This window comes from Coturnix japonica, chromosome 9 (assembly GCF_001577835.2).
Source record: "Coturnix japonica isolate 7356 chromosome 9, Coturnix japonica 2.1, whole genome shotgun sequence".
Classification (NCBI taxonomy): domain Eukaryota; kingdom Metazoa; phylum Chordata; class Aves; order Galliformes; family Phasianidae; genus Coturnix; species Coturnix japonica.
Window position 1 is genome coordinate 10,510,902 of NC_029524.1, and position 144,179 is coordinate 10,655,080.

Consider the following 144,179-nt stretch of genomic DNA (forward strand, 5'->3'; position numbering starts at 1 on the left):
TTTATCCTAAAACAAAGATAAATTCATGTGCGAGAACAAAGAGATATGCATGTCATTTGGTGTTTTTTTACAAAAGAAAAAAAAAAAGTTTCTGGTTTTCCCATGTCAGCAATCAGAGCTTTAAATCCATGAAAGGAGATTTGCATTCATTACTTAACCACAAGGCAAGACAACATTTTTAGAAAGCATCCGAGATTGACTAAACTTCCCCTTGGGTCTCCTTTCAGACATATCTTCAACCCTTCGCACAACAAACATTCCACCAGAAAAACACATCTGCGAGGATTTAAGATCTCTGCAATGCTCCTTATTAGCATATTATTTTCCTAGCCCACCCCCAATCAATAATACTTACCTTTCTCTTACAGTACTTGATAGTTCTTAATCCATCCTGCAGTATCTCACTCAGCCTGCAGCTCTGGATGTGTCCTGATTTTAGAGCTTGTCAACCCTGAACGTATTTCAGATAATTGTATGATTCTCTCCCTAAATCCACCAGCAATTTCGGAAACTTGCATTACAAATAAAATTATGAATTTCCTTAGCTTCAAAACTGCTGTTATTAATTATTACCGTGGAAAATGTTATTTAGTGACTTAGGGCCTGATTCTGTTACCATCGAACTACTCAGTGGCAGGACTCACAGAAGTAGGATCGGGCTTTTTGCTTCCAAAGGATTAAGTAATCATTAGTAGAGTTTAATTGGACCTTATAATACAATTCTGCTTACCTCAGACATCCTGTAAGACATCAGCACATTCATATACTGAACTGTGGTGCTGAGAAACTGAGCACTGAGATAAAGCTGAAGGGTTTGTTGTTTTGTTTTTTTTTAATTCCTTCTGCATTCTGTGCTGTATGTCAGTGATGGCAGCTGCTGCGGCAAGTGCTGGAAAAGGAATTGCTGCAGGTAAGTCCTGGTGTACAGCCTGGTGCTGGGCACAATTTCTCACAAGCACAGCAAGACAAGTTGGGTAATCTAAAGAAACTGAGTAGTGGAGTAGATATTTTTGGCAGAAGATGGGTCAGGAGCAGGGCTTTAAACGCCTTCTTAAACTTCTTCTAGTTCTGCCAAAACTGCCACTACACTAAAAATGGCATTAATCACCCATAAGGCAAACAGGAAAAAGCTGCACATGTAGGCTTTCAGGGTATATTAAAATTGACCTTTGCAGCATGAAGATTTAAGTTTCATTCTGGGAAACTATAGCTTGTATGCCACATCAACTGCAGCATACCCCAGACTCCCAATGAAGTGGCTTCACATGTGAAGTTAGGTATTTATGTAAGATACAACTCCATGCAGGGTTATCTCTCTGACCGTAAACTCCCTGGACCACATTACAGCTCCATCATTATCCTTTACTAAATAGAATCCATGGTTGCAACTAATACCACAATAACTGCTTGCTGAGATCTGCATCTCAAAACAGGAGAAGAGCACTTGGATTCTGTTCCTATGTTACTATTGTGATTTATAAACTATAGCACTTCCTACACTACATATACAACTGCTTTATCTCATTTCTGGGTGGAACATGGGAGGCTATTTACCTTACAGATCTATTTCATATGGTTTTAATTACTTCTGGTGGCTGCACATTCAGAATCCACTTTGGCAATCACAGCCATGTGTTGACATGTAAGTCTACACAGATGTAAGCCAGAATTTACTTTGTCGACAAAATCTAACATCCGATCCCCTTTCTCAGAAGCATTAGTAAAAGTAAAACTCCATTATGAACTTAAATGGCAACTATGTAAACCTTACCTAAACATTATATCACTTCAAAATCACTACCAGTGTTCAAGAATGTCACAGAGTATGTCTACATTAGCATTTCATTTCAAATCAAGAATGTGTTTTGCTTCCTAGACATAGCCATTCTCCACATTTATCCTGAATTCTCAGACTGCACAAAATGGATTCCTATTGGATGCAACTGTGCTAGAAAATGAGCTCTCAGCACATCAACAGTGCATCAGCTACTACTAATAGGACCAGAAGAGAGTTAGATGTAGCAGTTTCCCCTACATCCACGTGATGTATGTTGGCTCCTCAGACCCAGCTGTAATACCTTACAGATTAGGTTCTGCTTTTAGAAGTTGTCAGAACACAGAGGCATTCATATTTTTTGCCAGTTATATTCCTCTATATCACTACCTTCATAAACATCTTGGTACTTCCTCTCAATAAGATGACTGATCAGATAGTCCTCTTCTAAACAAGCACAAGTTCATTGTTACACACGCATTAATTATTACATGCTTCTAATTCCAAACCGTGTTTCAAAGATGTAACGAATTGATGATGGAAAGCACACTAGGGTTTTATATTAGCCACTGCTAAGTTAAATATACCTTCACTCTAAACACATTCTCTAGGTTTTGGTTTTCTGCGTGGTTGTTTAAGAAGATATTTAGCACTGACTTTCAATGTACGTATTATTGCAGCCTCTCAACTAGCACTGCAACTCTTCAGTTGTTGATTTTCATTAAATCTCCTATAAAACCAGTTCTTACATTGAGATACTAATGATATCCAAATGTCTTTTTTACTCACTATTTCCAAACTCTATGGCAATTTGCAAAGCCCCTTTCATTCCTTTGTTTAGTTTCACTAATCCAAGATGAAGATCCTAAAGTTTCCCACGTGGTCGTTAATTAATAGCTGACACAGATACACAAACACACTCAAACTAATGCTGGATGTCAACCAATAGGCCTAAAGCCCCTCAGGATTTTTTTTGACAGTCCTTTAAAATTATCACTTACAGAACTTTTGCTTATTTACCCTCAAAACTTTTTAGTCCAAAGCGACCAGAATGCCACTTTCTCCTTTAAAAGGTGTTATAATATAATGAAGGAAAATGATTATGTTTTATGATTTTTTTTTCTGTTCTGCTCACTAAAGAAATATGTCAGATGCATCCAGGACACATTCTCCGATATACTCAAATCTCAGTCTACAGTTCTGTGAAGAACTTTCATAGGAAAACTCTACTTTATACTAAATTGTTCCCTTTTCCAAGGGTAAGTTATTACATGTATGGGAAAAACAGGCCAATGTCCCATATTAAACTGGAAAAATAATTTACATACTTCCCACTGGATAATAGATATTAATTCAGTTGTGTACAGCTGCTCTGCTGCACCATTACATGTGCACATGATGACTTCCTTGACATCTACATTAGCTGCATTAACGAAGATGTCAGAATATGTGTTTCTTTAAAGACAGCACGAGAATGCTTTCACTCTTCCTAATACTACTTCCTCCTTGCCATGATTTAGGAAGGCTGTTTCTGTTTATAGCAAAACACAAGGGATCTCCAATCATTCTTTATGGAGGCTCACATCAGTATGTGCTGTAACAAATATTCCAATAAGCTATTGGAAGTTTGCTGAGGACGGTGTTTGGAGCACGTTACTTTTTTTAGGAGTGACGCTCATAACCACAAAGGGAGCATCACTGCAAAGAACAACCTTCTCTCTCCTGTAATCTCACCCTAGAACTAAAAGGGACCAAGCCACATAGCAGTCATATCAGTGTTATCACAACTTAGACAACATTAAATAGAAAGGTGCCTACCTGAAGAAATCCATCTGAAGAAATCTTTATTAGCTATTCAGCATCTCTTGGATAAGTGAAGGGATAATCAGTTAAGTAAGAAAGTCTGAAGTAGCTTGGAATCTTCTGTGAAGAATAATTTAAAAACTGTTATAAAAAGTGATACATCAGCAAAGCTGAGTAAGATGAGATTAAAAAGGTTTTGAGATCCTGGATATCTCAGATACATCCTGTGTCTCCCATTCAGTGGGATACATAGCATAGCAATTTTCCAAAGGTTTTACTGTACCACATAGGACTGAGCTTATTCAGCGTGGCAGTGGGAAGTAAATTTCACAGAATAGCTCTGATAATGTAACAGGGAAAAGATTATTTTCAAGTTTGTCTGAAAGAAAAGAAAAAGCGTGGGTGTTCTTTTAAAACAACAACAAAAAAAAAAGTGAAAAAGGTGTAATTACTTCATAGCAGTTAGTATAAGTAACAATACTGAACAAATTGCAGTGATTACAAAGTCCCCTATAAATACGGGTAGCACTATTCTTGACAATAATTAGTGTACAGCATCTCCTCAATAGTATCATGATTAATATTTATTCTGATGTTGTTTTTGTTCTGAGAGATAGGAGGGGACAAAAAAGAAGGGAGATAATCTTTTAGAGAGCTGAGTATGTTTGCAAAGCAGAACAAAAAATAACAAAAAAAAAATCCATTTTCTTTTTCTGCTTACTGTCATTTCCCCCTCCCCTCAAAAAGGCAATGCAAATGGTGCTTTACTGGTTTTAAAAGTAAAGCCAGAAATTATGTGGAGTTGGGACTGCTGAATTATTCATGAGTTCTGATTGAATGGGATCATTATCTCTGGCCTTACAAGCTAATAAATACTGTCTAATGTCTGGGTACTGTTTTGATCTAATAGTGTCAGAGGGGAAAAAAAAAAAAGATTTCTTTTTTGCAAGCTAGAGCCTAAATTAGGGAGGAGCTCCCTGATGAGTTCATTGCAGGAAAGTGATGGTCTTTTTTTTTCCCCACTCCCATTGACTACAAGGCTCACTTTGTGGTTCTCAGTTTAATTTCCTGCAAAGGCATTTTAACTTGGGTGTGAGGTTAAGATGTTGCTTAGTGGTGTCTATTTTCAGTACATACATCCCCACCTCCCTATCTTTCTAATCTCTTGCATCTCACAGTATCAGATTCCCCAAAACCAGAGTACTTCCACAGAGTCAGATGGAGCAAAGTAATTATTCTGCCTCATCTTCTGCCTGTCAGCAACCACAGAACCTTAAATTGCATTGTTCCCTGTTTTATTTCATATTGATTGCTGTGAGTCTACTGGATTTAATGTCACTATATACTAAATGCGTTGTATAGAACCTGATTAAAGGTTCTGATCAGACTTCTCAAGAAAGGAGATAAATTTGTTAGAGATGCAGTGCCAAACATTGTAAGGTTTGAAAGAACAAGAAAAGATTCTAAACCCATACAAATAAAAACCAGTCTATTTCATTGGACAGTGTGTCATATTTGTTCTTGAGCATTACCTTTAGAATGCAACTTGCTCCAATAAGAGGAAATAATTAGGATATTATTACAAGTTTTAAAACCTCTCATAATTAGATAGGGATTAGTAACTTCGTTTTCATATGATTAACACAATAAAACCCATTTTTCCCCAAAGTAATCGGAGGCCTATTAAACAACATGAGATCATATATCAAGGGGCCTTTTAGTAATTCAGTAGTTTGTAACATTTATGCAGACTGAAAGCCTACCACAAAACAGCTGGCTTCCTTCTATCACGAAAATAACTCAGTTTGGGGTGCATTTATTTTGTCGTCTAACACAATCCTCAAAATCATACCATTTAATTAAGGATATTTTAAACAAGAGAAGTGTGTGAACAGCTAGGGGAGAAGTGTGAACACATTCTCAAGTAGTGTGTCAGTAATGGAGCTCTCTGCTGTTGTCAGTTCAGCATGGGAGGATCCACCTGCTATATCAGGATTTTAGGGAGTATCTCCTAATAATCAGCACATTGCAAGCTTAGAAATGTTTATAGCTTTATGGTATTTCATTAGTAAAATCGTGTTAGATGCTTAGCTCTGTTATAATAACCAGGCTAAATATGAAGCAAATTATTGACACATTTGCACTTTGTACACACAGTTCATAAACAATAAGTAATAAAGAACAGATGCAATGTAAATTTAGCTTTCTGGGTCTATTCAGCAGAATGATTCCCCAAACATTACCTTTTTGGTCTCCCTTTTTAGTGCTTATAACTGCAGCAAAAATACGAAATGGTTCCTTCTGTTGCTATTTAGGTAGTGACATGATTCTGGCTTTTCTGCATATGATGCCAGCCATTGCCATCAATGAGACCTTCGCAAAGTAACCATTATCTGTCACACTCCTGGACCAAAATAACAAATAATATGCCTGGAGGTGCTGCGTTTTGTGACTGCTAGTTTCCCTGCATGGCATATGCCTTGATAGACTCAGATGAGAGGCGACTGCACAGAACTGTGATTGTGAGATGACTTAGCAGAACCCGTGATCATGTCCTAATGGCCTCCTGCAGAGGGAAACAGGGGTAATTGTTTGTCGGGAAGGAACACATCTGTAAGGAGGCATCCTCTGCAAACCAAGCAGCCATGTGGAAAAAAGAAAGGGAGAATCAGAGTGCTGCAAGGCTGCACTTGAACATAAAACAAAAAAACAAAAAAAAAAGAGTAACAGAACAAGGTGAAAAAATAAATGAAGTATTAAATGACCAGGCTAAAAAGCTGCCACAACTGTGTGCTATGTTAAAAATAAAGGAGGTCATTTTCAGACAGCTTTGTTCTTTTAAAAAGACCAGGTGAAATTCTGTGAGTCTCAGCAAGGAAAGTTATAGTAACAAATCTGTGAAATGTAAACACATTCCCCTGCAGCAGAAGTGGTCACAGAGCAAACAGCCTTCCTGTATGCGTTCATTTGTATCAAGGTGCCATCATAGCCTTCAACTCCTTTGCTGCAAAATTTTCTCCTTTCAGCTTTTTAATCTTCTGTTTACTTTCCATGTGATCAGTGCATAGAAAACTGACATGCTCCCAACATCCTTTCTAGAGCAAAGCTATTGGATTTGAGAAATGAGAAACCATCAATGTCAAGCCAGGCAATTAGGGCATCAGTCACATCAGTGGGAACTTGCTTTTAATGTCAACTGGGGCAGAAACAGGCCCTTAGAGTATATTAAGGACCTTACTTTATACCCTTTCAGCATATTCTATTTGATCAGAAATAAACTGGAGCAAACAAGCTAATTAATCACTTACAGAACTAATTCCCCAGACCTTTCAGTCTACATCTTAATTGTTTATTTTCTAATGACAGAATAGCAAACATACTAATCTCAACAGAAGTATTATTTCCTACGAATCAACCAACCTATTAGCACTTTGATGATCTATCAGCTATAGAAAACAGAATTCTTTGAGCTTCATAAAACACTCTTTACTCATGATCTGTTTTTGAGTTTTGACTTTCTTCAAAAATATACTAAGAGTAAATTAAAAACTCTGAAGGCTACAGAGGACACGCAGCTCTGCAAATTAACTGAGTCAGGGGCCATGTAATGTACCCCATGCTGTGGCATGGTATACAGGCATGTGTTTTCCCACAGAAAATCTCAGGCAAGAATATCGGAGCAATTGGTGAAGGTACCAAACTTTGACCACCAGCTGAGAAGAGGACACCACTCACACTGGAGCATTTCTTCTAGAAGGGAAGAAACAGACTTAAGTTTGTCTCAGGGACAATTATTCAAGACAAAAACATACAAGGCCATTAAAGTGGTGCTGGCCTCAGAGTGCCCATTACAAATTTACCTCCAAACTGTTTTGATGGGAAGTTGGGCTTTTGTCTAAATCTAATGATATTAAGTTTTTAATTATCAGAAAAAAAATCACACATTGAATTGAAAAAAAAAAAAAAAGTTGCTGTTTTTTTAAGTAGACTCATTTTTTTCTCCTGAAAAATGATTTGCTTTGTCCTTTTCCCTTAAACATTCACTAACTGGAATTTCCTACATGCCAACCTATCATGTTCTGCCCACTGCCCACTTACCTTACTAGAGCTGCTGAAGTGCACCTTCAGTCTCAGACAGACTACATAGCAATGGTAACACAACAGAGTGTAAAGATGCATCCTTAGGGTTCCCTGAGCATACAAAACCCAATCCTGATGGAACAGCTTCCTAAAACATAAGGAGAAAAACACATGAAGCTACAGATGGAGTGGTAAGGGGAAACACACCAGTTAGAGGTTGGTTAGTTCTATGCCCTCCTTTACTACACTTAAGAAACAAGTTTACCTAGCTTGGAGGCACCACAGCTGTGTGGTTTACAGATCCTACCCAGGGCACCTATCCTTCTACTAAATGCATGGAAACATGCAAAATTTCTATTCTCCATATTATATGCTGCAGATTTTTTATATATGTAATATATTCCAGTTTTAAACAACTCTGAGATTGCAGATATCTTTTCCAGTACTATCATAATTTGTGCACTATTAAAGCGTACATTTTTATGTGACTGGAAAATTATGTGAAAAGTTTTAAAAATACTTAAGTGACAGAGAAGTTAAAAATCACCATTTCTCTCCCAGAGCTTTTAACACAGATCTTCCAAATATAATTTAATACAGTTTTATTACACTACTTAAGGGTTTTTATGATTTTTAATTATTAAAACTCTACTTCTGAGTAAGTGTCCTTCTGTTGTAACACTGAAGAGAATTTGCATCTAATTGCCAAGATACCAGCGTGTGCTTTAAAACTGAAGAACATTTAAATATTTTAAATAGTGCTTTAATCCTATTAGTTTTGAAAATGATGAAGGTCAACGAAAAAAAGTAAACTAGCAGCAAAGCTCTTATTCAGCAGTGTTTGTCAGGCGGCACACATTCTCTTCCAGCTTTCACCATAGAGGACAACCTAATCACTCCTAAAGTGATCTCTGTTGTGGAGGAAGAAGCAGATGGATGCAGTTTGTGCCTTCACACAGAAACCTTTGATCGCCTTTTATGCACCCCCCCCCCCCCCCCCCCCCCCCCCCCCCCCCCCCCCACCCCCCAAAAAAAAACCAAACAACAACCACAAATAAGACACGAGGAACCATCTGCTTCACCTTCTTCATAAGAGCTTTTTCAATGGTCCAGAATGCACCCAACGACATCCTGCCCATGGATGTTCAGATCGACTAACAGAAAATATACCACAGAAATCAGAAATAAGGAAAGATTTCATTGTGCCACATTTGTCTATCTTACCATGGTGATACACTAAATGCCACCTATACATGGGAAACCTATCAAATAAAAAAGCAGAAAAATGTGACCTAAATAATCTGTGATTAAATTTAACATAAGAGAGAAGAAAAAAAAAAAGTCTGGAAACTCTGAAAAGGACAGAATATCTTAATATCTTTGCAACTGAACATTAAATAATTTATATTTAATAAAGAATGAAAAATGTTATTTAAAATAATTTATGAATATTGTGAATTCTTATGGATTACAAAAACAGGCTAAATAGATGCCATGATTTCTTTTCTGCATGAAGCAGTACAAGCAGTTATTAGTCCTGGAACATAAAATGGTACAATCAGCTTGCAGTATCTTGTAAAGGAAGAGTTGCTACAAAATACGATAGGAAAGCACACATTACAAAATACAATGAAGATATCAGCCTGTCTGCATGGTCACTCAGGAAGAAACCACATGCTACAGACAAGTAGGAAGACTTCATAGGAATCCGGGCCCTAACAAACTAATGTAAACCTTGTTCTCATATGAAAATGATGGTGAGATTTCACTGCTATCTCAATACTGACATTTTTAACATAGAAAGTCAAAGCAAGAATCATTTGAAAAAAAAACACTGTGCCAAATGAAGTTTAATCTCACCTCTTATATTTCGGTACTAACCATGCAAGTAATCATGAATTGTCTCCAAATTGGTTCCTTGACTGAACCCAATGCAGATTAAGATGTGGGCAGCTCAAAGCCAAGAACAACTATTTTTGTCATTTTCTTTAATTGTGGACACCTCATTCAGTTTAAACCCCTGGCAGCCTATTAAATCATTCTTCTACAGAAGAAAAACAGCATAAACAGCCAAAATTCTACTTTACACTGAAGAGAAAACAAAAAAGGAATTATATTACCCTCCTACCACATATTGCCTTTCTGTCCCAGGTGCATTGTTAGTTGTTTTTGTGGGGTTTTTTTTGTTTGTTACTTTTTTGTTTGTTTGTTTTTGAATATTGTAGGTTCTATCAGAGAACTACGTCTGACATGCTAGAAAAACTTGTAATGAAGTTATCATGCTAACCGACAGTGAATCACAGCTGACAGAGATGGCCAACAGCTCTTTGTTTCCATTACTTGTCCACATTTGACAAAATAGATGTACGCTATTGCATATACACATATCATAATGCGTTTCTCTAATCTGTACACGTATATACATATGCATATATCTTATATAAGATTTCCTAATTTAGCACTGATCTCTAATAGCATTTTAGCACAGTAACCTACATTGTAGCTTGCTGCTATTTTTAACCGTTGCATGGCAATCAGTAAAAACATATAGGACGAATCAGAATGTGATTCTTAATATAACCGTTGTGATGCTTTTAGCCAAAGAAAAATTAGTTTATAAAATCACATTTTACAACTCTGGAGATTTTTCCTGGAAAACTGAGTAAAGACTTCAGCGACTTATTACACTAACACCTCTCTCTTCTGTGCTAACACTTACAAAGTTTCAGTTAGCTCCACTCTTTTGTTTTAGAACAAGCACCAAGAAACCAAATAATCCCTGACACCATCAAGATCAGAAAGTACTAGGGACTTCACAGGTAGTTCTCGAACAGGACACAATAATAGCATCCTGTGCAGATCCATTGCTCCTCAGAGAGCTGTTCAGTGCTGGGCATGTAGTTGACTTTAAAGAATTCTTCAAATTCATTTTACAACTTCATAAGGCCAACGCAACTCTTCAAAAGAGTTGTAGTATGTTCAAACACTATAAGAGGTAGATGCTGGCCACATTCCTGTCTCCCTGATCAAGCAGATAAGTCATAACTATATGAAATGCAAAACTCAAGAGTTACTGAGAACTCTGTACAACACCAAGACACTCACATGAAAGCTCCTAGTTCAAACAAAGTAGAATAGGAAAGGGAGGTTACCAGGAGAGTATCCTGAAGTACTTGTCTCATGATATGCATATGATATTCCCTTTCAAATAAGGAAGCATCAACAACATTCTGGTACAGTCTTGAAAAAAGCCTTCCCATAAATGGTGTTTTTTTGGAAAAACAAATGAAACATTTTCCAGTTCTTTCCACCACTCACCCAGTCTTTCTTACTCTTTGGCAGATATCGCCAAGAAATAGCATACAAAACAGAAAAATGTTGATTTTCCATGTTCTACCTCAGTCTGATTTAGCATAATGCTGCAGTATTTTTGTGACTTTTATATCTCCAATCACTTGATTACTGAATTGCATCATTGCTGAACCCCAGCCCATAAAAAAATGAGGGAACACAATGACAGTCAGCCAAAACATCACAAACAGCTGCTTGTCTAGACATATTAGTAGTGTCCTGAAACCTTGGCGGCCTAGTAATATAATCTAAAAAAATTTGCACCACTATTCTTGAAATGTTTTATTGTGATTATGTAAATCTACTCATTTATTTTCACTGGAAAGCATAAAAATGCGGACATAAGAAATCATGAATAATTTCTCCCTTGTTTCCTAGCTAGCACTATGATCCAAAAGGTCTTTGCAAGCTTTTTCCTCCAATCAAAGGCTCCTAAGAATAGCATATTCTTGTCATAACACGAAGGGTCAAATTATTAACAGTGATACCATATAATTATTTTCTTTCTGTTGTAGGTCTTTATTTTGCTCTGGCAATTATTTGTTTATAAGACGTTAAGTTATTTGAAAGGCCTCTGATTTAATCAGAAAAGAGTCCCGTCGTGGTAAACAAAGAAAAAGTAACTTTTTGTTTAAATTCCCAGTTGAATTTATCATGTTGTTTGTTTGCTTATTCTCATTCCTAATTAGAAATAGATGGTTTTCTTCAATTAAAATGTGCACGCAAACTCTGCGAAGTATGTAACAGATTGCCACCAATGGCACAAGGTATTGACAGCCTCCTCTGCACTCAAAGTTATTGGTTCCCTCAGCTTGTGAAGAAAAATAAATTAGAAAAAGGAAAGCAGAAAGTGGTCTCTGATGTGCTTTAGCCATTGAAGACACCTGCAGTCTGAAAAAAAGAGAAGAAATTGTAGAACTGTGGGTCTGAACTTTGTTACTTTCTTCCCAAGGCCTTGTTTGTATGCTATTTAAGTCAGAATTACCTTGGCTTGTCAGTGATCCAAACTGCAACTTTTCCTGATTTTGATTTGATTGCACCTTTGAAAACCTGGGCATCTTTGAAAACAGATCTACACCAATGGTTTCCAAGTTTAAAGAGTATTTAATGGCTAGAGTTATTCTGACTATCTTGGCTGCTCGGACGTTTTCAAGATGAATGCAGGGGTAATAATTTGACCGCTTGTTTTTGTCACTTTAATATTTGGCATTTCTGTGGCCTAAAAAGGCTAGGGAAATCATTTAAAAACTAATGAAGAGCTATTTACCTCCTAAATCTTCTTCCCTTGAGTAATGAAATAATTACCCTCCCATAATCATGGAAATATTCAACTTGAATCTTAAATTGAGATGTTGTGAAAAGTGGTAGTGATGTTACATAGGTGATCACCATGGTAACATTTGGAAACTGCACTGTTGTCAAGCCAGGAACGTAGTTTTGCTTTTCCCATAAGAACAGTATAAGAGACTACAGCTGAACCCTTCCAAGATCCCAGAACATAAGTAAATATAAACATTTATCTGCCTTATCCAGGGGGACAAACGCTTTGAATCAACAGCAACAGAACAAAAAACCCACAACTCGACCCACCAGTCTCCCATCCATAGAGTGAATTGTTAGTAATGTGATACTGTTGTTTCTTAGCTTTTTTTTTTCCTTCTTTCTTTCTTTCCTTTGTTTTTGGGGAGGAGATGTGGGGTGGGAGGCAGAGATGTGTTAAATCTCTGTACAGTAGCTCAACAAACCCCAAAGGGACTATGCAGTAGGACAGTGGGGAGAAATAGAAGATTCATATACACAATTTACATAATTATACATCCTACTAAATGTTAGAGCCGTTACCTACCTTTCAAAAGGTGGCTACTTTACAAAAACAGTCCTTCCATTTTGCTTGAATTTCTGATTTCTCACGCAATGTAACTTTTTATACTAATAGTGGTCACTGTATCCAAAGCTAGTTCAGCTCAGGTAACTCTGTCCAAGTACCCCAAGCATGAGCCTCACAGACAGGGAAGGGACAGATGAGCAAAGCTTAGAAAGTTGTTTTCAACAAGTCTGAGAGGTATGATGAGAGATCATTCATTGAATATATGTCCCTTTCAGAGAAGGTGCTAGATTTTGCTTAAACATATTGCATAAAACATACAGGACAGTACAGAAAAAAAATGGAACTTTTAACAGTGTTTTCACAGAAACCAGATGAAAAACTGTGCTTTGAAATAATCCACAACAAATAAGTGAGGAGAGGTTCTGCATGAAAACTGAAGGACCCAGAAGTTTCCTATCCCATAGATACCATGAATTTTCCTTACAGTTGCCTGTCTGCCTACATGCTGTGTGGTGTGAAGCACATGACCCTTCCAAGGGGAGACTAATTATCTGAGATACTAATTTTACATTAAGCACAATAGAGAAAATGAACTGTCAATGATGAGTAACTAGTGCTGTGGAGATGGTAGACAAGATGTCCAAACTACATTGACTGTTCATGGCTGAGAGTCATAGGGCTGCAGAAAAGAGAAGGCACTATCAGTAAATGGGGGAAAAAAAAAAAAAAAAAAAAAATGCAGATCAGAAAGTAGGAGATCTTGAGAAACGATGTATAATTCTAGCAAATTACTGGGAAGTAGAAAATTAAATCCTCCTGAAAAGGACATTCTACTGCAGAATTAACATACCTGAAGAACATTCAGATTCACTCATTGGAGAGTACAAAGAAATCTCTTTGCTGCAATAAAGCAGCAAGCAGCAGGTGATGTGAGAACAGTAACAAAGGCAACATATATCCAGCCTCTGAAACAGTTCTGTTTCCCTTGAGCTAACAAGATGAGCTATGGACTGCTACTGCTTGTCTTCCATTGTGCACACTGAAGTTCAATCTCCTAAACATGGCCTTTTTTTTTTTTTTAAATCTGAATTACTTAAAAATGTTACAGCATGTGAACTCCAGCATGAACACAAGAGGACTGGCCACAGCTGATCACTAACAATATCAAGCCTGGGCTGGGACTGGTGCAATGCCATCACATGGCCATAAGCTCCCTGCTACCCAGCAGTTAGATTGAGTGGACCACTGAAGAAGGCAGCCAAATGGGAGCAGATCTCACACCACACAACCACATAGCGCAGAAAAGGAAGACTGAGATAACACAGAAGGAACTGGGGCTCAAGATCACACTGATAAATGTAGAGAGATGCTGAGGCAGAAACAGCATGTGGTATCAAGTGAAAAATACCTGCTTTAGTCAAGTACAGACAAGGACAACTTACAGACTTTTAGACTTTGAAAGAGATCAGTGCAGCGTTAGACTCTGAGCAGCATTTCTTTCTTCTGTGGACAGCGGGAACACATGGCTAGTGCATGATTACCTATGGTTCACTCTTATAGACTTTATAAGCTCTAAGATGCCTCTTTATTCCCAAAGAGCCTGGAATAACCATTTTAACAGATGACACATTCATAGTAGGCTATGGTCATGTGAAAGATACAGCAGACTTCTTCCCCAAAAGAAGTTCTGTGTCAAACATGCTTTTCATGACTCTGTTATCCAAGCCATTTTAAACGTGCATTTCAGTCTGTGGTCAGTTGATCTTCAAAAGAGCCCTTCCATTTTCATAACCATAATACTTACAAGAAGTAGACCTGTTTGTCTCCCTCCCTTGAACAGGATCGTAGGGGTTATCCATTCATAACCCATACCCAGAGCTGTTTCTCCTGGATGTTCCTGGTTCTGGTCAGGAGACCGAGGAAGGCTCAGCATTCCAAGTAGTTCATCCCCCTCATACTCTGTCAGTAAATCTGGGGAGACAAGAAACGTCTCTTTCAAAAGAAAAGTTTCAGCTTTTTGCCAAAGAATACACAGTTTAGGAAAATGGGTCCAAAGCACAGAAGAGTATTATCTAAATATTTCATTACCTCAGTGTAACCGCTTTATTCCAAATGAAGAGGGATCCAGCTCATTTGTGCCTCTCCTGGAAGACATAACTTTATTGCTTATAGTAATGTGCCTTTGCCTGTGTCTGATTCAACTTGCTGACAAAGCCTTATTCCCATTGATCTGAAGTTTAAGACTGAGAAAAATACGTCTAGGCCAGGTAAAGATTTTTTTTTTTTAGATCAGGTGAATGCAGTCCACACATGTATTCACTAATTAATATCTTCTGTATCACACCCTCCAGGAGCATCAGTACTGCCTATGGCAGAATATTCCATCTCTGCTTCTTTTTTCTCTACCCCCTTGTTTCTTTTAAAATCTCTTAGATCAACTCTGTTCTGTGTAATAGGTAATTAAGGTCATCGGATTTTATTTTAAAAAGTAAAAGGTAGTACGCTTCTTTTACACTAGTTAGAGCCATCTTAGAGTTCAGATTTTATTTAACGAATGCTTTATAAGCTAAATGATTTACAGGATACAGTTCCACACATATATCAGACTTCACACATCCATCACTCCAAGGCACACCCTTCTGGAGAAAAGGTTTCTGTCTGGATATTGGAGCATTAAACTTGCCATTCATTTTCTGTTTTTTTGGTTTGGGCCATTAGCTTATATAGGCAAGAAATCTGTATCTGGTTGGGGGCCATTTACACAATAAGAGGGTGGACCCTGTAGAAGGCGAAGCAGGTGAGAAAGAAATGTTAGTCATTTATTTATTTCATTTGCTTCCAAACTGTGGTTTGGAAAAATCAAGACCACCATCTCATTTCCTGCAAAACTCTTACCTTGTCAGTTCTCTCTCAATAGTTTGCAAATGTTCATAAACCCAGTGCCTCATTCTTAACTGGGAATGAGTTCCCCAACTCTCAGTTCTGTGGCAATTCAATGATTAAATTTTATATATTCCAGTGCCTTTTCAGCAACTGAAATAAATCTGAATCTTCTATAAATTCTTTACTTTTCCTACTTTTTGAACACAATCAGTACCATTACCTAGATGTGGGTAAGTTCATTTACTTCAGTAGTTCCTATAACTATCTGTTCATACAATGAGATTTTTTAATCAACCAGCCCATGATGTACCAAGGAGAAAGTTCACCCACCCAGTTGATTTGAAAACATCTGAATTTTGCATTTACTATACAACCTTACCTTTACCTGCTGGTGCTGATATTAGCCACTTTATGGCAATTGACCTTTTAATTGAAATCTGACACAAAAGACATAAAACACTCAAATCCTTCCAGTCTCACCCTCCAACAGCCTTTCCTCTCTCTCAAATAACTTCTCTGATTTATACGCCTGCAGCTGGCCTTAGCAAGCTAACCTAGTTTCCTATTTGTGTGATCTTCCTTTTCATGTTTGATGTGAAGAGCTCTTGATTTAGCTAACTCAGGCTCTTACTGTACTTCCTATCTTTTGTCTTCAATGCAAAAATTTCCAGTGCCCTTCATAGAATCATGTTAAGGAACTGCCATGTCTCTTATTATCTTTTCACTTGGATCAGCTTCCCAAAAATCTAACCTCCATTGTGTTCACAGCAGATGTCCTGACAAGGACATCAAGGATCACAAACAAAAACAACAACAACATAGCTGGCAGTATATAGAATAAATGATGGTATACATTACTACTTATGTAAGTAATGTATATGTATTATATGTATAAATGTGTATATATATACGGTAGTACTATAAAAGTCAGTTTCTAGTACTACACATATACATCAGTAACTGTCTGGAATTTAACTGGTGACAAACACTCTTTACTCAGGAATTGCCTAGGACTCTTTGGGTATATCCACATTCTTCCACATCTTCTAGACAACAGAGTTTCTTCAAACTATCTTAAACTGATTGATAAAGAACTCATTGGCAATCAAAGACCTCAAATAGCCACTAATCATGACCTCCAGTAAAAATAATATACAGATACCTACAGGTGATAACTACGCTACTTTATTTTCTTTAGATTCAAGTGATTCCAGTCTCCTCCCTTGAGTATTCCTGCATTCAACCCATTCATCTGTTTTCCTTGAAGTCATTCTGGTCAATATTGTGATCTTTGGTGTTCCCAAGATTTCTAAGAGCTGGTGGTATCTTTTAGCATTTCATCAAAAACAACAGTACAGAGAGCAATAAGTGTGGCACGCTACAAGACTAGAGCATGTCAGTCTCTTAGATCTGCATCCAGTGGGTTTTGCTGTTGTTGTTTTTTTCTCTCTCTCTTAAAAGTTTTATTCAACTGTTTTTGATGGAGGTACTTTGAAGTGATCCCTAGCTCATAACTTGCAGTAAAACTTCTTTTAGAGCAAACATGAAAGTGTGAGGATTTTCAATGCATAATACAATCCAAGAACAAAAGTCTGACCGATAATAGTTATTTTAAAAACAAGAAGGGCCAACACTTAATACTCAATCTATAAAGACTTCGGCATAGAAATTGGAATAGAATTAAACTACCTCAACATTTTAAAATAATCTAACTAATTTAAGATCACGTACACCACTTGTGCTCTTGTTGTTTAGTTACCTTTGAAAATCCCTCTGTACTATCAAGTTATTAGTGCTCCCTGTCTGTAACACTACCAATATAAAAGCATTGCTTGTTTGAAATAGGGTTGCTGTTTTCATGCAGATTAGTAAGCACTTTTCCCCCATAAAAATGATTAATTTACAATGTTTAGAAAGTTTACATTCTGGACCAGCCAAGATAAATCACTCACACAAAATCATAATGAAATTCAGTCAGCAAATCTTTAGTAAATATTCTTTGAAGTGCTAAAAATGAGAAAGCTGGCATTTTTTATTCTTTCCCCCCTCAAACTCATAAGAGAACAATACCTGGCATATACCAAGTTTTTCCTAAAACACCTTTTTCAAAGAGTTCACAGGGTAAACGTAATTTAAAAAGACTTTGATCACGAGTGATTGTTGACAATGAGCTAACAAAAATATTCAGTACTTCAACTACTTGGAGTTCAAGACCTAAAATGATTTCACCCAGCCGACATCTTAACATCAAGTTAAAGCTAGAAAAGAGAATAAGCTACAGATATAAATACAATAACATAAGCTATTGCCTGTTCCACAATTTGCAAATGATCAAATAACACAAATATCTGTATTGCTCCCAAACTCATGATTATAAACAACTTGCTCTTCTAATTATCTGTAATAATATACATGTACTCAAACCCCTCTTGGAATGCAGCTGATGTTCTCAACATGCAACATCATTTATATCAACAGTAAAAGTTGAGATGTGTTTGATGGGGCAGTTTATCCCAAACCTCACATTCTGGCCAGGAAAAGGAACAGGACATAACTGAGCATACCTAGACAGCACCCAAAAACTAACCTTGACTCAGAGTAACAGTTTATCTACCTTTTTCTCTTTCTTCTGAAAAGACAAAGGTGGGTAAAAAAGATACTTGACTATAACCAAAAAGGTCTATTGAGCTAAAGGAATGGACCCAGATTTACTTGTACAGTTTTATTTGATCCCCACTGGGAGGAAATAAAAATAAATAAATCAATAAATAAAACAATCCAGTATATATCCTCCTCATAATTAGAGAAGGGCAGGAAAAGAGAGGATTCTCGTTTGTCTCTGTTGCTAAGTGACGTATAACTGAATATTACACTGCAAAATGCATACCAAAATATGGTGCACAGTAACATGTAAAGCAGCAGTGTAAAAATTAAATCAAAGGCTATTAATTGACTCCAGGTATTACACATAATCCACACTTTTCCAAAACTATCTAAAATCTGCATGCGATGCTACAGGCAAATGTAAGGTCACTCTTCCTAGTTTTCCTGCCATAATGAGACTCATACTCTAGTTGCCACTGGTCCAATGAAACCACGGGAATCTGTGCTAAGGAAGAGAAACACAACAGCAAAGTTGCTATAATTAACTCTGTTAGTCCACCTTACAGATGCTGAATTAGAAAAAACTTGGCAATTACTGTACCCTAAACATGCCTGGCAAATGACTAGAATACAGCTATCCACTGCAAACAGAGGAGGAAAAGAGCTCTGGGGAGGGATACACAGGCGTCTGGGGTCACCAGGGAAAACAAAAACTCTGTAGCGCTGTTTCTTTGCCATAAGCAGTCTTGTGAGAAGTCTTTGTTTTATTTTTTTTACAGCCTGGGCCAATAATAGAAAATTTTAGATGGCTGTCTGAAGACTAAAGAAGGCCATTATTCATTTACACCAGTTGTCACTTTAATACAGGATTATTATTTTTGGCTAATTTTATTGACACAAGCAACTTGTAACAACTCCCGTGTAAAAGAGTGACATGTAGTATTTGAATTCATGATGCCACAAACCGTTAATTGAAACAGTAACAATCTACTAGCTTACAGCAATAACTGGCAGAAATATGACACTTACTAAATTCAGTGACCTAATAACGTTTGGAACGAACAGCACGGTCAAAAAGAATAAGGCTGAAGACAAGAGTGGTTCAAACTGCAGTGGGAGAGCTGAAAATTTCCTCGTTTCTTGTGCAGAAATTAGTTGGCAATGGGGAGCTCGCTTATGCTATGCACATTACACCAAGCTTCAATGCTTCAGCTGCACAAGCCAGAAAGAGCAAAGACTGGAAAGTAACCTCTGCCAATATCGTGTCTCTATCATCCCATTTATACCATTTATAGGAGATCTATATAAGCACCTGTTATAGATCTTCCAGACAATGGGGTCTTAAAAGACTGATGGTTCAGACTCACATGCCACCACTTCATGAGAAAATTCTTTAAGAGCTTCTTCCTTTAAGAGCTGGATTCTGAGAAGTCTGTTTACTGAGCAAGTGCAGATACACAATCTCCTTGATATTAACAGAAGAAATTCATATACTGAGCTACTTCTCAGGGTTAATAAAATCCAGCCCTCGATAATTAGCATTAATACTTCAAGTTACGCAGTTTCATATGGTTTAACTGTCTATTTTGCTGTAGTCAGACATCACTGTTTGCATGTAGATGTAATTAAATCCTTACTGAAAAGGAGAAATGCACTGTGAGGCTGCATGTGAGTTCTGAGAAAAATAAATTAATTACAAATCAGATTTTTGGGGGACTAATCAAAGCAATTCAAATTACAGAAGTATTCTAAGTGAAACAAAGCACAAGAAAATATCAGGAGGATTTCGTTGCACAATCTACATATGGGAAAATAATATTTGGGAATAAAATTGTCTATGCAGTGTTATGGATGATTTATCTTCAGTTCTGTAGAGTTTGAATATTTCTCTTTTTGAGTAGACATCATTTGAAGCCCCATGGACAAATGACTCTCACAGAACTGGACAAAGATGACAGATTCTTTACTAAGTATTTTCAGAATTTCTCAGATACTGTTTCTAGTCTTCATGTTTTTATTTACGGAAACAAGCTTTGATCGACTGCTTGACTGAGGACTTTCTTGGACAAGTTCCACTTGATATCCTTAATCTTTTTATTCTGGGGTCTCCAGGAAACAAACCGGTGCCTTATGCTATTCTTTTCCAAGCCTTACAACTCTGTATCTCTATATGACATGAAAGACTCCAGATCTAAAGAAAATCAAGACCACATGACTGAAGCGCTAGTCAAATGTGTGTAGATCTAGGATCCAACACTCTAAGGTTAATGCCTCCGTGTTGAAAGCGTGTAATCATCCTGAACTATCTTCTTTGTTTTATTTCATGTTTTTGTCTTGTTTTGTTTTTTTAAAGAATGACACACACAAAAAAATCCAACACAACTGAGTCTAATTTTATGTGCTTGGGAGTAGCTATCTAAGCTTCAGGCAATACAAACACTGCTATTACTGGGGAGTAAAAGCTCTGCATAATTAACAAACATCATCAGCCTTACAGTTCCTGTAGAATGTAGTAAGTTCCTTGCCTGAAGGCTGCTCTCAGCCTAGTAAGTCTGTTTACCCTGTCCAAGATTAGATTAGTTTAATTATTATGAAAAAGACTGCTAAGATCTTACAGCCTAATTATGCAAATGTTTCTAAATGTTCACAAAAGTAATTTATTTATTTGGAGATAAATGAATCTGTTTTGTCATAAACCAGATTGCAGTCCTGGCAATGTACAAGCAGGGTTATGTGCCCTTAGGCGTATCTTTCACCACAAATGTCAGTGGGACCCCTGGATTACAACATTTATAAATACATAAATGGTTTTTAGCAGGTTTTTATTGTTTTTGTAAATTATTGTAATCCCAGAAACAACTATCACAGGTTTAATACTCACCAACCTTGTTATGAAAACAGAGTTTCTCAGCAGCAGCATTTAAAAGATGCTAACAGCTAAAACTTTCCTGGTAGACCTATTAAGCTGCACCTGTTTTATTATGCTTTGGAATCAATATCTTCAGAAGAGTTCCCTCCTCCTAATACAGACTCTTGCTACAAAAATAACCTGAAACAGTAAAGTTATTATTCTAAATAAGTTGGCAGCATTCAAGGCAGACAGTGCTAAGCATATCTGGAAGCAACTCCTCTTTACATTAGAAATTCTGTAGGTTTTTCTTCTAAGATTTAATTCTTCATCTACATGTAATTACATGACAACACATGAAATAGATGCAGAAAAACAATTCTATATTTAGCTACTGTTCTAGTTTCATCACTATTATAATGGAGATAAACCCTAGGCAGCACATTGCTGCCCTCTGTGAACTCATGCACATTCAAAGCAGAATATCTTTTGGAACAGTAGAAACTTCAAATCTGGTCTTGACCACAGTGAAAGCTGTAGAGCTTAACACATTTTATAGCTATGTAATATGAAGCAGGACATAAGCCCAATAAAAGACTGTCCTTTAAAGAGTCGGACCTTTTCATAATGAGACAGTTTATCTGCAGGCTTGTGATACTTTACATACCACAGAGCATTCACTCTGCCTCTCAGTCGCATCATCTTCTGAGGGAATTAACATGCACCTTTAAAACTCAAAACAAGAAAAGTTTAGCTGCATGTTAATAGCAAAGCAGGTGGAACAGAATTCACAGCTCTATTTAACTGGGACACTTGAGGCCGTGTTTATTTAAACCGTAAAGTCAATTTGATGTGGTAATGCCTTCTGCTATCAAAGATTGTTTTCTATTTGAGACAATACCAGGGCATTTAACTGGAAACATATAGTATTAAAAGCAACACAGTGACTTCTTGTTTTGTTTATAAATTAACCATTCTTTAAGTAATCAGGGAAACAGCTCTATATGGGGACACCTACAGTTCTCCTCTGTATGGAGGATGCGAGCAATGATTTTATCTGGCTGCTATGACATCACGGTTATCATGGATATTCAAGATATTAGAAGCTGCTTGCTGTCAGTTAAATGATCACATCTCAAGTGCACCTGCTTTATAATTATTCATTTGGAGCAGGATCATTAACATATTCCTTTAGTCATTTACAGGCAATTTGACTCTACAGTAATGATTTTTCCCCTCTTTGTAACAAATTAATGATATATATATAAATACATGAGTACAAATGAAATTCATACAATTCATATTGTAATTAGCACATACCAAAAGTCCAAAGGCTGCCTAACTGCATTTTCCCTCTGGTAGACAGCTATTCTGCAATCATTTCACAGCTACAACACTATAGATGACTCTTTCAAAAGAAAGATGTCTGTCAATGTTCTCTTCTTTCAGTGATGACAACTTAGTAGTCAGGTTAGCAGCTGACACCTTGGAAACAAATTTTTCTCTCCAAGCTCAAGAGTTTATGTGATGAAAGTAAAAGAGCTAAGAAACTGGATACTCATTACCTCTATTTATTCTGCAGCATAATTAACAAAGGTGTTTGTCTGATATCTCCTGTAATGGCCTCGACCAGGTTTCAGGTAGATTTCTTCATGGCTACACAACTTCTCAATTATCTGATGATTCTCCAAGCATATACAAACACACAGGAGCAAGTCCAAGCTCTTATAGTACACCTTAAACAATAATAATTCATCTTTGGGTTTTCCACAGCTCATAAGCTGACAGAACTTCCCTAAAACCTCCATCATTAGCGCAAGATAGTCCTGGTTTCACCTTGGCTTATATGCAAGGCTCTTTATGGCAAACATTATTGCTGGGCTGTAGGATGCTGTAAGACTGTTAGAAAACTGCACTGCAAGGTCACTTTGGCCTAAAGAATCTCTTTTCTGTAACATCTGAGATTCAATAATGCCTACTCCAGGCAACATCTTTTCCTTAAAAGCTGTGGTAGACTATAAAAACAGCAGAGCTTTCACAGATCATTTCTGTGTATTACTTCCTCTTAGCATGTTGTTGGATTTCTATAGAGGCAGACAGTGAGGAACATGGGAATCAAGTTCCCATGTTAATTACACAAAAAGAAAGGCATCACTGCTCACTGAACTATTGGGCAAAAGTACACTTCTTGGGAATGCCTGCATCGTCTCCAGCAGCCCTGACTGTTACACTGACAAGAGGACAGCCAGCAGAACTTCAGCAGAAACAGGGAGAAGGGAAACAGATCCATGTGAACATTTCTTCTTTTAAATGGCCATCTAAAATTATTCAGAAAACACGCACCAGGTCGGGAAGATTCTTTCCATAACTATTCTTCAGGAGCAACCTGGGCACATGCAAAAAAGATATCTATAGATAAGGAAAAAAAGCAAAAAAAAAGATTTCTAGCTTCCTTCCTGGTGATGTTAGAGGGCTACTAAGGATGCTAGAAAAGCCCTGGGTGAGAACTACAGGAGTGCTCTGCCACTGCTGAGCAATCCCTCTCAAACAAGTCTGTCAGAGGGACCCAAAGTGCCCTTACTAAGAGCAGCTGCATGTGAGCACAGGGGACTTCGAGGCAGCAGTTTATAGCTCTAAGCATCAGAACACAGACCACGACATTCTGGATGATACACATGATGCAAAGAAACTCCTGGATGTGTTTGAAATTATTTCTGTGTCAGATTTCTAACTGGGAATCTTGTCCTCAAAACATCAGCATTTTTCTCCATTTAGTTCTGCTGGGTCAAGATACCAGTCAGTGAGATGGTGAACTGAGAGCATTCAAGAAACTTTGTCACATGATGCAAACATCCCTGAGCTTTCATGACCTGTTTCCCTAGGTATCCTGAGGAAATTACATTGCCCTGTATAGAACAAAAGCCTTACAAAACTAATAATTTGCTGTATGGTTATCACATTGTCTGGTTACAATGCGTCAATTTGACAGGTGCATAAAAAATTAAATCAACATATTTACTAATGTCATCAGAGGGCGAAGGCAGCAGCATTATTAAAAATGTTACAGAAAGCTGAAGAATACTAATTACCAAATGACATACCAGTCATAAAAATGAAGCAGAAAGACACTGTGATGGAAGCAAAAAGAGGGTGGACTCCATGTGGCTTTTTTTTTCAGGTGATATACTACTCATGCTCAATCTCACCATATAACAATACCCACTGTGCAGGATATGTATCATTCCCATGTATCACTTAGAAATGGAGATTCAAAAAGACTGCTGAAACCCTTGAATATTGCACTCACTCTATCAGGATAATTTACTGTTTTTAATATACAACTAAGATGCTACAGAAAACGAAACATTGGATTATAATTTATTTTACATCACTGGAAGACGCTTCCTCAAATGATGTATTCTGCATTATTGAAAACTGAGCACTTGCCCTCCCTATTTTCCTGGTACAGCTCATGTCACCATCACCAGACCAGACAACTCTGCTCTGCATCCTTTTCTCCAGACCCAACGTCTGTGGTGTGGCATGGCAAGATTTCACCTCTACCAAACTGAAATCTGACATCTCTCCAGCTCTTAGGATCTGCACTGCACATCCCTGCATACCAGACATGGTTAGTTAATCCCCAGCCAATAAAGGACTGACTCTTCAGGAGATTTATCCTGCTTTGCATCACAACAACAGGTTAAAGCAATTCACAAACAGAAGAAAGCATCTGATATTCTTCCACCTCGTGAAAACATCAGTACCAACATAAACAGCCAAAGGAGAGTACCATACATATATTCTCCTACCTCACACAGCCCTGCCCAGCTTTGGATGGAGAGCAAGTCTTCAGCTTATAATGCCTTGGTGCTGTAATTCTTCCTTCAGTCTGAGCTGCTCTCTTTCTCTTCCCCTCTTTATTACCCCTCTCTACATCCCTTTCTCTTTCCTCAGGACAGAACTGCCCCTGAACATGGAATAAGTTCTGGAAAGAGAGATCCACTTCATTCTGGATTGCTTTTGTGAAAATTTAAAGCTGTGTATCTGAAGTTATCTTCCCTGTGCCAGCACTTTCCCTTTCCTTCTTCTAACTTTAAAGACCATTTTAAAGCCTTGACATAAAGCTGCATTCACTTGGGTAGCAATATGCAAGTTTGAAGAAACCCACAATACACATCAGAATAATGCAGAGAGCTCATCACGACTCATTCTTACTTTCTTGGCATTCACTGAAAGCAGTTTTAGATTCGTGAACTGCATGATATTACTGAACAGTGCCTGAGTGCCTTTTCTGGGGGACAAGACTTATACAGCCAAATCTCAGACCTCTATTCAGAGCCAGAGCTGGATCCTCCCAGGTGCTTCCCAGCCTGCCCAGCACCAGCCTGAGCAGCAGGCATCCCATTAAGTCCTCTTTTAAGCCTTCCTGAGCCTCCATAGCCACAGAACCAGAGGTTGTTGCCCCTTTATAACCTGGCAAAACAAAGAGAGATGGACCTTATTTGCTCTAGATTACTGTACTGCTGAGTGTGGAAGTGAGGCAGAGACTACTTTTCCACTCATCTTTGCTATATTTCTGCTTGGACCAGCTACTGGTTCAACAACTGAAAACACACTACAGTTAAAGTTATCTTTAAGACATTAATGTTTGCCAGAAGTTCAGGTACCTTGACTCCTAATAAAGTAAGGAAATATTACAGCATCTGTATGTTATATAGGCTAATAAGTAGATTTAAATCAAACATTACACCATTTTTCAACTTTGACTGCTCGAGAAAAAGAATAAAAACAAAGCAAAAGCAGGCTACACAGTACTTTACACTTAGAATACATTTGTTTCATTTTACTGAGGCTTTCTATATCACTCATCACAGAGGTATCCAAAAACAACGTGGTTTGCTAATGAGAACAATAGCCTGTAAATTTCCAAACCTGAAATATTCATGAGAAGTAGGTAATGACATTTACAGCTTAACAAACACACACTTTGAGCTCCTAATGAAAGATCATAAAAAGCCAGAGTGCAATGTAGCATTATCCTTTGTTTTGGACTATTCTGAAAGACTCATTCTACATAAGAAAACAACTAGTGGAGTTGGGGAATTTCCAGTAATAGCAGTCGCTGCCTGGGAGGACATCTGTGGCCTACCCAAGGCTATAAGGGGTCCCTGACCATTGCTGAGTTACTCTTAGAGAGCAGCATCTCATCTAGTGGAAAGGAATGTTATTTCCTGGAACAGTGAGTGATTTAGCAGGTCTACGCGGAGATGAAGCCAGTGATTACCAAACGCTGCTAAATATCTGACCCTTCTTTCCACTTGCTCTGTTGATTCATAGACAACGTTTCATTCAACTGAATGGCTAATCTCTTTTAAGGGAAAAAAAAGAGCAATAGCCTGCCAACCTTATATCTAATTTCATTTTTAAATGAACATTATCACATTGTTACAGATTTGCCAGCTCTGTGCAACAATTATTCACTTGATTATTTCAGATCCCATGCTCCACTAACATACAGTTTTGCTAACTTCCTTTAAAGAGATACAATTCTTGAGATAGTTACACGTATTTCACAAAACCCCATCTAGTTTCCCAAATCTCAAATACATCATAGATAAACATCTAACACATAAAATCATCTGTAAATTGAGTATAGCGAATATTAAGTTACAACAAACACAGTGCTGATGGGAAAAACAAATCAAAACTCCACGAGCTATTTCTATAGTAAAAGAAAAAATATGTGTCATTCCAAATGCAAAAATTTCTCTACATTTATATTTACTACTGATCAAGAGATCACATTATATTGACTTTAATTTTTATTTCTCCCCATATCAAAACCATTTCATATCTTGTGAATCCTCCATAAGTAATGTGGAAAAAAAGACTTATGAACAGAACTCAGTGAAATCATAGGGAGTTTCCCATTGGTAATGAAATCAAACACACTGAAAGACCTCTAGAACTTTGATTAAAAGTAATTTGGTCACCTTCAGAGCATCCACTGACTGCAGAATTTAAGGTACTGCATAGTCTTGTGTTAATTGATGCATGGACACTTAGATGACGAAGAACATACTATAAGCCAACTTGAATACTGATTCCCCTTGCCTTTCCCAACATGGAACCACTCTTCCTTACCCCAGACAGAGGATGAGAATTACAGCTCATTCCTTAACTCAGGAGCAGAAGCCAAAACATTAAACACTACTTTCATTACCCTTTTTCAATAGCTCAGGCCTTTCCATACCCACATCACATGTTCTCACCGTGAGGATGCCCTCTCTTCTTTTTCTTCTACTTGAAGCAGGAGCCACTCATTGCTACAATAGCTTGTTGCTGTTTTCACATGGCTTGCGGCTTCATTACAAGCATTTTGCATATCTCTGGCTGGAACCTGTAGATGAGAACAGCTTTTTAATGTTTGCTGTAGTCTCAAAGAATTGTGCATTTATTCAACTGAAAGTAGTAATGATGAAGGGAAAAATATTATTTTCACTGCTACTTTCATTGCGCATTTCCACAATGAAGCACTGAAGCTTCATTTGCAGTCTGCTGCAAAGCATATCAAGACTTACACTTAATGCGAAAATTGTGCACTGTAGCAAAATGGAAAGAAGAGATGAAACTTCTGACTATGTATCTGCAGATTGGGTGACAAAGCATGCTATGCTGCTGCACATCAAGTACCCGCAGCCAAATGTTGGAGCAATATCATTCCCAGCTCACTTAATGCATCTTTGTGCAAAAGCCAACACATCTGTGTGAATGTTATAGGACGCTCACTTGTAACAGAGGTTTCTCTTTGCAAAAATAAAGGTGACAGGATTAAGTTTCTCAGTAGTCTGGCTACTAAGACTGGAAGATAATTAAAGCCGTCTTCCACAAGATGGCTCCCTCTCTCTGTTCGTATTACTGACTCACAGCAGTGAGAAGGGAACATAAATAATATTCAGGACAACTGTACAATTATGGTTTGGAGGAGTAAGCGTGCCTCCACATGGGAGCAGAAACGCTTCACTGAATTAGGGCAGCCTATGTGACAGTCAAGAACTGCATATCATTCATTTTCTACAGATTGGAAAGGGGCTGGAAGGTTCAGTGGGGTGATTTGGGACCTCATCTTAGAAATGGGACACGCTTGCTCCACTTGCATTTGAAGCTAGGGGCTTCAGCTTCTCAGCCACACACCTCAAGATTGGAATGCAGAAAAATGTCTAAAGTGTACCACCCAACATACAGTTTATTGCATTAACAAAAATAGAATTAGGTCTAATATCTAGAAGGAATGACAAATGATACTTCCTACACATTAGAAATGAATTATTTTTATGCAGTTAGAACTGGCCATTGAGTCCTTGATCCTTACCATATACACTGCATGCATCATTTGGCATTCAATGCCCTCTTGCAGCACCATGGTTGCCTTTGCAGAATGTTTCTATTAAAGGAAGGAGCTCTGCTCTCTCTGTGGAAACTCCCTCATTCTAAAGCAAGCACTTCTTGGTTTGTATTACAATGCTACCTTACCTGGAGAAAGCTGAGCTGTATGAAGGGGCCATTCTGCTGCAGCTGCTGCCAGGCACAAGCAGGACACACAGATGAAAAATGCCAAGAAGAAAGTGAGAAATGCCCACACTCCTGACTTTGCTCATGATTCCACTTACTCTACCATTATGCTGAAGCAACCCCACTCTTTTCAGCAGAGGTGAAACAATACACCATCAGGAGAACACAGTCCCACTTCCACTAGACAGTTTGTCCCCAGGGCTATTTCATAACCCAGGTAATGACCTTCTCCATTGAAACACTGACGTCTTCCTCAAATAACATTTGAGGAAACTTGTTGAACTGAAAACATATACAGGATTTCTCTGGAGCCTTTATGGACCTCTTTTCTTTTAGCTTTTAGCTTCTGTGGGTCTAATTTCCACCTCGAGATAAACTCAATGCGAAGAAAGTTCACCTTACTTGCACATCAAAGTTTGTGAGGGAACTGAGTAAAAATTGTCGTTGCTGCACTACAGAATGCTTCTTATATTTTTAGTTTTCTATTAAGTTTTAAAAGAATACCAGCACTTTTACTGCTAAAATAATTTATGAAATTACATTAAAATACAAAACAGACCAGTGAAATGTAAACAGAAATGGTTAATTTTCCTCTGCTGGGATGTTTTGATATTTAGGGAATATTTTATGTCTCCAGAGACCCAAAAAGCAAGTCATCCAAAAAGTGGTGTGCATGCAGAAAATCATCATAATGCCCTGTGGGACCAATCTGAGCCCATCAATATCAACTGAAGTCTCTCTACGGGCTTAAGAGAGCTTCAGTGCTGCTCCTCAATATGCATTTCCTAAACCTAAAAAATTATTAAGTCTTCCAACACCTCCCTGTTACTAACAGCACTTTAACAGAGTCAAACTCCCAGGACAACATACAACTTAAGACTGATGCAGTACTACAACCTATGGAACGTCCAATCCTACATAGGTCACTCCAAAAGTAATACATCCTATTTATTTCTATGGAAACCACAGCAACTACAAGAGCACAATAACATTGTTTGATGGGGTAAATTCTTAGCTATAAAATACCGTTTTTCAACATAGTCACCACTATTAGCTATGCATTTTCACTGGTGTTTAACAAGAGCCTGCATGCTGTTCTCATAAAAATCTGCAAGTCTAGGATCTGAGAGCAGCCCCTGCTCTAAAAGATTTTTCTTTTTACTATGGAATAACAGCAAAGTCAGGATTAAAGGACAATAAACAGAAGTATTTAGTAAAAATTAAACGGAGTTTAGCATCGTAGAATGTAGATCAACAGAGGAATTTTCACTGGATATCAAAGAGTTTCCAGAATAATAATGGTCTGTGCAACCAGACCTCAGGCTTGTAACCCAGCTCCTAAAATCACTGCTGAGATTAACAGAGGTCACCAATGCATAATTACCATCACTGAAATGAAAATAAAAACATTGCTGAAATAAATTTGTAAGCTTATATTTTGATTCGCTGGAATCTGAACCTCTCCATTTTCAGAAGAAATCCACAAAACCCACTTTCCTACCAAGCACTGCCCAGAAAGCATACACTGTTTATCATGGCAACTGTTCTCATGTCTAATGCATATTTACTCTGTATATAGAAAATCAGTTATATATATATATTCTTGCACATACATATATGTGTGTGTGTGTGTATGTATATATATATATATATATATATATATGTTCTTGCATAATTTGAATTAAGCTTCTTCATAAAGCAATTACTACACAAACCACATTTTCGAAACTGAAAACATTAAGTAGAAGTATCCAGTGGTACTGAAAGCAGACCTGCTCTTTTGGTTTTTTATTAGCTTCATTTTACAGTTGCATGTGTTTTTGATGCAAACAAGTGCTGGAGAAACTCTATATGCGTATATTAGAAAATATAAATTAACAACTGACTTCTACAAAAATTCAGCTTACAGTTTTGCTCATGAGGGTCTCTAAAGAGAGGATGCATTGTGAGCAGCTGTGCAGCTACTAATAAGTATTATAATCAGACAAGTATTCAGCAAGCTGTATCTAGAGTGGTCAACTACACCTTCAGCCTTGAACTGGCAAACTCATGCTGTGGGACAGCTGCTAACAAGGCAACTACACTGACTCAAGCAGCACAAACTGAGCTGCTGCCTTATCACAAAACCAATTTATGTAGTTTAACAATTGGACCTAGATGATCCAATCTCAGCCTTACCTATTTGGAGAGCTTTTATCTGCATACCAATAGCACACACTTCTGAAAAGCAGAATGACATTTCTCACTTGAATAAGTAAATCAGTTAGGATTTCAGTCAAACTATTTACATATTCTCAGTTAGCTCTCTGTGACTTCCCCGTTCTTTCATCTAATTCCTTCTATTTTGTGCTTGTTTAGGAGCTACACACTTACCCATTGCTATTTTCACCCATCCATCCACACCAGAATATGAGAAAAAACTGGGAATGCTTGTGAGCAGCATGTAAACCTTTTGTATAATAAGCAATTTTCAAAATGCTGGGAATTCCTGTAAATTATTTCTTACCAGAACATGGATGGAGGAAGATGGCTTTGACCCTTTATACAAAAATCTGACAATCTTCTTAACAAATATCTCCAAGCTATAGCAGCTAACACATATTTATGTGAAAGATGGCTCAGAATAATTGATTAGGTTTGCTGAGGTTCCGGTTAAGAAACTGCAGCTGCAATCTCTTTTTTTCCCTTCCCTTACTGTTTTCTTGCATAACAATTTCTTCCTTATCATTGCTCATTTTCATGCAGAGCATGTTTGCTTATTTGCTATGGTCAGTAGACACTTTATTTTAATTACTTCAAAGGTAAATGCATTTGAAGGCATTTGGCTCTTATTTCAGGTAAGAAAAACAAGTAACGCGATGGTTATAAAATGGCATAGGAAAAAATGTCCAAAACATGACATACCAACACTCAAAAATCAGACGCATAATAAATACACTGTTTGCTTTGCCTTTGCTTAGACCTTTTCCTAGGAAACACAGCAGAGGCAACAAGTTAACTTATCTGCTACCTAAATCTTTACAGAGGTTACTGTGTAGTTATTTATCAAATGCAAATCTACAACTTCATTACTATAATTATGTAGTAACCATCCAATTAACTCCTGAGGTAAACGCATGTTACTCTTGCATTTCCTACTCCAATACACATTTAGCTTTAAATTTCTGAACTTACTATGTGTGTACCCAGCAGTTATAAGGCCCTTTAGAGACATGAATCCTCCCCGTTATTGATACTGGGCAATCAGATAAGTTGCAAATGCATGAGTAGCTTTAAGAAGTTGTTGTGGTTAGATAAGAGAGATTTAGTGTGAAACACAGCCAGAGGGAGCAAGAGAAAGAGTCCATATGTGCTGTGAACTTCCCCAATCCATTCCAAGGACAGATTATTCAGGAGGAACAAAATGATAAACTAGCATCAATCATTGTAATTTTAAATAAATCCATGAGGTATCATCAACCCACAGGAAAACTTGTCACTCAGTACAATGTATATTAAAAGAAACAAACATCTGGATATGGAAAGAGAAACATGAGAGAGATATTAATACAAACTAACCATCCAGGTACAGATGCCACTCAATTTTACAGATGCAAAACTTTACTATTCTAGAATGACTGGTACAGAAATCTTACAAGAAATTGAATCAAAAGCTGAGTAAACTGAGGCACAAAGCTGCTGAGTTGCTTATGAGTGTCCCTGCCTCCCCAGAGACCCAGCTCCTAGCACAGAGGGTCGCTGGGCTGGTACGTGGAGCTACATCCAACTACATCTCAATGCCATCGGATCCTAAAGTTCCATAGCCAGTGCAAGAGCAGAAGGCAAAACTTTGACATTCAGACTTCCAGAATAAGATTAACGTGCTTGGCATGGAAGTGTGAATAAATGGGATAGAGATTCATCTCCAGGCACATGTCAACAATAAATTTTGAGAGATACGAGAAAGACATAAGCAAGTCCTTCCTGCAGCCAATAAAAGCGTACTGAATTCCAGCATGGGTGAGTTTTCCCCCCTTCAGAATGACTTCTGGGAATACACTTAATGCCCTCATCCTCTTTAAAATTCCCCAATCTCTTCAAGGGCATGCAAAATGAACTGCTTGGCAAATAGAATGTAATTGCATTAAACAGCAGATCTTTTCCCTATAGATACTCTACATTTGCCACCAAAAAACAACAACAACAAAACACCCTGAAAATACAGCCATGCACTGAGTGGCATCTCATTGTAAAAAGTTATTCCATGCTATTGGCTTCTATCCAAAAGGTATGGCTAACAGAGGTAATTTAAATATGTTTGAACACAGGAACAAATGCCTAAGCCTGGTTGCTCTCTTTGTGGACCTGTTCTTTTAGAAAATCATTTTCTTTACCCATTGGACAACAAAACACATTGTCAAGAAATTTTATAGCAATAATTATAAAAGATGTCCATTTGAACCCATTGAGGTCTTACTGATTTTATAACACCCAGCAGACCTCCCTGCAGGAGAACGCTATATTTATGTTAGCAATATATGCGAGAATTGAGATCATAAAATTAAATGACCACATAGAACTGTCATTTATATGATGAGCGCCTACGTATGTGAAGGCTGGTTTATCTTGCAAGATAGGGTAGTACTAAATGGTCCACTCTCAGTCAATGCTTTTAATCACGCATTTCTTCACTGCTTCTGCAATATTACACTTGAAGGACTGGTAAGCAGTTTGCTATGAAATGTTAAATGGCTACTGGCAATCCAAGCCCGATGGAAGTACTCACTGAAATAGAAGTACAGTACATATTGTATGCAATTGTTTTATGAGAGACATTATGGTTACTAGAATAACATTTCACCATTACCAACTGCTGAGAGAAAAGTCATTAAGATATTTGGCAAGCCAGTGTAATTTTTCAGCAGAACTACAGTATGAGACCTCCGAATAGCTTCTGTACAGAAAGGCGAGCTGTCTCAAGAAAACAACTTAAGTCTTCTGTGTCATTTTATTCAGAGGGGTTTATTTTCAGATGCCAATGAGAAAGTTATTGCTGCAGGAGAGCGAACAATTGAGCCTTAACCCTTATTATAACAGCACAATTTCAGAAGCACTATAATAAATCTTGCAGCAGTGTTTCCATTAAAAATCTCTTTTCTGAGGAGCTTTTATGCTCTGTAGTGTCATTCAGACACTTTTATGAGAGATTTCTTTAAACTATTGTTCTAAAAATAAAGAGAGATTAAACATGTGTTTAAGCACTATTAAATGTTGAGAAGGAAACCAAGTAAACTCAGGGCAGTATTTTAATCTCAGCCTCTTCTCATGGTTTGTTTTTTTGGTTTTCGTTGCTGTTGTTTCTTTGTTTTTGAAAATTCCACAGCAACAGAAATGAAAAAACTCGCCCTGCACAAGAGCAAGGAAATCTGTGCTGGACAGAGCCCCCTCACCATCATCGCTTGTGCCAGCAGCTGAACATTTGTCAAGTGGCCATCAACATATTAAATACCGCCTCACAAACACACAGATGTCATTCTATCTGGTCATTTCCAGTTAATATGCCTTTCCTCTCCCTAGAACTGCACTTTAATGATGTGAGGAGGCATTGCAGCTTCAAGGTGCAAGCATTTTCAACCCAAACAGCCACTATGCATCACCAAACAAAATCCTTTTCTCTATAACAAGAACAGTAATGACCTATTACAGTATTATCACAAGGTAACAAAACATAAGTAACGAGGCCCAGTGCAGCCAAATGCTTCTAGTTGTCAATGTTTCCAATGGAAACAATGACTTCTGGTTAATGTGAGCTGACAGCAGAGCTCATAAAAGCCCTGTAAATGATGCAGGCCAGAATTAAACAAGCTACTATTTTTGTTCCTCTTCCTGTCTGCAAGTGCAACCAGAACAAGCTCAAAATGATGAGTAGTTTTGATAGGATATTCTATTTATTGGATTGGAAGAAAGCAATTCAGATATTTGATTTATTGTTATTAATCTGATATTGCATACTTTCCACACACATACTTAGCAACAGAAAGTAAAATATACCAGCTAGATTCAAACTCAAGGAAACATTTACCTGGAGATCCAGTTGCTAACAGAAAAATAAAGGAGTAGAAACTTTGTCAAATATGGCAACAGTTTAAAAGGTTAAACAGAATGACAAAAAAAAATAAATAAATCTCAATTTATTTCATGTTTGTCAGCAGTAATACCACAAAGGAAATATGCATTTGAGAAAGTGATAGTGGAAATTAACACATTCTCAGGTGAAACCACAAGAATACCAACTACACTGAGACTTCCAGCCAAAGCCATCCTGCTCAGAAAGACAGTCCTCTCTCCCATTCACACTGGAACTTTCTATATTTGTACCATTATTGCTCTGATTTTGCAAGTATTTACATGTATGCTTGGTATTGCCACTATGAGCAATTCCTACTGGTCTTCCCCTAGCACAGAAATAAGTTCCAAATGTAAAAGTGATCACTCACTAGGATAGATGCTCAAGTCACTGTTAGTTTTCATGTTCATGACAACCTGCAGTACCTCCATACATTTAAATTTATGGCAGGCATTCACAACCCGAAGTATGGAGCAACACTTCTAGAGCCACAATAGAATATAAGAGAAATCTAATGAATAAAAAGATAAAGGTGTTGAACCACACAACTATTAACAAAACCTGTTATTCTTAAAAACAAAGCTTTAAAAAGTGCAAACTTATTTTTCTTAAAAATAAAGGCCAGGAACTCAAAGTAACTGCCTTGATGCTCATTAAATTACTCCTCATACATTAGCAGACTAATTTTCAGGAATTCATTCTGCAAATTAAGTCCAACTCTACACACTGAGGTATATATTATATTTGTATTTAAATCGTATTCTCATTTGGATTTCACAAAATTAATAACTGCACTTAAAGATGTTTTTTTTACTTCTGTCTCCTACTTTCATGAGCTTGTTTGTGTTAGAACCAGATCACCACATTGGATACAAGAAAACAGTACATCCATGCAACGATAAAAATGGTTTTCCTCTGGTCTCCACAATGAATAGATTCCACTTTTATTTTAAAATTCAGTTATCACCATTTTTCCTCATTCCCTTTCTTAAGGTTTTTAGCTTTTAAGAATAATCGTGCACATACACACACAGATAAACGTGAACAAATGTTTTATCTTTAAAGCTCATCTGTTGTGCCAGAAGGGTGTGTTCTTCATCTTTTTTAATTTAGCATGCTAATTTTACAGAATGTGAGAATTTGGAGTTCTTCACAGCTCCCGTTCCCATGAGAGCTCTTCTCTCTAAAAAGTTAATAACGGTAACAGTTTTTCTATTAATTTTGCCTGACTTTACATGGTAGTTTGGTTTTGTTTTTTAGGGCGCCACCACAAAAGGTTGCTAAAATTTGCCTCATCAAACTGAAAATATCAGAGCTTCTCAGTGCTTTACTGGATTTCTTCCAAATTCACCAACATTTCTGCATCACTCAGTAAAACCAAAACAAACGAAAAGAATCCCAATGCCTAAAACTTAATGAACTGAACTATAAATTGCTGCCTCACTTTACAAGAGCAGTTCTTAGCATCATTAAACTGCTGAGTTGCGATGCTTCCAAAAGAACTTAAACAAATACACACTTCAGCCCAAAAGTGGAGCGGGAGTAATGTGATGAGTAAACAGGATTACTTGTTTAAGCATCCAAAGTTTGCAAGGCTTGCAAACCCTAAGGAAAAGTTAATTGAAGTCAATAAAGAGGAAGGGGAAATGCAGAAAAATTAAGTAATAAACTGTGCAAAGCAAAATATGAACTGATCAGTTATCAGTGCCTGTGGGATACCTTTGCCTACAGCAGTCTGGAACAGATTCTGAGCTTTCTATGTTTACTATGTACAGATTCCACTTACATCAATGAAGACAAACTGCAAAGGCAGCATGACAACTGACAGAGAATTTGCCCATTCCAACTAAACAACGCCCTGCCCTACTGACAGCTTACAGGGAAAAAAATGAACACCACACACATCTCCTCTTACTGTTTTGACAGATTACTTTGGCTCTTTCTTTTACACAGAATTTGGATTACAAATTACAGCAATAAAGGCTACGACTCTTCAACAATTGAAGAAAAAATTACAAATTACCTGTAGGAGAAAGTGAAACTACTGGAGCAAGAGGCATCAGAGATGTCACCTTTCCCTCTAGCAGATAACCCAAAGGGATGCCAAGAGCTGCTCCAAAAGTACTGCCTGCTATTTTATTATGTTGGCCCATAACATCGAAGGTGGGTGTTGGTATGTCAGTAGAGGTTGAACCTTCCCACCAATATCCTATTACATTTTGTTGCCATGTGACAGATGGCAGCAGAGGAGCAGTCTAACAGAATACTGTCTGACACAGAAGTGCATACGGAGCAAAGGTATGTCACCGAATTCCTCCATACAGAAAAATGGTGCCCACTGACACGCATCAGTGTTGCTGAATGTTTATGGAGATGAACAGTGGAGATGGTGGTGTGTTTCAACAGTGAAGTTGGATACAGTGGGGCACCTCCACTGGTGCAGATATTTATAAGCATGGCATGCAGTCTCCTCTTCATCTCTGATGAAAACGCACAGCTAATGGTAGTGACTATGTTGAAAAATAACACTTCATAGCTGAGAATTTGCTCTATCAAATAGTGTTATTGTTATTGACAGAAATGAAGCAATACCTCTTTGTGAGCAGACACCATGCCAGCATCCAAGTCGCACACAAACTGTAGTAAAACTCTTCCCAATTATATTACTTTGAAAAGATTTTTGAGAAAATCCCATTGCTATTATAAACCTCCAGTGCAATTCAAAGGAATTTAAGTGTTACTCAAAGAAGCATTCTACCTCTCATAAAAACAAAAATGAATATATTGCTTCCAGGAGTTATTGATACCTTGGCAGAATTTGGGATTAGTTACTCTCGATAAGAAAGGGAGATTAGAAGACAAAAGGAAAGATTAAAACTGCAGATGTTATGATAACAGAAATCAATTGTATTATTTCAGATGGTAAATAAAGTTTTTAAAATAATATTTGAGGGAAAGGCACCAGAAAGAATATGCTAAATGAGTTACTTTGGAACCACTGTGTTAAACTGAACAAAGTCAGACTTAAATTATCTGCCTGCAGTGACCCCTGAAAAAGGCTTATTTTTGCAGCTTGAATTATAAAAAGCTCAGAAATGCTAATCATTCCATCTAGAAATCAAAATCATAAACTGTTAGATTAATGAATGCTACAAGTAGCTCTCACATGCAGAATAGCAAAGACATTGTTAGCAATTTGTTTTGACAAAAGTGATTAGAATATTTATTTTTGCTAACACTTCTCCTACATGCAAGGCCTGGAAAAATGAAACATGTTTGTATAATTCAGTAATACACAAATCTTTATTAAAACTCAGAATGCTGCTAAGTTAATTATATGACATTAACAAGAAAAGGGATAATCAAGAAACCCTTTACAAATTCATAATCTGAAAGGCAAACAATGCTTCATCGGTCTGATCTGTAGTGCCACTTACAGCTGTTTGAAATGGAATTGCTAGTTTTTTACTATAAATAAATTATTAAAACTGGGGGTAAAGCAGAACTGCCAATTACAGTTGCCTCTGATCACAAGGAATGCAACAGCACCCAGCCCATCACATTTGTTTTAGGTGACAATGACTGCAAACAGTACCTCATGAATGAGAGGGAGGAGATGCAAAGGGATGTTTTGTGAACTGCTTTGCTTCTGGTTGTTCTGTTATGAATAACCCTTGCTCAGGCATCTGGAACAAATTTATTTTCTCAAAGAAAAAAAGCCTATTTTGTTTTTCACTGCAATGAAATTAATTAAAAAATGATAATCGTATCTATACCTAAAATCCAGCCCGTGATTTCAAATCTCAAACTGAACAGTAGGATCTTCCTCTTCTTTTGCTTTTAAAGTAACCACTGGTGCAGAAAAAGGGCAAAAATTAACAGCAATTATTCATAGACTCACAGTTCAGTAGGAAACATGTTGTTCAGGGCTTCCAACATAGCACAGGCTAAAGATTGAACACAATGATTTCTAGCTCAAGCCCCTTACTTGTAGTTGAGGTATAGAAAGACATTCCACTCTGATTGCTAGCAATAGAGAATCTTAACCTCCTTCGGTTCCAGTGATTAATTACTCTCACTGTACAAACCAATTTTGTCTGCCTTCAGTTTTTAATAGCATAGTTTCATTATGCCTTTTTCTGCTAGATTAAAGAGCCCATCTAGTACCAGAACGCGCTCTCCTACAGCAGTAATGATAGGTTACATATATCACAGTTGAGATGAACAATTCCTTTTAAGTTGATCCCAAAAGCAAATTCCAACCCTGCTCTGGGATTCTCCCTTATGTCGCCTACTGCACACGAGAGCCTATACACACCAAGGGGCTGACGCTTCCTGCAATGAATGGGAGATTGACTTCAGTTTTGAGCAAGGCCAAGTCCAGAAGTCTGAATGCATCCTTCTGATGGATAACGTATACTCCACTGCTCCACTAGCTTCAGAGCAAAATCCACTTTTCACCAATCATTAATTTTAGATACATTTCTTCTACAAAAGTAAGTGGAGGTAGGGAGCAGAGGAGAAAAAAGCAGCAGCAACAGCTCTAGAGAAGTCAGAGGGATATGACTTCTTTTTGAACTGCTGTTGTCTTTCCAAAGATGAGTGGGGAGTATTGCTTCACACATCTATTCTGCTGTGCAGAGTGAGATCAGAAGTCCTTCTTCATGAGCTGTGTTCCCACATCCACAGATTCTCTAATGAACTGCAAGGCTACCACTAAATTAAGGTAAAGGGTGGACACTGAAAGACCATTCTCTGCAATTTTGACAAAACTGCAGTTGTGCCCAGTCACATCTGTGTCTTGGCTGTGGTTTCCTAGAGGAATCCACACATATGTAGTGGTAGTCTTTCAACCTAAACATTGCAGAAAAGAGAGCCATGGAGAAATACTGATGAGAAGAGAATCTGCTACAAAGCTCAGCATTAAGACAGTCAGCGTTTTCTCATTCATTTGGCACCATTTTGTTTTTGCTATCAACTTCTGTTCATTTCTACAAACAAATGTCCCCACCTTCTCCAGGCAAACAGCTGCCTCTGAAACATTCAGGCTTTCTCCTGGCACCAGCCTTTCTAGCAGTGCATCAGTGAAGCGTTTCCTCTCTAAAAAGCAGCAACTGCTAATTCTGGTGCAGTACATAACAGCATGCTGCCACATCAGGTTCAGTCCTGCAAGAAAATGAATTTCTCTGGCCTAGATCATTTGACAATTGCTAATGTATGAATAATTCAATCCACAAAATGGAGTAAATGTAAGGAGTGAATAAAACAGCAAGCTGTGCATCATGCTGTACGGCCAGAAGCAGCATCAGTTCAGCCAAAGGGCGTGACAGCTGCTTGCTGATGGCTGCGGCTGGCTGATGCACACTGACTACTGGTCAAAAGAGTGGGAGGATGCCCAGGAAGGCATTTCCATGTTTCTGACTGTGTGGCTTTTTATCCTCATTCCCTGACTTTCAGTTAGTAAAATTGCAATTTAAACCTATAAAAATGTGTTCATAATTCCTCCTCTGGAATAATTAAGCTGGTTTAAAAGCATACCTCCACGCAATTTTATCATATCCCAAAAAGCCTTTAGCTTTGTGTCACCTTCCTCTGGTTGCTGGGCTTAAAATTCTGTGAAAAGATGGCACCTTTGATAGTCACCTGCTTTGGCCCACAGGCAGCAGCTTGGAAGACCAGGCCCAGGGCTCCCACCTGGCTGAGCAACAAACAGCCTCCAAATCCTTTGCATCTCATTTTGCAGCTGGCATGCTTCCAGCGAGATGCATTGGTGAAGCAGCAGGAAATCAGGCTGAAATTTCACAGGTTCCCAGAAAGAAGTTTGTCAAATTGAACTATTTGCAGGGAGGGCTTGGATCAATTAGCAGTCCTAGCACTGCCAGTTTTCTGACTGAATTTGCTCTGTTTTGTGCTTAGTTAGCACGTTGGCCAGTAAGTGCTCCATGTTTATGTGGGCTATTCACCCAGGAACAAAAGGAAACATACAAAACCTGACTGTAAAACCACAGCTGGATATGTTCCAGGTTAGAAGCATTTATAATGCCTATGGCTTTTGACACCTAAGTTCACATCACCCCTTTTATGCTGTTATGCTTGGTTCATGCTGACAGCTCCCATCTCACTCTTCCTGTTCACCCACAGTTACTCCACTACATACTGCATTGCTGACCCTCATTTTCCCACTGGGAGCAGCATCTAATGGTCAGAAACACTATCATCTTTGGTCACCTAGATCTTCAAACATCTTTCTATCCACAACAAAAAAAAGTAGCAGGGTATCAGCTTAGACAACTGCATTGCTTACACAGGAACTCCACCTGCAGTCGTGGTTTTGTGTATTTAATTCACCCAGGTAAATGAACAGAGGACATTTATTGTGATTGACCTTGCCTTGATAGCTACTGACAGCTCTTGACATGCACACCTGGATACAGAGGTAAGACAGATAATTTCTCCCAGATCACAGTCAGTATGAGGTTCCTTGAATAATCAACATCTAGCTGTAGAGCTTGACTTTGACAAAGACATAGGTAGTAATCATGTGGTATTCAGGGCCATTAATTTGCTTCTCTGTGAGCTTGGATGCCTCAGAAACATTTAACAACATCCCCTGTCTTCTGGGGAATTACTTCATAACACAAATGGATGGCTGAAAATCTCACAGTCCAGCTGCTGATTTCTGCACTATAAATGCATAACAAGAAGCCTTTGGTACAGCATTGTATGAATTAAGTATTAACTATATGAGGAATGGAGTGACTGAGAAAGGATAATGGTGAGATTTGAGTTATCCAACAAAACATCTTTCCTTATTCCAGCTGCCCACAGAACTAACCAGAAGAAATAATTTCTCTCTCAATTCCAACTTGTTAGCTAGGGTTGGCTGACAATGGATGGAAAATGAAACCCTCTGCCACACAAAGAATAAAAGTGAAAGGTATTTACAAACCAGAGACCTGATCACCCAAATGAAAATAGAAACAGACCAGAAAAGATTAGCAAGGTAAGCAGAGTCAAGCTTTGATGGAAAACTTTCATCAAGAGATAACCTGCCAGCACAGCAAACAAAAGGGAAATATACTGAAAGAAAACCAGAACAACGCTTTGTTCTGTTCTCAAAAGGATGAATGTAGGAGAAAGTCTACAGAAACCAAAATCTGCTAATGCAGAAAGAAAAAACACTGATGAGTGCAGTGAGGGACTGGACATAAGCAGATGGGTCTTGCTGAGAAAACAACGTATAAATAATCTTGTAAGGATTTATTGCAGACAGGACTACTGACTCTCCCTTTTATAGATGTGCACCACACAAGGCACTTTGACAATTTCCTGCTAAAATTAGAGGTATATTTCTCCAAAATTTAAATCAGGAAGGACTTGAACCACACTCCTCAGTCTACTCTTAGCCACACCATCAAGCACATTTTCATAGTCACCAAGGTTAGGCAAGACCTCCAAGATCATTCAGTCCAACTGTCTTCAGCCTGCACAGGAGGTATAATAAACCTTCCGCCAGTCAGTCTCCACTGAGCATGCTGAATAGGACACTTTTCCCAGCTTTTATTTCCTATAGCCATAGTCTCTTATCCTTGCATTCTCTGATGTGCATGCCTCACCCTCCTCAGCCAGTTTGGCCTGAGCCAGCTGTGCACGCGCTCTCCTGGTCAATCCCAGCAGTACTCTCACCCTCCACACCTAACACACTCACTTTCCACACAGCTCTCACTCAAATGCTTATTAACAGCTTGTATCAGTGCTAAAAGTTCTTCAGGGCACAGGCATGTTCAAGGCAGACTTACACAGCCCTCTGAAATCACCATCCTTCCAGGTAAATAAGCCTCTGATAATCCATACCACACATATGGCATTATACCACATTTGCGATTCTGATGCCTGCTCCAAATCTAAGGCATACACTGTACTGGAGAACTTTCAACATAAAGGAGTATAAAAGTGGAGCTGATTCACACTCTTAGCTGCAATCAAACTACCAGAGGATGCTGAATGATTCCCTCTGCTGTGGTTTTGGATGTCATTATCTGACCTCATTTCTTGCTTCTGACAGTCAGCTCCATGCTCACATATCATTCAAGCTAGCAGCACTCAAAGTAGTACAAATGTGAGCATGTGTGTATGTTTCTGAAGGGGGATAAGAGGTGGGATAAATTAAAGGCTTTTAAGTATTGCTGATTGAGAAAGAGAAAACAACATTTAAAAGCCTTTTAAATTGCTATTCCTTCCTTTTGATCCTAAATTTCTCTTTGTTTTGTTCTATGCAGCTGGCTGAATGATGACAGAGTGGCTTGCAATTATCTGGATGACGTTAGGTGCCAGCTGAAATGGACACTGAAGGAAGGAACCAACATCCTGTATATATAATTCTGACTCTGTTTGGCATTGAACCAATTCAACAACTACACTTTCCTTCCCCCATTCTATTTCCCCCCCATCCAAGTAAATCCATGGCTATTGTATGCTGCTATGGAAACAGAAGGCTGGGAAGGGGGAAGAGTTTGAATATAAGTAGAGTTCCATAATGATATAGAAGAGTTTGGATTCAAAACTGCACATGCCTGCAAGGTAACTCCACAGAGCTCTGCATATTGAACATGTACGTGTATGCCACAGACCCGGGCTTCCAATGTCTGCAGAATTCTGAAGGGCTCTAATTAATTTGATAACTTGCATTTTCAGTCATTGCATGGCTCATTCAAATCACAGGTACTTCTCTGCCGGTTCTGTGAGGCTTACTAAAACAGACCTCAGAAACTGAGCACAGCTGTCAAAATAATGTTATTGTTTTCCAGAATCTGTTTCAGAGATAGTTATTCCAGAGAAACTTAAAAGTTATATTCCTATATTAGCACGCTAAGTAGCTCATAGCAGTTTAGTAAATCAAATATTCCATACTGCTACCTTAATAAGATGGGGAGTCATGCATGAAATGACTGCCAGGTTAATGACATAGGGAGACATGCATGGCATGTATTTGCATATAATAGCACAGAATGTTCCCCTAAATCCTCTAAATTACTCATCAGTCCTTAAATAGGCATTTAACTAATCCTCCATCTAGAATAAAAAAAAGAAAGTGAGCCACCTACAAATGGAAAGAACGATAGATAAGGACTAATCAAAACCTAAAATGCCCTAAAAAGGGAGCTGGAAAATCTGCACCATGAAGGAGTGGTTTTCTATCAGGTGTACTATGGAATGAGAACAAAGGGAAAACACTGAAAATCTGAAAACCAAGCAGAACTCACAAAGAAGGGACAATAAGGGGAACAGTATTTGTGCTCATTATTCATGATGAATTACAGAATCATCCTGAGTGACTGTCCCACATGAAGGTCTTGGTTTGGTTTACTTTTGCAGAGCCCATTCCAGACCTCTGCCAAATGCACATTCATGCTGCATCTGTTGTTTTGGGCTCTGCTTGTAGGGGTTGCTGAAGAAACAGGGCACTAAAACCTGGGCTACAGTGGAGTCCATAATAAAGAAGTGAAAACAGCGGAAAAGCTTCTGCCTCACTTCAGTAGTAGCACATCATGTAAATGCAAGCACTATACATGCTGTACAGAATAGAGGCATTGCCTTCTGGATGTCAAATGTCTGTAACCCCACAGTGAAGATTACTTGCTATGTGTTTGAATCAAAGATTTATTAAACCGAAGTTTCTAAATCTTGCCAAGAAATGTACTACTGAATAACAATCATATAAGACAATAATGTGCTTATTAATTATTTTGGATGTACACAAACAACAATTTGAAAAATAATTCAAATTAAGCAAGTCTGGAATAGTATGAAGGTTTGAGGCTCTCTATCACTAATATACGTCAGGCAATTAATATTCACCAGCTGTTTTTCATATGTCTCCCTTGAATAGCACCAGGAAATGAGATTTTTGTAAAGTATCAAAATATATCCATTGTCTCACAAGATGAGAGTTTTTCAATCAGTTGGTAGTTTCTCTGCCAAGGCAACAACAACTCGCTTCTCTCTCTCCATACTCATCCACACCAATGAAGTATCCCTTTCAAAGCCTAAACAAAACAAACTGCCAACATTATTAAATCCAAGCTCTCCTGCACTTCTTCATAAAATCAAAAATGCAGATGTTCTGTTATTGCCACTTCATGTATCAATATGCACGTTGCCATTTAATGCTTATAAAAATACAAAATAAATATAATGTTCCAGAAAAAAACCACCAGCTCTTCCTTTTTGTGAACCACAAAACAAAGATCTCTATCTTTGTACTAAAGACCAGGTATCATTTGCTATAAGACAAGAGGCTCATCTACAACTCATTTGCCAGATAAGTCAAAAATGTATTGCAGAAATTTACTTCAAAGACTAGCAGTCTTCTTGGCCCCAAATGAAACAGCTTAACATTGTAAGAAGCAAAGAAATTGAAACAGCACTTTCTCCCTGAAGTAGCTGAAACAAGTTAGTATGAAATACCATAACCTTTTTAGCAAACAAACTGCTTTAGAGAAACTTGTCCCTAGGTCACTTAATACGTTATTAACATGAGCTGAACATAAATTAGATACTGCTTACCACCAACAAACAATGCCTCTGTCTATCAGTAGCGTCAAACACACCGCATAAACAAGAAATAGAGAAAACACTTCTTCCACCTAGAACTGTTGCAGCCATAGCACCCCCTAAATGCTTTCTAAGAAGGATGACTCTTACATTAACAGAAGTTCCACTGTTTCTACAGATTTACCTCTTATTTTTGGTAACTGAACACCAGTAGTTCTCTTTAAATATTAAGGTGTAACACTTCCCAGTTCTAAGCAACCACAGGAAGATCCTATATTTTATTTACCAAGAAATATTTATTCTATTTCTTCAGAATATAGCTCATTTAAACTATATTCTTATTTCCCTTAGACTAAGGTTTAAGCTATTACAGGTACCGTAGGAAATGCTTTTATTTGTAAGTATGGTCTTTTGTGTTAGGAAAGATAAATGTCAGGCTCATTAATTATGTACCTATAATTAGACACTGCTGAAAATGAGCTGAAACTTGTTTTGACATCTTCTTTGAAGAATGTATTTGTACTTTGCATGTAACATTGTGCACAGGCATTTGCAAAACCTGAAGCAGCTGAATGGCAGCTATGTACAAAAGCCAGTAAGCTTTGACAGGGTAAACAAAATCAAAGAAAAGCATAGCTGAAGAGTTAATAAGCACTGACTTACAGGAGGGAAATTTGTGCTAGACAGCTTCCTCAGAAAAAGCTAAATGGCCATCAAGAGTAAAAGAAGGCTCTGACCAGGAACACATGATGAAAGCTGCACTCGGTTGATTGCAGAAAGTTTTCTTTTAAATACAGCCTTCTAAGTGTTTAACTAATTCCCAAGAGGCTTGATTGTGCTTCACTCAACTTCAGGATTTTTTTCTTTTTCTCCTTTGCTTCCCCCCCCCCCCCCCCTCTAATTTGGAGATAGATTGTACCTTAAAGCAGAGCCAGGAACATGGGGTGTATGCTTAAGCAGCAGGAACACAAGAGTAAGCGTGGGAGGCCCCTTGCTGCAGCAGCAAAACATCGCTCCCTGTCCCCTTGGAGGTAAAGGAAACAAATCAGCACTACTGCTAACTGCGAGCTGAAGTAGGGAAACCAGCAGTGCTCAGAACAGGCTGCAGGATGAAAGCAAACCTTTCTTCTACCTTCTGCACAATCTAGGAATTTAAAGAGGTAATGCCAGCAACCTTTCTGTGCGAGTGGTCACATGTATATGAGGAAGCCACATGTGAATTTAATAACAGTAATAATAATAGTAGGAGTATTTAATGAAGACTCAGGAAGAACTGTCTGTGCTATTACTGCAGGATAATGATAAATGGTTTGACAATGCTGTTTCTGGGACTGAATAAACAATTCAGCCTTATCACAGCTGTTGGACTTCAACACCCAGCATTTAAGTGCTGTTACGGTCAGAAGTGTGACTCTATAAAAAATAATACCTTCTTACTCACAAGAGCTGCTTCTTCTATGTGTTCTGAGTTATGGCTTATACCTTTACTGACAAAACAAGTTGCTCCTAATGATAGCATGGGAGAACCAACCCCAGCATATGAGGGAAGGCTGGATCCTTGTTCATATCCATCAGAGATGCAATCCAGAAGCGCAGCAGAAAAATAATTTCAAATAGCTGGGGGCCCCCTTTTTTTTTTGGAAGTCTAATTTCTTGTCCCTAATCCAAGCAATCCCTTTGCTGAAGAGGAACAAGAGGCATTCACTGTGATGGTACCTTCCCTGTCACACCTGAAATTCCATGGCACTGCAAAAGCAAAGCTTTACATTTGATCTCTTCCTTGTCTGTCTCTGCTGGGCTCAACATCTGCCAGCTACAGAGGACAGCCCGCCACCAGAGCAGGCACAGCCACTAACCTTGTCCTTATGCCACCATTACCAGATCATGCATTAAGACCAAAACAACCTCTAAAGGTAAGAGACTGCAAGCCACATCCTTCCATTTGCACCATTCAGAGACAAAGCAAACTTCTGCAGAGAGAAGTACTTAGAGTCACACAGATTGCTTTGGCTGGGTATCACTAGATTCACCAGCAGGTTCCCATTGAATTTTGCTGACTGGTTCCAAAATGGAGCAATATCCTCATCGCTTTCACAAAGCCCTCTCCAGCAGGTTCTGCTTGGCAGCTCTGCACAAACATGGGCTTGCAGTGCTTGCCAGCTTAGCCCTGTGCTCAACTACCCACATTGCACATGAATATAAAATGGTTGGTGGGACTTCTCTCATCACAAGCAAGCATTAAACTGAGATGTGTCCATAAAAACAAAAAAGCTAAAGATCTAATGCTAGGAGTTCATTTTAGAGTTCCCTTCAAAAATAAAAAGAAACAGGAAAATTACATCGTATAATATGAAAGTGCATGTTAATTTCACACCACATTACATTCACTCAAATTTCTTCTTTTCTTGAGCCTTAGAAACAATTCTATGGAGACCATTCAACACCCATCTGGATGCCAACCTGTGTGCCCTATTGCAGGTTATTAGCAGAGAGGCTGAACTCTTAAGGTCCTTTCCAACCCCTTCAATTCTGTGTTTCTGTAACTTCAGTAAACAACTGTAGCAGTTCTGTTTTACCCCAATAGCCTTCATTTTAAAGGAAAGTAAAATTTCCTCATGCAAGGCTTTCCCCAAATGCCAGCAACACAGCAGTGCTTTCAAATCCACTCACAAAGTTCAAAACAACATGAAACAATTGTGGGCACTGCTATCTTCTGCAAATCAGAGCAGGAAGGTAGCTTATTTCCTTGATTAGCAATTCCTCAGTGGTGGTGGTGGGAAGGGAGAACCTGCCTACAAAAATCTGAGCTCTTTGGAAATATCAGCCTGTCCATTAACAGATGGTTGCTCTTTGTGGGATATTGTCCTCTCTAGGAATGCTGCACTATGTCCTGAACCTCTTCCAATGCAACCCCAAGCAGGCTGTGCTCCTAGCAAAGGTGAGGAAAATCAGAAATGGAACTGAGCCAACCTGTGCATATGAAAGCTCTAAATTCATTACTCTCAATTAAAATGAATGAGGATTAGGATTGCTTCCAAGTACATCAATCAAAGAAAGTACTTGCTGCAGGAAAACAGAAGACATTGGTGTATACACGAAGGAATTTATTCACATATTAACAGAATGTGTGCAAGCTAGTATACACAACTGGTAGTTCATCATTCACCTGACAAGTTGTGCCTATCTAGGAATGATGGGTTGAAAAACTTCAGTTGTTTCATTTTTAAAAAGTTAGTTTCCAATCTGACATACTTGTACACCTGCACACCTGACTTCACAAAAATAAGGAGCTTCAAACCAGAGTGCTTCACGCAGCATAAACAGGCATAAGATGTACAGTTGGCAAGCGCAATTCACCTCTGCAGTCATTTGTTTCTTTAATCTTCTATTAATTTGGAGTTCCAAGGATACTCTCATCTCTGTCTAAAATCAACAGCAAGAGAAATAACCAAGCACTACAGAATTAGCTCTTGAGGGGAGAAAAGAATTCTCAAACAGAAACCAATGCTTATTTATCTAATGCTAATTGCTGAGGTGAAAAAAATTAATAGTTTTATGATTGTGCTATTTCTCATTCTGGTTTTACTTTTGCTTTCTTCAGAAGCATGGGTTACAACACTACGAAAAGCCAAATGTCCAGGTAATGGGCTAAAGCTGATGCATCTCCCACCACTGCATATTCATAGACTTCTCCAGGGATACTGGGCCTCCAGCTGATGACATCCATCCCTGCTGTACAGGCTCTAATACCCATCTGCTCTTATATAACTAAGCCTTTCTTGCAAGGTTAGATGGGATATGTTGGGCACTCCATTCTACTCACACTTTCAAGCATTCACAGATATGCAGTGTGGGTCTAAGTTTCCTGCATGGCATTCCAATGAATCCGTGCTCTGAAATTCACCAATGGAAGCCATGAAAATGCATGACCATGCAACTGAAACAAGCAGCAGTACTGCTACCAAGTGTCAGCACAAGAAGTGATGTTTCTTCAATCAAACTGACATAAGGCTTTCCTACCCACAGAAACCTCCAGGAAAACAAAAAGAGAGTTATGTTCTTCATAGAATTCAGTTGCATAATAGAATATAAGATGATAAAGAGACTTAGAGAAAGAGGTACTTGAGAACTCAGTGCAGTGCCCTTTCCCTATACAAGCTGCAGAAACCATCTCCCCTGTTGCCATTTTTAGCATACAATTAAATAACTGTATATAATTCTAGCAGTATCACAGGTCTCCTTAACAGCTGTTCAGGTAGGGCTGTGAATTGAGCCATACGGGCAGCATACCAGAGGGTAGCGTTTAAAGACAGACTTGAGGAACAGAATAATTTAAGTCATATTACACACAGAATTCCCAAATTCACGTTGTCAGTAAGCATACGATTCATTAAAACATTTTTGAGGCAGTATGAATACCGACATGGTAGTTAAACATTGGATCAGACACAATAATTTAAAGTACAGACTAAAGAACTTGGATAAGAGCTTGGATGCAGAAGATTTATTCAGATTCCTAATATAAATGCAAGCTTCCTTTGTCCTAGGAATAGTCACTGCATCACTTTCTATTCCATTTGTAGGGAATCACACTCATTTCCTTCACTTGCTGTATGGAAGAGACAGGTGACAGCTCGGACTGCTCTCCTACCTCATACCCTGGACTACAGATCTCAAGTCTTCACAGGACAGCTAAGTGCCACTGAGATATAAATAGCATCTCTTACAATAACTCTATAATTAAAAATGTATGTTTATGCACAAGCACGCTTCCTGAAACCAAGGACTAAAAAAAGTCCACTTCATTATCTCGTTTACAGTTCTTTCCCATACACCAAAAAAAAATTTACTAGTTACTCCCAGAGGACTTTTCAAAATTGATTTAACAGCCGAGTACTCTTGGGAACTCTTAGGAGAATTCACTAAATAATTCATGGCATATTTACTTTGATAAGAACAAGCGCTTCCTACTTACATTCTCCATCAGATGTTTGCAGATAAAATTCTCAAACACAGAATCTATTCATCTGTCTTCATTCATTTCTTATAGCAGGGTGGATATTGTCCTGGTTTGAGCTGGGATAGAGTTACTTCCCTTCCTAGCAGCTGGTAAGGTGCTGTGTTTTGGATTTGGGATGAGAACGATGTTGATAACACACTGATGTTTTAGTCACTGCTGAGCAGTGCTTGCATGAGGTCAAGGAATTTTGCATTCTCACACTGCCCTATCAGAGGGAAGGCTGCGGGTACACAAGGGGCTGTGAGGGATCATAACCAGGACAGCCAGAGCAAACAAGGAGATGTCCCACACCACATGGCATCATGTTTAACAATAAAACTGGGCAGGTTGGTTGGGGGGGCTGCCATTCACCAGGGTCTGGCTGGGCATCAGTCAGTAAGTGATGAGCAATCGCATCATACATCACTTTATTTTTTTTTCCCCACTTCTCCACTCCTTATTAAACCACATGGTCTTACATTTCTCTTTCCACTTCTTCCCTATGACATGGAAGGGTGATGTGCAAATGGTTGTGCAGGGCTGAGCTGTGGCTTAACCTGGCAGACAACAGGTACTCAGCCACTTCATCTTGAATTACAGCACACACAGATGGCTTAAAACTTTCAGTCTGAAATTTACTGTTTCGACGTGAGTCTCCTACTGGAGAAAGTTATCAACATTCAGTTTAAATTATGTTTTCCAGTCAAAGGTAAGCATCTCATCAACACAGCTTAAGCAAAAAAGAAGGGGGGGATGGAAGCCGCAAAGACCATCCTCATTCTCTTGAGTGATGCCATAAAGGTATAAGAACACTAGATGGCAATAACAACTGCACATGCATCACTCCATTCAAATGCACTAATCTTAGAATAGCCTATCTTAGAGTATCTAGGCTAATATTCTTTACGCAGCACCATGTGCCATTACTTAGAAAGAAAAAATTAAAAGCAAACAACAAAAACCAAAACAAATATAGGCTAGAGTAGTTTTGTTTTTGTTTTTTTTTTTCCTCCTTTAAACCAATCAGGCTTCCTAAAGAATTCATTTCCAGCTCAGTTTCTACAGAGGTTTCCAGCAAATCACCTCAGTGTGGATCAAGCTGGTGGCTTTATTGTAGGGTCCAGAAGTCGCTGTGCAAGAGAAATGAGAGAGGGCAGAAACAACTGCACATTAACGCAGTGATCTCAGCCCTACTTAAGTACTTGTTTTAGTTTCTGGCACATAAAACAAGCACTTAGAATGTGCAACTATCACAAAGCAACCACTTGCACTTGTTAGGATGTCAGCCCAGAAAAAGCACTAGCAAACTAAATCAGGGAATGCAGAAACCTTGAGCATCAGGAAGCAAAAATCATTTCAGAATCAGGGTTTATAAATAAAGAGATGGAGGGAATGACTTTAAAGATCCACTATCAGACCAAAAGTATCAAGAAAATCAGGAGACTGCCTAGATGGACTTGTTCCCTTTCTGGACAGCAACTTAAAGACACCAAAACTTCTACCAGTACAGCACTCAGTGAGAACTAATACCCGACCCCACTAATCGCTACTCGTACCCTCTCAGCATTCAGAAGCCTTCTCACAGCCCATGTTCCTGCAGGGAATTCCTAAATCGCCTCCACACCCAGCAAAGACCAGCACTCAAACCAAAATCCAAGGAACGCACGGACTGAAGCCCGGTCCCCGGCGCTGCAGACGGTTACCACGGAGCGGCCCCGCAGCGCCCCCTGCCGGTCTCATAGCGTATAGCACCGTGTCCCTGCAGCGCGTAATTCTATCAGGTAACTCCCGAGGGCTTAGGTATCTACCCATGTAATAAGTGAAAATAAGTGCAATCAGTACAGACTTTTGTTTACCCCATTTTTATTAAGTCTCAATAACTAGTTTTTCTTTGTTTTAAAAGGGTTTTTTAGCTGTTCCCTATCCCTTTTTAAAGCAAAGGATGGTCTATTCATTCAATACACGATTAGGGAAAACCATCTCCAATAATGAATAAATGCATATATAAAAATCCCACTGAAAAAACAAAACAAAACAAAACAGTCATTTGAGTATAAGGGTACGTACCTCCTTAGAGGGAGACATTGCCCACAGTTACCATGCACTGATTTCCTATTCTTTTCCTTCCTTCATACCACTCAAAAGAAAGGAATACAGGTTTGCAGTAGAAGAACATTTGGAGTCCCTAAAACAAAAAGTTGCACAACCCATCAGTAACAACACGTAGAAATCAGCACCACAATACTGAGGTGGCTGTTTTGACAGGATTTTGTGTTATGCCTGTCTGATGTAAATCTAGAAGATTAAGTGGAAACAAACAAACCCTACAGAAATAAAGATACCCTGAAGTAAATACACATACAAGAGTGCCACACAATGCTAAACCAGTTACATATGTCTGTTGTCTACACGCGTTAGATCCACAAGTCTCATCTGAGATGTCTGTCTGCAGTGCCACGCACCAAGCTCACAGCTGTCACACAGAGGATATCGGTCCCATCAGGCACAAGAGCTGCCATATCTATAAAGGGGCCCAAGGCAGTACCCAGCAGGCAGGGAATGGATGGCTCCAGCTGATGGAGAACTGGGGCAGTAGTGCTCAGTTCTCCTCCTTACTGTGACTCAGTGTATCCAGATCTAAGAAGTCATTTGACAAGGAAAAGGGTGCTTTCTGCTGACTTACTGTGGATCTAAAAGTCACCTGGGAACATAGGTAATAGTCCTTATATTGCAGCATCAGAAACCAGCTCTCCTTCCAGTACCTGTAGGCTCTGCAGTATGAAAGGAGTTATTGAGCAACATATTTAAGTACATGAAAAGAGGGAAAGTAAGTAGTTCTCAGCAGGCACATGTGGAACAGTTCCACCACTGAAGAAAGAGCTTTCTTGTATGTTACCACATAAGGGTTTTAGAAACAAGCACCACAGAAATAAGACAACCTATATCCATATTCCTTATGTGTGTTACCTGTTGAACAGATTAGGGGAAAAAAAAGTTACATGGTGTCCTTGATGAAGTAAAAAAATTGTCAGCAATAGTAACTTTGCCACAGTTCCTGCACTCTGTTCACATCTCTGACAGAAATTTTAATGAAGTATTTTTTTATATCTCCTATTTGTTTATAAAGCACCTTTACTTCACCATTCTTACTTCCTAAAGGTCTTTCACCTTAAGGTGAAGTTGCTGTGAAAAAGCATCTTGTGCTGACCAGAGGTGGGCATTCTTTCACTAAACCACCCCACTGTGGATTCTCTCTTCAGTGCCTCTCCTTGGAAGTCAGCAAATCAGTTGAGACGAGACAGCTTGTTCAGAGGTATGAGCCAGAAACACACAGTGCTTCTCCTATCATCAGAAAGATTATTTTCTGATTTTGGAATCTTGGGGGGGTTGGGGGAGGAAACAAAACACAAATGTTTCAGTGTGAAGGGCTGTCGTGATATATCAATTTATAGGCTATTGACAGGGGATATCTATAGGCTATCCGTAACTATGCTGCTGGGGAATGGGCGGGGATAATCCCAGAAAACAGCACACAGATGCTGACAATTCAGCCTTTACTGCATATTTCTGATTTCTCTGTTATCTGTAGCAGATCCACACCTGAAGCACTAGAATCACCTTACATGCTCTGGTCTGGGAAGCACATATATCAGTATTACCTTAGTGCAGAAAATGGCTCCAGGTTAAAGCCTCCCTCAATCACAAAGCACTTAGAATCCTCAGAGAGCAAAGCAGCACTGATCAGCAGGCACTGCTGGTGCACACAATGGCACTGAGACCAGAGCATACACCTCGCTATCTGTCAGCCACCCTTTCTAGCATCAGACTAAAGAGACCCACTGAAGTCAATGAAAAGGTTTCCATGGAAATCAATGAGGTCTCAGTAAGGCTGTAAAGATGCATCATTAATTTTTTCAGCCTCGCTTTCACACACATCCATTCCCTCTCTAATATCAGTTCTTATACTATTTATATAACTCAGGATCTAATCAAGACATGTACTCCTACTTGCTGGGAGCTGAAAAGATCATGCTGATTTGCTTCTTCTCTTTTAATATTTAGGAGGTACTTAGTTACACTGGGGCCGTGGGCTCCATGAAGGCCTGTACAGAGGTGTCCAGAAGCACTCTGACCATCTATACATAGGAGCCTTTATGTCTGAAGACCTATTATTCTGTTTCTGAAGCAAAAACTGCTTAAAATCTAGCTCAGTAGAATTTAAATACTACAGTCACCACATTATTAATGCCCAGAGTAGGAACTAATTCTTTGCTTGCTAATATAAATTTCACACACACACAAAAAAAAACCTCAGCCATCTAACCATCATATAATTAAAAGGCTATTTTTAATTTCCTCTCTTCTCTGTTTATATCATATTGTATTGTTAAAAAAAACAAAAACAAAACCAACAAACCCAACACCAACCAAAGAAACCAGTAAGTACCCACACAACATCCTTAAAGTTGTTTGTTGATTGCTTCTGCTATTTTTTTTAACTCAGCTGCTAACATACATGGAAACATATAGAAGCACAGATATTAATAACTGCAGAAGCCGTGAGGTGCTAATGGCATTGTATTTCATAAGACTAAAACGTAATATACTCTGTTGCCCACTATTGTGAAGTACAGCGTAAACTACAAGAAAAGATTTTAAATTATTTACCTTTCTACTCCAGCACAAACGTCCTATAGCCAATTATCATGAGATATTGCCTAGAAATTAACCAGTCATCTTGCGTTTCTATCTCCAGATTTACAATTAGTAATGCTATTAATGTGGATCCTGTACTTAGCATCACTAATTACATCGCTATGAACTAATGGCGTTAAAAATAGCAATAGCCATCAACTACCAATTAATGCTTAATGAGAGCATATAAACCCTGGCATTGTAATGAATTTCCAAATTATTGTTTCTCGCCTGTCTCTTGAAATCATACAAAAATGGATGTAGCCCATGAATGAAGACAGTCACTTAAAGCACATTTATCACAAAATTTTGAGCCCAAAATGAGAACAAGAAAAACAGGAAATGTTTCAGGATTAGTCTACACCTTCCAGGCATTAAACAGTTAAATATATTTTTAAAGAGAGTCTCTCAAATTTTGACAGGTGAGAAAGATAGTGGTCATTGAGTTGTTTAACTGTTGACTGTCTCGAACACAGCAGGACAAGAGCCTAATGTGTGGGAAGGACTGTGAACATTGTAACAGGATTTGTAAACTGTTTGTGTATTGAGCTGTTGCGATGCAGAGTAACACCCGCTTACTCCCCATCCAAACAAGGTTTTCTTCCTCTGAAAGGTGTGGTATACATGCCAGAAGTCACCTGCAGGATGAGAGATAGCTAAGCAACATTCAGGAGCACAGGCCAGGATAAGCAAACAATCCTTTGGTGGAAGGAAACAAAGGGGCATCACAGGTCTGATCTCTGAGATCTAACATAAGACAAGATGCCGTCACTGCTAACTTGTAAATACAGGGAGAAGAAAATAGCAGGCAGGAACAAAAAGAAAGTGTTAATGAAATCAAGTTGGGCATTCTAGTGCTATCAACTCAGTAGACTACTTTCAAAACAGAAGGGAAGGCTGAAGCTGGCATGTTGTGTGAGAAAGGTAAGGTGTATCTGAGTCCAGTCAACCTATTACTGCAGGCTTTACGACACAGTTTTGTGAGTCAGAAGGGATCCTTCTTCAACAGGACAAATTGAACTGTAGCAACTCTGAGATCACTCACTGTCCATGCTGTTTGACCAACTGCAGTCACAGTGAAGCAATAGCATTGCCAAACGACAGGTAAGAAAACACATTCTGCTAAAACAGTGAATATCATCTTTCCAGCAAACAGCCAGCTGGACAACACCCTGCAATGAAAGACAACCTTTGGGATCCAATTCCTGCTGCACTGTCATGCATGTCATCCTTCATGCAGCTTCTGAGAGCCAGGAGGATGAGATGTCTCCCAGAACAGAGAGCAGAGTGAGCACAGAATTAAACTGCTTTCCTGTCCCCAAAAATAAGAACAAACAAAGCACAAATGAGGGGAAGAACAGATGTGCTGTGGTCATAGCCAACCTGCCCTGCCCCAATCTGCTCCCTGAGAGCACAAGTCCACACATGGGTTGTACGTACAACAGGTGACATCACACTGTTCTCAGAGAGTGCAATGCTTCTCATCTTTGCTCACCACACTCTGTGCACAGCTTTGATCAGAAATAAATCCCAGAAAGTCCTGATATCTCCCTACCCATACATGTCATGAATGCATACTGGGACAATTGAAAAGACAGCCATTAACACTGGGGATAAGCTCCATGTTTCCTGTGCTGTTCTTTGCAAGAAACAGGAGGCGAGACAATTCCATGAGGAAGTTATTACTCATTGCTTACATTCTTGGCTTATCTATGACAAAGTTGAGTAATGGAAGATACCCTAACACAGAGTTACATGGGAAACGGATTTTTCCCACCTTAAGTTTCAACTTCATTCTCCCCACAGTTGTTTTCTCCCTGCATACTGATCTTCACGGTGCTTTTCCTGAAGAAAAGGATGCACCACCCCAGCAAAGCAGGTGGGGGGACAAGAAAAACTACAGGAAAACATTCCCCAGGGAGGCTGCCCTGCCTGCAGTGTTCCAATGGAATAGCACAGCCATATTACCATACTGTAATTCAAACTCAGACCATGCCAGACCCAAGGAAACCCTTGCAAAGGACACCTGATGCCTTTAGCTGTGCATAAAGCAACAAATGTCCAAACATCTCTAATTCGAAAAGCTTACCTTCTAAGCACCATTCCATATTTCTCAGACTGGAAAGAAAGCAGATTAGAGACTGTATAGGAAAGCATTAGAATTTATATTGCCTTCTTGGAAGAAAAAGCATTTTGATTTCAATGTATATATATTTATACATGTATATATATTTTTATTTATATATACTTAAATTATTAAGTCCATATAAACTTACATTTTTAAGTCCAAAGGACTTGCTCTTTGTTTCTTCGGTTTTTGTTTTTTTTTTTTTTTGTACAGTGGCCTCATACAAAACTCAAGGCTAATAGTTTGGATCAGCTGTTACATCCACCTCTTCTAGTTTCCTTTCCAACAAGACACTGTCTCAGCTAATGTATTCGCTTTATCCTAATACACATTTTATCATTACATCACTACAGTAGGAGTTTCTGTGCTCTTCTTCTGAGCCTTTACAGTGTATAGCTGTAAGCAGTTCACAGAAGATTCCCTTTTATCATTATTTCTGTGTTCTCTTGCTATCAGCATAGCATAACCTATTACTAGAGTAAAAAAGCAAAATGAGAACATTTTTGCAAGAGCTATCAATGAATTTAAATACTTTAGAATAACTACAGATCAGTGCTGAAATGTTTTCATACACCTGAACTCTTGAAAAGTTCAAGTTAAACAAACTCTACAGAACTAACAACTACCTACTTCAATTATTTCTCTGAAAACATGCACCTGTGACATCCCTTCATTGGAAATTTAAACACACTTGTCCCATGTATTTTACTGTACAGGATCCTTCAATTTCCTGCACTTCTAAGGACGCAGACATAATAACTTAAAGTTGGGCACCACAACCGATTATGTTCAGACAAACCCGCAGCATCTCTGTCTCCTTTTGCCAAAAGCATCAATCTATTGTGCCTCCATGGTGGGAAAACAGGCTTTATCTGATGTATTACAAAGGATTCAGAGCAGAACTGATAGTATACAGCTGGGATACTCTGGGAACGCATGTTGGGAACACATGCTGAGATTCTGGGAACAGCAGGGAACACACATGTAGACTGACAACCTCTGTAGTTAGTCTACATGGTTCAGAGGAAATACTCAAAGCAAGAGTTGCCTAACTAAATACAGATCCGGCCCCTACGTGCATGCAGTACTCACTGCTGGGCACCATGTTATATATCATGTCTCTGTCTTAAAGATCAAACCATTAATTCTGAAAATTAGCCACCCTTTTAAAGTATTTGAAGCTCTAATGTACTTTTAAGTACCAAGATCTCTAGCACAGTTCTCAGTAGCAGAGGATGCGTGTGTTTTTCATTCTCTCTCCACATATTTCATTCACGGGGGAATATTTTTAATTCAAATACATTAAATTCCTCTTTGCTTCCTTCAGACTTTTTGCATCAGAGACTTATTTTGTGTTCTTTTTCTGCTTCCCCAGTTACAATTCAATTTCAGTTTAGAGTCAGATGCATTTAAAGTTTGTTTGTTTTAAAGCATTATAGACAGGACTGTTTCAACTCTATCCTACCCAACCTTCTGAGAATTCCTACAATTAAATACTTCAAATTTCAGTTTTACTTTTCATAAACACAAACAATTAGTATAAACTAACCACCAGTGTCCAACCTGTGCGATAGGTTCTCCCAGAATATAATGCTTGACACATGAAGCAGAGAAGTATGAAGAAAAATATAATTAGAAATTAGTATCAAATGAACATTACAATTATGAAGAGCTACTCACCCTCACTACCACTGATGAATTAGAGATACATACTTAAATATATGATTCAGCAATGACATGGCAAATATTATCATAGTGGAAGATACTACTCAGTGCAGACACACACAGCAAGCAGCAGTCTCTCAGTACAACTGTCAGCCTCATTACTGCCTGCTAGATATATGCATCCATTAGACTCAAAATGGGTAAAGCAGGTATCCCAATTTTACTTAATGAGTAAGGTCTTCTGAAGAGTATCAGAGACCAAAAACTTGAACTTTCTGTAAGGATCTGAATTTACAGCCAATCCCAAATTTCAGGTAGTGCGTTTACAGATATATAATTCAGATGCTCAGCCCATATATCCAGCTCAAACTCTGCACTTGCATCTTTGTCTCTGTTGGTTTTCTACAGCACAAGCACAAGAACGCTATCTAAGAAAAGTAAATATTTATTCTTCAATTCAGCCGCATGAAAAAGTAATTACAGGGTGCTACGGGATGTAGGGACTAACACAAGGTGGTGCTCTCTTCTTACCAAAGAGAAAAGCTTCATAAGCCTGGTTCACCCTGGTAAGGTCAGGCTTCGCTGCAACTCTGACCACTTTTCAGAGTCAGCATTTTTAGAAGAACCAGAATTTCAGTATCAGTCATTTAAATAAGCAGTGAGGCCGCTGCCCTCCCCCCCCCCCTTCCTCAGTGCATCCAGCTTCTACCCACAAGAACCCAAAAAATGAGATTTAACTCCTAGTTTGCTCCCCTATTGGAGACCTAACCGGTTCATTTCATACTGACATTACTGGCAGTTGTGTGACAGAACTACACTTTTTGTCATTTCTTTACCTTAAGAAATCCTTGGTAGGCCTTCACTGCCAGAATTTCTACATCAGCCCTCAAAATAACCCTCATAGTACTGTCCTCGATAACCAGTGCATGTATAGTACTTTCAGATAAGAAGGGGAAAAATAGCTATCCAGCTTGCCTATTGAAAAAGTTCTGCTTTTAAAGAGAAATATCCAGAGCCATTTCAACCACATTTTTAATTTTTTAAGGTTTTCTATTTGCACAGCTAACACAGCAATACCAGCAACATCTCAGTGACAGTTATTAGCCACTGAGTACACTCTGGTAAATCTTGTGTTATGAGTGCAGCTTAGACATACAGAAACTTACACATCACCTTGGAGCAATCACAGTCCTTCAACTCATTACATGCAAAAATCACAGGTGAAAAAACCTGTCCCCAGTCTCTCACAGGCTGATGACACCTTCGTATGAATACTGGTCACTTGTAGATACCCTCTTAGCAGTGTATGCTACAGACTGAACAAGCACACCTTGTTGCCTGCAAGAGGGTCAGTGCATCTCATCTCTCATGCAGACACCAGTGGTGGAAATTTCCTATCGAAAACTGGATTCTTGCCCTTTTCAAAAGCATATGCTACCAAAAAGCTGACTGCTTTTTCAATCACCTCTGTAAATTCCATGACAAACCAGAAACAGTGGAAATCTCAAAGCACAAAATGAGCAAGATGAGTATTTCTCATTTCTCCTTTAAAATTAAATTGCATCAGAAAAAGAGTAAGCATATGATAAATTAGTTAAACTTTTACAGACCTGTGCTGCATAAACATCTCTTTAATCAGATTACTCTGGTGCCACAGGATTGTGCCATGTTTTATTTCCTCTAAGAACAGGCTGTTCAGTTACTATAGCATTTCTATATCTGGATTAATTAGAAACGGAAACGTAGATACAATTAAGTTTGAAATTAAACACACTTTGTAACAGTGAAGATAATCACTGCTTTAGAATGATCTGGCTGCTTCAACCTGTGAAGTATCAAGCTATTCTCTCAATTAATTGGAACAGTACTGTGTGTTCTTGGAGCCAGCTAACCACAGGACGTTGTACAGAATATCTATGGGCATATCAGTTTTCTGACCTGTACTATTTGATGATAAGAATTAATGTTCTTACACAATTACTGATGTCAAGCATAGCATTTATGCTTTTAAATGACTTTGGTTGATTGCATCTCTTATTCTAGCTGCTGTTGTTTCATACTTCCTGCCCTATTCTGTCAGTACTTCCTGAAGCAGAAGACTGAAGTGTCACTGGATCCAGGAAAGCATGAGGACCAGAACAGAAATGATCAGTTGTAACTTCCATAAAGGGGGGTCTACACAAGCAGGAAGTTCTCTCAAAACAGGGAAAAGATGTTACCCTCCTAAGAGAGAGAGAGAGAGAGAGAATGCACAAGATCATAGTGAGAAGGGTAGTATTAAGTTAGGTTTGTTCTTGCTAATAGCAATTCATTTCTCAACAGAAATACAGCAGAGTAAGCTTCACACCTCATTCTAGCAAGGAAATACAACAAGGTGACGGTCTTGGGGTTACAATTCTAAGAACCCTGTTAGCTACAGACCACTGGGAAATACAGAATGATAAGAACCAAGAACAGTTCTTCCTGCACACACCTGGAGATGATCTTGGTTTTGGTAGATTAAGAGCAGAAATCTCTAGAACTGCATTATTTTATTGGAAGAGCTGAACAGGGGAGGAAAACAAGGAGAATGAAAAATATTATGAATAAAATTTAAATAAACTCTCCATCTGGAGTTTTTAAATCTAGAATTTCAGGTAGCTCAGACTTTCAGATCTGATTTTCATACCTGGAAGCAACCACTGTACATGTGAATAAAATAAACAAATAATAAAGACAATGGAAAATTATCCAAACAGCATAATTAGAACGCTACACTCTTCTCATTGCCAAGCCCTTGGCTTTAACTGCTGAACCACATGGTTCACATCCTAATTAATGGACAAATGCAATGTTATAAAAATTTCCAAATCTTCTTTTCTTTTTTTTTTAAACCTGAGATGGAGATTTCCAGTATCAAGCAATTATAAGTGTCTTAATCCATCTCCTACAAAGCTTAGCATGCAGCAAGAACCTTTTGCAAGTCTTGCTTTTTGGCTTCACTGCTTTTTTCTTTTTTTTTTTTTTTCCCCCCCCTTAACTTCCATTAATAAGTTTTTCGTATTTTGCAATCTTAGTTACAAGCCAGCTTCACTGAGAACAAGAAAAGACTGTTCTCCTACAAAACTACTGCATAAACAAAGCAGAGGCTCTTTCACGAGCCTAAGACAGCCGCACATCAGTGCTTCTTCATGCACTGAGTACATCTTAGGAACCCACACAATGAGGAACCCTGTGCTGTATTCCAAGAGATGTTCAACTTTTATTTATAAAAATAATTTCAGGAATATTATTGATAGGCAAAGAGAATTAAAATAGCCTCTAAGGAGCTGGATTTGTTGATCCTCGGGGGTCCCTTCTAACTCAAGATATCCTGTGCTTCTGCCATGATAGAATTACTTGCACAAATACCACAATATAAGACCACCCTTTTTGCCATTAAATAGTAACCTACTTGCAAGTGCTTGTAGAACATGGAATATGAACAAATTAGAACAAGCACCTTAAAGTATGGAGGTAAGAAGATTCCATAAAAATCAGAACAGTTTCCTTTGCAATTCTGACAGTCTTTTGCAAGCTTCTGGCTTACTCTCAGATATTTCCTGTATGTTGGAGTACTCCCATATTTGACCATTAATCCACATTTTTGTAAAGTTTGAGTGGAAATTAAGCAATCTAGATTCCTTTAACCACTCAAGTCTTTTAAAAGAAAAAGAATTAAAATGGTTTTACTTTTGCCCACTCTAAACAACCATAGCTTTTCATGACAGCTAGAAGTTTTGCTTCGATAGAGCTCTCCTCAATAATTAAGAAAAATACCCAAAGGCATATTACTATTGCGTGATGAGTTCTAGGAGAAACTCACTGAATGTTACTGTGGGTCTCAGTCTGACACACACAAGCTCCTGAAGCATGTTCTGTGCATTGACAGGCTCAGCCTGCAGTAATCTGCACATGCTTCACCATCCTTCAAAGCCTGAAAAGTTTACAGTCCTATATAATTGAGAAGAATCGCATTTCCAAGCAGGAAAAACACAAAATATCCCAAATGGAAAATCAGGCAAGTCCAACAAGTTCAAAGTCATAACTCCTCAAGACACCTTTGACAGTGTCATGGCCTTTCACTTTCCTGTGGCTAAATCACAGCATAATAAACATCACTGAAATGCTGACTGACACCAGCTCTTTCATAAATCCCATACTTCCAAGGTGACCAATGGACTATAGTAGACGCTCTTTGAAATAGTTCCTACTTTGGACATGAAATCTCTATAGACAGCTATTCTCAGGACAACAGTTCAAAAACAAAACTCTCCAACCTTAAGATTCTTTTAACCTGTAGCTCCATTAGATGTTTAAAAAAAAAGAAAAAAAATCATCCTAATGAAAATGGAACAACCTGTTCTGCTAACATTCCACTATCTAACCTTACCATTATTGCCATGATAACTGAAGTATATCCCTAAGATGCTCTGAAGACATGGAATTTGGACTGACTCTACAGTTTGCTACTGTCAGCCTGGCTCAGAATAAAATCAGAAGCGTTATGAAACTCAACATATAATTCTCACGATCAGAGGACAGCAGACACAAATAGATCCCCTCACACAGGGCTGAGAAATGAAGGAACATTTCAGATCTAAAGCACAGCAGGCACTATTTTCCTGCTGACCTTTTCTTTGCAGCAAAGTGATGGCCCTGGTGAATAAATGACCAATCTTGGTCTTTTTTCGTTAAACTGATTTTTGCCACTCGGGGGCTCCAGACCTGTCCCTCTCTCCCTGGGAAGGCCCATCCCTGCTGCGAGCGGCTCTCTGGATCAACAGCAGGAGGTAGTGCTGATGGTGGTTGCCTGAAGAGAGAATACAGCAACCTATTACTGCTTCATACAGGAACAGCAGCCGCCACGGATTGTGTGAAGAAAGAGAAGGAACACTTGTTTTGCCCTTAGCAATCTCCCCTATTTCATCCCTACCTATAAGAGGTATTCACGCAGCCCCTACTGAGGCCTTGCAATCTCCACTGCCTTTACAAGACTATTGCATTACAGAAGAACATATCGTACCCTTGCGCCCATCAGAAATTGAAGTATAGAAAAATTGTGTTACTTGAGATAACAAAAAGTTTGTAACACAGAGAAGTAACTCCACATTTGCAGAAAGCATAAAGAAGCTTCCTGTTTATCCAAACTGCCCAGAAAATTGCCAGTAACAGCAAAGTCAGTAAGTCTGCAAAACACCATTTCTACAACTGTCTTTTAGTCCAGGTGCTACAGCTGTAGAACAACATTCACGCCTTTTGTCTTAAAGTAATTCTGAAGTTCTTCATCTGAAAATACTTCTACAGCTGAGCTTAAAAAAAAAAAAAAAAAAGAAAAAAAGAAAAAAAGAAAAATCAGCCAGCCATCTTACAGTAGAACAAGCAGAAAAGGGTCTGTTTGTCTTCCTCTACAGAATTTCTCTGGACAAACTGTTCTACAACCCCAGCTTGATCAGTACTGGTGAAATAGTGGTTAAAAGTTCCAATGACTTTCTTGCAGAAAACCTGTCTGAAACAGAACCCAGGGAGATTAAGCATATTACAAGAAGGGTGGAGTTTTCATGTGGAACACACAAACTTACCTGTTCTTTCTCTTCTCTGTGTTGTCTATTAATTCACCAGGATAATTTCACTTTTACAGCCTCTTAAAGGAACTGCCAGGCATGATCACCAGCATCTCTGAATAATCAGCGTGGATAAGTTATGTTATTTTGTTGTGACTGTGCAGTGAAAGTTGGATTTAAGAGGTTTTTCTTAGCTTTACCACTACTCCAAATTTATGGTAGTAAACACTGACATTATTGGATCTGTTTTAGTATCAGAGTACATGCCCTGTATGCATATAGTATATATATTTTGTATTTGCATATACAGCTTCATGAAAACTTCATGAAACCAAAAACATAAAGTTTCATGAAAATTATATTACTGGTGGAGATGGTGCAAGATTTTCTTTTATTCTGTATAACTACTTTACTTGAATATCACTTCTGGGTGGGGGTCTTTACCTCACAGTGGGTACCATCTCTTGCTTTGGCAGGGTACATGGTATAAGTTTAGATGTTTTATTTATCTTCATTCAGGACAAACATTTGTAGGCTTTGTTGTTGCTGCTTCCTGGTATAATCTTTGGAAAAAATAATTATGCAAAGTGTGGAATTTATTATATATTTCCAAGTTATATTTAGTACACAAAAAGCTAAATCACTTGTTCAACTACTATATGTACTGTAATTACAGTCTAATTTCATGCTTTTGGTCATGCAGTTAGCATAAGTAGTTGTAATTACATATTTAAGGCACGTAATCACGTAATAATTAAGACACACAATTCAATTATATAATTAAGGTATGCAAATATGTAGGACCATCCTGTGACATTGATTTTAAGTAGACTACTCCATTAATTCTGAGAAGAGTTTTGCTTAATAACGCATTACACAATAGAGCTTACAAACTAGAATTACACAGACAAGAAAAACACAGACCGTATTTCATAGCCTTATGGATATCTGCCTGGAACATGAAATAATATAGAACTATCAGATTCTATTATTTACAGTAATGATTCTTGTCTTGACCCAAGTGAAACATTCAACACAAACAAGAGAAGGTGCATTCTACTCCAAAAGCACCGAAATATTTACAGGCTTGTTTTCCAGGGTTTGGTACAGGAAAAACAATCTCCACAAATATCTTACTACTTCCTAATGACCTGTCATGTCCCTAGAGTAACATGTTAAATAAGCAAGCCAAACAGCTAATCGTCTCACTGCATGTTGTAACATTAAATATGTTTTCTTCCAGAATACTAGGAAGCAAAAGAAATTTTCCATAAGCAGAGGAAAACAAAGGAACACCAGAGTACATTCGTTTTATTGTGATTGCTTTTATGCTTAAAAACTGAAAACTTTTATCTAAAAATATTTTTAAAAACCAAGATTATTGACCTAAGTTTCACTGCATTACAATTATGTTAATGTTTTTAGTTGTTGTTTTGATTGTGAGAAGGGGGTGGAAAATAAACAACAAAACAAGATACCCTAAACCTGGGGGCCTTTGTGCAGAATACCATAAGAAATTTTCATAGCTCTTTCAAGGAAAGTATGAGGTAGCAGAAGCATAGCACTTTATTAGACATAACTTCGTGATTAGAGATAAGGATATGTTGAGAAAGTTATTCCTGATGAGAGACTGAAGCAGGTATGTCACAATGAGGCCTGACTTGAACTCAGCAGTCCACAAACAATGAATAATTGCTGGCAACTCACTACTATTCCTCACAGAGATATACAAGAAACATGCAGAGAAGCATAATAAATAATAAATAAATCTTAAGTTATTTTTATATAAGCTCCATTGCACTTTTGTACACTGAAAAAAAAAAAAAAAAGCAATACCTTGAATATCATCTGGTTTAAAGATCAAAGTCAACAGACCTCTACTGGTTCTGGTGATAGCAAAATCAGGTATTCAGTAACTCAAATGTCAGAATAGTTCAAAAGACCCTACTTGCATATCCATAGGAAGTGAGGTGGAGACTTCTTTTTCCACCCCCACAACTAACATCTGTTGTTCTTTATATTATTCACTTGAAAGATGGAGCGATACATTCATAGACTCAAAGTGGTTTGAGTATGAAAAATGCTTTACTGCCTACTTCAAAATTAAACAAATAACCACAGTGGTATGCAAGCCTTCAGCAAGAGAAATTGAATTCTGCCAGGAATAAACACCCAGGGCAGTGCTATTTACATTGCTAGGTACCGCAGGTCAGGAATAGATTTCTATTATGCCTAAAGTACATCCCTCAGGATCCAGGGGAAAAACAAACATCTCAAGCAGAAGGCTCAAGGACTACAGTCTATACCAGCACCAATTAGAGCATGACTGTGATCTTTGGTGGCATTTCTACAGCATGCTTTGCCATTCTGCAACTAATAAATACCATTTATAAACAGGCAAGTGAGGTCTCTGAGGACAATCTCAGCTAAAGGTATTCTTTTCTCTTCTTGCTAAAGAATAGCATAGCTAGTCTCAAAGAGGAATTCATGTCTCTCTTTGAAGGACTACCACTAGAATTTCTCTACTGACAGTATTTCAAAGGGAAACGACTGCTTCCCTCTAAGGCCCTGCAGCTCTTGAAAGAAGGCAACTCTGAAGTGCTGTAAATCAGAAGCACATAATCTTCTGTCTGAAAATGAAGTCAAAATGAGTTGTCTTGAGGGATTCCACAACAATAGTATGGCACACTCCTACTTCTCTGAATTTCCCACCTTATCTTCACATAGCACAACCAACATACGATTTCAGAGAATTTACCTTCTCACAAGGCATGGTCCCAGGGAAAATTTTATTGTTAACATTAATCAGCCTATATGCTCATTGACATTCACCTCCCAGATTTTAAGAGAGACTTAAAATTAATGCAATTAAATAATGAACTGCTTCTGATCACCTCTTTGTGAGAAACATTTCTATCTCCAGGGTATTTAAACTCTTCTCTCTGAAAGTGATTTTGGTAGAAACAAAAAACAGGCCTGCAGACTGACTTTTCAAATACATGAATTCTCACTACATTTACAGAGACCTGATGAACCTAAAACTACTCAAAACAAGACCATACACACAGTTCTTTCAAGTGAAGGAACACTCTGGAAAATATGGAAAATATTTGACACCCTGAAGAGATGCCTCTTCCTAGTCACTAACCTCTTTTTCATAGTAGAAAGCACTATCAAATACCAATCAATCTACTCAGGCAACATAGCCCCTTGCCACAGTCAGAGTCACACAAGAGGCAAGAAAGAGTAGGCTGATTCTATATGGTTGTTTTGATAAATTTATAAATTCATAACACAATAAATTAGTCACATTTTAGAAAGATAACATTCCTAATATTGAACCAATCTTGTCATTCAGAAATGTAAAACAGGCATATGGAATTAATCGGTTTTGAGTCATAAATATTACTCAGAAGACAGCACGTTTGAAGACTAATGAGCTGATCCTGGTGACTAGTATAACTTGAAGAGAAAGACACTAAGAGATGCATACAACAGATACCCTTGTTTCACAAAACAGTTCTTCTGCCAAGTCATATTCTTTTCTATCTAATCCAGTAAGGAAAACATAATGCAATCTACATTACTACTTTTCCTACACCAAGTATCCATTTGGAAGATGCTTGTAGACGTGTTCACAGCAAAGCTCAGGAGGAACAATTCAGTGCTATGTAATGCTACCAGGACAAATGGAAGCACAGAGTTTACTAAATCTGTGTTCTTATTCATCCAAGAGAGTCCTGTTTACAGAATAATACTATAAAAGCACAACACTTAATTGCATTAAATGGAACAATTTCACCCTAATGGAAACCACAGCAACAGCATGAGATAGAGAACATTTATCACAGCAGATGCAATTTTCTCCAAGCTTTGATTGTATCTAGTTTTTGAACACAAAGGTATTAAAAATTAATTACATTACCAGTCAGTTACTCAAAAGTGTTACTGTATGCAGTGAAGTCAGCTCTAGGCCTAAAGGAAGTCAATAGAATAAAAAAATATATATATATACACATGTATATGACCTAGTTATTTAACAAGAGTTACAAGAGTGCCACAAGATGTAAGACACTTCCAGCAAAAGCAGATTAGTTTGACATGGCAAACCAAGCCCCAAATTCATCATTACTTTATAAATTACTTTTTAGAAGACAATGGGTACATCATGCTACAGAGTGGGGAAAAAAAATTCTAATATGTTCAAGTCATGTAATCTCGCAGTGATCCTCAAGACCAGAACAGGACTTTCACACAAAGACAAAAGTCCCATAAATTTACCATCCACTGCCTGGTATCCTAGAGGCAAAGATGACCTCACAACCCAAAGCAAAAATAGCTAAAATACAACTGTGAGCAACATTCAGCTTCAGTAATAGTAAGAGGCTAAGAATAACAGAGAACATTGCATCACCCAACAGCAATAAAATCTGACCAGCATCCCAGTATCTGACATTAAAAACTCTGACAATGAGTAGAGCCCAGGGCTGCTTTTCTATCACCTTACAAATACTCTTTAAGAACAACTGTTAGACTAATATTCAGTATCAGGAAGATGAAAAGTATCAGAAATAGTTAACCGTCAATGTCATAAAGTTACAGAAATACATGTTTCTACCTGAAGCAAACATTCACTACAAAGTAAAAGCTTTATTTTATTCACAACCTTTCCTGCCCAGTATTCTCAAAACTCTGCAGATTGGGCCCAATCTGAAAATATTAGCAATATTTTCTTCTGTTAAATGATTGTGATGTAATGAATCCAGCTTAAGCCTTGTAAGCCAACACAAATTCTTTTACAGCTTCCCCAGTCACCCGGATCTTGCTTTTTTAGTGTGAACCACAGCTCAGCACACAGCAGCCAATCAGTGATGGGTCAAGCTCCAGCCAGGAGTGCCTGCATGAGGCTGTGGAGCACTGAGTGTCTGATATGCTCCATCCCTAAACCTTCACACCAGCAAATTAAATAAAGATGCTACTTCGCTTCTTTTCAAAACTGATTGGCATTTTAATTAGCCTACAGTTAGAAGTGTTAATCACACTATGAAGCAAGGCAATAATTCACAGCTAGTAAAACTTCCTGCAATTTTCTTTATTATTATTTTATATACATATACACACACACACATTTTTTTACAAGAACCACTATGCAGATAATCACATTGTTATACAAAAGAAAGAAAGAAAAACCACACAGACAAACATCCACAATAGCGCAAACCCTTTTTCAATGAAATATCAGCTTCCAGGAATCCATTCCTAAGAGAGGATTTTACTTCTCTTCCTTCAGATAATATAAGTACTTACTGAGTTCAAAGGACATAAATACACTCGATTTATTTACTGCTTTCATTTTGAGATGTGTAAAGATTCATGCATAGTTCAGGCTTCTCCATCCTGAAGCCTTCTTTCCTTCAGCCCACAGATCATACCAAAGTAACTAATTTTCCTTTTATTTGTCAAGTATTCTACTGGTAGTTTTCAACGTTGCACATTGTTGCAAATAGTAAGCTGTGCTTCCTATTAAAAAGCAGGAGCAAAAAACCTCTGATGATCACAGAATGACCTCGGTTGGAAGGGAACTCAAGGATCATGAAGCTCCAACCCTTCTGCCTGGCAGGGCCACCAAACATGATCTATGTAAGCATTTGAAATCAAGAAGTAGCATATATAGGCTACTAATGTTTTTAACGAATGGAAACCTTTCACAACAAATACTGTTAAATTAATCATTCGTTTGCTTATTTACATGTGGAACACATGTGTGCAAGATGATTTATCTTCTACAAAGCTCAGCCATCTGGCTGTTGTGAAAGCCTAAAAGAACATGATAAAAACAAATGGCTACAAGATTGCTTTGTTTTTCTAAGGAATATTATGGGTGTGGTGAAGCTGTTCTGGCAGCATCTCCTGCAACAAATGGCTACATCATAGCATCATCTACTGGATAGACAACACTTTTTGCTACAGTTGACACACTCAACACTCACCTCCATTATTTGCCATAAGCATAGAGTCAAAAAAAGAGTATATGAGAAGCTGAAGGTACTCTCGTATGAAGAAACATTTCAGGTTCTCAGAAGCACATTCGATTAAAAAAAAAAAAAAAAAAAAAAAAAGTACCTATCAGATGAAGACACTGAAATTAATGTCATTCATGTCATTCTTCCAAGACAGGAAATGTAGAAAAAGCTTCACAACCCCAAGCTATATTGGATTTATGAGACAGTATAAATGTTCAAGAAGCACTTCTTTGCAAAGAGTTCTGAATTTACAAATCTGAAACACGAACAAACAGCAGTTATTTCTCTTTTTTTCTTTACCATTTTAATGAAGAAAATTTCTAAGAGCCCTTTACTTTTAAGAGCCTTTTAATGGGCCCTACCTGTTAATCAGTTTAGCACAAGGCTAACATGGAATCATCTGCAACTGTGCAGAATTGTCCTGTCAAGCTGAATTCCTGATTGTGTGAATATCTTTAATGAACTAAGCCACAACAACAAAAATGCCGTGGCACATGCAATGATCTTACTTGCAATTCATATGTATCTTTCATCCTTCACTTGAAGTGCATATTGCAATTACAGCCTAACTAAACTAAAAATTGGCCATTGAATGTAATGAAACACATATAAATCACAAATAAGTCAGTGTTCAAACAACATATTGCTCAGACAGATTCTGAGTAATGCTGTTTCCCCATAACAACAGGGACAAAATCAGTTTCAAAAAAAAAAAAACAAAAAACACTTACACAAACATCATTAAATCTTTTTAATGAAGAAATGGGACAAGGGTTGCTACAGATGAGACCCACGTGACTTTTCACTTTCCATATGAAAAATGAATCTTGGCTCCATGAGCATTCTGTGGAGCCAAAACTGAGGGAGGAGGAAAAGGGGATTACTTGTAGGACAGAAGGAAGTGGGTGTGACCACACGTATGTGAATAAACAGATCTCCCTTGCATGTCCCCCCACCTACTTTTACTTATTTTCCAAGCATCTAGAGGTTACATTTTCCTTAGTTAAGAACCACAGAACTACCGCAGTAGCCTGTCTATCAGGGGGTAAATTCCATGCATAAACCACTGACTGCAGCTAGTACAAATACGTGGGATGGAATACATGTACTGTTCATAGCAGTTCATTTCTACTTTAAACCAGAATGACTAAGAACTACGTAAGAAAACTTTCCAGACTTATATAGCCCATTTTTCACTCTGTGAAGTTTATGAATTATCCCAAAAGAACAACTCACTGAGTAAAATCTAACCCACTATCTAGTGCTCAAAGCAAAAATGTTTCCCTTTATCAAGGCATCTTCACAGTGTTAAAGAAAGTAAGTTAATCACATAGCAGAATAAAATAGATACGGCAGGCATTTAATTGTGCTGAAGTCAGAAATGGACTCCATTTTCATTATTCTTAAGAAACTATGTAGTTCAACACCAGTTATCTATTCAGTCCCAAATTTTATAAAGCAGGATCAGAAGATGTAGAATTTAAGTCACCTCTACAACTATGACAGAAAGAAAAATAAAAGGGGAGCTATCACATTTACTTTATTTAATTGTCACACAGGAAAAAAATAAAAAATTACAACTGGACTGTGTTTTTCTCTAACAAACCCTAACTTATTTATTGAGAGAGTGAACACAAAAGAATAAGGAGGATTTTCTCCTGGTTGAAAACTTAGACAGTTTCATCCTGAAACTTACCCTAGTTGTACAGAAGGTCATGAGCCTTGGCTTGCTAGTGTTCTTCAAAATGTAGCCTTATGACTGCTGTGCTTCAAAATGTAATTCCCAATTCACTATTAAGGGTGAAGCTGCCAGCATTGCATACAGTACAGATGAGAAAGCACTTCTTTCCCCCACCCCTCATCCTTCAATATCATAAATAACATGGCTGCATTTTCCTCCACATGCTCTCAAACTCATAGTCAACACTAAAAGACTATCAGCACCTGAAAACACCAACAGGTGTTTGGCAGCCACTCCCCATAGGCACATTCCCTTCTTGCACAGTAGCCAGCTAGTCACATTGGAAGCTGTCCTTTTGCACTGTGCTGCAGAACCACTAAGAAGATGGTCTTCTGGGGAGGACTCCCCCCCACCCCCCATTTCTATAGCACTTCAAAGAAGTACAACATGCCAATACACACTTTCCTATTTCCAGACTCACTCCCCCAGCAGTGAAGCTGGGCTGTTCTGCAAGAGAATAGAGTACTGCCCAGCAGGGCCCACATTCAGAAAAGCCTCACTCAGGTTCACTCCTTTCACATCCCTCTTCTGATACTTTGTAGCTCGATTTAACACAAACCAGCTCCCTGAAACGCAAAACCAAGGCATCTCGCACTTCAGGTTAGAAAGAGCCAAGACACCTAGAAACATACAGGTCTAGAAAAAGCTAATTGAGATTTCCAGCAAGAATTTGAAATTCGTCGATTACATAGCAGAAAAATGGATTTAACTTAAGATGCCCCAGTTTTAATTGTTTCACTCTCCCCAACACCCCACACTTAACAAACTTTACTTGGGAATTGAAGATGAACTTCACTCCCAGCCTCAAAAACACTTAACATAATACACTTAATGTTTGTATTGAGTTACAAAGGAATGATTTAAGATTTGGTACTAAAGCATTAAAAGCTTGGCTGAAAGTTCTTCTAACCCAAAAACGCCATTCACTTTCATTTAATGATCTCCTACTTCCAAGAAGATACTATTTTGACAAAGAACTTTCAGTGCAGATTCTCTCAGAATTAACGATCAATAACACTGTAATACAGTATCCAGAAAAGACACAGATGAACATAAAAAGACACATTGACATCATAATGGAAAATACTCTCACATACACACATGAGCAGATATTTGTGTATATATACATATATATGTTTATATGTGTGTGTGTGTATATATATATATATATATATATATACAGACAACAGATTGCTGTTAAACAATATACGAAGGTATCTGTAGGATTGTGAGAAAATTTGATATCATGTCCTGTAAGATGAAATCTTACTGAAATAAGAATGTTCTTTGTAAATAAAAAGGGATGGTGTTAGAAGTACTAATAAGTACCTTTTTTTAAAAGGGGAAGTAGGGGTAGATTGAAATCTTAGATACATTCTTTCAGTTCCCAAGTGATTGGAGTGCAGATCAAGTACATATTTGTGAATGGACTTTATGTTTTTACATATTTTTTTCCAAAATTATCTCCATAAAAATCTAGACTAAGAAGCAGGAAAATAAAACAGCTCAATACCTCACAATCCTTTTTTTTTTTTTTTTTTTTTTTTTGGCATTTAAAATATGTAAAACATTCTCAAAAATAATGCTCCCTGCAATAGCACTTGCAAAAAAAAGTTGGCTTACTATTTCACCACCTTCCAAACACCATAATCTCTTAAGTATTAAGAGATGTCATGTTTTAGAGCTTTTACTACACCATAAAGCTTCCTTTGTATACCCAAATGTTACTAGACTTTACACAGTTGACTGAGATTTATGAGGCAAATGAGAAAGCTGTTTGCATGAGTCAGACCTTGTAACTAAGCAAGGAGAAGCTAACTCTAACTATGGAAAGAAAGTATATTATCTAAAAACAACAACTAAAAACCTCCAGGAAATAAGGCATGATGGTGGTAGTAATATTCTGAAAGGGAAATACTACAGAAAACAAACCACAGGAGAAAATATAAAAATAAATCAGGAAATAGAGCAAGACAGATATGGTTCTATTCAGTAGTAACAAAATTAGAAGTAGCACATACTGAGCAAAACAAGATAGAGGCTTGTTACCACTGAAGGAAACTGGAAGTAGTAACAGCAAGCATCCCCACAGATGATAAAAAAAATAAATTAGGATATGAAAAACTCATGGAACAGAGCAGCTTAAAAGCTGATCAACTGAAAAGTTCCATTTCACATTAATTGCTACTAGATTTCAGTTGAGAATATATGCAAAAAATATTATCATTTGAATCCCCGAAATACATACGTAGGGTTCCTATCCAACACCAAGTACTCCTGGAAAGCTTCTAAGTTTCCTATCTAATATTGCTAAATCAAACAGACTTCTGGGGAGAAAATCACAGGCAAAAAAATTTCTTTACAAACCAATGGTGACTACATAGAAAGCTTGTCACTATTAATTAATTACTTTTCACACCTTTATGCAAGCAGACAAGGACCAAGTTCAATGGCATACGGCATACAGAGCTCATGCTTCTGTTCTCAGTGCAGTACTGACACCGAATAGAGATACAGGTAACTCTCTTACAAAATTCCTCAAATTGAAAAGAAAAAACCTTTGTTTACTCTCCAAATGTCAAGTCTCTCTCTCTTTAGGAAAGCTAAAAAAACAAACCTTTTTCACTAAAAAAAAAGTTTACAGAAGTGTTTCTGAACTATTTTATGGGGGGAAAAAAAAACTCACCCTATTTTTCCTCTTTCTTTACTGTTTGAGCATAAATAAACAAACAGATTTTGTTTCATTTTTCCTTTCATTCTTTGAGTAGCTGTTCCTCCATTCAACACTTAATAGATACCCTTACCCTTCATTTCTCAGCTATGATTCTGAGCAGAACTGTGTTCAAGAGTGCAAAGAAGGCATCAGTGCTACTCCCTATAACATATGACGTCCCAAAACTCACATGGCTGCATACTGCATATGGTTAAAGTGCTGATGGCATCAAACTGAATTGGTGCCAAACACCACAGCATGATTGGAAAGTCTATACCTTCATGCAACAACCACTTTAAAGCCCTTTTCAATGTTCCTTCAAGTACTGCAAAGAAAGAAGAAAAATCTACTCAGAAAAAGTAGATACAAGAAAAATAACAGGAAGATCCAAATGTTCTTTAAAATTAGTCTCTGTGGAGGAATATTTGATTCGTGGTTAGTGCCATGAAATATAATTTTCCAGTAGGAGAAAAAAAAAAATAAAATAGGGCCATATGAAAAAAGAAAATAGACAGCACTGGTTCCACAGGTGGTCATCTGAGCTCTGCGCCCTTCCTGAGGGGATTACTGCCCCAGGTCTGCTCATTAAAGAGTTGGATGTTCAGTCCTCTGTCAGGTGCCATCTGGTGACAGGAGTATCTTCCCAGCACATTACAGCAACCAGCCAGCATGACAAACTTCCTGCAAAACTGGAATATCGCATCTCTGTGGTACACAATGGAGTTTTGCCAAATGCTTAACAGCCCTATTATTTCTCCCTGACAGGCTGTTTTACAGAAGTTATTATTTTCTGATTACACTAAATGAAAGTATGGGTCATTGGACAGAACAGAGGATATTTACATTGGACCTCTGGCATCATTATAACAAGATAAAGAGCAAACAGGCCAGAAATGCTCCATTTGGAGCAACATTGCAACATGTTACACCATATATTTACAAAAAAAGAAAAGATAAAAGCAATTTAATTCTTACTGCAATGCTGATTCTCTCCTAAAGGTGAAGTCACCAAAGGAGAAGATGAAGAAAGTTAGGAGCAGAGAAATTCTCAGTATCTGAGAGAAGTGAGAAGAAATGTACAATGTAGTTGTGACACCTTTGCCAGTTGGAGATATTGTCTTAGCAAATGAAAGTGATTAACCACCAACAGATTGTAATATACATAACACTAAACCATAAGAAAAATGTATGGCTTAAGTGTAAGTAGTACATTGATAAGATGACGTTCCTGGATTTCAAAGAAATTTCAAACTGAACCTTACCTCCAGGTGTTTCATGTTAAATAATAGTCAACAAGAGGCAGATACTTTTATCTCCTTTATCAGACACATAGCACAGTATTGGAGTCCTATAGCAAACAATTCCTCTAGAGCTATGAAATAGTCTAATAATTCATATTTTTTCTGTACAACTCAACTGTGCACAGAGTGCACAATCCAGCAAAAATGAGGATTCATTTAAGAGGAAATAATAGCATGGCAAACAGAAAGAGATCTGTTTTACCCAAACAACAAAAGAATAAGGAATTATTTATCTGCTTTGCCAAAAAAGTAGAAGATAGCTTTTCTGCTTCACATGCCTCCTTTGGGAAGAAGGGAAGGTTACACAGCAGGCATCTATAAATATATTTGTATACATATTTCTACTCTGAAAAAAAAACTCACAAAAGCTAGATGTGAACAGGAATCAAGACATCATAATTACTCTGGTCCAATATCAGTTAACTAAAATGGAATCATCATATTTGTAGATACAGAGTAACATAAAGTCGCATAAAAAAGAGTTTACAGCTGTTATTTTAACTACAGTAAAAAATAAGAGCAATACATATGTTCAAAGACTAATCAAATTACACAGAAATCTTGGTTCAAAGTAGTGCCAAACACGAGGAAACTGAAAAATCTATCAAGAGCCATATATGAAATCCAAAAATCAGAATATAACTACCTTTTCACATTAGCCTGCAATGGATCTGTATGGGAACCAGGACTGTGGCACCAGAAACAGAATAAAAAGCTATTCGATTCAAGGTTGAAACTTCTGGAGTTTTCTATAATTAACAAAAATTAGCACCATTTCATCTTGCCAAGTACGAGAGATCTTACTGAAAGTCTTCCTGAAATTCACCAAGAAAACAGGTTACCAAAGACCACATTCCATTTTAATGGATTACCTTGGGTCTGTTTTTCAACATTGCCCGACTCCATTAAGCCAGACATTTATTTTAGAAAATAATGGAGATGGGTTGAATATCAGTGCCTCCTAGCTGCAGTGGGTCTGTACCTAGATAGGTAAGCTGCAATCCTCAAAATGAGCTGGGTTGCTGATTATTTGCATTAGTTAAAAAACTCATTTTCAGTTGCAAGCATCACATTATGTTACTAAGGGAAATTATATACAGAAAGGCTGCACAAAGATCTTGCGGTCTACACATATAAGGTGATGCACAGAGCATTATGCATTCCCCTTTGGATTTTGAGGGTGTTTCGAATTTCACAAGTTAATTAAATTTGGTTAACAGTGAATTCATGGAAAGTAAAAGGCAGCAAATGCCTTGTTTTCAAGTCTGAACAAACATTTTGATTTTTACTCTGTTCCAGACCCCATTCCTGGCAGGTTTTTAAACCTGGGGCATAAACTGCCAAAAATATCAGAACAGCTGACCACAACTAGCACATTCTGAAGGGGAAATTGTTTTTGGAAACATACTGAACTGAGCCATTAGTTTCTCCACGTGTACTACTACAGCCGAAAATCATAACCACAGTAATACATGGCTTCTAGGTAGCAGCTAAGTCCACAGAGGTAGCTAGATCAAGGAATCCACAAAGACTTAAGTGTTCACATATAAGGAGTGGAAGAAGTTGAAGAACTTGAGAAATTGATACTATTTCTACCACTTATCCAAATTTAAGGGTTTTATTTCAGTCTGGCTGAACAAAAGCTTTCCTCCCCACTTTATTATATACGTAAGGATCAGATAATGAGATATCTTTGGCCGTATATCTGGACCTTCAACCATTATCCAAAAAAGCATCCAAGTAACTGCCACTTCACAAGCCTAGAATGATCTAACATGATCGACCACCTACTGGCTTGGAATTAGACCTAGAAATTTCATTATTCTGCCATTGTCTCAAAAATGAAACTACCTAACTGAAAGGAAAGTTACAATATGGTCAAATAAATTTCAATTCCATGTTATTTTTTTCTTTGTATATTTTTTTCCTAAATAAAAATAGCAAAGTAACTATAGAACATGAAGGTTTTGGAGCTGCAATTAGAAACAAGTTTTGTTGCTTAGTTAAGAAAAATTAAATTTATGCATGGCCATCTGTAAAACAGTTAAGCATAAAAAAAAGGCTTTTCTTCTTCTTCACATAAACAATGATCATAGGCTTTTCCTTTTTTATTTATTTTTGATTGAATAAGTCATGCATTTACATCTCTCCCCTTGTACAGAGAGTTCTCTTTTCCTCAGATAATCCTGGCTGGACATCCAAGTTTGTCCATCCATATTTCTTGACCATGATTGATTAGAATTACTCAAAACATACCAAGAGAGACCTCTTGAGTGCCTGAACACGAACATCAGTACTTGCCCTCTGGGAGCACTTTATTTGACACACATTCCATTTTTCCTCAGCCACATGACACTAATGGTTCATACCCTTCCTGTGACCAATCAACACACACAAATCCTCTTCCTCTTTGAATCCTTCCAGCTGTGAGCCTGTGGAAAAGATGCTTTGATTCCCAGGTGTCCAGGTCTAGAGTTTGTTTTATTGATTTTCTATTAATTTTGTCTCCAAGGCTGCCTGCTTCACTCTTTTGTATTATAAAAAAAAGCCTCCGTCTTTGTGGTCCCTCCTAAATTTCTGTCACCAATAGGTTTCATCAGCATAATCCCATTGTTTATGCCAAAGTCATTAACAAAAAAAAACACTGAACAAAAGTAATTCTCTCCAAGCTAATCCTCAAGGAAATAAGATGTAATCGCCATCCAGAAGTCTCTCTTTCATAACTATTCATTGTTGACATTTTAAACAGCTCCTTATGTGCTGTGTACATTTTCTACCACTTACCATCATTACTAATAATTTGCCATTATTCTTCCTGTTCTGTAACTAATAATTTCCCAGTGGTGGATTTAAAGTGCAAAGACTTCAGAGAATAGTCAAGTACAAAATATTTATAATTTCTTTGCAAACTCCTGTCTTGAAACTATTAACTTACTTGCTCAGCCCATGGGAGATGAATTTTCTCTCCTCTCTCATGTACTAATAGATGCAGATTGCATTTGCAGTGAGACTTTCAAGTAAGACAGCAAAAATAACAACAGAAACAGAACTCAAAAGTATTTAAAATATCTATCAAAAGAGTCCAGAAGTTGTTATCTGCAGTATAGAATTTACTGCAAGAAACAATTTTGTGCACAAAAATCAGACATTACAGACTATCTGAAAATTACTAACTGCTGCTGCTTCCTTCTACTTCACTTTTCTTTGGGAATCCATTCCTGCTCCAGAATAACAGGGCTTCACTGCTTCCTTTCTTAATTGTTTCTCCCAAAGCCATGTCTCTGCTCTCCCATCACTGGAAAGCATATTCAGTCTCTTCCCCACCAATTCAAGACTGTATCTGCCCACATCTCTTTCAAAGACCTTCTGAAACATTATTTTGTCATTAATAACTTCTCACAAATCCAAACACTGCTTCACTATTTTCAGAAGTACTGATAAGCTGTTACTAACCTCCTTTGATGAGCTTTCTAAAGTATTGTATATGGCAGCAACCTCACTATAATTTCATTAAAATTTAATGTGCCCAGTAAATAACAGAATTCCACCAATTTCACATGAATATGAATGTTACATATGAATTTCATTTGAACGTTACAGAATATTTAGTCTTCTGTGTATTCTTACATACATCACTTAAGTTTTACTTTCTCATTAAAGAAGCTAAAGAAATATAATACTGCTCTTTTTCCTTAACTGATCTCCATAAACTCAAATCTACTAACTTGACAAGTTTCTGAGTCTCACAGTACATTTCTCCTACTACATGTCTACAGCATGTTGCAGAAAAAACTTTAAACTTGGATAAATCATTTTGGTACTATTTTAATATGAAAACTGGTGCAAAACCAAAAACATTTATGTACTTAAATGAATAAGGAAACACCATAAGTTCAATGATGTCTTAAATAACCCCTGGTAACTCAAAAACAAATACCACAAAAACAGCTCAGGAAGTGATCTTCAGAAATGGCACATCAGGAGCTTGGTTAAAAATAGCACAGGATAAGCGAGTATCAAACTTGCTTAAACTCAGGTTTAAAAATAGAATGATAACATGTTGTAGTGTTAACCAAGTAACTTAAACCTTACCACAAAAAGAAAAATAAAGACCATCAGTAGCACAAAAGAACTATTAGAAAAGACCCTAGTGAATGCTTTCCATTGGAAACACGAAAAGAAAACAGAAGGTGCCCAAGCACAAAAGCCAACAAGGAAAGAAACACATAATATTGTAATTACAGTAGTTATCGGTTATTGAACTGTCAGAATTTGCCAACAGAAGCTTTCTGTAAACTAAGAAGTAGCAGGATGAGGTCATTATCTGTATCAAAAGTTGGAACTTGAATAAAGCCCAAGACATTCAAAGGTGAACTCCTAAACAAAGAACCAAATATTAAATTTTAGCCACAGAATTGCTGTAAATTCTGTAACCGATCGTAGACTGACAAGGATGAAATATTAACAACAGTAACATTACTTAGATCCCTGTTATGTTTTCACCACAGATTAAGACACATCACAAGAACTTTTTTGACACTGTTCTCATTTTCTACCCATGCTAATGAAAAAGGCCATAGTACTGTAAGTGAAGTACTTGAGATTTGTCCCCGTGACATGATGTAGATCGAGGGCAGAGGGTGTTCAGCAGATTGTTTAGGCCATGCGTCATTAGGGTGGCGAAGCACCAGAAACACTGCCCAGAGAAGCTGTGGATGCCCCAACCCCAGAGGCATTCAAGGTCACACTGGATGGGATCCCAGGTAATCTGATCTGGCAGGTGGCAACCCTGTACACAGCAAGGAACTAGATGATCTTTAAAGTCCTTTTCAATCTAAATCATTCTATGACTCTGTGATCACTCACTTAGTTTCAGCTGAGAATTGACAGAATTGTTGTGTTGTATTTTTTATTTTCCCAGAGTGTTGGGTGTGATGTTATGTTTTTGTTTTAAGAGGAAAACACCACTGATAACACATCAGTGTTTCCAGTTGTTACTAAGCAGCATTGTACAGAGCCAAGGCAACTACAGTTTCTCAGCTCCTACTAACAAAGGTCTTGGGGGGAGCCAAGGAGCTGGGAGGGACAGATGACTTTAAATGGCCAAACAGATATTCCATACCATATGACATCATGCAGATTGAGAGCTGAAAAGGGGGTAATTCATTTCTTTTTCATTGCTTGTGGGTTAGCTGGGCATCAGTGAAGGTGTGATGAGCAATTGCTTGTGCATTATTTATTGTATATACTTATATATATGCTTATATTTATTTTCCACAACTATTATCTTTTCCCTTTTCTTTAAGTAATAAAATTTATCTTAACACACAAATTCAAGTCTGTGGGCTGTTTTTTTTTGTTGTTGTTGTTCTTTGTGCTTGTTTTTTGTTTGTTTGTGTTTTTTTAGAAGGGAGAGGAGTAAGAAAATAACATTGTAGTGCTGCCCCCAGCCAGGCTAAGCCACAACATTCATGCTTCAGAGACACAGGAATCAAGAGAACAGATCCCCAGTAGTAGCCTCAGACACACTGACTGTAAAGGACACTATCTCAGCAAAGTCCTTCAGCGCTTCTTCCATATCATGTCTGGACCTCCCAAGCAACAACACTCCTTGCCCAGTCCCCAGCACACCCTTTCATACCATGATAGGTTAAACACATGCAACATATATATGAAGCATTTACGTTTCTCACTTAAGCATGAGTAGTAAATCTACCTGGAAAGGGACCTAGGTAAATGAAATTTGCTGTTCAGTTGTCCTGACAGGCTCAAATTCAACTTATTTCTTTTCTTTGAGAACAGAGTGTTTCCTAGGAGCCAGGATTTGGACTGATTAAGAACAGCTAGTAAAACTGAGACCACAGGACACTTCTACCCATCCACAGAAGCTCTAAACCTCTAAAATTTTTCCTTGCAACCAGATGCTAATTTGATTTTTAATGTTTGAATTTTTTTTGTGGGTTTTTTTGTTTTTTTGTTTTTGTTTATTTGTTGTGGGTTTTTTGTTTGTTTGTTTGGGGGTTTTTTGTGTTTTTTTTTTGTTTTTTTTTTTTTAAAGATAGAGCTCAATCTTGTTCTGAACAAATAAGAAAGAATACCAAAGAATCCACCAGTAAAGTGAGAAACTAAAGACATGTGCATGCAGCCAAAGTCAGCATTTAATCAGCCAGATTTTCAACTAATATAAAACAGCATTAGCCTCCTTAACCTCTCTGGCTCTGAATCATCTTCTAGACTCACAACACATACACTGCACGACTTACCCCATAGAATTTTTCACAAGATGAATCTCAGTCTCTGCCACCTCCTTCCCCCACAACCCCTCTCAGCTGTATCCTGTTACCAACACAGCTGAGCTTCATTATTACACCCTCAACAACTCTGTAAAAGCACATTCTTCTCAAAGCTAAAGTGCTCTTTACTACTTTCCCAGTGCTACAGAAGCTTGAAAGCACCACCTAATGGCACAAGTAGCATCCTAAATGTTAATTTCTAAAACATTTCTAGAGTAAGAAGAACTATGGGTTCACATAAACAGTTTTAGTAGCCATATTCCACAGAACATAAGGTACAAAGACAGGAAATATTTTAACTTACAAAGTCACTGCAATTTACTGTCATATTTATACAGAGTCATATCTTTCTATACTTTATGTCAGAGTTCACTGATATCGTCATTTTCCAGAAGGGCTTAAATACAGAGTTCATTAGTGCAGTGACCAAAATTTAGCATCTGCACTTAGAAGAGAACCAAGTGAACTGTGCTGAAGTAAACAAGAACTTTTCTACCCTTAACTGCATCTGAACAAGAAAATAGAAAGTTGTAAAAAAAAAAAAAAAAAAAAAAGAAAATAAAGTATAGCAGAAGTAAGTTCAAGACCTTGACTGCAGGCTGCCTTGTATCATCAGAACACTAAAAAGAAATTAGAACAAGTGGAAGCTGATACCTTACTTTATCCAGGCTTCACTGCTTGGCTACTGCAATGTTCTCAGCTACTTTCAAGAGTACAAATGAAACGTACAATTGCAATTTCATTCACAACAGCTTGGATTGGATTTTGGCAGCAGAGCACAGACTGCTGCAGTCAGCCTACAACTGAAGTAAACTGCCTGATACTTTATTCAGTCCAGAGCAGAACAACTCAACGTCTTTCTTGTCTCCACTCTTGCCAAAGGAAGGCCAGAAGAGTCAATGATTGCATAAGCTTATTTACAGCCTTTACACTTAAATATCCAAACATGCAGACAAGTAGCAAACAGCGACTAATAGAACTAACGCTGCTCCAGCACTGTCCAATATTTTCCGCTTTTAGAGTGAATTATGCAAAATAAATTGATGATACTCCTTCATGCATAGGAGTAAGAAAAGAGAATTCTATTTATTACAAGTGTATCAGATTTTCAGAATATGTTTGGACATTTGTATGAAATTGCCTACTCTGCTGGATAACTGCATCAAACCACAACATTTAACATACTGAGAACTGCTTGCATGTCTTGTATTATTTAGAAGTGCTTGCTGTGTTTATGTTTTTACCAGATAACACAGATGGTTTCCTCCTACACAACTGAATAATAAATCTCAATTGTAAATCTCTACTTATTCTAACTGATTTGACAAGACTCCCTTGAAATCATCAAATATTTCATTAAAGGATTTCTTCAGTTTTCCCATGTCAAAAGGGAAATCTCCTGGGACAGGAAAAAAAAAAAAAAAAAAAAAAGCCATTTCCAATACAAACTACATTAATAGAAAAATGTTATCAGCTGCTAAAAGTTGCACATGAGTTTATTTTGACTACAAATTGAGCATGAAGATTTGTCTGATAATGGGGGAGAAAGTAATTTTAGTCTTTCCAATAATGTACAGCAAGGGTAGTTCAAGAATTTTATTTTAGTTTTTTTTTTTAGCTTGTGTTGTAACCAAGGAACGAGGTTCATTCAATGTTTTGATCTGTTTTCACTTCAGCTACAACAGTTCAGCAGATGATGTGATTACTAAGTGATTTAACAGAGAGAGGAATGGAAACTGGAAAAAAACATGTTGAAGTATTTTCTGGCATAGCCTGTTACTCCATCTCTGTTTCTCTAAAATTCATTGACATAACACTAGGAACAACATTCTCCATTTTGTCAATTCAAACTCCACAATAAAATGCAGCATCTATGGGATGACACAAAGGAGGACAACCTATTCAAACTGTAATGCACCAAGTCATTAAGACAAAGTCCACGGCTCCAATCAAGCAGTATATCAGATCTCTGAATAAGACATTTGCCAAAGTCAGTTTTGCTACAAAAATTATATGATTGTTACTTAAATAAAGCTAGGATATACAATACACTAGACAAACAAAACTGTTCTCAAAGTGTAAAGACACAGATACATGGTTGAAGATAAAAGTGTCAAATTCTCAGCTAAAACTTTCCCATAATGCATTCTTGCATCTAAAGGCAGGACATATGTGGTATCATGTGATAACGTAACCATTTTTATTTCTCACAAACTACACATGCGAAAAGAAATCCTCAAAGGAGAAGCAAGCATTGTAGACTTTTTATTGTTCACAGTGATAAAGGGCAGGATGACCAGCGGTAAACATCATTTCTTTTCCTTTAAAGCATTTTACTTGATTCATCCAAGTCTCCCATAACACATTACCCATTTTCAAGGTTATCAGGTGTTCTAACTTCAGGAAATTGACCAGGTTTATATAGAAACCTTAATGTCTGTACAGGTATATACATCTGCCATCTTTGTATTGCTACGTTGCCAGAAAGCACCAAAAAGCAAATGACAAAAATAAAAAACAGATCTCTGAAAAAAGCAGAAATTACACCAGAAAGTGATTGGCTCAAAATAAATTTTCTTGCTTATTAAATGACAGAAAATGCTAGCAGCCTGGATTTCCTCCTATTTTTCTGCTCCTAAAGTAAGAAGCAAGCAGTTGCACTTACTAACATAATAGAGTCTTTGTTGTATTTCTTCCCACCATAATAACCAAAATTCCACAAAATTTCACTAAATATATCTTTTTTTTTAAACAAACAAAAAAGATTTGGAATACTCTGACTAAACTCAAGTAAGGAACTTAACGCTGACCTCTTGATTACTCCTGTAATTGAAATAATTGAGGAAGCCTTTCTGCTACTTCAAATGATGTAATAATAGATGTAACCACTGCAGACAGTAGGCACAAAAATCCCCTGATATACATCGAATAGTCATTTGTGCTAGTATCAAACAATCCAAAGTAATAACTAAGTGACAGTAATTTACAACACACCATGTAAAGTCACTTAACATTTCACTACAGAGAACTGCATTATGAAACCAGTTTTGTTTTGGATATGGCATCTTAAAAGACAACACTGCCTTTGCAAGCATTAAGTTAGCTGTTACCACACAGAAAGAACTTGCACAATTCCTATTTTTAGGTCAAGCTTCAAGTTGGGTTTCTCATTCTATGGCTCAAAACTGTCCTGAGTATTGACCCAGGGCAAGGAAAGTAAAAACAAAACCAAATGCAAATAAACAAAATAACACCAACAAACCACAGAGTTTATCTCAAAATATACCACTGATCAGAAAACTACCATTAACTTTATAAAAATAGCACAGTGATTTAGAGAACTTAGCTCATCAAGAATGCCATTTCTAAGTCACTCTAAGAACATCAGTCAAAAAAAGTACAAAATCCCAGTGTTTCTGTGAGAAGTACATGAGGAAGCCTAATCCATCCATTCCCAAAACTTCCCCTACATCCACGCTCAGTGACAGAGTTGGCTGGACACACAAGGTTGCAACCCTCCAAAATAACTCCATGAGAGGTCTGGCTTGAAGAATCCTAAATAATTACTGTGCATTACTTCACCATTTTGCAAAGGGTGCACTTTTTAAAAGACCACCTGGAGATGGGGGCCAAAAATGTATAACCTTGAATTTACCATGTGTTGATTTCTTTTAATTATTTTTGTATTTGCTGTTTCTTCCATGGATACCATCTCATTATTTTATAGAGCTGTAGCTAAAAATAAAATCTCTACAAACAGATTTACCTCACTAAAACAAGACAGTAAAGCACAAAGCCAAGGGAGCAACAGATGCAACATCATCTTTAAAACGTTTCAGTCAACTCTTATGGATTTAAGATTTTACTATTTGGCTTTATTGCACAGCAACAAGGACTGAGATTCAGAACACAATGCACATGAAGGAAGAATCCTCACAGAAGAGGCTGAATATATTTTTTTTATTCCTCATTACAACAAGGAAACTAATGATTCAGTACTGAGGAAGATGCACATTCAAATGCACCTTCACACTTAAGCTCTTGCAGAACCTCTGACAGAGCTTATCTTATCAAGTGTGAGCATGGATTAAAAGGTTTTCTAGCCAGTAAGTTCTGTTGCTTGCACATTCTGAGAACAGATATTCTGCTGTAGGACTACAGTGCAGATTTCATCTTCTGGGACCGGTATGCATCTCCCACATCTCATCTCCCATGTAAGAGTCCACACAGAGCCTCCCTTTGGCAACATGGGTTTTAGCCAACAGTGATTACAAAAACCAACATTTCAGAAGTTTTATTACTAAGTACATTCCCAGGAAGAGTGGAAATGTTAAACCTTGCTCTCTGCTAGAGCAGAAATGAAGCTAGAACACCTAGATACCACACTGCCTCCTGGCATTTATTAGGCTGGCTTTATGAAGTCAGACCAAAGTACAGATAATAGCCCTCGGAACCACACTTTTAACAATGTTTGTTAGCAACAGCATTTCATGACAATTTTTTTTCCATATGACGCATCAACCAACAACATATTTTATCTTCATTGTTTTCCAGATGTATGCGTAAGTAGGAGAAAAACACTTAATGGATCACAAAACAAAGGGCAAGTAGTTCGCAGACACAAGACTTGGAATTTGTTCTATACAAAAATGCTTACCACTGGCACTTCTGACAGATAGATGCAATAACCACAGCCTCCCTGCTCTCCACGTGAAGTATCAGATCACTCCCTGCCTTCAGGCCCAATGCTCAAATGCAAGGTGTCACACATGATAAAGAAACAAGGTTACCACATGCTCCTGCTGCAAAGCATAGGGTTACTAATATAAGAGTTCAATATCTTTTTAAAAAATATATTCATATATATGAAAAAAAATCATAGTTTACTACACAGGTCTGACTAAAATCTCTAAAAATAACTCTTTAAATTGCTCCAATTTTAAACAGGCAGCCATTACTTCAGCTTTTGGTCTGTACTGGAAAACACTCAAGAACAATAACAGATGCTTTTCAGTGGTGATGCATTTGGTACTTATTGAATGGACAAAATTATTGAGAGAACTGCAGTCACACAGGTCTCCAGACGCAGGCTAGATCGAGAATACTCAAGAAATGCTCAAACCTTTTCAATACATTTATTAGCTGCACAGATTTTTCTCTTCAGTGCAACACCTAGAATTAATCATATAGAATTTAACACGGGTACGTTTGTCAAAGAAAAACATCACAACATCTTCTGAGACAAAATTCCGTCTTACAAAGGCTTCAATAAAGGCCATAAGATTCATTTAGAAATAGAAGGTTTTTAATTTAAACAATTAAACAACAGTGATTCCATCAAAAATGCAAGAAAAAAAACTAAACCAACTGGGTTGTCTTTCAGGTATAAAAATTAGTTATTTTAGGAAGCTAAGAATATCACAGAAAAAAGATCAAGAAATAAAAGCTTAAAAATACTGTATATTGTCATATTAAACAAGCACATCCGTAAAGATTCTTTTTACTCTAATCAAAACAGCAAGTCATATTGTAGTCTCAAATAACCTAACTGGAAACAAGAACATAGAGAATTAACTATTTTGTGATGCTATTAACACATTACATGCTCTAGGTGTTCCTTCTGATTATAAACAAGGAAGTACCAGGCAGCACCAAAGGCAGCATAGAAGTACCCTTAATAGTTCAGGTCATTGACAGGGTCAGTAAATTGGTTACACTTCTACACATTTCAAATAATAAAAAGATGTTCAGATTAATGAATTTCTCCCACCTTTAATATCCCATGTCTGATATGCCATTGTTCTCTGTAGCTAAACTATACAAACAATTTTGTTAGCTAGGTTCTGTGTACAAGTAAAAGACTAGGGCATTGTTAACAGCAACAAGAAATTAAAGTTTTTTTATTAGGAACAGGGCAAAATGTGTTTTGTAGTTCTTTTAAGAGCAGCCTCAGCAGACAGCTAACATTACTTTTCTAATGTCACTGGCCCCATGGCTCTAAATCTTTATCTGCATCACTACTCTCATACATTACTACATTTAATACTTCTGGGAGAGGGAAAAGCCATGACCTCTTCCATTAGGAAGTTGTTCATCACTGGATTTTATCCAAGGAGAATGTTAATGATGATACAGAAAAGCAGTTAAGCATTTTTCACAAATATAAATGGCATCTCTCATTCAGGATACGTTTCCGGCTTACTGTGGGAAACGCAGTCAGAGGTGACATATTTATCCTGGTTTGTTTACACAAACTCTTATCTTCAAGATATGGACAAGCTGACTCCAAAATTACCCTACCTGACAGAAAAGAGATTGTTTCATCTCGTCCCCATGTGACAGAAGAACTATGATGACCACATGGGGCAATGGACCAGGCCCCTGTGTAGACTTCCCTTTGCCGGGCACCGGTGAACAAATATATTATAGGAATTACCAAAAATTTGGTTCACATATTAGGTACACCTAGCCCAAAACCCTGTCTCAGCAGAGGCAGTAAGAAAAGCCATTGGGAAGAACACATGAGCATGTTCTGTGGTCTCCCTCACTTCCTTAGCATCTTTGGCTCACTGTGATTAGGAATGCCCAAGGAAACATCTCTGCCTAGTCCCTTTAGCATCCTTACAGATATGGGGAATAGCCTTTGACTCCTGCTCAGCGATCTTCATGAGGATGCCCATGGTTATGGTGGCTTTTTTGGCTGCTGCATACCAATATCATTTCAGGGGCCTGCAAATGATGGCGCAAAAAACTCTTCCTTGAGTTATATCTGACAGTTCAGGAGTTTGCTGCCATGCAGGCATATCCCCTCCACAATGTACTACTTAGATTAAAGTTTATCTGCTGTCTTTTGGTACACTCACACAGTTTACAGAGATCCTTGCTGTGTGCTTTAAAAGCCAAGAAAGCTCAAGACACTATGGTCATAACAGACACACATTAGGACACACCTGGTAACTGAGCTGTTAAAAAAAAAAACAAAACAATAAAGAAAAATCTTAATGATTATCTTGGTTAAGAATGAGAATCTTTCTCAGAGTGTTGATAGTCATTATTTATGCCAGAGCAGTAAGCAATCAATTTAAAGATAAATGAGTTACTCTCTTTCTGTAGAGAGTGACTGGGTCTTGCAGCTGAAGGAATAAATTAGGTTTGTAACGTCCAAAAGACTTAAAAACCACAAAAATCAGTTATTTGTTTCCTTTTGTGAAATGTCAGGGTGACAGGGTATCATTAGCCTATCCTTATTATCTTGCTGTTTATTTGGTTAGGGTTGGAAAGACCACAGTTCTCTTCTAAAAGTTCACAACATTCTGTTAAAGAACATCAGCACTCATTTCACAGTTGCCTATACAGCAAGTACCTAGAGGCAGATTATTTTTGGTTGTGTTCCTGCCACACCATCGAAGTTAACAAAGTAGTACTGTGTGTGAACTGTCGCCTAAGACCAAGCAAGGTTAAATACAGCTCCTACAAAGCAATAGGCAAAGTATGAAAAATGTGACATATGATCATTAGATTTGGCAGCATTACATAGCTCCATCTCCATGGCTCACATTCAGCTGGAAAGGAAGAGACACGCTGATGGGGAAAAGCATCACCAGAGAGGGATAGGGCCTTCTTTTCCCTAGGGGAAGATGCTTCATCTGCTTTTCTCTTGAAGACATCAGGCCTGCTCTCAAAACCATGAATGGCATAACACAGACTTTTTTCCAAAGTTTTGAAAAACTCTGATCCATTTTGGAAAACTCTTGGTCCCTCTGCAGCACTTTCCCCCAGCTATTCATCTCCGATTAGTAGAAGGATGTTCCTTGAGTCATTTATAATAAAAAATGGACCAAAATACAATCTCTTCCTTTCCCATACTGGTAATGAATTAATTCCACTCAACTTCAAAGCAATCAGCAATTTTATGGGTGTTAAATGAAGTTAAGTCCTTATTTACCAATGAAGCTGTTCACATAAATGAAGACAGATTACACAATAAAAATGTCCCAATTTACATCCCTAAATAATGTCCAATTACCATTAGGCTTTGCTGTTTGGGACCTATCTTGCAGAATGTTGAACAGTGTTAAATCTTCCACTTTTTGAAAGGTTACTTGTGCAATCAAATTATTTAGCAATGCATTAAATAAATCAGAAAAATCAGATTATAGCACAGCATGTAGTAGAACGGACTCCAGTCATTGGTATAAATAATGCTTTGCAATTGAAAGCAACCATTCCAGCATTGGTTATATTTACGATCTTTTCATTTTCAATTTCGTTTACATAAATAGTAGCAGCTTGCACAAACAGTAGCTGGCAGGTCGTACTGGAAGTGAATGTGTGTATACATATGCAGAAAGTGAACATAAGAGGGTTATATACATATGAATAGTACACCTAAACTTTTGAGATATCAGGCTTTTCCCACAGACAGCCATGAGGTATAAACCTTTATTAAATTACGATTTGGTCTGAGGGTATAGAATAAAGTCAGTACATCAGCAGTAACTTGTAGCTTTCAGAAGGCGAACTTAAATTGTTCATTCTGAGTTATTTGCAGATCTCCTTCCCCTGAGAACGAAAGTGTGATTAGACAGAACCTCACAAAGTACTTCAGAGGTGAGAACAAATGCACAAAGTGTGAAATAAACGTAGCAGAACATGGGTCTCACTTCCCAACAGCTGTTTGGCAGCACAAAGTGTGTACGTGACAACAATGACAACACACCATCCTCAGAGGCGATGGGAGCTGCAGCCAGGCAAGCACAGAAGATGCGTCAGTTTCAGGGAGCCCCAGGACAGATAACTTGATGCACAAAATGCATCACATTGGGTTTTGGAAAACCAGGGCACAGGCATTATTACAAGCAACACCAGAGTGGTACAGTTAGTGGCTAGAGATGATTTAATAACACATCCATTCTCGCTGTTGGTAGATACTAAAACAACCTCTTTACACTAACAGCATATTTAATTCAACTTAACTAATTTAAAAAATATATATAATAAAGGGAGCCTGTTTTAAGCTGAAAGCTGCTGCTGTTGCTGACAAGTACACCAGGCAAGGCAACAAAGCTGGGATGACTACATGAGAGAAGAGCAAGAGCACTGGCAGCTTCCACTAGAGTATGAGAACAAGGCATCAAATAAACCTACAGCCAGAAAGTCCAACAGGCACATCCAACATAGAGGAACGTGCATTCATTGAGCACTTGACATAGTTCTGTTATCCCTTCTCTCAGGTGAGGGCTTTCTGCAAACAAAACAAGTTGGGGAAAATTTACAAACCTAGCCAAGGCCTATTCACCCACAGAAGTACTTCAGATTCCACCAAGTGCCCTGTTTTACAAGGAAAAGAAACCATATACAAGGTGCCAGAGATGGACTGCAAACCACAAGACCACCAAGATGAACTTTACACATCTTTTCTCCCTGCTGATTTTTGGTAGCAAAGTGATCCCTGCAGTCTGTCCTACCATCTGCCTTTGTAAAATGAAAATAATAATAATAACAACAACAACAAGTGCAGTTTTGGTTAGTAAAAAACAAAAACTTGTTTGCTCTGGGTAACTTCAGTGAAGGTATTTGCTAACTCATAAGGCTTTACTTTCTGTTGCAAGCACAGGAAACAAGACAAATGCAGACATGAATATTTATTACATTTATTCCAGTCTGGAAGTTTCTGAAATGTCACCATCGCCATAAGATTGTTGTGATTAACCACACATACATGCAGAATTTCCCCACAAAGTCACCATTTTACTACAAACAGCTGTCTCCCTCAGTCCTCATGCATATCAAGAATCAATTAAAAAAAACAAACAGTAATTCACACTGAAATAGTAAGGTAACCCTAATGAGGTATGCAAAGGTACAAACAACTGTTAAGTAAGTAATACCAAATGGCTAGGAAAAGTCATCCTTATTTTTCTTACAAGGATCCTCCCTTCGTTCAAGTATTACAATACATAGAGGTGCAGTAGAAAGTACATACCCTGAGAAAAAGAGGAGACAAGTTCTCTAGTTACACTCAAAGTCTAATAAAGGGTAGCATCTTCACAGATGAAGTGAATTATGAAAAAAAAAAATCTATGATGCTTATTTCCTCACTAATTGAAAAACATATCAACAAACAGTACAGTTCTCTAGGAGAAACTCCATTTTACAATCATGTGTATGTTCCCCACATAGTCTCCTTCCAATTCTAATAAAATGAATGAGAATGTAGCTGTTTCTTTCTGACTTTGCTCCCACCCCCCTCCGCAGTGTTCAGTTCTGATTTCCTCTCACCAACAATGAAATAAGTGTAAACTCCTACAGGTAAAGCTAACCACAGTGGACAACTTTGCCTTACAAAACATTCTGCCATTGAAAGATTTCTGGAGATTACAAGGACTGTAAAACAAACTTACCAACCCACTGTTAAACAAGATCAGCTGTCCTGCCAGCTGCCTTAATAGAAGCATTCCCAGTACACCATTGGATACTGCACAATCTCGCTCTGTTCACAACATCCAGACAGCCCAGGCTGCACAGTGTTCAATATTAGTGCTGCAGCCAGCCATATTTACAGCTTCCCAGTTTATTAATGAAGCAAAACGCATTAAAGAGCCAACAAATCACCACACTAAGAGAAACAAAACCTACCTAACTGGATTGTGCCTCCTCATCTCATTTCAGCCTTGACCTTCAGCTTTTGACATTTTTCACAAGCGAGGCAGACAGATTGAAAAGCTGCTTCCAATATTCAAGTATTTTCAATCATCTGCTCCCTCTATCAATCACAATCACTTCAAGAGCCTTGAAGCCCTTTTCAAATTGATAAGGCTTTTCCAGGATCGACTTGGAAAGGCTTTTTAAGAGAAGATGTGCAACAGTTAGCCAAACTTAACACATTAGCCGTGACTTTCAAAAGACAGTTACGCAGGTCAAAACACAAACATCTGCTAGCAAACTCAATCCAAACTCCTACATATCTCAGAGAACTCTTAAAATTCTTTTTAACCAGAAACGTCCATTTTAACCTTGAATAAAGCTGTGCTCTGATCTTTCAAAAGGAGATAGGACTTCTAGAGATACCGAAAGACTGATTAGAATAACAAAATATACTTAAGCACCCGTTTCCACCCTTGTGGGCTCTACAATAAGACAATCAGCGGAAGCCAGTTACACATCTTAAGCTGCAGGCATCAAAATTAATTATTTTACACCAATGCATGACTCAAAAGGGACCACTGTAATTAGCATAATAAGCATTACTACACATCGTGAATTTTATGGTGGTTTTTTTTTTCCTTTACGTTTATAAATCCCTTTTGGACATAATTGTTTTGTTATTGTTATTTGTAAGAAAAACACAAACAAGGAATTTGAAATCTTATTAAAATGTATGCAATTAAACATGGGCTGAAGTGTATATAATCCTCCCACAATTTCAGACTTTATGGACAATATCTATCATGTTAAGTCTTTAAGTATATTAATTACATGGGTTTCAAGTACCATTAACATTCATTCAATATTGTTAGTCCAGAAAGCTTCCAGCTAGGATTAGGACCTTTTGGAAACAAAATTTAATTTGCAGAGAAGATAATCATAACACTTTAATCTATCTCAATGTATTAAAAATGAAAGGAAAAAAATCATCTAATATTGTTTTTAAACACTGGAGACCTGGCCCACGGCTCTCAGAAATTAAAACCAATCCTTCCATTTATGGCAGACTTTAGAGCAGCCAATCAACTAAATGGGGTGTAGTTCGCTATACACAATGCTCACTGCTGCGGTGAGGCATGAGCTAAGCACGTTTTCATGCTCTCCTCACCTCAGCTGAGGCCCCTAACTAGGAGAGGGAGCAGATGCTGAGGTGGAAGCAGTCAGAGCATTAATTGGTTCTTTTAGGATTAGGATGGAAGTGTGTAATGTATAATATTTAACCCCCACCCTCACAAAACACCCTCTGATCAGCCACTAGCACACTGAACAACGATAGCAAAGAAGGATTTTGCCTTAAGCCAACACAACATTTATAATCATTTGACTGTATGAACAGCAGAGTTTAATTTTGCTTCCGTTTTTGAATGTGGTAGTTTGCTTTTGCAAGTGCTACAAGGCAACATTAAGTTACTGGTACCAGATACCATATTCTTAATCACATCTCAGAGACAATTTATGAAATAATTTGTTAATAAATGGAAACTGTTGGTGAGAGGAATGTTTTTGTAAGGCAGTTCAGTACAGTCATTCTGAAACTTACAGTACTCTCTCAAATTTACATTATTTAACCCCACATTCCAGTATATTTTTTCTACTTAATTACTGCTCTCCTTTCCAATTTTGACATTTTGGTAGTCATAACACATGCAATTTTCTCCTTTGGATTATTTCACAGCATTGCAAGTATCTCTAAAACAACTGGCATTTTCTACTCAGAACTTACTGTTTTAGGAGTGAACATCTTCTCCTGCACTTAGATATTAGTTATTTCTTTTTAAGTAAAAAACAAAGGCCCTTAGAAGACACACTTCATTCTATTTACACATGAGAAGAGACAGAGAGAGGAAAGCAAACAAAGTAATGCTGATTACATGACACTTATCAAGGCGAGAGGATACAAGGAACATAAACATGTCTATAAATTTTAGTCAGCAAAACATGTTTGGATTTGTCCAAAATAAAGGAGTGGACAAGGGGCAGAGCATCTGGCTTATAGCAAGCCTCACATTGTAAATGCCTGGGATAGATATCTGCCGACCAAACCCAGACTTGTTTGGGACTCTCCAGTAAGAGCAGAGTTGTTTAGAAGCGAACTTTATTGCATTTACTTTGGCCTATTTTGGAATTTGTAGCCTACATAAGGAACCCAAGTACAAGACTAGCAGAATATTGCAGTCCCTGCTCTCCTTACTACCTGAATAACAGCCACTAACCACAAAGGTAGAAACAAGCTCTAAAAGTCTAAAACGCAGGAGGTGAAAACTTCTGGACCTATTAAAACCCTTGATAAATGGTAGGGAGCAGAAAAGGACACCACTTGAAGGAGTAGTGACATTGCTACAGCTTCAGAGCTTTTTTTTTTATTCCAAAAGTGTGGTGAGCAACATCAGTGTATGCAAAGAACATTAGTCTGACAACTTTACAGAGCTCTTAAATGCAGAGGACAAATCTATGAACACTACCCAGAGCACCTCTTCCAAATACAACCCAAAGTTAATGCTGCTGTAGGGAAGATGCTACCATATGAAGTATTTTACAACAGGAATAATTAATATAGAAAAGCCCTTAAGTGTGAACATAAGTGTGAACAATGGAATGTAGTTTGTCTGTTACGAGTATACAGTCATACAACCTCTGATAGGAAGGTCTGTGTATAACGTAATACATTACATATTCCTCAATCACATGGTGATCACTACTCAGTGAGAGCACAAACTGCCTAAAATGACTGATAGACAATACTTGGATTTATCCAATTTTTCTTGGACTATCTTTTGGAAACACAACTAAAACTTACATTCTTAATCATTAGCTACACTTTAAGTTTCCAGACATATAAGGATTACAGTGCAATAACTTCATTAAAAACAAAACCAAGCCACAAGAGCAGTCACAGCACTGTTGATTGATATCCTCTTAACTGGATCACCACTCCCATTTTCCTCCAAGTGCTCATGCAACTTTAAAATGCTTTTCGAGTACAGAGGGTACTTCAGCAAAAAAGCTTCATCACGTTTTCGCAAGTCTGCCTCGAGTCTAAATGGCTTTATGCCTGACTGTGGGAGCCATTTTCACACACACAGAGCACAGTGAGTAACATCAAACATTTTTAAAGTCAGATATATGCTCACCTTTCCTTCAACCTGTTCTGTCTTTATATACTTTTCCTTTTATTTTCACTTATTTACTCCTCCTCTCTAGAACTGGCACTTCATAAGCTCAGCTTTCAGAAAGCCTGTTTCTTTCCAGTCTCTTGAAATCCAAGTCATGTTTTCCTTGCTTCCATCAGCAAATTTCTTGCAGCTGTAGCTCCTCTCCACCCAGCTGGAGTTCAGCCCATTCAAGCCTCCCCCCACCCCCATGAGATGGTGAACTTGATCACAGCAGGTCCTTTCATTTTTTTTCTACAGCTTACAACAGTTACTATTACCTTCAATTAATCCTAGTCACATCTGATTTGTACTTTCTCTTATTTCTGTTGTAAAAACAGACCCTCACCTTGTTCCCCTCTTTTTTTCCCCATCCACCTGTTTACTCCTAAAGAAAGAAAAGGATGTACCTTGGCTGGCTTACTGTAAACTATTCCTATCACTATTCCTATCACTATTCCTATCCTATCGTAGCCATATCAGCTGCTTTCTCTCATAAAACTACATTAATCAGTTCTCTTTGCTACTTCTCAAGTACTCAGACCACGCTACTCTGTCACTTTCATGACTCCAGCAGCCATGACTCCTCCCACCATGCAACATGCTTCATCACACTCTACGTGAATCAGTCCTTGCGTACCGGCTTACTAAAACAAAATTTGAGCATTCAGCTCCTTCAGGCAGAAGTTTCAGTTGACAAATCCAAAAATCAGGCAAATTCTACCCTTAACTGTAACGCGATGGAAAACACAGCAACAGCAGCAGAGCCTTCGGTTGCAGCAGGAGAACATTTGCTCAAATACAACACACATGGGCACAAAGACAAAGGGGGAGAAGAAAGAAGAAGGGAAAAAAAAAAAAAAAANAAAAAAAAAAAACTGCTTACCTCTAGAAGGCCTGAAGTATGTAGGAAACTCCAAATGAGACACCCTCACCTGCACTGCCAACCCTTAAATGAGGTCAGGGGAGGGGCGCACCCTGGCTCCACCCCTTCCATTCACTCAGGTACTTTACATGCACCTGAGCTCCCTGGGTTGGCCCTGCCTGCCCACCAGGTGTTTAATCACTGGTTTAGGCCCTGGCTCAGTATTTCCATTACAAAGACTCTTAGAAACGTTTAGCGTTCCTCTGTCTAGTCAGTAGCGAGGGGTGAGAACATTAAGCCACCTAGACAAAGTTCATGGTGCTGACACGCTTTGCATAACCTTCCAAACCTTTCCTGTAACATTTTATGCATTTCAAATATTTTTGTCCCCCAGTTGCCATCTGTGTGTCCTCTGATTGTATTTAAGCAGAGCTGTCTGACACCTCTGGATTTTTAAGCAGTTTGGCAGCTTGAAACAAAAATCTGCTTCAAAGTCTACCATGAGAACTGGCTACAACCGAGCTACAACGGTTCTCTAGTCACACCCCACAGGGTTAATTTGCAGCTCCATTGCGATGTTATCTCTTTTCATCTAAGCAGTCGGCCAGCAGAATAGCAAGACGAGGCACCTTTAAAAACGATACTACAGGAACCTCCCATATTCTCCATAAAGCAGCATGTAAGATGAACGAAAGAAGATACATATATCAACACCCACACAGGGTAAATAAATAAATAAACCACAGCAGAACAGTGAGCTGTCAGCAAGTGCAGGCATCCCAGAGATCACACAGAACAGCATGAAACAAGTCAGGTACTGGTTCAGTATTCTTTTTTCCAGAGACTCATGCCATAAGAAAAAGGAACATCTTCATGTTTGTGCAACTTCTGTATTCTAAATTTAAGGACACGATAGTTGCACGTGACATAATTTAGGTGTCCAAATGACTGATGATTCTTTAAGCAGATATTCTTTTCTGCAATGTTTTGGTAGTTTGTTTTCCTTTATATTTTATTCCAGACCAATTTTGCCACCTTTTTTTCTTAAAGACAAAATAACTTTTTAAATAAAATCCGGTTGCTGTTTGTTTCTGCCAATTTTGTTCTACTAAATTCTGTTTTGCCTGCAGCAGCATTTCAATTCTGACTTACGGCTTTCACTAGGCGAAGGCAGTTAAATCTCATGATACCACATTTACTTAACCTAAACACAATTAAGAGTTTCCCTCAAAGCAAACTGCTTTCTTCTAAACCATATTTCAGGTGATGAAGGAATGCCAAAAAAAAAAAAAAAAAGACAAAAAAAGCAAGTCGCAGATCAGAAAATACTCCATGTTGTTACATTGCATTTTCAAGCACTTGCTGTTTTAACAAAAGTCTCCCCAAAAAAGGCTCGAAATGAGTCTCAGAGAGTCTGGGGGTAGAATGTTGTAAGTGCTGGAGTGATTTTGGCAAAGAGAAAGAAATGGCAAAGAAGAGAAAAAATAATCTTAATTTCCAGGTTGCAGAGGCTCCTACTCAGGGCAGTCTGTTCCATCTCCCTCCGTAACCAGCTGTCCTAGACTCTTCATTACAGGTTCCTTTCAAGTACATCTTACCACACCTAGCTCATATTTTTACTCAGAGTTTCCCCAGCTCCAGCAATCTGGACATACATCACTACAACCAGGCAGAAAGCTTATGAATAGCACTTTTGTCCTTTCATTTTGCTTATATTTTCTTTAAGCTCTGTATTTCTCAACGGCAGTACATCCACAAGTCAGTGCACGTTGCCACTCAGCTGAAACAACATGGGCTGCTTTCTTTTCATTTTCCCTAATTTAATGCATACATCTGGGGGCAATCCAAAAACACCTGACATTGGAATTTGGGTGTTCCTTTTCAACCTGACTAGCCCCAAAATGCTGTGTGGCATTAGTTGCTCTCTTCTCTCGGCTATAATACAGAAGAAAATGATGAGGAAAAAATAACTTTTATCAGATTAATACACCTCTGTTCAACTTTAGGACAGTGGAGTTCCAAAGAATAACTGAAAAGCACAAGGGATTATTATATTGGGAATGCATGAAGGTGGGCATTAGTGATGTTCTTTCTTATCTTTCATTTCCTCTTTGTTATACTTTTCTACAATGCTTTTACTTTCTTCAGAGCATACAAGCAGGGGAGATCCCAAAATAAGCAGACAAATCTTGCAAGACCTCCCCAAATGAAGAAAGGGCAGAGAAGTGATGCAAAGGAGGAAAAATCAGAATCTGCTTAAGTTCTGACTTCTCTGAATTGCTTGTAATGAAAATGAGACCTGTTAACGAGGTTCCAGAAAGGTCTGCCAGCTCGCTTCTCAATACAATTGCAGACAGTTCACTACAGTTGTAACTTCTAAGCTAAAACTAATTTCCCTAGGACCAGGCTTTTCCACCTGGCTCCAAATCAGAGCTGGCTTTTTTCCTTCAGCATGCCTACAGAAATAAATGGATGAACAAATACAGTTTCTGAGGGACAGTATGGTACCTCTTGGCTCTAAACATTGGAACAAAGTATTGTGCTGATTTCATGTTGCTCAGATACAAGGAAAATTACCAAGAATGCTGCTGATTCTGTGAGTTGATAAAGAATTATTATATCAAATAGCTACACTTTCCTGTGTGGATTCTCTTTTTTTGGCTTAATGTAATTATACAAGAACAGAAATTGTTTCTGGTCAAATTGCACTAATGTTGAGGTAAATTTCTTGAGGTTATAGACCTGTATTGAAAGCTAAAAATCTAAACACTGCAGAAGAAATAATAGTTTTGGGGGAAAAAAATGTGCAGGATCCTCATGTCCATCAATTGTTTATTGAAATATGAGCAATGACATGTAACTATCGCTCCCAAACAAAGCTTCATGAGATAGTTCTAATTCACTGTTCAATCGAATGACTGCTGACTGCATGCCATGGAATGAGCCTGACCCTTTACATACAGTTCAGAGGAGAAAATGAAGAACGCAAGTCACCTGCATCAAGATTGTCCTTCTCCTAGCCCAGAATCCTGCTATAAAAGTCAACTGCAAGAAAATGTAATATCATTCTTTAAAAAATAAATAAAGAGTAAAAATTGTATCACAATTCATGCTTTCTTTTTTCTTATTTCTTTTTCTTTCTTTTTTTTTTACATATTTTTAGGTAAATATACAAAGAATATAAGCATATATAGACATATTTCTGTTCCTTTGTATGTACACTAAGATAGGCTTTAAGAAAGCATCATTTACACTCTGGAATTCATATTTTCTAAATATCAAAGCATCTTAAACGCTGCTACTCATTGGTGTTAAAGTCTTAATAACCTAAACCTATTCAATAAAAACTTACAAGCATACACACAACAAAGCCTTAGAACCATACTACCTTCCTCTTAGTAGCCTGTTGTTCTCATCTTCCTATTTACCTAGTTCACTTAATTAGACCATTCCAACCCATTGCAAAATAACATCACAGTAAACAAGCTAAAACCACCTCAATTATGTACAAGCTACTATGTTGTCACCATTCATTACGGTTTGCTCAGAACTAAATTTACTTTTTTGAAAAGCAGGATAAACAACCCAGCTCTCAAACCCAGTAAAAACAGAAAACATCTAAAAGCTATGAAACAGGAGTGTCAAAGGTGCACCCTGCCCTGGCTGGGCTGCCTGAGAACACTAGGAGTTAATGACTTAGTCATAGGAGGGAGAGTGTGCTCTGGTCAAAATTAAATAAAGAAAGCATCCTCCTAAATTAGGCCTTTAAAATAAATAAATACCATGATTCTTTGGATCATTAAGAGACAAAATTAGAAAAAAAAAAATACTCGATTTTCTTGTCTTTCATTAACCATAAAAGAAAATGGGTCCAAGGGGGGAAGTTAACTACATTAATTAACCTTAACCCTTCATCCTCTGCCCCATCAGTATTTCCCCACACTTCTAATGCAGTACTTCAATATCTGGTGGTGGGGCAGAGAAAAGAAACACAGCAGAAGTCTTTTCTCCCATCCATAGCCACACAACATCTTGCAAACAAGATGAGAGCTACTACATCTTCACCCAGGTGCTCTTCCAACTCTGCACCAGAAGGACTTCACAATGTGTGTCAAATGCCTAAATCTTTGGATTTCTGTTCTGGATTTCATACCTTCTAAATTTAGACCAAATCCGAAGTTCTGGATCCAATGGAAATAGTCAGAACCACAAGCTGATCAAGATATATGCTTTTTATAAAAATGAATTTGCAAAATCAATGCAAATTCATGTGAAGTTACAACCCTTTGCAGAGGTGATCTTGAGTATCCCAGAAGAAGGTGATACTCAAGCAAGGTTTTCAGTACCATACTGGGTTTCTCAACTAGATTTTCACAGAAGTGGCAGACATGAGGAAGGACTACTTCTACAGTAGAAAACTCAGAAATTTGTACCCATTTGAAGCAATATCCAGTTGACAAATTTGCTATCCCTTATCTTGCTTTCTAAAAATTATTGCTTACAATAATTTAACGAGAAAATACTAATTCCCAGATTCACAATGATGTACAGATATTACTGCCCTCGGCATGAGACAGCAGGACCTCCAGCAAGTTACTGAGCAATTAAGTGGCTGAACTCCCCAGTGGGATGACAGTAACTACTTCTGCCCTGTCCATTCTTATCCCACAAGAACCGGGAAGGGTTGGGCTGATAACTGGTAAGTGCCTGGAATATGAGGTGTTCAGCCACAACTACGACGATCATCATCCTTGCTCTTAAACATTCTGATGAGAAAAAAAAAAAAAAAAAAAGATAGTTTTGTGTCAGGAACAAAAAGAGGTTCCTTAATAACCCCATGTTTTAAATACCGTCTTTTAATTTCTTATTCAGAAGCAGCAAAAATTTCCTGTAGTAAAAGAAGTGTTTCCTACAAGCAATCTGCACAAAGAAAATTCATCTTTACACAGTTCTGTTTAGATCAAAGAGCACAAAAAATAATGTTAAGAGGGTCTTCTAGCTATGGTTCTCTGCAAATTAAACATTTCCAGAGTAAAATTGGGTTCTAAGCCTTTCCATAGTTAGGTTGGAGAGGTTTTTTACACAGTAATTATCTCTGATAACAATGCATCCTCTCCATTAAATTTTAATCTCAGCTATTATGTCCAGCAGGAATTGGTGGCCAACTCCAACACTAATCTTTGTTTCTCCTCTCACTCTAAAGTATGAATATGTTTTTATGAATATGTACTGTTTTTAAGTTTACCACAATGGGAAGTCTTCTTTGCTGTTTTGAAAAAAAAGGCATCTTAAAAATCACTAATTACACATTAGTCCAAACCCATTTTTCAGGGATGATTAAACCATGCAAACAACAGCTTGCTTTACCATAACCACAGTCTTTTCCAGAAACTGATCATTTTATGATGAGTAAGAAATTAAACGAGATATTTCTTAGGGCCTGTAAGAGCATTAAATCATTAACGTGCCAACAGCAGGTTTCCAGCTATCCTTTTCTACTGCACAACTGAAGAAACAGACATAGTCTGAAGTTGCTAACAGTGTTAAAGCTTAGATTTCTCAATTTCCATATTTAATATGCTCCTTTAAGTTTCCTTTAGATAAGGTGAATTTACTGAAAGAATAAACAAATGGCTAAAATGTGCTCTTCTGTTAACAGTACTCAATTCAGTTCACATGTAGTATCACATAGCGAGAATAAATCCCGCAGCCTCTCTAAACGTACTTCACCATCACCACTGCTTCCAGCCTGAAGGAATTTAAACTTATTTCATTCTACAGGAACACTTCTTGGCTCAAATTCTGCACTTCCCTCATCTAAAACATAAATTCTGCCAATGGCATATTGTGTGGTGATTGAAATAGAGTCTGAAATAGACATGAGAATAATTGATAAATCACACTTCAAAGGCTTCTAAATCCTTATCGTATTCAGTGTTTACAGTGTCTCATGCTGTATTTTGTAGGAAAACCTTATTTTGAATGATATGATCTGTGCAATTTTTTATGGCATGTAGCATTTTAGAAAGCATTTGAAGTATGTTTTGCTGACAGTTCACAGAAAGAACATTGGCACGATCATGTGGAATGGGTGAATGTCCATAGGGACAAATAAAAATAACAAAGCCAAGCTACACAACACACGTGCCTGCAATGAAACACTATGAAAAAGTAAATCCTATGAGTCTGAGGGGAAAAGACTGATTTCCAAAAGTACAGCAACACATTTGGATAAATAAAGGGCTCCTCAAAAATGGAACATTTTTACCATAGTAAAATTTCTGTGGGACTCTCAAAAAATGCCTTGTCTTGGCTCTCCCTGCCCCAGTCAGGTGGAAGGCAGCAATAGAAGGCTTCTTATCATTCATTTAAACAAACACCAGATTTTTGAAATTAATAAGAAAAACAAATAAGGAAGATAAAGAAAGGAAAGGAAATACAGGAAGGAAACACATCCTGCAGTTAAAATATCTTCATTCCTGCCCACTTGAATATTAACATAAATCATTAGTCTAGCAAACTAGAGTCAGTTTTACATCCTGCTTGGTCACAAATGTTTTGTGAATGTGAGAAGGGCTGTATCTGGTTTTTGGAGCTGCCAATCCTGCACCAGCTCCTGCAGCTGGGAAGAAGAACTGTGCAGTGCTGGAGTATTAGATTTGGCCTTCCTACATTCTATTCATATCCCACACTGTTGGCCAGGGCCAGCACCCAGTGGCCAGACAGCATCAGAACTCTGCCAGGCAAGAGCAGCCACAGATATGAGGAAAGAGCATGAGTTCATTGAATAGTACTGTATTTCAACATTGCTGATCAGGCCTTTCCAAGAACATGAACTTCATGTCACAAACCCTTAAGAAGCAACTGCAGAGCAGAATGAGCTCATTTTGGGGAGCCCAACCCAGCCCTGACTGCTGCCTTGTCAGCATCTGGGCTCCTCTGGCTCAGATTTTGTTTCCCGACAGTGTAGCACTTGCTGCTGAGGTAGGCCCCAGTTTCAGAAAGAGATCTCTACCTCCTTCTGTTCCTGGGACTGTAAAAATAAGACAGGGTTCTGCCACTCAGCATCCTACAGATTGTCTCAGTCCTCTGGGAGACCTGAGATTTGAGGGAGGACAGAAAGTTTACATTGAGGCAAGTGACTTCCTTATGCCACAGAAAGAACTTTGGGAGTAGAACGAGTGTTCTGCAATAATCTGGTGACCTGACAGTTTCATCAAACACAGATTTACTCTGGGCACAAAGGAAAGTCTAAATTTCCACGCCACACCTGCACATGGTATCACCTGAAATTCTCTGGAAGTGCTCAGGGCCAGTTTGGATAGGGCTATGAACAACCTGGTCTTGTGGGAAGTGTCTATGATTACTTCTCCAATAGCAGTGGCAGTTCCTTATGCAGAGCTGGCCACATGGCACTTGCTGTGCACCCACAGCTCTTCTGCATCCATGCTGTGATGCAGAACCAAGACCCCAGCACTCTGCCCTTGATACCCCCTGAACTGCAACCCCTGCACCCCAGCACATTACACATTATATCTGTCTCTAAATTCAATAGTCCAAACCTTCGAAGCAGTTGCTGTTATTAAACTAACAATCTGGCAAAATCCCATCTAGACTGAAAAAAAAAAAAAAAGTACATTATCACAGTATTTAATAAGTTTTAAAGAGTGAAGATGTTCACTTTCTGGGGCGTTCAAGGCTAGGATGAATGATACCTTGAGTTTCCTCATCTTCTGGGGGGCAACCAGCCTATCACAGTGGGTTGGAACTTTCAGGTCTTTAAGATTCCTTCCAACAAAAACCATTCTATGATGCTATGATTCTAAGATGTTACACACATTCAATTCATTTCAGCTTCCTACATTCACAGTAGAAGTCACTTAAAATTAAATATATATATATATATATATATATATATATATACATATAAATTCTACTACTTGTCTACCAAACCAAAACCGATTTAACTATAGTGTTGAGAAAATGTTGAGTATTCAAACACTGGCTTCCTTGGAGTTTTCACATTTTTCAGCCTCCCTTTTTCAGTACTCCACAATGATTATAGGAGATACAATTAAAGCATACAGCTGAGAACGACTAGAAGCTAAAGCGTATAGTTTCCTGGAAAGAGATTAACTATCTTAATTACTGGAGGACTTCATCATAAAAAATAATAATAATAATAATAATGTAGATTTCCATAGCTCTGGACAGGCAGACCTTGTGGATAATAGCAGCGCTGCTGTTCAGAATTTTAGATAAATGACCTCTATCTCTGATCCCAAAAGACACTTTTGCCTCTCCCACTCTCTCATTGTCTGCCACACATGGATACATACTGCCCTAAGCAGAGGCTTCTAGCCTTAGCAAAACCTTATGGTATCCAAGTCTCACACAAAGAATGAACGACAGCACCAACATACATTCCTGTTCCTAAAAGATGACCACTAACTTTACTTGTGCATCTGTACAGATCTGGGATCAAGAGGAGGACAGCAAGATTCAGTGTTTACCTTTTCTTCAAAATTTTATTTTCTTAATCTTTTCCATTAACTTTCAGTTGTGATAAACAAGGGGAGACACACTGAAAACACAGTTCCTTGACAAAAGAAAATTACAGCTCCTAAATAATAGATGCAGTGACTTGGGATCGATTCCTGGTCCCTCTTCTGAGGAAGTATTTAGATCTGAGAACAGAATGTGACTTAAAAACTCATAATGGTAAAAGAAGTTTCCTTTGGTGAGAAGTGTTCCTTAAAAAGTGTTTGCAGACCCTCAGCATGCTGAGATCATTTTGCTACCAGGAATGCAGGGGTTTCTGGTACAATAGAAGATCTATGTCTGAATTACTTGCTTTCTGTAGAGCTATATTCAACATGCAAAAGTACAGTCAGTTCCCTGAAATAAGCAACAGGGGGAAAATGCATCAAAAACACATATAAAAAACCACAATGGAGTAGAAGCAACCTCACAGATCTCACAGCCTTCAATGTCTTCCTCAGGCCTGGCTCCAGAAGTCCGGGACACGGGGATGGATCTATATATGGAACATCAGCTCTCAAAGAAAATTATTTTCTACTTCTCATTAATGCATGTTATAAAAAAAAAAAAAAAAAAAAAAAAAAAAAAAGCATGAAAATGTGAAAAAGTTCACACTACTAAAAGATTCGGATTCAAGACATTGCAGTCATATTACTAAAAACTGGAGGCTTTTAGAGGAACATTATTTTTGGTCTAAGTGAAGAAGAGTTTTAAACAATTTATTCTTTACACAGTACCAGTGATGTTAATAATTATAGTTACTGGAAGACGTATCCAGTAACCTTTGTAACAAGAGCTGTTTGATCTAACACAAGGAGTTAAATAAAGCCAGCTCCCTGAAGCTTTTCCTGCAATGTAGACATTTCAATCCATTCTGATAGGAAGAAGGCTCTTTGTTTACAGCAGTTCAATGAAAACTGAATTCCAGTCATCAAATCTATTATTCACTGGATGTTCCTTAAAGACATATTTTTATAGCAAGCACATGTTTCAGTGCTCATCATATTAAAATTCTGTTACTGGGATTCCAAACACAAAACTCCTGGTAATGAAGAGACTTTCCCTAGTTTACATAAAATTGCATCTCATATCACAGGGATACCCCCAGAGGTGAACTAAATGAAGACCCACATTCAATTTTACAGGCACCTTTCAAAAAAAAATCAAACATCCAGGGGTGTTTTGTGACTCAGAGTCTCCAGAGTTTGATGCCAGCATTTGGATTTAGATTCAATTCCTTCAACTTAAGGAGAACTGAAAGATCACTTGAGGAAAATCTCCTGTAAACACCACATTACAGAGATCTCCTCCCTATCAGTTCCATCCAGTGGGGTGGACTGAGACAGAACTGTGCCTGTTACCCTAGTAATATCTGCCAGATACATCGATGCTCAGTAGAATTGTGTAATCAGTCACACATGTACAAAGAAACATTTGGATTGAATAAATGTGTCCCATGTCAGGAGACTCACATAACACAACCAATAACATATATGGGAATAAAGAGCAAACAGAGTTAGTTTAGTCGGCTTTGGGGACTGCAAAGGCCTGAGCAATACTTACTGGCAGTGGCTTCCAGTCTCCATCATAGTAAAGCTGTGAACACACACATAGTTCATCATTAGATAATATCTCAGCACAATCTCCTCAGAGAGGAAGTCAATTAAAAACTCCCCAAGCAGCAGGAGGGCAGCAAGCGGCCAATACAGACTGCTTCAATCCTGAATCCTGACTGTTGCTCTGATGAAAAGGCAGATTTTTTTCTTGACATAACACAAACAAGATGAGGGCAAAGGACTATGATGTCACTGGTGAGTTTGTGTCTTCATGATCCATCAGAGACAGCCTGGAACAATTAAAGTCATGCAATGCACCTTGGTTCTCTATCAGTACCTCTATTTCAGCAAACAGATTTTTGAAAACAAATTATAACCGGACAGTTCCCTACTGATCATTCCTGTGCTGATGTTAAAGAGCAATTACTATTCCAGCTAAAGTTGTTATTACTTCAGGATCCAAACGTGTCCTCATGATGTGCCACCTTCTAGCACTAAGACTGCTGTAGGTCCTAAATATTCCTAACCACAGCCAAGTTACACTGTCAGCTCATTCTAGGTCACTGTGTCTTCATTAAGAGTGCTATCAAAAACACACTCGCTGTACAAAAAGATTACAAAGCAATTTGCAATGTGCAGGTCTCATTGGAAGCATTAGCTCTCTCCATAATGATGGGCTGAGGACTTAGAAATAAAACGGAACCTGTGAAATGCTATTCCTAGTGAGCATATCAGCCTCAGAAACACTGCCTGGGATAGGGTGCTCCCTGTCCTGTTTACCACATCCAGGTTTAGAAAAAGAGAGAAACAAACGATCACGCACAGTCCCTTAGGAAATCCCTAGGACTTTTGCCCTAAGCGGGTTAACAGACTTATCTCCTTCCCTCTACTCCCCGAGAATTAAGTTTGACATCTATTGTATTCATATCGCAGCCTCACTTAGCGATGATCGGATCGCTTCAATGGGCTCATAGGCAGCCCGTAGAATTCTTAGAGAAACTGGAATCGGTTGCACGGCTCTCTCGGGCTCTCCTTCAGACAGCCGCGGTCAAACTCACGAACAGGCTTCCTTGGTACTGCCCACAGCCTGCCCTGCGCTGCCAGCACCCCGCACCTATCCGAGCCAAGCCGCGACTCGGCACCCCGGGCACCCCGCAGCGGGCAGGGGCGGGAGGGCTGGAGGGAGTGGGAGGGAGACGGGTCAGAAGGAGGATGCCCCGGGAGATGGGTGGGGAGAGACAGCGGGCGAGCTGGGCTGGGCTGCAACGCCCCCCTCTATAAACGAAGGGCCGGGCAGCGGAGCGAGAGGAGCGGCGCGGCCGGAGAGAGAGAGCGCCCAAGCTCAGCGAGACTTGAGAACGTCAGCCGCAGCTCGACGCCGTGCCTTGAGCCGTCGGGGCTGAATCTGCTCGCCCGTCGGCGTGCCCGTGCGGGGCTACGGCAGTGCACGGCTTCTGCCGAGCCAGGTAAGAGGGGCCCCGCCGCGGCTGTGCAGAGAGCGCCCTGCCGACAGAGCGCTGCCGGGCCCCGGGGGGCAGGAAGGTAACTGTGGCTCTTGGGGTAGAGTCGGGTCCGGCTGCGTTTGGGCATGGTTAGGATGGAGTTGGCAAAGGAAGCTCCTTATCCTGGCAAAACGCAGGCGTTTAAATCCCGCGCCCTACCTCACCATTCAAGAACAGCTTCTTAAGCTGACACGTATTTATTTTGGAGGCAGACAGACGTTCCTCACTTTCACAGCCATGCCACGTGCATGAGCTCTCCCGTCTCTGTCACCAGCCTGACGATAAAGCCACGGCACCTTCTGCCAGATGGCACGACGCGGGGCGGGCACCTCCTCACCAGCCAGGCACTCTCCAGCAGCCAGCCCTCCTAACCCCGGGCGTAGGCAGATGAGCACTTCAAGTATATTTTTAGTGTTGAAACCTGTGATGTGAGCTAATAAAAGTCACCAAAGGCAGTGCCGAGTGTTTTCTAGACTTACGCAGATATTTGTTTCTTTTCAGAAAGGAAAAAGAAATGAACAAGCCAGACAATACAACTACCACCAGTTAGCAACTAGTGCTGGTTTCATCAAAACTTAAGCAGCGTGCAGCCTCCATAACCAGACTTAGACCTCACCCTACTTCTAAACTCAGCTTTGATTCTTAAAACTGAATTCAGAATGTTCTTCAACACCAGTGGGTGAAATTCTGTAACATTTACTGACTTCTGACTCTCCATACACTAAATCAATTAAAACATCAGTTATTTACTGATATCGAAGCCCTGTATTCTTCCAAGCAAATCCAACAATTAGATCATGGTATGGACAAGCACTAGCTTTTCAGGATTTAATTTTGTTAATTTCTATATTTCTACAAACGTGCTGGAATTAATGAGTTGTGTGGCAATAAATGACAGCAGGATTCTGTCCAGAGCTTGCTACAGTAAATTTCCATCCATAAGTAGCAGTACTTGTTTTGACTTGTGTTACATAGCATGGGGCACTCTAGCAAATGCACTCAGGCAAATTACAAACCTCAAAAAAGGGATGATGTTAAAAAGGGCTTTTTGTTTATTTGGAGGCAGGGAGCAGAAGAGGGGACTGTCATACCTTTTCACCTTCATGATCCCACGCCACTAACATGATTAGATTTTTGCCTGAGCAAGAAGGACTAAGTATGGCCTGGAGCAGGTAATTACCATGGTGATCTAGAAGGGTTCTTACCGCTCTGTTTTAGTGTCTGACAAATGTTTCACACCCCTGACTGCGTCAGTCCCTTTTGCTTGTTGCCATCAGAATCTTTTATAGTATCTTTCAAAAGTATGAAGCATCTACAGGTTAAGTTTTCATTCATTTATTAAGAATTTTAACTATGTGCCTCTCCAGCAAGAATGTGGCATTTCTGTTGCTTTTCCCCTCTACTATTTAAACTACAGAGCAGAGAAATATCAGTTATTTCTGTGATGTTCTTTCTAGTTTCTGTTGCTAGACAGAGAAATAAAGAGGTTCAGTACAGTTATGGAAATCATGTTTATCATGAAATTGTTGGTCTCATTCTCCTTAGTTTAGGCAAGATAGTACATGGAAATAGTTAATTTCTGCATTGGAGGAAGGCAAAAGTAGAACTATTTCCTGCCTTATTGCTTGGAAAAAGTACCTTGCTTGGGTTGGACAGCATATGCAAAATGCAATTAGAAGTTACTGGCTTAAAATACAGTAATTGCCAGCTCGAAACCCAGTGAAGCAAGTGAGGGGGTGCTGCCTTCCTGTTTAAAATATCACAGTTCCACAACCTGCTTAGAACAAGAAGATGTAGGATTTGCACATGCTACCTACTGAATATTATTATCTTTAATTATGATTAATATCTAAAAGTATCTGGAAATGCATCTCACTTCTTTTTGCTACCAGTTGCAGTGCTGCAGAAGCTGAGGTGTGCTGAACAAAGATTGGGATTTATTTACATTTGCTAGAATAATTCTGTTGAAACCTAGGGACTGTGTTTACAGATGTGCAGTTAGGAGTCGGAAAGCCTCACATGAAATCTCAGATAGTGGGTAGTTGTGCATCTTTACTACTACTACTTCTTGTCCTGTTTTTTATAAATCAATACATCTAGGGAGTCTACTTGCACTTCCTGTGGTTCTTCACTACAGTTTTGCTTACTGATCAGGTAGATTAAAGCTGCCATGAACTAAAAACTCAAATTAAACTGTCTCTGTTAAACTTTCCATAAATTACTTGATCACTTTCTCTCCTTATCCTTGGACCTTCCTGTTGTCCAGACAGCACTTCTAGTGTCACCAGGAGTATTCATAAACTGCCTTGGGACCATTGCTGCCCAAGTCTTAGAGCATCTAAGCACACTGTGAGAACCATCCAGTTGTTTCTTAACGGCTGGCACATCTCTGTGTCCAACACTTCAACTGTCCTTTTCTCTCCTGGGAGCTTCATAAAAGTATAAGTTCTGCCATAAGTTGGATAGTACACATGGATATTTGTGCACTATTTAAATCAACTACTATGACTCTCTCTACTTGGTTGATGTTGTGCTTTTTTTTATTTTATTTTTCTATTTTATTTTTTTTCCAATACGAAATGAAATAAAAATTGTATCTGAATATATTACACATAAAGTTGAACTGGGGAAATGGGTTATTAAGGGTAAAACTACTCTGGCAGTCCACCCTTTGGCAAGAATATTCACAACCAAGCAACATAACCCCTCTGGCAACCAAAATACTAACCTAAGGAGGTCTGAACAACAACAGCAGTCCCGACACCCAAAGCTATAATGAAGGGAGCTCAGGCATGTACATGAAACAGCACATACAAAATGGTGACTGCTTATTTAGTGGGGAATTGGATGATACCTATTCCAACAAATGACAGAGCAAAAAGGAAAAGAGGAAGTGAAATGTTAATCAGCATATTAATTCATCCTGATTCCGGTGCAAGCTAAAGCTTAATTGCACATCAGACTCCTTGCAAATTCTTACACCTTCATTTTAAACCATCACCTCTCTCCAGAGAGTATAATCTCAAAATCCTTTCAGACTTGCAAGCTTGGTAAGGCTTACAGTTGTGAGAGCTGGAACAAGGTATAGCCCAGTCACTACAGGTCCACAGCAGTCTTTTTGTGTTGTTTAGCAAAATCTCCAGCCTTTCAGTAACCTTATTGCCACTTTTAAGCCTTATCTGGCATACTGCTGATGTCTGCACCTCATGTTCTCAGCTGTGCAACAGTTCTATTAGAAATGCACTGGCCCTTTGCACTCACATTGTGTTCTGCCATATGTTCCTCTGAAATACTAATTAGCAATTTTGCTGCATTATTGGGTAGTAGTTCTGATTTTCTGACAGTTTCTCCTTAAGGAAGCTATACTGTTTTTAATAAATCTGCCTCTGTATGGCTAGGATCAAGTCTGAGAACCTAGGAGAAGGAAGTGTGCAAAATATCATAGAGGAGTATTTTGTAGAATTCTGAAGACAAATGGAAAATATGTATTGCTTATCAAAAGAAGGGGGAGATAATGGAAGACATTTTCTTCTTTCTTTCTCTTGTATGGTTAGCGTACATCATGCTAACAGGAGTAAAGGGGTTGCACTTAGAATTGAACCTAGTTAGTTATGAAGACATTTGTTACCTCGATCTGGTAACCTGGAAAGTCAAGTCCCTTTGTGAATGTGTATCGACGGCCCCGACCAAGTCACAGCTGTTTGTTACACCATTATGGTGAGCGGTAAAATGGCGTTTATTGGAATGTGAGGGTCCCTTATATAGGTATCCAGTTTCATCCTTATCTTTTTTACATATGCATGACCCAGCAGGGGAGGGCCTATCACGTTACATCCCGAGGGTCCGATTTCGCCTAATACAACAGACATGTGGACTGGTTACACTTTAAAGGTATAATATTTTACGGGTGAATCAGTAAGCAGTTCTAGTATTACAGTTTTACACAAAGTTGAACACGTTGCATGTAGACACTAGCTCAGATACATTAGAAAGTTTTAAATAAACACAGAAGGATTTACACTTCAAATATAAAGGTGTACGGATCTCACACAGGAGGTCCAAACACTGCACCCTGAAGACCAAAAGGTTCAAGCGAAGCTGCTTTTCCATACTCTTACTATTGCACAGAAGGTTACTAATCTTGGTATCATTTTGTGCCTCCTCCTTCTGGTTTTAAAAACCCTGCAGTGAAAGCAAGTCAGTAAGCTTTTGCTAACCACAGTATTTAAGTTCAATTTCTATCAACAAATTTGTCACTTAAAATCACTTTCAGCAATGAAGTCATTGTACTCAGATCATTTATACCACATTGTATGCCATCTTCTAAAACTTATCCTTCACCCCACCCAACCCCCCTCCTCGTCCCCCCCCCCAAAAAGCACAGATGTTATCTAGAAGAATATGTCATTTTTTGAACATTTTGGGGAATTTAACAAATCTGACAAATAAGCACATGAAGTTATGATATCTGCACATTTTCTTACCTGCACTGTAACAAGCAAGTGAAAAGAGGTTATCTGAACTGTAAATCCTAACAGCTGTGATTGTTTGAGACAAAGTGCACATGAAATAAAATAGCTGGTCTAATGATTTACTGACTTATCCTCAGATAAATGATGGATTAGACTAAAATTACTTGGAGCTTTCAACTGAATTGCAAGTAAGGGTAGGAAAATACCATGCTTAGAATGACATGCTGTTAACTATTCTGTGTCGCACCATCATCTGAAGGAACTACAGATTTGGGGCTGTTAGGCCTCTTTTACAATTTTCATTCTATTTGGTTTTTGCTTGATAGCAAAACCGTCCAGGTATCCACTACATAACAACACTGGCTAGAATTCTTGGTTACTATTTGTGGTGCTTTTATTGTAGTTGAGTAGCATTTCTCTTATAGGCACAGAAAATGGGTAATAACTGAAGACTACCTCTCAGCAGGAAAGTGAGATCAGATTGGCAACAAATGGCATGACTGAAGACAAAAAGCCAGCTTCAGCACAAGGTAACATTGGCAGTATCTAAAGAAACCGGTACTGAATTTGGGCAGAGCCAATGCTTAGACAGTATTTCACTGTCTGAGATAAAGGCTAATATTAGAGTTAAGGCCAGAACAAAGAGTGATTTAACCAAATGCCTGTTTTCAGCTAAATCATCTGTTCCTTTATTTCTGGGTCATATCAATTTGCCAAATTCTGATCAATAGTTGGATAATGGAGTCTAATACTCAGTAGATGAAGAACAGGAACAAAAAATACAAAATAAAACAGCATTCCTGAGTCCTCTCCAATTTCTGAAGATTGAGAGTGTTACACCAAATGTGCCTCAGCATTTTTAGCTCAGAGGGACTCGTGCAAATAGTAAAACATTCCAGAAAACCACTGAACAGCTGTACTTTTATGCTGGGGGGCTTACGCAAGGGAGAAAAATGCACGAGCTGACTTCCCTAAAAATGTTCTGTTGGCAGTTATCCTCAATTTAACCCTCCTTTAGGATCATCACAGCCTGGGCAGACCCTTTGCTCAAAGCAGCCGGCACGTAACATACAAAGATGCAGACTGAACTGCTTTATCTAGAAACCATGCATGCCCCTTTCAATATAACTTTATAAGACTCGTGTCTCCTCATTTTTCTTCACAGAAATTGTTTTTTGGCTTTTCTCCTTTCCCCCCTAATCCTGTAACCTCAAACTAAATGTTTATACAGTTTTCCTTTCTTCCCTATGAACCCAAGAGTGAGTCAACTACTACTCTTGGTAGCTGCCCAGAAGTTTCTCCCTTCTCAGGTACTGTATTTCAAGTGGGTTTGGAAAACACTTGTTTTCTAAGTAGGACTGTAACTCTTCTGCTAGTTTCTTCTCTGTCTTACTATTGGCTTTGTTAACTAGCCAACAGCAGCTTAGCATAGGATAGTTGCAGTTTTTCCTCAAAATCTAGCTTTTATTTGGGTAAAAAAACAAAACAAAACAAAAACAAACAACAACAATATTTACATATATGCTTTCCAAAAAAACTCTTTTAAACAGGGCTTAAAAATATTTGGAGTGCAAGTACATTGTTATCATGCTGCACCAAGAGTTCTTATGCATATCATCAGGAAAAAAGTCACATCAGTGCAGGACAAGCATATATTCCTCACATCAATCAATAGTTTTCCTAGCAGTGAAGTAGAGCTACTGTGGCACCTTTTGGAGTGCACTGTGCTACCCTTCTCAGTTATGTCTGCTTGAGAAACAAGAGTGCATTTTACTCAGGGTGCAATGATTCACAGCATATGAGCTTACCTTTGTGGCTTTTCTGTTTGTTTGTCATTAATGGACTTGTTGTTTATTTTTATCGAGTTTGCATTACGTGGGGATGGGAAAGCAGGGTAGAGCAATTAATTTTGTTTTAAAAACAAATGAATAAATTTTACATTGAGGGGGGAAAAAAAAAGAACAGGAAACGAGCTATACACATTTGGCAGAACATCTATTTTGCTATCATTCCATTAAGTGTGCAGCTTTCCAGACAAAGCACTAGGGATCACAGTATCTGTTCTTTTCCTGGGCAGTAACATCTTCCACACTGCTTTAAATTAAGGTATCCTTATCTGAGCTTCCATTCTTTGATTAACCCCTTAACACCTTTGTATTCCAACTGACTTGATAAAAGAAAATCACAGATGCATTGCCTATCTTTATGTTTGGCTGCTCATCAGATTTTCTCCTAGTCCCCCTAACAGGATTTTTGTTTAAGTGAAAGCACAACTGGCCTCTATGTTCTCCATGTTATACTTACTAACAGCTACAATGCCACTAATTTCTCTTGGGCTTAGCTGTATTACCATTTTAAAAGATTTTTTTTGGGGGGGAAAGGGTCTGAATAACTCTTGTACTTCAACAGTTACCCATACTGTTTTCTTTCCTTTCTGCCTTTGGTTTCCTTTTTTCTGACCCTAATGAGGTATTCATTAAGAAGCCTCCATGCTGATCCTTTGCTTTTAATCTTTTAACTTTTCCCTCCAGGCTGTTACTAACATTTTCATTTAAGGAAAAAAAGAGTCTTTTCTGAGGCAGACTGCCATAGTGCAGTATTTTCCCACCATAAGAATATCTAAATTAATTCTATAACAAAAATAATCAAGTGTCTCAATCAGACCCAGTGAACCAAGTCCTGTTATGCAGGGCTGAATTATGACACATGGAAAACAAAGCTTCTTTTGAACATGGGCGTTGAAATCTAACATTCATTTCCTTACACAGAAATTCACAATACTCTTGCTTTTTGCTTTAGAACTTCTCCAGTAAGACAAACACTATTTTTCACAATGAAGTCAAAACAAAAAATGCTCAGCATAAGATTTGTTTTTCCCCAGAGCCATAATGCCTTGACTAGCAGGAAGTTTGATAGGAGGCACCAGCCACCTTACTAAGAATGCAGCGCTATACTGGCTAACATGGAAGTTTTGACTAATATGACAAGGTGCTTTAGTGACTTTGATATGTTTTTGTCCACATATGAATGCTGCATCTGCATGAATGATTCTTTTTCAGCTAATGTTTTCACTACTAAAATTTATCAGTCACTTTAACCACTGGTGATAGGTGAGAAGCAGGAGTGCAGTTCATTAGAGCTTCATAGTGAAGGAAAGTCTTTTTAGATAACTGCACATTTTTTTTTCATCTCTCCCACTTTGACAGCTGTTGCTGCAGATCAAAATGTTGGTATTGCTCTGCACAGTGCATTTCTCAAACTTGAGAAGTTTCCTCTAGCATATTCTTCATTAATTTACATTTTTATATATATTTATATGTATTTCCTACAGTTTTAGGTGAAAATAGTAGAACTACAAAGTACAGTCTGCAGACAGGACTGTGTGTTAGACATAAATAGCTCTTAGATTCCCCCAAGGCTCCACCCAGATTTAGCTTAATGACAGGAAGAAGTCTATTTGAAGATGAATGTATATAAGGCCTCACACACAGCACAGTATTTCCATACTGGTCAGATGTTGCTCTACAAATTTATGCATGTAAACTCCAGTAGCACATTACTGTTTTACCAGAAAGTACAGAAATGCAGTTCCATCACTTTTGCCACAGGATCCTTGATATGTTTAGACTCCACATTACTTTTGTTTTCAAGAAGTTTTAAAGGTTTGCAGTGAGAATATTGTGCTGTCACCAGACTAGCCTGACTGCTACTATTACAATGCAAGTTTGTTGCCTTTCATTCCTCAGTTCCATAAAGGTAGGCATGCAAGTGCCATGCCAGGTCCAGTTCTGGCCATAGCAATACTTGGAATAACTGGTACCTCTAAGTTGTACTTTGAGCTGCAAGTGTTGTCTTTATATATTCAAGCATTGTTAAAAAGAGATCTTCGATCTTCAGGCTAAACTGGTAGGTATCTCTATGCTGTTCATAACATTGTCTCATCCTCCAGCAACAGTACTTCCTTTTAGAAGAGGGCATAAGTGCTTTCAGCAGTACATTCTTACTTCAATAAATCCTCCCCCACCTTGTCTCTCGAAAGCCTTTTTAATGTAAGGCTGAAACCTGGAATCTGAATCAAGCCAAGAATTAATAACAGATCCCTTATGCCTCAGGTTGGCAGAGTTCACTGTAGAAGTTTATAGTTCATTCTCTATGGAAATAATGATGCTAATAGATGCGTGGTGTTAGGTGTCCAGAAGCTCCATTTGCATAGTATGTGCACTGCTGTGCAATTAAAAAAAAATACTTTAAAACTTCTTATTCATGGAACTAAGCTATCAAAATAGAAACTTAAAATTCATCAAGTTATTTCACTTGCTCTTAACAAACCTGAATTTGATTTCTGTCTTTTATTAAAAATAATCACATGGGGCACACTATATTTTATATAGGCAATTCTGGCTGCAATAAAGGAAATGTGTTAATCCACTCATTTACTATCATTTGGAGAAAGTAACCGTGCATCACGTAACCTTTCATGGCTCAAACTAATCTCACTTTTATTCGTTCTGGGACTCGATGGCTTCATTCTTGTTAACTGTGGACTCTTTGGGGTACTTCCAAATACCCTAAGGGTACTACATAACGAGACATCACATCTGAAATTATGAATGTGCACTGAACTGTATGTTTAGAAAAAAACAGCATCTTACGTTGCCCTTAAAAAGTTTTTACAGGTTAATGTTGAAAATCTCAGAAGTTCTAGAACTGCTGTGATTTGAAAGACATTTCTCTTTCTGGTATTGTGCAATAAATGGGGCTGTTAAAAAAAAAAAAGAGAGAGAGAGAGAGAGAGAGAGGATCTGATAAGTCCCTGATAAGTAATCTTTAGGTCTGCATACTGATTATAAATGTTTTTTCCTCTCTCCTTGTTTGTCAAATATCTTCCTTTCTGGTAATATTAACTGATAGAATAGAGATGCAATAATAATAATAATAATAATAATAATAATAATAATAATAATAATAATAATAATAATAACAATAACAATAATAATAAATAACCTATGCTGATGAGTAAGGATAATTTATGGCCTCATTTTGATTCTAATTTCAAACACCATCTTCTCCGAAGCGTTGCCTTTTAATGTTTAGTTTAAGGACACTGAACTATAAGTCTTAAGCTAAGAATTTATTTTACATTCTCATTTTATTTATTTTTTCAATTTAAAGTTATTGCTGTATGGGTAACTTTACATCTCTATCACTTAAGTATTATATGCATTGTATTTCCTTAAGTCATTCTAAACACCAGAGAGTCTGTAATACATTGTTACAGCCTTGGTCAAAGAATGAAAACAGATTGCTCTCAAGAATAAACAAGTAAAGGAAGAGACCAGAAAGTTACATGGAAAACTGTAAGCTACCCAGAAGACTGGGTACACCGTCAAGCCAGAACCACTGATCTATAAAACCTCCACATCACCAAAATTTCCCAAGAGGTTAGATAAACAAACACAGTGCATGCTGAGAATGGTTAGTCCTTCAGTACTTTGGAGCGCACATCTACACTTATTGAACCTAAGAATAGTTTTCCTCCCATTAACAGCAGGGAAAACTTCATGCTTACATATTAAAAACTCCCAGAGAACAATGCTTACTGCTAAGCCCAGAACTAGGAGACCAGAAAAATGAAGTCTATGAACTAAAATACTTACTAAAAGTCAGTTACTCTACTTTTGGCTATCGATAATTAATGATCTGTGGATTAGTCAACAAACTTCTTTTAAAAACAACCTTATAATTACCATGCTAGTGTTGTAGTGACGTTGAGAAATTATAGTGAAGTTAAGCAATTCTTCCTTGGCTCTAATATAGGTGAATACAACTTTATAGAAATATGTACATCAGGATTTCCCAACTTTTGGGAAAACAAAACAAAACCAACAGATGAAGAGGGAATTAGTAGTTAAAACTGTTGCCAAAGAACTGAATTGCATGAGTAAGTATTTCCAGTGTTCCTGGACCCTGTGAGTACTATGAGAGTACGTGAAAAAGTTGTCCAAGCTTTTACTTCCCCTGCAGCTAACAGCAACATCTGTGATGTTAATACAGTGTAAGCTGTTGGAAAGGGCATCCAGAAGGTTTGTCACATATTACATAGCAGTATTTCTAAATGCTTAATAATACCACAAAGCTTTAATAGAGATGTTGCTTTTCTAAAGCCAGTATTTTTCTGTTTTAAGAGTCCTTCAATTGTAAGGACTCAAACTGGATCATAGTGTCTTAGAACTAGAACAAGTCTCTTGCACTCCATGCAGAACATGTTACTTTTCTCAACTGCCTTCAAAACTGTGGGGATTAACAGAAGACTCTTAGGGCTGCCTAAGAACAAAAGCTGCAGAGACAAGACTTGCCCTCTGGGTTGTTCCATCCCTCCTTCAAACAAAGGTGGTCAGAAGGTTCTCTGGTAATATAGTGTACCAATGTGGAGCTATTGTAGACACAATTGATTGAGGCCTTGAAGCATTTTACAGGTTCTAGATACCTTAGAATCACAGCTTACTTTGTAATACAGGTGGCTGTCTTCAAATGGGAAAATGTCTCAAAAAATATATTCATATATCTTCTCTCAATAGCTATATATATAGAAGGCTTTATTCATAACCCCACAGACACATAAATTAATGGTTTAAACATTGGCATTTATGCCAGCTTTTCTAACATCCATTTCTAACACACAATGCTGAAGTGTGCAATCAGGAGATGATTTTTATTTGAAGTTTGTGGTAGAACTTTGTTTTATATTTATGTCTTGAATAATCTTGAAGATGATATTTTGAAAACTGGTGACACTTGAATATGAAATAATTACTTTTAAATAGGAAACATGGACCTCTAGTGGTCAAAAGATATACTAGTTAAATTTCAAAGCTGTTCAAATATCACTGTGCTTAGCTGTGTTATTTTCCTTCACATTTTCCTGCTCCGTAACACAAAACAACACATTCAAAGTAGCATCCTCCTGCCTGATTCCTCTATTCACTCAATCCTCAAACATAGCTGTTTCCAGATGAAAACATCTTTTTACCTGCCTTTTTCTTCTATAAAATTTGTCTAAAATTGAATAAAGTTGAAAGATAGCTGGGAAGCAAAGGGAAACTTAATGAGAGTAGCCTCTGAAAACAGATGCTCATTCTTTTCAGCATAAATTATGAAAGCCATCATACAGAAGGACAGACTCTTGAAATGTGCAAGAAGAAATAAATACAGAAAAGTTCTTACAGAGAAGGTCAGAGTAGATAAACAATTTCTGTTTACGTGGTAGAAATAACTGGTCTTCTGCTAGCTAAAAAACAGGTGATTAACAGTTTAGAGTTTTAAGGAAACAAATCCTGTGAAGATCATTGACAGTTTATGAATCACTTACATAATGCTAGCATAAAGTTGACCAGCTCCAGCAAGGAGACAACATGAAGAATCTACATATAAAAAAGGTATTTTATTCTTAAGTATACTTTATATATGTATATACACACATATATATTTAAAGACTGCCAAGTGAATAGCAGTATACCTCACCTTTATGTGATTCGAAGCAGCAGTTGTTAAAATAATAAAGCACAAGTAAAAGTTTAATTGCTTCGTGTTAAGATAGCATAAGCAAAACAAGTTAATTAAAATTTATTTCAGATTAGTGTCCCACTGCTGCAAAACACATGAATATGGATGACACTCCACCTACCTTATGGAATAAGTAAGAGTAATAATTGAGTGCAGTATGATTACTGGAAATATATTACCATAGGTAGTACAAATACACATTTATACAGTTTTTTTTCCTTCAAAAGTACCAGAGTGTACTTCTGAGGCAAAAAGTTAGGTACCTCACTATGATTCAGGCACGTAGTAAAAGTAAGCACAAAAAAATTGACAGCAATTTCAATGGAATGGCAGTTGCTTCATGCAGAACTGAATAGGAGGACAGCTGTGCAGAGGCCAGGTACAAGGTTCTGTAGATTCTACTTGTTCTCATATTGAATCACTGTTTGTTCCAAAACTGCAAAAGCAACACCCAACATGACAGTTACAAATATGGATCTTTTGAAGCTTCCTTCTACTTTTGCTAATCCTAAGTCAGTGCACAGACAGGGCTCCAGTTCCACACCTGCCTGCTGCAGTTACATTTCAGCAGTATGTTGGCTCTTTGTCACTCACCATGAAGTCAGACACTGACCTCTGTGGAAGATAGTGGCAGTGAAGAAATGAGGCCTGGGCACACTGCAAGGCCACGATAGTGTTGTCACTTTCCTAAGTGTTTGCATTGTTTTCACCCTTCCCAATTCATGTATCAACTGTAGACTAAAAATACTTTGTTAAGCTATGAGCGAGGAAAACTGACTGTTAGAAGCAGCAACAAAAGTAAGAGCTAGGAGAAGAATAAATGTGCAGCTTTGCAGAATGTCCAGCCTCTTCACGCTGGTCACATTTGTTAAAGGGCTCCCAAACAATTGTCCTTCCCCCAGCTCTGGAGAATGGATTTATGATTACATGAGCTCAGGTTTTCTGCAAGATTATTTCTTAGAGAGACAGGAACTGCACTCAATTTGTTTCGTATGTTCATTTATCTTCTAAATCCATATTTGTTAAACAGTAATTCTTTTCTTTGGATGGATTCCTACTCCATTTGGTGTAGGCTATTTGTGGAATATAAGTTTGGTACTGTTCAGGGGCTCCAGGAAGGCAAGGAAGAGGCTGAGGTAGGCATGTGAAGTGGAAAAGAAAATACATTTATTTTTTAAAATACTGGAAAACAAGGGGGTTGCAATGCTGGGTAGGAAAGAAAACAAACACAGTGAGGTGAAGCATTTAGGAAGCATCATTATTTTCTCAGCAATTAGAAAAAGAATACAAGAAATTAGGAAAGGAGGGGGAGCTAAACTCTCAAGATAGAGGGGAAAAAGCTCAAACCACAGGAAAATAAACACAGTTCAATATTGAACATACTGTTCCAAACATTTTACAGCCTATTCTCCCTGTGTAATAATTTTATATAAAATTAGAATGCATCATCCTCCAACATGGTAATATCATCTCATTCATGAGAAAAGTAAATAATCAACCTACCATCAGAAGAAAAAAAAACCCACCACATTTCCTAATGGTGGCAGGTTTGTTCAGTCAGAGTTTATTTAGTTTGTGTCAAGGCAAATATTAAAAACACATTACTTTTGTTTTAAAACTGACTTGTGACATCTGTTTACCTATTTATATCTGATGAAGTTCTCACAGAAAGCCACAGTCAGTGTGATCTTATCTTTCAGCAGGTAGAGTGCTGTTTACCTTGTGTGGGCCTAGCATTCCTTGTTTCGACAGGCAGTTTAATTAGGACGCATGTTCACCCAATAGAAGCAATGAGTGGAGTGGTAAATAATAGTTGGTACAGCAGTCTGAAGCATTTCATTATCAGTGACTCATTATAATCATTGTAATTAAAACAAATAAAAGGTCAAACAGGACAGTAGCATGCAACAGGGGTTTGCTGCTCACCAGATAATTTGCTCTAAGATTGATGTTGCCACGCCATTCACAATCACATCGATTCAGTCTTTGTAGAAAAAGCTCCTTGTGTATCAGCTTTCAAATGATTCAATTATCATTATGTTAACTCAGGTCATTCAAGATGCTTTAAATGGAATTATCTGTGTAGACAATATCAATACTTGCATTTAAGTAGACAGTGGTTTAATCTGCTGAGGTGAATTTTAAGAGAAGAGAGTTGCACTAATCACTATTTCTGCAACACCTTTAAGCAGTCTGTAATACTTCTTACGTGGAAGTATCTGCTTATATAAAGTGTTTATAACCATTCATCTAGTCTTGGAGAAAGGTCTTGTTCAAGCCTTAACTGGGTCCTGCATACTATACTGCAGACCTGGTTTGCAACGCTGACTTCAGTTTCATAGTGCTAATTTTGGGCTATTATCTCAATGGGTAAATAAGCAAAGGATACAGAATCACAAAATTATTTGGGATGGAAGAAACCTTTAAAATCATCTAGTTCCAACCCCCCTGCTACAGGCAGGGATTCCTTTCTCTAGACCAGGCTGCTCAAAGCCCCATTCTCTACCTGTGGTAATGAACTGAGCACACAGCACCAGCTGTAGGTGGGACAAGGTACATCTTGCCAGACTATGATGCTGCAGAATCTATCATTTACTGTCAACCACTTCCACAACCAAGGGCTGAGATAAGAGGATTTATCTTGCAGTCTTTTTTATGTTGGTGCTCCCTGTTCTATGGGTAGGATGACCTTCCACATAACCAGACACCAGGTACTGTGGATATGGTGCAGTGAGAGCCAGCAAGATGAGCACAAATTGCCGTATGTGATCAGACTGGAGTACATATGTGTAACGTCAGATATATTTGCTTAACTTTTTAATGTCTTAAGCATGGTAGAAAAGGGTAATGTCATTTTGAAGCATCAAGACTATAATTCACTGCAAAAATTGCTGAGCCTGGTAGGTATTCCATTATGTATCTTGACAAACGGTTTGCCATTCACTGGAATTAACTAGATATTCCAATATCCAGAAATATCAAGGACCTACATCCTGAGATTGTCCCATCTGATGTATTGAATCAACTTACTAATGCAGACCTTACAAGAGAACACTAGCTAAGGAGGAAACAGGAAAAAAGAAAGAAAAAAAAGAGAGAGTATTAGAAGATAATAAAGTGAGGGCCAAAGAGAGACATGCTCAATTGGTACTGACTGCAAACCACATTCTGTGTTCAGTGCAAGGTTTTTCCCCAAATTTCCTGTATGGGCTTTACAGAAGTGTATTTATGCCTCACTTTCCTGTTAAAAACAAAGATGAAAAAGTCAACTATTTAGGGATAAGATTTGTCTCCTAACTGGAGCACATCAGTTACTTAATACAGTAGCATGCTGCCTTTAAGAGAAACAGAATGGCTTGGTTTGAAAGAACCTTATAGATCATCTAGTTCCAGCCCTCCTGCCACAGGCTGCATTACCACCCATTAAATTGGGGCACTACATCAGGTTGCCCAGGGCCCCACACAACCCACCCTTGAACATCAGTGCTAGCAATGAAAATAATGAGCAACTGCCTCCTTAACAACAGAGCCAACGCTACTGAAAGACCAGGTATCTTTCTGAATATATACTCTTTATACAAAAGCAGCTTTAAGGGTTTTTTGTTTGCTCTAAAGCTAGTATATTTCCCTTAATCTTGTTTTCAGGCAGCACAGACTGGGTTGGGCTGGCAGCTGTCAGGATCCTGCATACAGCAATAAAAATTACTCTGCTATAATAACTATTGATTTTCATGTGTATTTTTTTTATGCTTCCTTTTTTTTTTTTTTTTTTGTGAGCAAAGACTGGCTGTTTATTCTCTGTGGAAAAGTTTTAGTATCAGACTCACAGCTAGAGTCATAAATCATTAATAAGGAAATTAGTCCTGCGAAACACACAAGCCCTGGCAAACCAAATGAGTGCCATATTCACATAATTTCCATAGAGTTAATGTTGACTAGAAGTATTTTTCTTACTCTAAGACTATGACTTCAACTCTTTGGCACATTAGTTAGTAGTGTGAATTGTGCTTCCTCTAACATCCTTAGGCTCTATTTCTGCAGTTACTAATTTACACCAAAGAGGCACAAGCTGGATTTGCACAGATTTGGTTCTTGGTCATAGTTCGAAATCATAGTTCTAAGCCAGACAGGATCTCAGTAGCTTCTGAATATTTAAGGTCCAACAGAAGACTATTCACATCAGAGATCAAAATAAGAACTCTTATCTGAATTCATTTCTTTATTTGTACTTGTTTTTCTGTACATAGTAAAATGGTCAATTTAGGCATTTTTATTATTATTTATTGCTTAAGTTACATACTCCATGGTTCACTTCCTGTAGAGTCAGGACAAAGCTCCTGCTATAGGAATTGTAGCAAGGCTTTAATATATAATCTAGTTTTTTACTCCAAATCAGCAGAGAGCAAAGTAAAAGAACCTGCTCTGCTTGTTCCATCTGCCTGCCTTCCAAAGAAAAATGATTCAACAGATTCACGTGTTTCCATTGCTCTCCATTTAAGTTTTTCAGGAAGAGTAGTGATTGATAATGGGGCACCTACTCCCCAGTTTTCAACTGAAAGTCATAGACAGAAATCAGTTAATGAAAAGCAGATTATTTGCTGACTAATTCATGTCTTATGAGTAAGAAATGGAATTTGGTACAATAATTTGTATCCCCAGTTAAACAGAAAATCTTGAGATTTAGTTGAAACTTAAAAAAAACAAAACAAAACAAACAACAATAAAAACCACCTAAATTCCTCATGAACTAATTTTACTTCCCCTTTTTGCCCCCCTCTCCTCACAGGTTTGATCTTCACATTTTTTCCCTGAAACAAGGCCACAGCAGAAGAGATCAAGATGGTCCCAAACTATTCTACTGAAGAAACTGTTAAGAGAATTCACGTTGACTGTCCTGTTTCAGGAAGGCACAGTTACATCTACATTATGGTTCCAACTGTTTACAGTATCATCTTCATCATAGGCATATTTGGGAACAGCCTGGTCGTTATTGTCATTTACTGCTATATGAAATTAAAAACAGTGGCCAGCATCTTTCTACTAAACCTGGCACTGGCTGATCTGTGCTTTTTAATAACTCTGCCACTCTGGGCAGCCTACACGGCCATGGAGTACCAGTGGCCTTTTGGCAACTGTTTATGCAAGCTAGCATCAGCAGGAATAAGTTTCAATTTGTATGCCAGCGTGTTCCTACTCACATGCCTTAGTATCGACCGCTATCTGGCCATAGTACATCCAGTGAAGTCACGAATCCGGCGTACCATGTTTGTTGCCAGAGTAACCTGCATTGTCATCTGGCTCCTTGCTGGTGTGGCCAGTTTACCTGTCATCATTCACCGTAATATATTTTTCGCAGAGAACTTGAACATGACAGTCTGTGGCTTTCGATATGACAACAATAACACAACATTGAGGGTTGGGTTAGGTTTATCCAAGAACTTACTGGGATTTTTAATCCCTTTTCTCATCATACTAACAAGCTACACCCTAATTTGGAAGACCCTGAAGAAGGCATATCAAATTCAAAGAAATAAGACCAGAAATGATGATATTTTTAAGATGATTGTGGCTATAGTATTTTTCTTCTTCTTCTCCTGGATTCCTCACCAAGTATTCACTTTTCTGGATGTGTTAATTCAATTACATGTAATAACAGACTGCAAAATCACTGATATTGTGGATACAGCTATGCCCTTCACTATTTGCATCGCTTACTTTAACAATTGTTTGAATCCTTTTTTTTATGTTTTCTTTGGAAAAAACTTTAAAAAATACTTCCTTCAGCTAATAAAATACATTCCACCAAATGTCAGCACACATCCAAGTCTCACTACAAAAATGAGCTCCCTCTCATATCGACCACCAGAAAATATACGCTTGCCCACTAAAAAGCCTGCTGGGTCTCTTGACACTGAGTGATGTGTTACGCTGTACGCTTTTTATCTGAACAAGGTTGCGAACGAAGCAGCATGAATGACAAAATCCATCTGCAGTCCCAGACATCACAGCTTACTGCTCGTTATAGAAAAATTAAATCACGTCAGCAAAATCACACTACAAAGATTTAGCAGTGGCCTTCTATTTTACATTGTGCAGAGGACTGCCTGATTTTCACTTTGTTTTACTTTGTTGAAAGCAGCATAAATGGTAGGACAGGTGCATCAGAGTTTGTCAGCATTCTGCCATTTACTCAAAACTACAGATGATCACTGAACTTAAAGGAAAAGCTTTTGTAAGCGACATGAATTACGAAGAAACTGTTTTGCACATGTGAGCCAAGTTTCACCAAGTTTCGTTTCAGACCCTGATGGAAAGACACTGCTTGGTTTGGGGTTTGTGGGTTTGTTGTTGTTATTTTGGAGGTTGTTTGTTGTTCTTTTTTAATAAGTCATTTGTCATTGTATTTATAACTTGTTTTTCAAATATATACTTTATCTACAGGCCCAATTTTAAATTGAAATTGAAATTTAAGGACCATGACATTGGTCTCATTCTGATTTATGCTACTATTTTCCATTTTTAAATAGCAAAATTTCATAATATATGCAATAAAAATGCAGGTTTATTTATTAAATATAGAATAAATATATTTTTAGATTTATACTTCTAATTAGAGATTTCAAACATTTCTTCAAATACATTTATCCCAGTGGGTATTTTTATACTAGTAATATATATACATATATATATCCACACAGACACACAAATAGGGGTTCCTCACATTTCTCCATGGTATGCCATGCTGACTGAAGAACACTATTTATGGAATGGGCTAACTCCATGCTTTATGCAGCTGTTTGAAAACAGAAGTTGTAGGACAGAATTGATCAGAAGCCTTCAAGCTATTTTTGTAGAATAACCAAAGTAATCTATGAGAGAACTACCAACTAATGAGATCCATTCAGTGTTACAGAATTCTTAGACATTTAAGCTCAGACTCTGACAAAAGCATTGTGATGCTTTTAGTCATAACACTAAACAAGCAGGACCAAACTTTGTCCTTAGCATTTACTTTATTGCTCTTCACTTATCACAGAATCACAGAATTGTAGGGGTTGGAAGAGACCTCTAGAGATCATCAAGTCCAATCCCCCTGCCAAAGCAGGCTCCCTACACCATGTCACACAGGTAGGCGTCCAGGCGGGTCTTAAATATCTCCAGAGAAGGAGACTCCACCACCTCCCTGGGCAGCCTGTTCCAGTGCTCTGTCACCCTCACTGTAAAGAAGTTCTTCCGCACATTCGTGCAGAACTTCCTATGCTGTACTTTCATCCCATTACCCCTAGTCCTATCCCCACGCACTACTGAAAAGAGACCAGACTCACCACTATGGCTCTCACACTTCAGGTATTTATAAACCTGAATAAATATGAAACTGATTCTGGAATGAGGATTATTTGCTCCATGTAGACCCAATTTCCATTTGTATGGAACAATTTCAAATTTATACTAACATAAATCAGAACAAAAATCTGGCTCAAACTCTCCTCACAAAGGAAGTGGAAAAGGTGATTAGAAGTTCCAGTTCCTGAAATCCTCATATATTCTTATAACCTCAGATAATGAACTCCAGAACATATTTGCACCTGATTAACTCCCACTTATTTTTTTTCAAAGATAAATGAGCTCATAAATAGTTTCCAACATAATAAAGCTTAAGTTAAAAAAAATTCCAAAAATTCACATTTTTGTCACGTAGACAAATAGATGACCATGGAGAATTTGAGGTATTTATAATCTTCTGAATGATATCTTTAATGTTGCTTAGCTGGCAAGCAGCTGGATTTTCTGTAATTCCTATTTACATCTCACAAGGCACTGTGATGATTCAGTAAAGTTTCTGCAGCTGTACTTGATCAAAAAGTGCTCTTTCACTGGAGGTTGATTTAATTGGAAGCTATTTTTAAAAATCTGATACCTGAATGTGTCATTTAGGGACAGTTGAGTGATTCTCATATATAGTGTTATTTTTTTCAGCTTATATCCTTACACTGGCATGTGAAATAGCCATTCTTTGAAAATAAATATGGCAATGGTGCCATGCATTATAAATAGCATCCAGAGCACTCAGTAAGCTGATAAAGGACTAACAGAGCTTGCCATTTATCTGCATGACATTTTGTTCATGTACATGCATACATGTCGAACTACATCAGGAGCCTCCAAAGGAAGGAAGTAGCTCTTTCTCAGACATTATTTGATGTGCTGTGCTTGCCACCTGCTGGACGCAGCCACATATTCTTCATCTTAGAATTTCCTAAAGGAAGAGGCAGCAATATTTTCCTGCCTCTTGATAGGTCTGCAGATCATCGCCTCTGGCAAAACTCCTGTAGAAATAACTGCTTCCTGGACGGACAATTTTGTATTCAGCTCCCTTGGGAAGATGCAAAGCAAGCATTTCTTCAACACCTGCTGATCCCTTTGGTCACCAAATTTCAGTGCCCCAGACCACCACAATGCATAGCTCATTTACAAAGTGTCGACTGCATTACTACAAGAGACATCTCAAAGATGCACATAAATTCTTTGATTATTTTTGCATACATATATAATAATTAGGGTAGAAAAAAAATGGCACATTTGTGTAAGCAGTAACTAATTAGTTAACTGAAATGACTCATTACCAGGAAAACAAAGAAGCAGAATCAGTAGTGACTATGAGTGATAAAAATGACTATCACAGGACAAAACAGACCAGAAGCCATTAGTTAGTGATTTTCATCGTTTCAAGTTGCACCCTGCATTTTCAAGTGTGTGTATCCTAGCTGCTGGTGCTACCTGTGTCGTGGGAAAAAGCAAGGGCAGGCACATTCTCCTGGGTTGCTCCAGGAAAGGCAGTAAAGGATTGCAGCTGTTCTGCTTTGAATGTAATGCTAGCCTTGAATAGATAGCCAATAAATAAATAACACTCAGATATCTTTTTTTTTTTCTTTTTTTTTTTTCTAAGGGGTTGGAGAATGGCCATCAGCTGTCAAGGGCAGAATCCTATTTTAGTGTTTCCTAAAACAAAAATCAACAGATACTGAAAACCACCTATATCCAGAGATAAAAGTCTCCAACAAACAGGGCAGGAGCAGAGCCAATGCCTCCAGAGCACAGCTGTTACTGGTGCAACCGTGTACTGCAGATGGTCCCACAGAGCCCCAAACCAAGAGCCAGTTGGAGTCCCCTTCTCCTTTAGTAAACTCACATCATTTTCTTCACCCATCCTACTGTAATAAGTGCATGTTGCTGAGCCCTGCTATTCCCTGCCCATGTACTTGCTGAAAATCTTGTGCTGGAGACTTGTGAGTGGGGCACGCAGAGCAGCAGTGCCACAGGGTGGAGGGTCAGGCCCCTCTAATCAGTGTCCCCTTGAAGCAACTCAATTTAATCATTCTGACCTCCAGCATGCAAAATACAAAGACTCAGTACAAGTTTGTTTTTCGTCTGGTTGTCTGTAAGGAGCAGATAAGAGCAGTGCCTCCTTGGTCTTTGTGGTAGGCTTGGGACTGTATGGTCCACACTGAGGAGCAGGGAGAAGACCAGAGTACCTACTCCTTGCCAACAAAGGAGGGAAGAGAAAGTTTTGGCCCTGTATGATTCTGCCACTTTGGGATATCTTTGGATTGAGCCTTCTTAATTTAATACCGAAATGCAGACTAGTTACATATACTTCAGAGCAAACTGCCACTCTCCTAAAGAACACAAAGTTAGTTAAGATGCAACAATATTACATTTCAAAAACAAGTATCCAAAGTGCTTTCTATTCCTTGGGTATCCAAAATTAAAATCCTTGACGTACTCTTAATCTGTTCCTGTACTCTCCTGGTGTGTGGATCTCAAGACATTATTAGTGGGGACAACACTTAGCCCTAAATATAAAAATCACTGCTCTTCTGCTGTCATGGTTATAGTCTGACTATAATGACTTGTGTGAATGAATACTGTCTTTGTGCTGGAGGAATAATTGCTAAATCACATTATACTTGACACGTACGTACATAACATTTATTTCTATTTATTGTGCAATTGTCCCTTATGACTCACGTTTCACACTCCACTCTGTACTGGTTGGACCATTAAATGCCTAGTCTGAATCATATTGTGTGCTGAATAAACTGAATTTTAGCAAAGCCCTTACAGATACAGTAGGGATTAATTTGGGTTCTTAGCTCTAACAATTGCTTCATGATTATGTAGTTAAGGTGCTGTAGAAAAATTATTAGGTCAGAAATCCTTTTCCTTACCAGAATCACTGTTAAGATGATGGTTCTCATCAACTTGGGACTGCGACAGCAGCAGACAATACAGTAGGACTCTCAGGTTTGGTTTGGTTTTGCTTGCATAGCTTCAGCAATGATTTATCTTACTGACCTGATTTTTAAGTATTGTAAAGTGCAAGTTCTCCTAGGGAGAAGAGTTGGCTGTGGAAACAAACAAATAAAACTAGGAGGGAATGGGATGGAGCAAGGAGAAGGCCTAGAAAGGAACGTGTTAATTTCAGAAATACTTAGTGCTGCATGTGAATATCCTGTTTTCACAAATTTTTATTTTGTTTTCTGTTTGCTTTTAAAGAACTCAAGAAGAAATCTCTCAGCTAGGGGTTATGAACTTTCAGAAAGCATCTCTTTTAAGTTTCTTTAGAACATCCTGCTCAGTTTGGAACACATCAAACCACTCCTACCCAACTCACAAGGTCAGGGTCTCCAGCTTTGCTATTCTATGTACAGGCTTGGCCAACATATCACCCGCCAGCTAGTGCAAAGCAGTGAGGTTGTTCTATCAATCACTGAGTCCATTTTATCAATGACCTCGCTACCAAGGCTGAGTTAACAAATCCACTATGCTAATGGCAGAGCTATCAAGCACATTGTTGCTGGTGAGTTCTACAGACATGGCTGTATGCTTGAGAAATGAATACAGACCATGTTTGAGACCAGGATCCCACAGTTGTTGCAGTGATCTAGTGCTGTGGCCTTCAGCTTTAAAAATACCCTACGAATAAAGCATCAAAGACTAGGTATTTTCATTTCAGTATTTTTGTGCAGTCATGATTTGTGAAGTGGTGGCTGTTAATGTTTTCTACTTCAATAGAAATAGCTTTATACTGTAAAAAGTTACTGCTATTGTAAGAGCTTTTATTGTCTGAAGTATTATGAAAAAATACAAAATGTGTTGACAACAGGTAACATATTTGTGAAGCCATCTCTGTTGCTGTGTTAGTCCACTCAAAGAAGAGATTTATTTCTATCTTTCTCTAAGTACTCCAGTATTATCAGTGTCTTAGAAAACCATCAGACAACTGTATGTCCAGGAGAGGCAGATAATGTCCTGCATATAGATCAATAACAGCTTGGCCTACCCAGCCTGAGCTCCAGGCTTAGTTTGGAAATATAAAAGAACAGAAAATATATATTGTAGTATATGTATAATTAAATTTGCTGAACAATTATGAAATACTAAGGGAGCTAAAATAAGGCTGTTTTCTTAAGTTTTGTTTTCTCCTTTATTGATTTTTCACTTTTATTTCCATAAGCTCCTCTAAGAATTCGGTTTTGCACTGTAAAAAACCCCAAGCACAATAAAATTTGCAGACCCTTCTTTGTATAAAAGCAGTCATATAAAAAGAGAGAATGTTTATGATTTGCAGGATACTTCTCAAGGAAAGGGTAAAAATAAAAGGTACAGGGGATGTAATTTCACCTAATGGAGAACTGTTAATGCTGAACCTGGTTATTTTGTGTGTGTGTAATTTGATCACTCTAAATGGAAGTATAATGGAATATGCAGCAAGGCATACTTCATAGCATTCTTTCTATGTTAGATTGTTATGTGGTGCAGCATATATCTTAAATACAGCAAAATGATACTTCTGTTATTCTTGAATTTCTTTGTTTATCTGTGATAACTTTGTATGCCATGGTCTGTAATTTTTACGTGAGTGAGTAGTAGATATGGAGTGCTTTGCTTTAGAAGGAATTAACAAATTTTATGTTTCCATCCAACCGGCAATTTTGCAAAAAGTAATATTTTCTCACAGAAGCGTTTTCATCAAACTGATGGTATTTTAAAATATTGAAAACATTAATCTAAAATACACTTAACTGTGTTGGTTCAAATTATTCTTCACACCATGTGGTTAGATTGTTTCGTCCAGGTTTAGTTTTTCATCAGACCTCCAAACAAAAGTGATTCTAGTTTTACTTCCCAACAGGGGCAGCAGAGTTTAGGAAGGACAGGAACTGACAAGAACATTAGATTCAGAAATTCTGAAGGTACAATGTGATTTCTTTTTTGTTCAACAAGGATTCTGAATCAATTTCCTGTTATTTAAAGAAAACTCTAAGCTAACTGGAAAAAAAATAAAACGCTGTACTTACTGCTTGAACCTAGGTAATATTCTGCGCCTACAGTAATTAACTACATTCTCTTCAAGCATCTAACTTCAGTTTTCCTGCAGGGCTCACTGTTACACTCATATTGGATATGTTTTGAGAGCTTAGCAGATCAGCAACAAAATACCAGTATTCATTGCTATACCCACAAATATGTGCTGGAGTTAAACAGGGCATTCAGGCACAATCCTGTTGAGATGCTGGAAAATCTACACTATCTGAGGCATATACATATCTGATTTTGATCTCTTACCTCCAACCCAAAAGAAGATTACAAAGCTTATTTGCAAGATAAATGTTTTCCTTACACTCCACTGCTTATCTTGGAGCTGTTTAAAGGCTAAGTTTTCTACCAAGCTAATTCAAATACTCTGACAAGGCTGTTCCATGACGGAATATGCCTTTATCTCTCCTGTCGTATCATTTGATTGATGATATGCCTGTGTCAAAGCAGAAGCCAATCGACACTGCAAAGCTCCACAACTTCCAGCTATGAGCACGCTGCCACCACTGACATGCACACTTGTGCAGAGTAGCACTGTGTTCATTAGCACCCAGTTTCACTGCAAATGAAGTTCACTCATCTGGCCCAATAAATCCATAGAATCCACAGCCTCCTGAAAGATCTGCCACAAGCAGGGACATCTCTACATTTCACCTACAATGAAACTCCTGCAATGCCAGCAGAATTGCATTTACTGATAATACACAAATACAGTACTTCACACACAGCTGTTAAGTTCACTATAGCAGTGAAGAAAGACACATGGAATAGTATGAGGAATGCACTGCATAACTGTGTTAATCCTATGTTGTTTTTAAATGCTTGCTTTCACAGAAAACAGAGGAGTCAAAGACTTTACATGTTTCAGATTTGGGAAATGCTTGCTTTTCCAAAAGCACAGAGCAGTTCTCTTAAGAGAAATTTAACAAATAAGGGGGGGAAAAAAGGATATTTCAATATCACTACACACAAATTTTGAATTGCAGAAGGAGATAAGACAGGATATAAAACGTGTTCTAAGTGAGAGAGAAGAGAGTAAAACACAAGAAATGTTTGAAGATAGACCAATGCAGATATAGATACTAGAGCTGCATTATATACTATTACTTTTGTTTCATCGAAAATAGGTAGATTTCAAACCAAGAAGACATCTAAAAAGCAGAAGTTGTTTGGAGGTTCTGTGCTATGTTAGTCTGTTTGAGAAGTATAAAGCCTAAGGCTTTACAGTAATCAAAACTGCAAATATAATTTTAACTACATATTAAATCCTCCAATATTCTACACTTAAATTTTCAGCTTCCACTAGTGAAATCTGACATTGATTTAGAGAAGTCAAAGCAGTTCTGAAAACACCAGCCATAAGTCTGTCAAAGCTCTTCTAGTGGGCAAACAGGACAGTCTGAACATCACTCCTCAGACTTCTGTTGTACTGTGCTAAAATCTGCTTGCTTTATTCTTATCTAAAATGGTGTTGCTGCAAGGACATGGTTATAGTTCCTAGTCTGTTAAATGAGACTTTGGATTTTTAAGAAGAGGAAAAGACAAAGATAAGCAGTAAGCTGTCATGCAAGAGCTATAGGGAGTGGTACTATGGCATACCAAAGAAATTTATCAAGCAAATATGAACATTGGTTGGAGTCCATTTGTTGTGGTGTCAGCTGGAATTCGACCATTGGCTTGAAATAAGAGACAACACTCAGTTCTGAGAAGCCTCATGTCCTGCCTTGAATTCTAAAATCAGGACAAAACCAGCATCTGAATAATCATTTTATCTCCCTTTGCATACAGATTGAACTACAGCATGCAACCACAAGAAAACCACAAATACACAGTGCAATCAGCTGGGCTACTCAGTGCAAAACAGATAAGACCAGAATGATGGAACCAGGAAGTCAACCCATCCGCTTGGATGGGTTGTAGTAGACACAGACAAAACAACCTAGAAAGTGCCAGAGATTTCCTATTACTACAAAGCTGCTTCCTAGCTGCCTTTCCCCTGCCGCTTCTCTATTGTTGTGAGTAGCACTTCTTGCAGCACATATTAATCAGGAAATTAACTTGATGGTAGTCTGCTTTGCTATCAGGGAGTTTGCAGTAATCTACATGAACACCACGTGCAGTGTTGCTTAGTAACAGGAACAGTGGAATAAAGCCATAAAGTGGGAGGAGGAAGATGAGGCAGAAGGAAATCATAGCAGCATAAAAACTTTTATTGGCACTTAAGCACACTTTTCCCTGATTGAAGCAGAATTCATGAAACAATTACAACCCCATGACAAAGGCTGGTAATGATTAGCCCTTAAGAACTACAGTTATTTTCTGACAGTTCGGAAGCTATTTTTGTTTATTGCAGAAAAGGAAACATCAAATCTTCTTTGAACTACTCAGAACTGAAGACACAGATTGGCACCAGCTAATGAGCCAGTGCCAGCATTTCACTAGAACTCCCACCATAGAACAGAAAAATCTATGGAATAATTTAGAATTGTAATTAATTCATGTCACCCAACTGAATTCTTTAAAGTAACATTATGCACAACAGTACTACAATACTTTTACTATGATGTGCAGAAGTGGAAAATATATGATTTAAGGAATTATTAGGAAAAAAGATAAGTAGCTGTTACAAGAAATTACAATAATTCCAGCCTGAAATACTGACAAAGATACTTATAAAAAGAAAACTCAGTTTTGTAGTGAAGTCTATTCTATGCGAAGCCTTCCATACATTTCAGCTATAACTGTAATTTCATTATTTAAATAAAGACATGCCTTTTTACTAGTAGCTAAAAGTTGCTTCAGTCACGGAACTGAGATTTTTTTTTCCCTCCTAGATACTGGATTTACATAGAACATACACAGAATAATTCTTCTTAGCAAAGACCGTGTTTCTGACACATGTAATCATATCTTTTTCCAATCATCAACCCATTCAAAAATAAATACATCACAGAATATCCTTGCAGCAACTAGACTGCATGATTTCTATACCTTGCTTCATCCCACTGCTTGGCGCAGTAAAGCAATACCCAGAAATAGCCAGCATAATTGACAGTTGTTTTCTCGTTCAGAAAAACACCTCTCGCTCTTTCTTATCTGCTTCACATGCCCCTTGAAATTGATTTTATTATTATTATTTTTAATTGTTTGTTTCCCAAAGAAGGCCCTGCATCTTGGCATCATTTAATATCATAAGAATCTTGTCTTTAGTGACCAGGTTAGTTCACTAAATGTTGCGAGGTCCACTCCTAATCCTAATCTATATAGAAGCAGCTCAGAGCTTTAGACAGACATCAGCTTACTCCACAACACCACTCCTGAGCCCATCAATGGCATATAACCATAAAGATGAGCAGGAATGCTGCAGCCTCTATTCCACCCAAAAGGACTGCAGACCAATTCCTCTGGACAGAAGAGGTGACCTTCACCCTGTGTTTATGCCACTGATTTCTAGAAACAGTAAGATTTTTCTGTTCTGCTCTTTCAAGTGAGAGTATAGAGTTGTAAGGGAGAGAGAAGCACCAACACAGAGATAACCACATTAGGGCATACCTGGTGCCCCACATGGTCTTTACAGAACTGTCTGTCCTGCATACAGCAGTACCTTTGCTCTCATGAGCATGTCTTCCATATTGAAGCATAGGCCCAGTGCTGGTAGTACGCTGATCTTCCACTAACAGGAGGCTAAACTCAGTATCTACTCAACTGCTGGGACTTGTCCAGCTCAGAACTCGGGCATTCAGACAAGATTTGCATAGCAGCCAAACAACCTCATTCTTTTTCACTCTAAGAAACTCAAACTTTATCTAACTTGTGAATTCCCGGACCTCCTCCAATTCACTTTTGCACCCACTTCCCCTGCTTTGTTGATGAACTTCTTGTTATGCCTAATCTCTAAATGCAGTGCTGTGGGGAAGGCATCCATGAATTTACTCAGTAAGTTCAAATGTATGTTTTTGATATTGGATAAACAATAAATAAGTGACAGATTTTGTATTGAGAAACTCAGAAACGAGTCCATATAAATTAGCAAACTCTGCCTCAGAAATACCGAAACCACTGAACCATTAGAAGAGTATATATAAAAAAGAGAATTTCTTATTACAAAAGCATCTGAGCTTACCTGAGAACCTACCCAGCCATAACTTTGAAGTCATAACATGCATCTTTGAAGTAACGTGTACCTTTGAAGATTTCTCTTTACACAGTCTCCACCACAGATTAAATACCCTTTCCAATAGATAATACTTAAACCTTTTCTTGTCACCACAAGAATAGGTAAGACAGAAATGTTAACTAAAACTTCTCCACAAGCATTGTCTTGTATCAAATGAAACACAGCTAGAAGCAATGAAAATACTACAAAACGTAAAATATTAGTGAAACACTAAGACTGAACTCAGGCCAGCCCTGCTTGTTATGCACACACTATGTCATTACTTAAAACACATTTCCACTCAAGCAACAGTTTTAAAAATGAAGCAACATAACATCATCTTTTGACCACAGCCCTTTAAGACAGCATATTACATCACACCAGTTACAAGTGTATCCACAAAGCTGCAACTAATTTCATTTAATTTCCCATTGACAAATTCTAAATACTTCCCAATGTCCCAATTTTTTAAAGAAATAAAAACTCAAAAAAAAAAAACCAACAAACAAACAAAGAACTTGCCATGAAAGAAAACCCTATGCAAAGTTGCGCATACAAGTAAAAATAACTCACTTCCCAGAGAATACCCCATAGGATTTTATGACCTGGGAGCTAAACAATGACATACAACGTGTGAATTAATGCTCAACTCCAAATATAAGGAATCCAAACCGAAGAAGAATCACTTCCCTCTCCCCAAAACCTTTTTAAAAACATAAGCACTGTTCTTTATCAGCTCCCTCGTGAAAAAATATTTGTGGTTTTCTCTTAAAAAATGATGAAGCAAAACAGATGCTGCAGCGCAGAGAGCACAACAAAACTGAGAACAGTTGTTTGCTGACTCTCCATTGTGCCATCCACATTATTCACAATCATGCAAGACCTCATTAGGCCGTGTGCTGAGCCAGGATGCAGTCCTACTGTCTTGGGAGCTCCGCACGTGCAACTGAGGTCAGGATTTGGCCATGTACTTTCTTTCCCAACCCAACAAGCATAATCCTCACAGCATAAACTCCTACAGATGCACAGATAAACCCAGCCATGGTGCAGCTTCACTGCTGGCAGAGCTCATGTTCCCAGCTCCAAACACAGCTCACAGATGTCACGTCTGCATTTGCATCAGGAAAGCAACCAATAAAACATGAAATGAGACTGTCCACTTACTGTGCTCTCAGTAATCCTGCCATGTTGAAATTCACCAAATTAACAGCTCTCCAGGACAGCAGCAGAGTCCTCTTGCTGCTGGTACAAATGGCTGCTGCAGCTGTGGTGTTATTCCTGCAGCCTGCAGGAAGGGGCCTCCTGTAAGGCCCCAGCAAAAGCAGAAGTAATTTACTCAAGTTCTTCCACTCTCCACAGTCTGAAAAGCTTGTATTCCTTACAACTCACAGTTTGAGGAAACTAAATCTCAAACACAGGTGATTCATCACATAAAAAAAGAGGGAGGGCCTGGGCACTGCACACCCCAGCTGCTCCCAATGGGACTCCCCCTCAGGTGCACGTTATATTCCACATGAACACCTGAGTCACATCTCAGAATCAGAGAAAGGATTCATTTGGTTAGGGCTGCCAGAACAATTTCTGTCATGCTCTATTATCCAGCTGCTTTTGAAGACTTGGTATCACCTGGGCTTTTTCTGAGTCCAAGAGTTAATTGATGGAATATCTCAATTCTCACAGAAGCTTATAATTGCAGGGTGTTCATTAGAAACACTGCTGGCCTCAGCACTGTCTGAGAAGCTTTTTGCCTTGTGGAGTGGGATTGTAGCCTTCTAATAGATGTTGTTTCACAAGAATCTGGAAGATCAACATTCTTGGGCTACAATGTAGTCTTAGAAGTTGTAAACTCCCCCAAAACACGTCTTAGAAGTTCAGATGATGGTGTATACAGTTTAAAGAAGGCAGTGGAAGCTTTGCTTTATGATCTTTCTTAGGAAAGTCTTTAAGAAGCGTGATTCCTGACAGACATTTTGTGTTGTAACTACACTGTATGGTTCATCGTTTTCCCTGTAGAGCTTGTAAGACTTTGAAAAAGTTGATGTTAGTATAAAATTATTTGGGCCTTTCAGACCTTGTGGATTCTGTAAGGAAGAATTTCCTTAGATTACAAAACCTGTCTGTTAATTGACCCTGCACATCATTAGTAACTTTCTCCTCATCTCCAGCCTTAAAAACTTGGTCTAGCCAGTAAACAAATCAGAAGTATCTCCTTTCTGGGTCCATTCCAGAATAAAAACAACAGCCTGAAAGTACAGGACTGAAACTTAGTTCTGAATGATATTGAAACAAGACTTAAGAGGAGCCAAAGGAAAATAAATTAAAGGTTTCATTTCCATTATTTAGAGGACATCATTTTGTTGGTTTTTTTTTTCCTTCTTAATCAAATGTTTCTCAGCACTAGGCTATTTCATAGCAACCTAATTACATTTTTGCTCAAAGAGGATAAATCTCAAACAGCTGTTATATTAATGAGCAATTTGGGACTAGAGAGGGGGGGAAAAAGTGAATAAGTACCCAAAATAGTTTTAAAGCATCTTTAAAAAGAAAAAAGAACTGAAACATTTATAGTCCTCTGTAATGATCTGCAAAGATCTCAGTGCTGTTGCATCCCTGCGACTGCATGGGATTGTGGCCTAAGTCAGCAATTTTGAAAATGTTGTCCCTAGAAAGCAGATTGTTTCCTCCAAGTTTCCAGATGCTAAACTACATTAAAAGAAGTACAACATACATTAGACATTTTTCTGTGTAATTGCTGCTGTAATGTTAGAAAATTATGAAAGGAATGAAGATCAGCGGTTTGTGAATGGGTGGAAGCAGGCAGTCTTTCTCTAACCATGTCCCAGAAATTCCTGATGTAAGACATTTTGAAAGGCAGATTTATTTTAATTTTTTAATGCTTGGTGCTCTCCGAGCTGCTCATAAATGCTTATATGGTTTGTCTGTGTTCTTGCAGGCTCCTGGCCTTCTGCTTGACTGTGGTTCCTCAGGGCAGAGTGAATTATAAAAGCAAAATTATACAGAAAAACAAAACAAAACAAAACAAAAAAAAAACAACAACAAAAAAAAAACATTCTTGCAGACTACAGTGTGAGGAAAATATATATATATAAGAAAACATAAAGCATTTATCTCCCAGATTTCAATTACAGAAAAATAATGTCAGTGAAAAATTTGCTACTTTCATAATTACCCTTCTCAATAACTGTTTTTTGAAATCCCATGACAAGCTCTCAGAGTGCATTTTAAACTTTGAAGCAGTGAAGTAGATCAAAGCGCATTTGTGTTTATTCGCTCTCATTAATGAAGCTACACAGTGTTTGATGGCTACGGGCCATGTGAGTTGTGTGAAACTTGCAGAATCACAACGGTAACAGACTTGAATCTGTACATGTCCCAATAGATTTCGATACAAAATAACAAAGCATCATTGGCAGTTAAATGGTTCGTGGTGTTTTTCTCTCCTTCTCAGGCCATTCATGCAGCGTTTCAGAAAAGAAACAATAAAAAATTAAGGTTAGAAAGAAAAAATGGTATCTCTTCCAGACATGAAAAGTGTTGTTTTCCCATATTGTAATCAAGCTATAAAAAGAGGGGGGGAAATAAATAAATAAATAAATAAATAGGAAAAAAATAATTAAAAAAACCCAAACAGACAAAGTCTGGATTGAAGTGATAGGAGAAAGGACATGGTTAAGTGGCTTAGAATACCTCTAGAACACATTTGGTCTGGAGCATTTGTGCTGCTATTTACGCTATCTCCAAATCTTCAATATAGAAGTACTATATATGACAGAGGGAGTGATAGCAGAGATCAAGAACACTTTTCTCTGTCCTTCATTACTTTGAGCAATATGTACATCTGCATACACGTTTCTTACAAGGCATGATTGTTTCATAGAGCTACATTTTGTAAGAATGCGGCCTCATGTCACTGGCCCAGCCTTTGCAAAGAAAAGCTCATAGAGAAGCAAAACACTGAGGAAGATGTGTTTGAAAACACAAGTTCACCCTCTGAAGCAACATCTATCCTTTGCTTTGTCAATTTTCCAACAACAGCTGCTAGTTATCTGTCATATTAATATGCTTTCAATATACTATGCTTGAAGCAGCTGGGCCAACTTGAAACCAATTTGAAAAACATGTTTATAGAGAAAGGCAGAGGAAATGACCTGTAACACTGTAGACACAATATGTTCCACATGAGAGCTCCCTCAGTTGAGTTTTTACCAACTCAGTTGTTTTATTATCATTCAATGCCTCCAGTTTTCATTTTGTTGCTGCTAGTAGGTCTGGGTTGCCTCTGACTTCCAATCTATCTTCCCAGAAAAAGCAAAAGTAAAACAGTCATTTAAGTGAGCAGCTTCAGACCGGCATTCCTGTGTATCTGCACCAGCATGTACTGACTAAACCAGGGCTTGGTTATGCAGCAGGTGAGTGAAGGGAATGAGCAAGTAGGTATTTCCTTTTTACAGCTACAAAGCGACAAGAATGAGATTCAATGAATTAGTGTTGCAAAATGATTTAAAAAAATAAAAACACGGTTTTAACTATTTTAGATGTTAGGATGACATTTTATAATATAACAAAGGAGAAAGTGGTGATGAAAAAAACATTCTCCCAGCTTTCGTTCTACACTGATTTACTGAGTTGATGAAATATTCTTACATTTGCTTCAATGCAGAAATGAAGACTCTTCTTGCTTTTGGTTACAGTTCTTATTCATTTTTAAAATATCAGCACACAAAATTTTACATAGTCTGTGTGCCAGTAAGCCAAACTGATTGCAACTTACATCAGATTTTGAAGCTGAGAATGTGAACTAAGAATAAAATAAAATAAATATTCATAAATACTACAACTTTTCACCCTTTCACAAAGAAACACGTGCATGCTTTTAAATAGACATTTGAGAAAGGAAATACTGCAGGCCTATTGCTTTCACTTGGCACTAATTATTTCAAAAGTTTTGGTTGTTTTGCACTTAAATTCTCAAGCCTGCATCCAACACTTACAGGAAACTCCTTTTGTGTATCCATGTGGTTTCAAAAGGGAAGTAACAAACTGATCAGTGGTGTTTAGAAATAATGAACCATGTAAAGAGCCAGTTGATACTGACCAAAGCACTCAGCTCTGCAAATTCTCTATCAGCAAATCAGGAGGCTGCTGGTTTGCAGAAACATGCTTATTTCAGTTGTGGTCAAACACAAGTTGATCATAAGCTTCTGATGCAATACCATTGTGGGAAAGCCATTGAAGTGTTACAACGTGTGACATGAAGTGTTGTCAGGAATTAGGAAAGTACTGATGCTATTTGCACAGTCTCTAGTGGTTCTTTCCCTGAAGTACTGATCTGAGAAGTTAGAAACAGAAGTTGAGACTGAATCACTGCAGAGCAAGACAGTGAGAAACAGAGCACATGCCTGTCATAAATGGTTGTTCAATCCAGAAAATAGATATAAGGCTTTGGGGTTATTTTGTTTGTTTGTTTACTTGTTTGTTTCATGTACAGTGAAGATCCTATGTCTGTAAATCATATTTTTTCAGTTTTTAAAGACTGTTCTTAGATTTCTGGTCCATATGTTGCAGCCAACTGCTTTGCCTCCCCATTTGCTTGCCTCCCCACTGCTTCTCCACAGACCTGTTGAAACACTGATGTCAGGCCTTACTTAAGTTGTTGTGCTTCATATCCAGCATTTTTTTTCACCTCAGATATCATAATTTTGGTGACAGGAAAGCTTTAAATCAAAGTATTTGTCTCACTTCTACCAGACCACACAGTGAAAACCTTGAGCATATTACAGCAGTAATATATCAGTTTCAGAAGTCATGTTAAATTACACTGAATCTGCAGAAAACCCTGTGGCAAGTTTGCATCAGGAATAAAGATGGCAATTTGCAGTGCTGTTCCCTGTGATACAAGGCCTCGTGAGCTCAAGAGCTTCAAATACTACACATTGATGCTTCATGTTCCATTTATTAGAGGTATGATATGCATTTGGAAACGTCAACATCCCAACAAATCCCTACAAAATCTACCAGAATAAACCCAGTCCTCTATGAAGTATTATCAAGTTGTGCACTTGATAATACGGGGGGGGGGGGNGGGGGGGGGGGGGGGGGGGGGGGGAGGGAAGAACAACAAAAAAACAAACAAATGAAAAACCATACATTTTACATGGAAACTTTGGCAGAAAGAGGAAAAAAATTCCTCAACTTTTCTACCAGCACACTGCTGTTGGATAGACACAAGTCAGGAAACCATACCAGGGAAGGAACTTCTTTTCTATAATTGGTTATTTAACAGAGAGATATATGTTTGTATGTATGTATACATATTCTATATTTACATATAGTTTTTTGTATGTGCATATATATGTCTACCTTTTATTACCAAGCCATCTCTTCTGATGAAGAGATGCAGCAAATGAGCACCAAGCTGCTGCACTTCATGGCTGGAGTCCTCAGTCACAAAGGTGTAATATAGTGGCTGGAGAATACAGCACGGGGCCTTGGGATACCTTCCATGAAGTGGTACAGCAACATTTCCACATCAAAATATATCCTTTTTCTTGAGAAAAAGTTTTAAATAATTCACAGAAAATGTAAAGATTTCAGGTAGCTGTGATGTTTCAGGAGGTAACAGATCAAAGCATGGTCTCTCTTCCTTCAGCCCTTCCCAGAAGATCTGATTTTAGGATTGGAAACTCAAAAGTGCAGAGAAACTCAAGTAAGAAGCAGAGA

The 144,179-nt window shown here is 38.1% G+C and overlaps 1 protein-coding gene and 1 long non-coding RNA gene across 4 annotated transcripts; one reads left to right on the top strand and one right to left on the bottom strand.

Annotated features, from left to right (window-relative positions):
• Positions 1-825: 825 nt before the first annotated feature.
• Positions 826-52,586, bottom strand: LOC107318113. Of its 2 annotated transcripts, none has more exons than XR_004308444.1 (7): positions 52,473-52,586; positions 27,447-27,574; positions 14,925-14,980; positions 14,641-14,807; positions 7,676-7,805; positions 3,593-3,697; positions 826-889 (listed from the first exon to the last, which is right to left on the bottom strand). It is a non-coding gene; the product is annotated as an uncharacterized LOC107318113 (long non-coding RNA). The 2 variants fall into 2 exon arrangements; XR_004308445.1 differs by lacking the exon at positions 52,473-52,586 and adding an exon at positions 28,708-29,003.
• A 56,073-nt stretch (positions 52,587-108,659) lies between these two features.
• On the top strand, positions 108,660-128,003 carry AGTR1 (angiotensin II receptor type 1). 2 transcript variants are annotated; one of them, XM_015871941.2, is made up of 3 exons: positions 108,660-108,830; positions 113,764-113,868; positions 125,688-128,003. In XM_015871941.2, the coding sequence occupies exon 3, from the start codon at positions 125,741-125,743 to the stop codon at positions 126,818-126,820; it is 1,080 nt and encodes a 359-aa protein (XP_015727427.1). In that variant the 5' UTR covers positions 108,660-108,830; positions 113,764-113,868; positions 125,688-125,740; the 3' UTR covers positions 126,821-128,003. The 2 variants fall into 2 exon arrangements, with proteins under 2 accessions (XP_015727427.1, XP_015727426.1); XM_015871940.2 differs by lacking the exon at positions 113,764-113,868 and having other exon boundaries at positions 108,661-108,830.
• Positions 128,004-144,179: the final 16,176 nt, after the last annotated feature.

Excerpts from the sequence above, each read along its gene's own strand:
- AGTR1 (XM_015871941.2), top strand. The coding sequence starts at position 125,741 with ATGGTCCCAAACTATTCTACTGAAGAAACTGTTAAGAGAATTCACGTT.